This window comes from Cyprinus carpio, chromosome A4, assembly GCF_018340385.1.
Source record: "Cyprinus carpio isolate SPL01 chromosome A4, ASM1834038v1, whole genome shotgun sequence".
NCBI lineage: Eukaryota > Metazoa > Chordata > Actinopteri > Cypriniformes > Cyprinidae > Cyprinus > Cyprinus carpio.
Window position 1 is genome coordinate 8,378,761 of NC_056575.1, and position 131,046 is coordinate 8,509,806.

Consider the following 131,046-nt stretch of genomic DNA (forward strand, 5'->3'; position numbering starts at 1 on the left):
TGTCTCTTCAGAAGCCTTGTATTAAACCTAATTCATATGTATTATTTTTTTCGCTTTATTTTGGTAACTTTTTGAACTTAATTTTGGTTTATTGAATGGACAAAACTAATGAGGGTATATTAATATAATATCTTATATCTTAATATCACCATTTGTGTCTGGATTTTTCATAACATGAGCAAGTCTTGTGAGTTTTTATGAATAAATAATGACATAATTTTTGGGTTAACTATCTCCAAGGGAAACCAAAGATGTTCTTATTATCTTATACTTTGATAACCAATCACATTATAGCCTTTAAAGACACGCCCACTGCTCATGCGTGCCAGTTATCCCGACTTGACTTGGATTTTTTTTTTTTTTTTTTTTTGGTATTTAGTTGAGTAGCACATTCAAAAAGAGAATGTAAGCTAAAGAACAAAAAAAACAAGAATAATACAAAATTAAATGCTTGTGAATTTGTATCTCACGATTTGCTCAGCAGCGCCAGTCCAGCAGTCTTCGACCGGAAGTTAGGTCGGAGCTTGTAGCAGGGAGGAATTACATCGAACAGCACGTGGGAAGTTGTTACTGCAAGTGTCAACATTAATTGGTAAACACTTTATTTACTGATTCGAATAAATGTGAGCCGGCAACTAGTTAACTTTTATATCGTTTGGATTGACGTGCTTAGACATTGCAATGTAAAAGCTGCTTCTGTTGATTTTATTGATAAATACGACTAATATCGCTGCATGACTGTGAAGGCGTTAGTGGGCGTTCCTAGTGCTGTCGCTCCAATGTTATTGTATCTGGATATACTGTATATTTAGAAAATGCGATTACAAATTGTATATTTTGTCGGAAAACTTCTATATCATTTTAATTAAATTATTTATTATGGATAATTATTTCAATTATGCATGCATGTCATATGTTATGTTTATACTACATCTGTTCATTTCTTAAAGCACATGAAGGCTTTTCCCCAAATTTCTATTAGCTCTCTAACAATCGGAATCTCAAAACTCATTTTTTATAGCAAAATGCTACCATAGAGAACTTACTCTACCAGTCACACGTTTGGAATAATTAAGATGTATAATTAAGAAGTCTATATTTATTTCATCTAAAGAAAAAGAAAGATACTGAGAAATATAAACATTTAAAATAAGCTTTTTCAGTTATTTTAATATATATTGTAAAAACTAAAAAACACTACCATTCAAAAGTTTGGGGTAATAATGCTGTGAAACCATTATAATATGCTGGAAACCATTATAATATGCATAAAATAATCTAATCAAAAAAAAAAAATTAAATCAAAATTATTTACAACATATGTAGAAACTAAAAAACACTACCATTCAAAAGTTTGGGGTAATAAAATATTCTATTCAAAAAGGACACATTAAATTAAAATGATTTACAACAGATTTCAGTTTCAAATAAATGCTGTTCAGTCTTCAATGTATCCTGAAAAAAATTGTGTCCACAAATATTTTAAGTAGTGAAAACTTTCATAATAAAATCTGTATAATATATGTATATATATATATATATATATATATATATATATATATATATAAAAATATATATAAAATAAGAACCAATAATAATTGATACTAACTGAACACCAAATCAGAATGCTTTCAGAAGGATCATGTCACATTGAAAATTGGACTAATGGCAGCTGAAAATTCAGCTTTGCATCACATGAATAAATTAAAATGTAATAAAAGTTCACAGTATTACTGTTTTACTGTATTTTTAAACAAATAAATGCAGCCTTGGATATCATAAGAGACTTCTTCTGCAATTATTCAGAACTCTTGACCAGTAAGTTTCAGGATCCTGTCTGGTCCCCCACCAGAGATATTCAGCCTGAATGTGTGGGGTGCTTTAAAATGATTGCATTTCCCACCCCCATAAAAACAATTCACAAACCCGAAATGTTCTGCATGCACACTATACTGTAGCAAACCCTAAAAAACTGTAGCTCAATCAGAGCATAACACTAGCAATGATTTCAAGGGAAACTAAGAACTGATAGACTGTATACATTGACTCTAATAAAGTTCTTTTGGATAAAAGTATTTGTCAAATGCAAAAAAAAAAAAAAAAAAAAAAAGGCTATTTTTAATTTTTAATTTCTGAACAGATTGGTTGAAAATCACAAGACTGGTCTCTTTCTCTTTTAGTTGAAGCATATGAGTCAAATGATATCCAATTCAGTCCAATCAGCTATTTTGGGCATCTGTCATGGATTTCATGTCGATATAAGTGGTTTTCTTTTACTGCATCAATACATTTCATGCTGTAATGCTAAATTGTATCTGAGGCTGTATCTCTGCAAAGCTTTGACATATTGACACCAAACTTTGTGTGCCATTATAACCTCACACCGACCACACCACATTGGTGACCACTCCAACTATTTGTCAAAAATCATAAACCTGTAAGTCATATTACTAGTGATTGTATTTATGATTTTCAAAAATTCATTTAAAAAAAGCTAAAAATACTAATTTTTTCAGTTGGTCTCTTGTTCACCAATTTCAGCTTCTTCTGATTTTTAATAACAGGGCACCTGTGTTAGTTCATTTCAGTGTATGTTATAAGGAATTTGTTGTTTTTGTTGGATTATTTGAATGAAGCTACATACTCACTCTTTACCTTTTTCAGCAGAATGAAATTAAGTGCAAATTAAGGCTCCCCTGGATACTTCACATTTAGAGAGAATAAAGGTATGTCTGCTTTCACATCCCTGAGAGACTACATACACTCTCAGAAAAATAGGGTACAACAGCTGTCACTGGGGCGGGTCAATTTTGGTAGCTTAAAGGTACATATTGGTACTTAAAGTGTACATATTAGAACCTAATAGGTACAAAAGTGTACCTTTTGAAAAGGTACCACCCCAGTGACAGCTGTTGTACCTTTATAGCTGAGAGTGTAGCGTATTTGTACTTGCATGCATGTCACACTGCAGGATGATTTAAGTGAATTGCAAAAAGGAAATAAAAATTGTGAAAAAAGCTAGTTTAGTATGTTATCTTTGTTTTCTGTCAACATTTTGACAAACACCATGGTTTGACAGTACTAGTTATTGATGGACTCACCCCTAAATTAAATATAAAGTTGGTGTTAGTTATGTCATAGTTGTGATTTGCTAAAGAGCATATAAATATTATTCTATAATCTGTTGTTTAAGTAAAACTGTTATTTGGCACCTATCTATGTATGAAGGCAGACATCATGCATGAAGTTTAATCACAGACTTTGGTTACATTTTGCTTTCTTGCTGAACTCTCTGTCATAAATGATATATATTATATAATATACTCCTTATATTCACTACTGATTTAGTAGCACTACTGACTAAGTTTTAAATTCTGATGTTTTAGATTTAGATGATTTTTCTTTATGGATTAATGTCTGTTTATTTATGTGTTTCCCCTGCAGAAGAGGGATGTGTTTGGACCACACAGTGTTCAGGGACATGTGGATGGATGTAATGATGGACATCCGCTCGTGGACAGGTAAGACTTCTAACTTGTGTTTTTGTTTTGTTGTGTACTAAACATGTAGGTTACCATCATTTTCTTTTTGGAGGGTGACTCCTCTAGAAATCAAATGATGGTAACCTAAACAGGTGGGGAAGGGACGGCGGAGCTGAAAATTTATACAGCAAAATTGTATTTATTTTTTCGGCCAAGAAGTATAACCCCTGCTGGACATGGTGCCAGGGCTCGGGGGGGACCTGAATCGTCCCCATCCCTTCATTCACACAACACTCACTCATATCGCGGAGATCTGGCTGGGATCGAACCAGCAACCTCTGAACCGTGAGGCAGTGCTCTTACCTGTGAGCCACAGATCTCTTGTCTGAACATGTGAAGGAACTTATATTTCACTGTTCACCTGCATGTGCTTTTATAATAAAACAGTTAAAGCGTGAAGTTGGCTGATTGTTGTCACTGAGATGGGATTTGAACCCATGCCTCAATCACAGTCTTATCATCCGAAAACATCTGATTAACCACTAACCCATTGTGGTTTTCACATTTTATTCTTGGCTTTTGTGGCACTTTGTTGAATGTAAATATGACAAATAAAAAAAATAAATAGATATAAAATAAATCCTCCCACATAAAAGAAACAGCAATGCTTTTTCTACCGAGCCACTGAATCTCTGGAGTTATTTGGTGTTTTGGATGAGGTTTAATTATGAACTGTGAACTAATGAAGAATAATAGTATTTGTGGGATTTGAACCCAAACATTAGTGAATGACAGGCAAACACTCCTCCACTGAGGCACAGAGTTTGTGGTGTTTATTTTGTTTTCTGATGTTTAGTTTATCAACTGCATCATGAACAATTTTTATAAGCAATAGTGTGATTTTTTTCCTGGTGCCACAGAGTTTGTGACAAAAGGGGTTTATTAAGATTTTGACTTTGTTTTACATGATTTGAACTCAGGACTCCAAGATCAGTGTATTAACAAATCAGTCAGAATCAAATGTACAAACAATCATAATTATCTTTAAAAAATTTATTGATCCATCGAATGTCAAACTCAAACTGATAAACAAACACACAACATGTAAATAAAATAATTTGTTAATTTTTTTATTATCATTCTTATTTTAATAAGAAACATAGAGACCTACGGAAGTTTCTAGTAGTCCTAAAGACCTTGATTAGCTGCTTCAGGTGTTTTCAGTCAGTTTGGAGCTAAACTAAGGAAAGTGGCTCAGCAGGAGCAGGATTCTGTCCTGTTTATAAAATAACCTGTCAGTGTTTGCTATAAATGCACGAGTGTTCAGTCACTCTGACCAGCGTTTGTTCTGTGAAGATCAGTCAGACTCACTTTACACCTGTTCTTCCACACATCACCTCCTCCTCCTCCATCCAGAGCTTCAGATAGAGGCTCGGAGCAGGATGTGGATTGGGAAGTGCTCACTATTCAGATGCTCCTCAAGAGGGAGCTGGAGAATCCATCCCAATTCCCCAAAACCAATCAACCATTAAAATAAATACTGTTTGAGTCTGCAAAAAACACAGAGACAACACACAAAAATCACTGTTTAACTGTCAACAAACATGATACACATCCATTTAAATAAATAAATACAAATACACAATCTTAATTACCCAAATACAAGAATCCTGGATAGCCTTTTGTTCTGTAGTTTGTGTGTGTGTGCTTTTGAGTTCAACTCAACATTTAATCAGTTTAACCTCATCCACTGAGAGCTGATCAGGTGCATTTAGATAAACTGACAGATCCATGTTTCTCTGCTGGCTGTAACAAAGTATTAGATTTGTTGTAAAATACATGAGATTTAAAGCTAATGGCCACCTTGTCGTCTTATGAAAGCTGATAGATTTGTTGAGCACACGAGGAAGCAGATGACTGAGTCTGCTCGTAAGTGAAACTGAAGTGCAGTTGTTGTTCCGCTCCACTAGGCGGCGGAAGCGGCTTCACGTTCAGTCTGAGCGCTTCCGATGAGGGACAGAATGACGCTTGTTGTGACAACATGTGCAGACAACATGTGCAGACCGTTTAAAATACAGATCCTGCAGATGACAGCTCAGTGACAGTGTTTTTAATATCACTAAACAGCATCTATTCCAGCACATAAACAAACAAAACCGATAAAGTGCAGGAATGGAGAGTCACTGTAAGTAACTCCACACATGCAGCGCTTTTCTCTTTCACTAAACATTGAAGCACTTACTCTTTGCACTTAAGTCGTTATTTACTTTAATAGCCAAGTATTGAAGTATTGATGTGTCATTATTTCTTCTGATATGTTGTAGCTGTGCTCAGCTGTCAGTTTTATGTTATGTTATAATTTGTGTTATGATGAATTTCATGTGTTGTTTTTAATGTGTCTCCACGCGGACACTAAAACACAAACACGCAAAAGATTAGTTGATGTGTTTTTTAACCTAAACTCTTGTTTAAATAGGCCACTTGCTATTTGACAAATAAGTGTGTATTAATGTAGCTGTTTACATACCTGTGTTTTTATGTACTGTTCTCTATACTCAGTGTAAATTCTGATGGATTAGGTGTAGGTTACTATATAAAGTAATGTCTGTTTATTTCTGTCTTTCTCTACAGATTAAGGGATGTGTTTGAACAGAAGCAGAGCTCTGGGACGTGTGGACAGACTTTCACTGTAATGATGGACATCCGCTCGTGGACACGTAAGACTTCTAACTTGTGTTTTTGTTTTGTTGTGTACTAAACATGTAGGTTACCATCATTTTCTTTTTGGAGGGTGACTCCTCTAGAAATCAAATGATGGTAACCTAAACAGGTGGGGAAGGGACGGCGGAGCTGAAAATTTATACAGCAAAATTAAATTTTTTTTCTGTCAAGAAGTATAACCCCTGCTGGACATGGTGCCGGGTCTCGGGGGGGACCCGAATCGTCCCCATCCCTTCATTCACACAACACTCACTCATATCGCGGAGATCTGGCTGGGATCGAACCAGCAACCTCTGAACCGTGAGGCAGCGCTCTTACCTGTGAGCCACAGATCTCTTGTCTGAACATGTGAAGGAACTTATATTTCACTGTTCACCTGCATGTGCTTTTATAATAAAACAGTTAAAGCTATCAGTTGGCTGATTGTTGTCACTGAGATGGGATTTGAACCCATGCCTCAATCACAGTCTTATCATCCCAAAACATCTGATTAACCACTAACCCATTGTGTGAATTTGAATTGTCTTTGAAAATTTGAATTGTTTTTAAAATTTGAATAAACTAGCCCTTATTGGACATTACTTTAAGCATTTGACCTACAACACAATTCACTTGTCAGAAATGGAAAATAATACAGTAATGTTATATTCATTGTGTATTTTCCTTTTTGACAGAGAGATGAAACTGGACATGCCACGCTCGTCTGGAAGAGATGATGATATGCAGGATCCAGTGACAAATCCTGAAAAGCTGAGAGCTCATATCACGTTTTTAACTTTTATATAAAGTGAACAGTGTAGCACTACATTCACAGCTTTTTTTGGGGGGGATAAAAGTTTCTTGTTAACAAGAAACTGATTAATAATAATACATTAATGTATTTACTCACCCATGGATGCTAGTAGTATCCAAAAATAATATCCCACCAAGACAATCTAAAGATGGGGGAAAATAAGGCTATCAAGAGTGAGAGAGTCTGTTTGGAAACCTAATTTATATAAAGTGACAGTATCTCTTCTGAAGGATCGATACAAAGGATTTGGAGGGACCAAGTAAGAAAGGAGTGGGCAGAGCTAGTGAGAGAAAGCCAACTCCTCTTAAACTTTACAGAAAAATACAGAAAAGAAATGTAGCATCAAAAGTGTTACATGTGACAGCTTTTAAAAGAAAGCTGTGCTTCACATTACATTTCAAATAAAATGAAAATACAGCACAGAAACATTAGCCAGTTTTCATGCACTTCTTTAATATATCAGTTTTCCATATTCACAACAAATACATTAAGCTCTTTTTCCTTTTATATTATACAGTCTTAAATATTTTTACACAGAAACATTTTCTCAGAATTTTCATCTATCAAAATGTCTTTTCTTAACCTTTATTTCTTAAGTTGAAACATTTGAAGTCATTTCAATGTTTTTATCTCCATGCCTCCTAGCAAACAGACAGTACTTCCTTTGTACAGCTATTTACAGATGAAAAGAGTCTCCCAAACATTTGTATGATACTTCTCACTTGAATGAACTTGCACTGGTGGGGTTTAAAGTGCAGGCAAGGCAACAGAAAGAGAATGTGATACAGACGTTTTTGGTGAAGGCTTTAAAAATGCAATAAAATGGGGGTTTGGGGAGTGAAAGAAAAATGGTTTTAGAGTAGAATATATTTATGTGTATCTCCGAGTTGTAATTAAGCAGGTCCCCAAGTATTCCAGTCAAGAAGGATCAATCCTTCACAAGTCAGACCTCAGTAACATTCCCATAGAAAATAAATAGAGCATTCTTAAAACACACCTCTACCATCTCCATGATCTGAGAACAAGTCCATTCAAATGTCTCGTCACAAACTATACATGTGACAGAAAGGATCCGTGGAGCTCCTCTCTCCTTAATGGCAAGTTTAAGTGGCGGAACCAATTCACAGAGCATCGTTCTTAAAAAAAAGCAATCGAAAAGAGAACCAAAATAAATAATTCAATCCATCTCAACAGAAGCAAGAAGATGGGGCGCTTGTCCTCACTTTTGTAACAGAGCACGAGTGGCGAACCAAGCGCAGAGCCTCGGTTATCTGTGCAACATCAAGTATTTTGTGGAGCCGAAAGCAAAAATGTGTCCTACGAGGGGAAAAAAAAAGGAGGCGGAGCCACTTATTTCACTTAGAAGAGGCTGAAATAACGAAAAGCATCCCTACAAGGCCACTTCCACCGTCCACAGTGTCTTAGTGAACTTCAGGGCTACACAGTGCTAGTGTCACTACAGCCCACTACAGACGAAGAGTCGCCGGCTTTGTCGCACTTTGCGAACAGGAAGCCTTTTGAGTCATAGGGCAAATCGATTTAGTCGAAGATCCAGATAACTATTCTCCGGCAATGGTGAAGGTGGACACAGATGGCGTTAGGAGGTTGGATTAAGCTTTGGTTTTTAGTGTCCCATGGCCCTGCCTGCTTTTGAAATCGATTTTCATTCATTTTGCAATCCCCATACCCATGCTTTAACCTCTTCATATGACAAAATATATTAAGTCTTTAAAAAGGCAAAATTGCTTATCTGCATCAGTCATTTATACAAAGTTCACACACACACACTGCGTAATGTCCATTTCAGCAAATCACAGAATGAGTATATGTATGTATGTGTGTATATATTGTATTATATATATATATATATATATATATATATATATATATATCCTGCCTGTCTACACACACAACCTCTCCGATAGTTTGAAACAACACCGAACAAAAAGTAATAAAATTAAAGCAATATAAATTAATGTAACTTTGCAGGCCTGCCTGTCTATAACACAAGAAAAACTATATGAAACTTAAACTTAAAAAAAACCTATGACCCGTGAACAAACATACTGGAATGAATCCAGCGGTGCAAGGTCCAAAGAGTTGTCACATGATGGATCCAAAAAAAAAATGTAAACTGTTATGGCCTCAAAGGAATGGCTTCTAATAACAACAGTTAAGAGTAAAGTTGTAGTGAAAAGTACAGAAATACATCTGAAATACGCCCACATTGTAACTCCATAGCAAGGCTTCGTGTTTGCTTTATACAGTGGGTTTTTCTACAAGAAACTTTAAATAATATGACCTTTGACTTTACCCAGGCGCCTTTGCGTGGGACATTAGTGGGGATGTCAAATGCAAAAAACAAAATAAAGAGGTCTTTTGATGGTTGCTTCATTTACCCCTGTTCACAAACTATATCTGTAACAGAAAAAAAGGTATGCTTATCTACAACATATGACCCTTGAGGGGGAAAAAATTGCTGAAGACAAAAGAAATCTATATTATTAGTAACTCCAGCCACGGGCGACATCACGGAACAAACTCATTGTAAGAGAAAAAACATTTCTAAATATCATTCAAGTTATCTACTGACATTCAGCACCTTTCCACGACTGCGACTTACGTCCTCTCTCTTATGCCAATTTTCCCATCATTCCATGCCACTGGACGCTGTTCTCTGATTGGCCAGTGCTGTGTGTTTTTCCCCTCCAGGGGCGGAGCAAAGGCGGGGCTTGTGCTCCTGATATCATTCATCCCAAACCCATTTATCTTCTTGGGGAAAGGTTTTTATCCCCTGCCACAATCTGTCTGGGTTTGTTGGCCTTTTTCTTTCCAGTGACCAGCTGTTGGTTTCTCACATTAGTCATTTTTTATCGCGTTGTCCTATGTGATGTTTATGACATTTTTGTAAAATCAGCAATGACACCCTGCAGAGATCATTTTATTTTAAAGCAACTCTGTTGAGGCCGTAGCTCTTCAGGTAAAGAGGAAGAAAAACGGCACATTCTTTGAAAACTAGTCCTTTTCTGTGTTGTTATGGATGAACCCACCGTAGGAACACAAGACGTCGTAAAAACTGACAAGGGATGGAGTTTTAGGATTTGCAGCACTATTTAAATGCTGAGAATTCACCTAAAAGGGGGCACAAAGGACCGATTTATATCAGTTTTTGATACTAATTAAAGCAATGCAAGTCAAAAGTTTGTGTACATATACTTGCCATAGCCACCAGCCTGAATGGGCGTCTTGGGGGAAGCGCAGGCGTACAGGCTGAAGTCCTCTGTCTGGAATCCAGCACGGTTAAGGGACGGTTCAGAAGCGCTGCGGTGGATCTTGGGCAGAGAGCGTGCCAATAACTCAATCGAGGCCAGGATCTGCCATAAATAAATAATTGATTAAAATAAATATATTTTAACTATATACATTATACATATATAAATATATATAATATATATATATATATATATATATATATATATATATATATATATATATATATATATATATATATATATGCACACACTTTATTTGATTAAAAAATATTCATGAAATTTTCATTTCATTTTTCACTCTGATACCATCTTGTGGCAACATACCTTAACGGGATACTCCACCCCAAAAAGAATATTGTAATAGTTTTATTCGCATAAAGAAAGTAATCGCGTAGCGGTTCATAATGTTTGTGGTTGAACCACTGATGGCAGATGGACTATTCTGACGATGCTTTTCATACTTTCCTGGACCTTGACAGTGTATTTTACTTGGCTGTCTATGGGACAGTCACAAGCCTCCCTGTTTTCATCCAAAATATCTTAAATTGTGTTCCGAAGATGAATGAAGCTTTTACGGGTTTGGAATGACATGGGGGTAAGTGATTAATGACAAAACTTTTAAATTGGGGGGTGGAGTATCCCTTTAACATAAATCTGCATGGCCTTGATAGATGGCAGGCTAAATGGACAAAGCAGACATCTGACAGGTGTTCACAACATTACCTGAGGGAAAAGAGGTCTCTCCTCTCGCTTTTTCTTCAGACAATCTGCCATAAGTCTCTTCATGGCCTTGGGACAATTACTGCGCACTTTGCTCAGGTCAGGAGACAGGTAACCCCGGCCAACCATGAAGATAATCTGAATAAGGAAATATATGCACATTCATTTCTACAATATTCAGGTACTGGCAGTAATTTGTCAGGGTACAGATATACATCCTTTTTACTAGTACATTACACATATAGTACATAAACATTTAAAACTAATGATAAAACAAAAAAGCATAAGTAGTATTCACGTTTATGTACTTAATGAAATTTAGGCAGAAAATGTTTAAGCTGCATGTTCAAGGAGCAAAAAACAATCACTGGTCATAAATTAACACCTAGTCATCATCTGAACTACTTAAAATGATAGTTCACCCAAAATACACTGCCAAGAGGTTCACCTGGTCTCTGTTGTTGATGTTAGAATAAGGCAGAGCCCCTGACATGAGCTCGTAGAGCACAATACCAAACGCGTAGACATCTGACTGGAAACTGTATGGGTTTTTATCCTGCAGTCTGATTACCTCTGGAGCCTGAAGCAGACCAATGAGTCAGCCGAGATGCACATGTCAGTAAAGAAGAAACACTCAAATATAGTTAAGACATGCTCCTTCACTCACCATCCACAAGATAGAGCCAGAAAGCTGCTCAAACTGGTGTGAGCCACTCCAGCGGGATTTCACTGTAGCCAGACCGAAATCACCAATCTTTACTGTTAGGTCCTCATGCAAAAAAATATCTAGGGAGGTGGTGTTAAGGCTAAGAGCATGTGGATGCATACATGCATTTCAATACTAACCTAAAAAAAAAAGATTAAAAAAATATATATTTCTATTAATTTCTATAATAATCAATATTTTACAAAGGATACTGTTACTCTTCAGATCTCTATGGATGATGGACTTAGCGTGCAGATAGCTGTGGGCAAAAATTATTTACAGGTGTTAAATTTATGCATTATAACCTGAGCAACTGAGTATCATAACGACAGCAGGTTTCATGCTTTCTATTCAAGCTAGAAGACTAAATGGGATTCTTTATTTTTAAACATTACATTGCTATATTAATTTTTCTTTAGAAATGTTTGAGTGTCACTCACTCCATGCCCTGAGCTGTCTGACGGGCGATGTCAATCAGCTTGATCATCTCAAACTTGGTCTCGATGATGTGCAGGTGGTGGTAGAGACTCGAGCCTTCACACCACTGTGTAACTATAGCCAGCTGGGGTTTGGTGGTGTAGCCCATGAAGAGCAGGATATTCACGTGGCGGGTTTTCCTGCGGGAGATAATGAATATTCAGTAAGCTTTGACAGAACAATGTTTTGGTAGAACATGAGACTAACATTTAATGACAAAAAAAAAAAATCTAAGGTTTATAAATAACTAGTGAACTGGGTCATTTTTTCAAGTTTCACTGCTTAATTTCTAAAAGAATTGACAGGATACTATCAATTCACAAGGATAGAAACAAGGATAGAAAGGATGTGCTTAGCCCTTATGATGACAGTCAATCTTAGGAGGTCAAATGAAATATATATTATAGATTTCATTTTAATACCTTGTACTGTTTTATGTTTAATTCAATGGTTTAATTTAATTATTTACATTTTTTTTATTGTAATTTGGGATTAAATTGGGATCTTTGAAACCTCTTTTGATTATTTTCTTCCAATAAAAATGAAATAAAATAAACAATGAGGTCAAATTTAATATTATATGAGATTTGTTTTTATTATATATTTAATATTAGTAGTTTAATTTAAATATTAAAAAAAATTTCAACCTGGTTACTAACAACTGGGATAGTATTTTATTTTATTTAACAAAAATTAAATAAAAGAGTTATAAATTAGTACAAATGTATAAAAATTAAACAATGAGGAAGAATTAAATATTATGATATTTTATTATTTAAAGGTTGATTTTAATGTTTGACCCTGTTTCCATTAATTGGGGTAATTTAAACCCCTTTAGATTATTTTTTTTTCGCCAATAAAAATTAAATAAAAAAGAAATATGTATAAAATAACACTTAAAAAGCAATGGTATTAGGAATTTAAAAAAAACCTATACTGCTTAACCACTACCTAAAAACTACAGTTTGGACAGACACCATCTCTGTTTTGAAATCATGAGCACTTTTAGGCCTTATATTATCTTACCTGAGGACACCCACTTCATTCTTGAAGGCCTGTAGCTGCTGTGGAGTGGGGGCTGTGACATTCAACATCTTTACCGCCACATCACCTGAGGAAGAGGAAGACACACATTTAGCCTTTTCTGTACATTCCCTTTTAATCCGAAGACCAAAACTCTTTCACAGGACCTACCGTGCCACTTCCCCTTGTAGACTGTTCCAAAAGAGCCAGATCCTATCCGCTGTCCCAGGGTGATCTGACCTTCTGGGATCTCCCAATCATCGCTCGAGTCCCGTCGACCCAGGGTTTTCTAAATATTAGACCAAATAAATGTCAAAAACCAGCTCGAATGACCTTTGACCTAGACTGTAAGTGTCAAGTTCAAGAGATCTTCACCATTTTATTGCGGTCCTCAGATGAAGACGATGGCTTCCGCTCTCTCGGTTGGCAGGGTGATTTCGACACCTTCACATTGGGCAGGGAACCAGGCAGGGAGGCAGGAGGTGTGGCCGACAGGCCTGCTGTGGTGCCTGGCATTACAAGAGGTCGAGAAACAAAATAAAGTTACTTCAACTGGAAATATGGGAGTCAAAGAAGAGAGAGACAGAGTAAGAGCGGAAGAAGACAGAAGGAAAAGAATCAAGAATCAGAAGGAAAAGGCATCACAATATTAACATGTACAGTATGAAAAATGAGTATTCATTTTGAGATTTACTAAAGATTACTTAACTGTTATTAAATTATTTGTGTTTTTAAAGATTTACAGTGTTAGATTATGGCAAAATATGATCTGAATATAAAATAGATTCAATACTGACTGAGTTATTATCATTTAAAAGTGGGGGCTGCACGTCTGAAATATCTGAGTGACGTATGTGTCATTTTTTTGCCTTGTGAGTTTTATAGTGTACTGAGGAATTGAGGAAAAGTGACTGCAGCCCATCAAACGTCAGTGAAAATGTTTGCGTGAGAGGAGTGGCAGAGAAAGTGAGAATTTGAATTTGAGTGAAATGTGTCAACAAAACACACAAGGTGGAAGACAAACACAGACAGACAGACAAGCAAAAGACGAGACAAGGTGTGGGACACAGCCACGCACGAAGACCTAGCTACCTCTGAATACTGGCTCAGGCTCAAAATCAAAGACAATGTCATTGGGGTGGGAGGACAGAAGGGGGCTTGAGGTCCGTGTTCGGTTCTTCCTCAAGCAGCGGGCTGGGTGTTGCGAGGGGGCTGCAGGAGGGAGAGAGACAGACACGGAATCACTGGCCCCCGAAGATCAGGTGCACTTCCTGTCACCCACTACCAAAATCCTGTGTCTACTCTCAGAGGTTCTTTAGAGATGATCAAGTCAATTCTAGGTGACACAGAGCCAGTTTTTAATTATTTCTGTATACAGTCTGTTCACCCAAAAATGAGACTTTCGTTATCATTTACTCACCCTCGTGTCGTTCTAAACCTGTTTTAATATAGAGCAACTCCAACATTCTTCTTCTACGTTCCACATAAAAAAGAAGTCATACAGGTTTGGAACAACATCAGAGCGAGTAAATATACTGAATTTTCATTTTTGGGTGAACTGTCCCTTAAACAGTTCTGGGACATGTTTTGAAGAAGCAGTAAGGACGGGGGCGGGTTTTGAGAACACAGATTAGAATTAGTATTTTACAGCAGGCCGCTAGTGAAAATGGGCTGAAGCGATTCACAAAGCGGACAGGGGAGAGAAAGCCCTGTTTGTCAGCTTTTACTAGCAGGCAGTGTGAAATGGATCAGCTATCCCAAACTTCTAAGGCCAATGACACAGAGATAGCACAAAGACATGGGATGACGGAAAGCCATTTGAATTCAGTGGGTCTTAGTGTACGTTTTCTGATTTGAACAACACTTACCTCCATCTGACCTCGGTAAGCCTTGATCACGGATCAAATCCTGTACAGAAATAACACAGATTAGCAGGGACTAGGGGAGATCGGTAACATTTTGTGCTTTTTGCTTACAGTGCACTACAAATGTACCTTTGGTTATTTTGGGTATAACAAATAATATAAATAAAATGAGCAAGATTATATGGTTAAGGGCAGTATTTTTTTTTTTTAATAATATAATGCATCTAAAATAAAAGCACACTTCAAATATTATCAATATTAATATTTATTAGTATTACTAGATACTATTTTTTTAGATTCAGGAAGTTGTAAGTAAAGTCATTTTTAAGTGGGACCTATTACATTAAAATGGATTAAATGCGTTTGACTAAAATATATTTATTAGCTGTTGGAACTGTCCAGTTCTTACATCAATGTTGACGGGCTCGATGGTGTTGATATGGACGTTAGGGGCTGAGGATGAGCGATCCCTCTGGCCAAACTGGTTGCGGTGGTCCTCCTCTCCAGGTCTAAAGGACTGTGGGATAGGGATGGATTTGGATGGGGACACAGTAGGATGGCACAGAGATCTGGAGAAAACAGACAATGAAATTCAGCCTAGAACATGATTAAAGCCACTTACACACTATAGTATATACTTAATGTGTCCCATACAATTTATCAATTAAAAGATACATAGCATTAAGTACTACATTTTTTTATATATATATATATATGTATATATATATATATATATATATATATATATATATATATATATATATATATATATATATATATATATATATATGTATATATGTGTGTGTACACTACCATTCAAAAGTTTGGGATCAGTAAGTGGTGCTTTTTATGTTTTGTTTTGAAAGAAATTAATGCTTTTATTCAGCAAGGCTGCACTAAATTGATAAAAATAAACAAAGACATTTATAATGTTACAAAAAACTTCTATTTTAAATAAATACTTTTCCTTTTTTACGCTATTTATCACAAATCTGAATGTCTCAGTTGATACTGATAATAATCTGAAATTATTTTTGAATTATTTTTGAAGGCTCATATAAACTGCAATAATGACTTCTGAAAATGTACCATGCCATCACAGCAATAAATTACATTTTAAAACATTAAAATAGAAAACAATTATTTTAAATTGTAATAATATTTCACAATATACCTATTTTTACTGTATTTTTAACAAAATAAATGCAGCCTTGGTGAGCATATGAGGCTTCTTTGAATTTTTTTCTTTATTTTTTTAATCTTACCAACCCCAACTACCAACTTTTACCAAAAGTTACCAACTTTTGAACAATAGTGCGTATAAAATTCTATTAAATAGAATTGGTCCCTAAACTAAAGTGATACCTTATATATTAATAAGATTTACTCTACTATATGGTCAATAGAGTGCAGATTGGACTAAAATCTTACCCAGTGGATTCGGATGGAGGGAGGGAGGGGCACATCTCTGACACGGGTGTCGTGCCCTCGGATGACGCCTCCTCCTGGGTAAAGGGGTGGTGCACTAGAAATTTTGATGCCAGCAGTAAACTGAACATCATAATTATAAACAAAAATTATAACATCAGTACAAATAAATTATGCATAACCATCACTCAACCAAAGCACAAAACTGTCTATTTCTAATCAGGCAAAATGTTTCAAATATAATATGTGAGAAGTAAACATCATTTTATTATTTAATTTTAATATTATTTAAATGCTTTATTTTACTGTGCATTATGCACAGAACAGATTTCAGCCTTTTATGGATAATGCAAAAGTGAAAAATCTCCCATGAACACTCACTCCAGCTGATCGTAGTTGACACACATGAGCGGGACCTCTGTGCTGCAGCGCTGGTGGAACTTGTAGCCACACGTCTGGCAGCGGAAGCCCTGAAACAGCAGCTTCCGGCAAAAGTCACAGAAGGCCAGCGTGAAGAAGGTTTTTCGCACCTGTTGAGTCACCAAATAACACTTAAGAGTCATTAAAAATAATTTGGTTGCTTCCAAAAACAATGTGTTATGGTCAAGCGGGGATGAAAAAGACCTCAACAAGTCTTCAACACGTCAAGGTGTATTTAAGAAGAGTTAAACCAAGAATAGAAATGACCACACCAATGACATGTCAACTCTCGGCTCTAACTTCCTCCTTTTTGTCAGATTTATTTTTAAACCACAGTTTGTGGTCAGTTTCATCATACTCACAAAATTATGGGTCGTCAGTGGCACATTCTCTAAAACCTCAACATGGAGCTCCTCCCCCGTCAACCAGGAAATGTCTGTGTCCCAGCCAATGGGCTTCTTCTCCCTAAAGTGGGCGGGAAAGTCATTAAATGTGAAGTACAGTTCACAGCGTTGCTTGTTTTAGCACTAATGATATTAATATGTGTGTTCAGAATACAGTTCTTACCCATCCTGAACCCTGTAAACCGCACAGCATTCTGGGATCAGGCCTCGCATCATTAGAGCCTTCTTTAAGGAGTCTCTCACAGTCATCCCACAACGAGCTGGAACCTGAAACACACACAGAAACCACTTACTCGGGTCACATTCATCTCCTTACAGTGAGACTGTGGTTGCATCTGGCCACGTTTGATTTCTTGGCTCCGGCTCATACTGCCGCTTCTCTTTGCTAAACCAACAGAGACAAGCTGAGCACATAATCAAAATAAAGGGGGTCACCTACATTTGCTCATTTCCCATGGAGTACCGCCGCTCTACAATCTGGTTGGAGTGGAAATTCCTTTCATAGTCACATATTCAGATCCCTTACCTAATGTTCTGTCATTAGGCCAGTATTAGTAGTATGCAGCATTTACATTATAGTGTTCAGTTATAATAATATTTTGAATTCTCTTTTATTTTATATTTTTAGTACCAAACAACAAGCAATCACTCACCACTGTCCTCTGTTTGTTGGGCAGGAAAACCCTTACGATGGGTTTCTGGGGTGAGCGGGGATTCCCTCGTGTTGCGTCTGTAGGGGTCTGCAGGACAGCTAAGGTGTTTGGGGTGGCAGGGGCGCTCTGGGTGCCCGGTCCCTTCACATCCAGCAGGATGGGTGTGGGCGAGGAGCAAAACTCTGTTCCGTTCCCAATGGCCTCCAAAAGCTGCTGTTCCCGCTGCTGTAATGCATCCAGCTTACTAGTGTACTCTTCATATGCCTGTGGCGTTGAGAAAATAAATCATTAATACTTTATGAACATGTTTCACATAAATGCTTGCGTTTTAAACCTGTTGAAGGATAAATATCTGGGGTTATGCATTAGCCGTTATGGCATACATGAGGGGAAATGCTACTGCTAAAGGCTACAAACTAAAGACATCATCAGTTCTTTTCCTCCTTTGAATTTATTCAGTTGTTTCAAACATTTGCCAAACCCCCTAGATTCTGAATCGCTTGTAAAGCAGCATGTTAACTGACATGGAACCTTATAAGTGATCATAGCAGAGTTTTCCATTAGCACGTTGCTAAGCTAATGACATTTCTCTAATAAGCATAAAAAGTACATGCACACACACAAATATCCCATTAGTCCATTTTAATTGGTCCTTTTTAATTAAATGTAACTATTTAGAAATACTAAATTAAATATTGAATGAATTATGTTTCAAATAATTTCTCCCACCAACTTGGACGTATTTCAACACTATGCGTGTTGCAATGCATTATGGGATGGATACTTGGGATGCTGCCTTAGAATTTGACTAAAAAAGGCATCTTAAAATACACCTAACTTTTAGAACAGATGATCTATGATGCCTGAAAATGCTACTAGATTTACTAGATTTTTGGACAAAGCCCAAAAGTTAACTGCGACTATAGATAGTGTCAAATTCCAGTCACTTCATGCATGATATTCTTCATATCATGTCTCTTTCAAAATTAACTTTCTTGGTATAGTAAAACACATTTACATTACTCTCATTCACACCCATGACAGACACTCTTTGTCGGGCCAACTCACCTCCAGGTATATAGATGGCGGATTGTGTTCTCCTCCAAACTTATCTAAAAGGGCTTCTAGGTGCTCTTGGGTTAACTTAATCATCTGTTTGATGTTCCATATCTGCAAGGAAAATTATAGAGTTAGCAAGTCAGTTTTCCCAGCTTCCTTTCCTAGGTGATTCCTCGGTTTATATAGTATGATATATACAGAGTGAGCATTAGCAAACTGCTTCACCTTTTTTTGTGTGTCACTAAATTCATAAAATGACAATCATCATCTTTAACAGTCGGCTCTGATATCCTAAATGTACATTTTATGCAACTTTGATGTACAAAAATCTGATGTTCACAACCCTAACCCTTTAAACATCTTAGAATATTTAGCAGGAGATGATAGAGGTCAATTTTTTTAGTTGCTGAAGATTTTATACATTTCAATAACAGCACATTTTTAAAGCCACTGAGGTCATGATTGCTGGCAACTGCAATTCAGGGGGGGAAAAAGTACTATCACATTCAATATTATAAACATTTCTCTCTTAATTTAAAGTACTACAAAAATACAGCCAAGCATTTGCTCAAGGAAGCATGCAAGCAATGCACTTGTTCAAAATAGCCAATAAACATTTTTCAATTTTGCCAAGCAATACACGCAGCATCATAAAATACTCAAGTTCACTGGGAAATGTCCCAGCCAAGTAAACACAATCTGACAGTGCTACAAAGCTTTACAAGAAAACTTTATTATGATCACCATTTGGAGAAACAATTTTCCAACAGACTGTCAAGAATCTTGGAATGCCGCTACACCCCCTGAAATAGCACAATTGAGTGCATCTAACTTTAGTTCTGATTTTAAAAACAACAACAGTGCAGATAAACTGGCTCTACTAGTCAAATTAGTGCGAAAAAAGACAGCAGTGACAAAGGACTTTCTCAGTAGTCTTGCCAGTATAAACTCCTGACAGACAAAGATGGCTGACAGTTTCTTAAACAGACATTTATTACGTGGCTTTCTTTTAAAGCAAACCCCATGTGGTAATAGACTGCGTGTTAACATGATGCAACATAACCGAGACTGTTTTAAATAGCTCAATACATGTTAAAATACTTGCAGCCACCTACAGCTTCTACAATGAAAATTCTGTCATCATTTTCTCATCCTCATGCTATTCCAAACCTGTATGACTTTTGTTTTTATCTGTAGAACACAGAAGCAGAAGAACATATTTGGAATATTTTGAAGAATATACTGTTTTTTTCTCTCTCCTTAAAAAAAAATTAAAAAAAAAGGAACTGGAACTTTTACACTTGAAAAATTATGCAAACATCAAAAAAGTAGTCCATATGACTTCTGAAGCCATATGATAGCACTGCATTAAGAACAGACTGAAAATAAAGTCGTTATCGGTTATTTGTTTGAATGATCTGTTAATGGATTGGATTGGATTGAACCAATTCTCAAGTTCAGTTCCTTCTAATTTTGACTGTTAACAGCCCATTAGAATATAATACTTTTATGATGCTCTTGAATCTCTTTTCAACCATAAAAGCTCCAGTGTAATTGTATCAAAACAAAAGATCATTATCTTAAATGGTCTTAAATTTATCTACAAGTCATACAGTTGTAGAACTACATAATGAGAACTTTATGATAGTGTTTTAATTTAGGGTGAACTGTTCCTTCAACATTCATGTCAATAATGCAGGAATGTGAAAACTCAATACACCAAATATGTAACAATCATTTAAGATTCTGGGTCAATGTAATTGCAAAACCCATCAAACTAATCTTTATTGGGAAGATATGTTGTGAACCCTTCAAAGTCTTTGGTGGTTATAGCCCTGACCATCAATAAAACTGCTAACTAAGTTCATGGACTGTTCACTCAGATAAAATCATGCGCCATTCTTTAACAATACCGCATTTATCACTTCAAGTATGAGTAAAAAAGCGAATAAACTAAATGTATAAATGCTATTTCAAAAAGAAGCAAGACGAGTCCTGTGTATAATCACACAGTATAACCCTGTAACAGCAGCCAGCAGTAAAATTAATCGAATTACCACTAAGCACTCCTACAATGATAACTTACACAAGCTGCTCTTTAATCCAACTAGTCTGCCAGCAAAATAGGTAAGCTGTTTTCTGAATAACCAGGTTCATATGATGCCGTAAACCTTTTTACTTTCCAAATGAATCAGAACGAGTGGATGCTCTGCTGGAAAATCCATATTAAGCCAGTAGGAGAGTTTTGAAACATGGTAGATGGTGTCTAGATAGCTTGACAAGAAAGCTGGTCAAACAGGTTCCAAAACACAGCTACTAACTTAAACTGGCTGTTCCTGCAGTGTGCAGAATGTGTGTTCATGGAACCTAGCAGCAGAGGTGATGTGTGCAGACAGTCAGCGGACAGCTTACAAGAAAGATGCACAATGCAATAAATTTGCACGAGATCAAAAATAAATATAGAACGTTCGCAGGGCCTAGTGCACGAGCACAATGACATCACTGCAGATTTAAATGTAAATGTAAATGCATTCGAACGCAGACTCGCAGCTCGCGCCAGCTGGTGACACAAAGGACATAAAACCATGCAAGCGAGCCGCTAATATCCCCCGTTGCATCTGTAGTTTACCATTAATAAGATGCATCGCAAGGTGAGATATGTAGCATGCATGCTATGCAGCGGGGTCGGGAGGGGGGATATAAAAAAATGAAACACGAACAGGCCTTCTGATAAACATTGGCTCAGGGAACTGCAATGAGAGAATTATAAATGGCGTCATTCGGAAATGCACCTTGCGAAAATGCATAAGCGAACGTTATATGATTTGCTGTAATATATATTTATGCATATGTTTGCATTATCTCGCCCCTTGCAATGCACTGCATCCCTACACGATCCGTATCAGAGCCGGTGTTTCCTGAACATTTCCATCCAGCCCAGCTCCTCTCAACACCCGAGCTCTCCTTTAAACCCGACTCCCCCATTGTACCTCCTCGGGAATGTCCTGTTGGCATTCGGGGCTGGCCGCTCCTCCGGGACAGTCGGGTTCGAGCCCTGCGCCCAGCTCGTCCAGTCCCGGGTCCCGCTCCGGCTCGCGGTTCATGGTGTCTCCGTTGAAGACGGGCGGTGGGGACTCGGCGCTGCTCAACGCCGCCATTTTAAACCACGAGAATCTGAGTGGAAAATAATAGAGGAAAGAAACAGAGAACGAGACAGGAGGGGGAGACAGATTCACCAAATGTAAACCCGTAGAGGGGTAAATGGGGATACTGGACGCCGACCAGTGCGCTAATATTAAAGTCTAAATGATAAAAACAAACACATTTGTTTCAGCCATGTCGATCATGCAATTTAAATGATCTTTTTTAATATTATAGCCTATCAGGTAGACCATATAAAGGTAGCTGTTTTAGCTAATAACTCCCAAAACTCTGCATAAACATTAATATTTATATATGTTACCTATACCGACTGAGCACAGTCCTTCCAACATGATCTCACATCAGGCGGCCAGAGATGTACAAAGTACTGGAAAAATAATACTTAACCCTATGAAGCCTACTGTATCATATTTGAAATCTAAATTCCTAAGGCCTCCAAATTATCAGCATTATCAAAACTTTCCAGAAAACCTTCTTCTACGTGACTTCTGATGGTTCTTAGTAAGTAAAGGGCCTTTATGAAGTAAGAAATATACAGGAGTAAGAATACGTAAGAATAACATATATTGTGAGTAATATTTCAAACAGATAGAAACAAATTAGGATTATTTGATTGTTTAAATTAAAACTACAAAGCTTTGATTAAAAATAAATGATTCAAAATTACTAAGAAGTATTATGAGGAGATAGTGACAACAGATTGTGTGTAATTAGTCTGCTATACTGTATAAAAATCTCATTGATTTACATTACAAGCTATCAGAATTTCATTTCATATAAATAACAACTGCACTAAATTGCATATTTTTGTTCTGAATAAACTTGAGATGCTTAATATTCTCACTATATCATACTTATAATCTATAAAAGCCTGATGTATCAAATATGATAGCATAAAGCACATATAAACATTTGATTAAGTATCAAATTAGCCAAAAACATAGCAACTGTTTCTTTTTTCTAATTAATACCCAAATGTGGATAGGAATCTGAATACAGCAGCTGATATGCATTAGGCAGAAAAGGCATATGCTCAGAATTATTTCAATAGTTGTGTAGCATGCAAATAAATTTCTTCAGAATAAAGGACCAGAATATGAACACTAATCAGAAGATGACGTGGTTAAAGTGGTCATTGTCCCGACTATGTGAGGCTCTAGGACACACCAGATGTTCAACTGTTACCTGGAATTGTTAACTTTTAAATGCTGCAGATGTTTTGACCATAGTTTTGTCCAAATATAGTTTATACTGAACTTAATGTTATTGGCTGTAAAAGTTTCAGGAGAGTAACCTGATCGGTAAAACTGAGAAAAAGAGAAAGTTATGATGAGCTGCAAAAATGTACTTTGAAACTTAAGAATAAAGAGTAAGTTTACTCTCAATATTGCTAAAATAAAGTACAAATTACCCAAAATTAAAAGTAATCAAGTACAATTATTCATGTAATGTACACCCCTGCAGGCTACTGATGCTCAAAAAATAAAAAATCATCAGTCATGTGAAGCTCCCAATTTATAAATTAGACAATCCTGCAGAATAAACCATCGAATAAGAACTCAGTCTGGTGGGTGTACAAGAAATTGATGACCCTGTTACGCTTGTCATAAGGTGCCTTTTTATCATCTTTATCATATTAAGGAAAACATTACTAGATATGGGCTTTAGAGATTGGTATGTCACCCACAATAAAAATTATTGCTCAACAATTGCATAATTTCTAACATGATCCTGACTGACATATTTCCATTATGGGTCCATTACAGTATGTGGTGTATTGATTTGTTGGCACAAATGTAACAATTTAATATTATTTCATGTATGTAGCCCAAGCTTTGGTCTCTCTTTCTTTGTAACAGCCCCTGAAATGTTGTCTTTTTATGACGGTAGACCCTTTACACTACATAAAGGAGTGTTAACGTGTCTGTAACAAAACACCCTCGAGGCTTGTGCACTGTTTCTGGGCTCTTTCACTGTATTCTGAGGAAAACAAACCTAAGAGGTGTTGGTGAGGAACATTGTAAACTGGCAAAACTCTGCAGAAAAGCATAATGGAGAACCATGTCAATTTAAAAAAAATAATAAAATAAAAAATAGGGTATTGCTAAATGAAGATGCAAAATGTACAAAAATGAACATTTAATTTCAATCACAGACACCAAAGGTGAATTTAACATTTGTGTTTTTGTTTCACCATCATCTCTGCTAATAGAACGTGTCACCACAATCATAAACATGTCCCGTTGTCCATACAGATGCAATTCATGTGCAGAGTTTCTTCATCTGATTCTCCGTTCATAATGTCCATTCATAAATAGCTGAAATTCACCGGTCTACTTCTTCTTTGTGGCTCTCTTCCCTTCTCCCTTCTTGGGTTTTCCTTTACCCCGCAGTTTCCTCAATCGTCTCATTTCCTCCTTGAAATCCTGGTGCTCATCCCTAAAACAATGCCAGAGAAATCAAAAAAAGGGTCAGCTACAAAACAAGAAAAAAATGTCCATAGTTTCATTATGAAAGAGCTCACCTGAAAAGTCCCATGAATCTGAGCTTCTGGGTCATTGAATAGTAGATCTTGTGAGGGGGGTACCAGTCATACACTTCTTTTCTCTGGGCCAGCGGGGGTTCTTTAAACAACTCTACCACTTTCATAGATTTGTAGTCTGTGTGACGGGCCACATCACCAAATATTCGGGCGCTCAGGCGGGCCATGCGCAGGGCATAGCTAGACAGACCAGCCATCTGCACCAAACAGTACACACATAGATGCATTAGTTTAATGTCTCGTGCATTCATTTCCATTAATGCTTTAATGGAAATAATATTATATAAATAGAGTTAAACTCTATATCTTTCAAACACAGTTGTGCATTTTATTAAAGAGTCTGCAGTTGCTGTGTATATATAACGTTGCCTGGCGGATAACAGATCCAAAAAATGTCTTCTTACCCTTTCAAATATCCCGAAAGAATCAGAAAATTTATCCTTTGTTATAAAGGCATGTGAAGATACATCAAGTACTGAAAAAATATATTCAGTAACTAGTTTGAGTATTCATTCATGGTTAGTTGACAGTTCAACCTTCATCCGTTCAAACCATAGACTGTAAAAAAACACACATTGGAGAACGTGAGTAACGCGCATGCGCGTAGCAGGTAAAAAGCGCTTCCTCTATCCGTCTCTCAGGTCCTTAAAATGTGAGTAATCTGTGATTTAACAGGTTCAGTACTATACATTTTACACACTTCAAATTTCACTCAAGCTAAATAATATACTATCTAACGAGAAAAGTCATCTATTATAAAATGACTTATTGATGTTAAAGATTTCTTTCTGTATTTGTAAACACTACTGCTTACAGGACCTGGCCATAGAGGACAGTTCATTACAAGATAATAACGATTTCGTGCAGTCGGTCAGTAATTCCTAACTTAAACTTTAAAGAGCTAAATATTACATTTCATAAAATTTAAATACCTTTTTAGCTTGATTTGTCGAGCCTCGTCCCTGTGGAAAAGGTCTTGCACGTCACAGGAAGTCGTACGCCTGTGTAATCATTCCGTATGCGAGTATCTGCCGTGATAAGAGTCCTGTCTACGTAACTCATGATCATCACAGTTCGTTACTGTAATGATTTAATCACTAAAAAAACTTTGCTTTATATTTAACGTTATATAAATGTAACGTCAAAATATGCACAGTTTCTTTATTAAATGTGCTAACAACTACCTAAAAGTTTTGTGAAGTATTGAGTGTGGGATTATTGGACAATTAAAAAAAATATTTAAAAAATTCTCATCGCCATATTCTTCTTCTTCTTCTTCTTCTTATTATTATTAATACGCATATTCTTCTTATTACTCAACCCAGTTTATAAGGGCTGCGTGACTGGATTTGCTCTCATATCCTTGTTCACTAGATGGCGATATATGCATTAAAGTAATAATAATAAAAAAAAAAGGTAGACAAACGTAGACCATGATAAAAATTACTTGATGGACAGCTCGAATTCGCATGACAATCACGTTTTCCCTTTCCTTCCAGAGAATGTATCTATTAACACAATTCTGGGGACAAAAAAGGAACTAGATAACACATTCTCAAATAGCACACCACAAACTGCCTTGTGTGTATCGACTGCATTTTTAGATTACATTGTTCAGTTTTCTCTGTCAGCTGCAAATAAGTTCCAAACAAACTTTGCCTCCCTTTAAAATGTATTTAAAATTTAGCTGTCAAGCTGTCATTCATACTCTCCTAGTGACAATTACAGTCCAATAGAATTCAATAAAGAAAAGATTATATTATGCCGTTTCAGACACATTTTGTAAATTGTCACAGGCTTTTTCAGTCTGTCAATAGTAGCTATAGCCTAAAACGACACATAAATATCCCCTTAAATAATTTTCTTAAAGAGTAGAAGGACAGATGCCTGACATCTTCACTCAGATGCTGACTTTTAAATGCAAAATGTATTAAATATTGTTTCAAATATAATCACTTGTCACCCTGCAGTGCAAATAATGCTGCTTTCTCTGTTGGTTATTACATTTTTCTTATTTAGTAAGAAAACACTAACAGTGTGAACAGTGTGTCCGGTAACAGGTAAAAACATGAACATAAATATATATATATATATATATATATATATATATATATATATATATATATATATATATATATATATATATATATATATATATATATAATTGTTGATGTTTCATGACTGAACTGAATCTTTACTAATGTGGAGCCTCATATATCAATCTCATACACATAAGCCTACACACACCTACATACAAATATGTGAAGTAGGCTACATGAGAGTTCCTACATTATCTGTAGGCTGTGTGGGCAACCCAGTAAAACAGGAAACGTTACAATGGTCTCACTCACAGATGCCACGGCTCTCATTCATTATTCAGCAAACCTGACTGCTGTTGGTTCTAGACAGAGCATAGCCTAGTGGTTTCAAATATCAAACCTTTATGAGTAAGAAGGGTTTTGGGGTCTGGTGTAGTATCATTTTATAGCTCTGATAATGCAGAATGGCAAAAATGAATGATTCTGAAAGCTTTGATTATTTATTCATGAAAGACACCGGTTTCGTTCAGTATGTGTAAATCTAAGAGAGAATGCCAGCAAGGCAACTCCAGTTACAGTTCGACACGGAACCAAGAACAGTAGTGCGACTCCTTTAAGAAGCCGCTTTAATAAACAATGAACATCTCATATTGACAGCATGACATCACCGCTGTTTTTCCCAGACAGAGGCACCATGCACGGAGGATGTTGGGACCATATTGTCCGAGGAGGAGGATGCACCATCCGCCAAATGTTCTAATATCGATACACTCATTTAAACGCGAATCGTTTGAGATGCGGTGCACGGTTTGATATTTCCAGCACTGACCATTTATAAATGTGTGTCGCTGTTAAATAGGAATATTTGGCAGTGCATATCCTGTATAGTGTATCGTACAGTGACTGCAAACGCAAAATGGGCAGGAGGTGCATTATTGGAGTGGAGTGAAAACGTTTTATCGGCTTTAATTGGGGTGAGTGCAGAATTTAATTTACTTTATCAGTCGTAGACACGGGGCCCGTGGGTTTTCCAATAGCCTAATGGATGCTATAAGAGCATCTTATTATTTTAAACATTCCTTCACAGGAATGATTTACTGTTTTTGATTGAAGTGCGATTTAAATAACGCTTAGTCAATGTCGAGTCTTCTTAACATTTTCTCAACAGACAGCAATTTGATAAATGTTCAAGCGTCCTCTAAAGAGAATGTAGCCTATATGAGAAAATAAACCTGACTGCGACGGTGCATTTCTATATGTAACATAAACCTAAAGGAGCAAAAATCTATAGTCTGTCTGCGACAGGTAGGCTAAATGTGATGGGAAGGGTTGGGAACCGAAAACCGGTTCTTATTCGGAACCGGTTTCATTTATTCACTACCGGAACCGAGTCATTTCATCAATTTCGGTTCTTTTTAGGGTTCTTCAGTAACGTCAGTAACATTTGGTCATTAATTATTCTTCCGCCAATGCGAGGAGAAATTAAATACTCCGGCAGACAGTTCCTTGCATTATGTTTACCGAATCTATAACGCGACCATTGTAGTCCGAGAATGACTCTTATGAACCGGTTCTTTTTAGTGATTCAAAAACATTCAGTGTCAACAGCGTAGTCCGAATCCCGAACAGACGACTCCTATGAGCTCAGCTGGTTCTTGTGAAATGGTGATGGTCTACTCAGATTCTTCAACGAATGACTCGGTTCTTTTTAAATGAATCAGAAGCACTTCAGAATTATTGGTGGACTTCTTAAATGAATTTTTATAGGTAGCCTATTTGTCTTGAGCAACACAGATTGACATTTAACCAATCATCAATTACACAACAGACGTATTTTGTGCTATATATTTGTAGTGTGAATTTATAATGACGATAAATAGGCCTACTGGCCCACACAAATCTTCTGACTTCCTTTAGGGCTCCAAACGTTTAAAAATCTTAAAATCCCTCATGAATCGTGTCCTGCCTTTAATGTAGCCTACTGTAAAGCATGATAGATGTTAGAAATCTGACGCAATGGGGTCTATTTTGTAAAACTGTTACAAAATAAACCCCATTGATTCGAAGCTCAGTTAGAGGGTGTTGTATCATCTTTATTAAAAATGGTTAAAAAAAATCTTCCTCTGCCTTTTTTTTTGAAAGGCTTGGTTCGCGTGAACGAGGACTGGACAGGAACGTCTCGTCTGGTTTCATTCACTGGAATTGAAAGGGATTGCTACGGATGGACGTTAAATAAGGTTTATATTTGCTGGGCTTCATCTCGAGCTCTCAAAAACAAATTCCACTGCACCGACTGACGTCCGTTCTCTCTGTCCGCGTGCCCGGCGGGATGCGGGTGCACGTCAAGGAGCTCTCCAAGCTGTTGTGGTGCTGACGCGGCTCTGAGCGAACGCGAGCATGGCTGCTGGGAAGTTGCTGCTCTACGCCGGTCTGTCTCTGTCCCTCTGCGCGCTCGGGATGCTGGCCGTGGCTATCTGCTCCGACCACTGGTACGAGACGGACGCCCGGAGGTACCGTGAGCGGTGCCGAAGTTTCTCCAGTCGCCGGAAGGACCCGGGCTTTATTTACATCCCCAACAACAGCCTCCCTCTGCGGGCGAGCCGCTCGCGCCTGGACCGCTGGGAGGAAAAGCTGCTGCTTGCGCGGAACAGAAGGCAGCTGTTCGCCATGAGCGCCGCCGATGAGTGCACCAGGCAGTATAACTCCACCAACATGGGCCTGTGGAGCAGATGCCATCGGCTTGGATTTGATCAAGATATAGAGGACCTCATTCGAAAAGGTAGGACAGTGATGTGTTGTGTCTACAAGTGTGCAATGTATTGGTATTCCTCACACATCTGGTACAGGGTTGCCACATAAACCTGGTATGCAGGCAGCAAACACTTTTCTGATTTCTGTTTATTGTATAAATTAATTGTATAAATTAATAATTCCATTTTAAGTTTAACTTAATGTTAGTTCAGATAAATAACAATTAAATTCAAAGTTTATAACTAAAATATGCATTATTGCAATTTTCAGGATTAACAGTATATGAGTTTGGGCAGCTGCAGATCAGGAAAACGTCTATGTAAAGTCAGTAATGCAAGGTCCTAGAAATGCCAGAATCGTGGGTTTAATCTCAGGTCATGCATGAACATGACTGAAAATGTATAGGCTATGTAAATGCAATGCAAGTTGCTTTGGATAAATGTATATTAAAACAAAATAGTCCTTGAGCAGGAATCTTCTCCTGATGTGCTTATACTGTTGAGGTCAATTTCAGACAGATCATACTCTGCTTTCAGTTCATTTCAAAAGCATTAAAGCCAAATTAAGCAAATTAAGCTGGTTGAACCTGGTTGTTATTTTTTTACACTCCAAGCCTGAGTGAGTATGATTATAGCAAACCAAAATTAAGAATAATTACAACTTTGAATAACAACCAACAAAAACAAATAATTAGAATGCATTTGCTAAAAACAGGCTATTTGAATGCATTTGTGAAAGGGTGATTGCGTGTTAAGTAGTCCGACCTGATTGACAAAATTTTCATTTTGAGGTGGAGTATCCCTTTAATTAAAACAGCTATTAAACATGTACATTAAACAAATTTGAGATGAAATTTTTAAAATCTCCCTTCAATGTACACCGAGTGAATCACATATATTTGAATATTCAGCATTCAAAATGCAACAGAAGCGATGGTGTCATTGTAATATTTGCATACTGATTTGTGTTCGGTCTCGTCAGTCTCACATCTTTTTAGCCATCTATAGCCAACAAATATAAACTGGCAGCCTGAAAAGCCTGAAACCTTGCCACTATTCTTTTGCTACCCTGCAAGCACTTACCTTGCTACAAGTATTACCTTTAGGAACAGCAAATCCAGTGCAATATTTAGTAAACCACTTAAACTTTTTCATCCATAAACTCCAGGCATACACAAACTAACATCAGCCTTCACAACTGGAGGCCCACTAAAGACATTACAGCCCCATTCATGTGCACTGACATAAAATGGACAATAAATAAAATGGCAAGTTCACCACTCATGTGTTAGCTGGAGTGACGAGTCCTTAAAGGCCCTATAGCTAGTTTCACACTCTGGGCCTTATTATCTTCCACCAAACTAGGTTAATTTACTCCTCACTGGTTAGAGGCATATGAGATGAATATATTTATAGCTTCACACACACAAGGATATCTGTAAATAGATCCTGAGCCCCAAACTGTGCTAGCCCAAACACCGCAGGCTGTGTTTCAGTTAAGGTACACCAAAACAATTGTTCAGAGTTGCTGTGGCTCGCACACTCTCCGGTTACACGCGGAACCTCTGTTTGCAAATGTGTGCATGTTCTGGAAAAGCAGCAACACAAAACGCACTGTAAAATAAAAACAAGCTTATTTGAATCGTGTCACCTTCTCAGGTTCCTGTGCCTAATGTGTGTGCGATTACGTAAGAGGGATTTTGTGGCGAAGAGGTGCTCCTGTAGTGCTGTTTGTTGCATGAATGTGTGCAGTACCAGCCGATTGTGTTGCACCATCAGCAAAAGCTCATTAAACTCCCTGGGGCACCTGCCAGCCACATGCTGTGTGCTGATTTGGGATGGGGGTTACATTGATAGAATAATGCAGTGTTATTCTACACCATCTCTGCCATTCATCTTGGGTGAGGAGTGATGATGCAAGTCGCAGTTTGCCTGTGTGTTTTAGATATGATGAAAAGTAAAGAACAATTTGTCATTAGCCAACTGTTGTAAACCTGTATTGTTCAGATAAACAGCTGTGCACATGCTTTATTTGGTAGATATTAGTCAATAGCCATGCGTCTTAAATAAATGTGTGAATGCTACTGTTACATATCTTTTTTTATGATCATTGATATCATTATCTGGGTTGCAAGCGCATCATTTTATGAAATGTGCTGACTGTGCTTATAATGGCATCGCCCATCTCTCAGTGGAAGCTTATTCTCTGTCTCTACCCAGGATCCTCTCTTGGGAAAGAGAGCAGGAGGAAAAGAATGATGTATGAGAGAGCAAAAGAGTCGTGCACAGATAAGGGGTTAAAACTTAAGGGCTTAAAGATGGGAAAAGTCATTAATTGGAAATGAAACATGCTCCATTTAATCTCACTATTGTATGTTTTGGAATCTAAATTAAAATACTTTCTTTGACTACCGCTTAATGAGCAAAGATAAATATAAGTAAGCCATTTGAATGATGACTCTATAATGTTAATTTTGAAAAAAAAAAGAATGAAAAATTGCCATCTAGACGATTTGTGCCGATTGGTGCCAAAATGACTTCAACTTTACGAGTTGATTATCACCATGCTAGCATATTCCTTTAATTGATATAATTCTTGAAAGTTCCACATTATAGCAACATATTGAAGCATAGAGGAAATGATTTATGTTTATAGTTTACAGAAAGACAAATATCTGAGCAACGAAAAGGGCGACCAGAAATAGGAAATGATGCAAAAGATGGCGGTATCTGGAGTTTGTGGAAAACTGAGAAAGCCTATCTGAGCGAGCGTGTGAGAGGAGGGTGAGATCATGCAGAAACAGCCAACCCATCTCATTGTCCACCATCTGTCCCTGCCTCCCAGCGGGACACCCATCAGGGATGATGAAGACATTTTAGACCTAGAACACAATAAAAGTGACAAGAGAGATACTCAACCTCTCACCATTAAAACAGACAAACCTAACGTTAAGAGGTTACCGTGGCCTTGGGGATGCGTGGGAGACAGAGAGTGAATACAGATGGACAGTGAGAGAATATATATATTCAGTTTACATCAAGGACAGGCTTCAGTGTGACATTTGGATCTCAATTGTGCATATTAACGATATTATTTGGACATTAAATCTCACCTTATTACAAGAAGGGCCCTCCAAATCTATTCTTGGTTAGCAGGCTAGAGCGAAGACAAGGATTGGATTGAACTTGAGATCTCAAAGGATATGGCTTCCTTGTTTTCAGTGTTTAATTTGGATGCCATGGGAGGAAGATGCCACACCTTCATGGTTCAAAAAGTAAGTCGCACTGGGACTCGGGCACTGGCACTAATCAAATACACAGGTGTTGAGGTGGGATGCTGGGAACATCTCTTGGGAACAAGGAATAGACTGTGCACTACAGATTTTATTGCTTTGAATTTCCCCTTACAATGATTTTATTCCAAGGCATATTATATCACATAAATTGGGTGTGACTTTCAATAAAGTGTAGAGAACGGGAAAAGCGTTCAGTAATTTTCAAGGCCAGGAGGCATTTAAGATCCTTGGAGGAACTTTGCTGAAATAAATGAGGTATCCAATAACCTCCCTTTTCATTTTCTGTTATGCCTTTCATTTCCAACAAATATCCATATAGCGAAATATGACTTGACAGAGTGCCTGGACTCAGCCCACGACCAGCAGATTATGATTTGGCCTCAGAGTGTGTAAAGCACCCTCATTAGTGTGGGAAGAATATTTCTCTCTTTGTTCGAATAAGACATCCAATTGTACATTTAAGATATGACAGACTTGAAATTAGGACCCTGCTTGATAACAGCTTGAGTTATATCACTTTCCCCTTCCTGTTGGAAATTATGCTAATATGATCATTGGCTACTATGTTGGAAGATAGTGACATTTTCATCACACCATGAAAGCTCTCCGACCGGGAAGGCCACGTTGTTCTTGAATGGATTTAACATGTGCTTTTCCTAATGTTTTGTGTGGCGCTTGTGGGCTAATCTGAGACATTTTGGGGTTTATTACTGCCTTTTTTTGGAATAAATGGTGCAATTCTATTTTTAAAACATTTTAACATTCCAAAATGCAACATTCTGTGTAATGTACTGTGAAATCACACATCTTGATTGATATGTGTTATGACGGCAACAAAATGATTAACTTCTTGAAATAACATCAGAAAAATGGGAACATTAAGGGTTGATGCAGGTCAGTGGCATAAAAAAGTAATTTAAGTTTCAAGGTAATATTTAATGTTTTTAAAATGTATAGATAACTATAAGTAAGGCATTTGAAGGATGATTACAAGGAGTTTTTTTTTTTAAACTTTGTAAGTGATAAAGATGATAAAGATCATGACAACAATTTAACAATCATTAATTAAAACAAACTGTTCCTGGAAATTTGCCAAAAATTAGCCTATTTTAGTCTATTTGACTATTTTAGTCAAAAATGTCTTGTATAAAATAGAACAATTTGCACTTTTACAGCATTATTACTCTTTTGGTAGCATGGATTAGGGAACCCGTATTCACTACTAAGAGTTTTCCCTCAATAAACTCAGAATTTGCTGCTTACTGATAGCAAGTAAGGTAGCTTTTAGTTATGTTTAGGTATGGGGCAGGGTTAAGGGTTCTAGAATATCGTAATATGAATAAGGCATTGATATGTGCTTTATAAATACTAACAAACAGCCAACATGCTAGTAACAAGCATGCTAATAAGCAACTAGTTAATAGCGAATAGTGTCCTCTAAACTAAAGTGTAACTACTAAATTAAGACTGAAGTCAAAAATGTACTTTTTTACTTTCTGAATGCACATTCCTGGTCTTATGCACAGTTCACTGGTGCTCAATATTCTATACGAAATAAACTTTGTCTTGTATCAAAACGCAACTTTTCTCTTCAGATAATGTCACCAAACCCTTCCATTTTTATGGTGACCCTCTCCCATCCAAAGATCTGGCACCATTCTAGTATTTAACAGCTTCTTTTTCCAATCAACTCAATTGTTTATGGAAAAATTGTTCAGTTGACCTGAAAATGTCACATTGCAAACGTTGTTTAAGCCTGACTTAAAAACAATTCTTGATAAATCTGTAATTTCAGAACCGTGTCTGGAAATCGCTCTGAAAATAAGCCAGCGGAATACTTCTTCCTAATTAAAACGTATAATTATTTTCCTGTCACAATGCTGTAGGGCTGTTATAATTTGTCCCTGAATGCTAGAAAGCACAAGCCCTGCTTATAATATTCAGCTGACAACCATCTGTGTTTCCATGGGACTGATAAATGTCGGCGTTTCACGTGGCACCGTGCCGCAGAATTGAATTTGAAGAATGTTGTGCGACCTAGAGTCATTGTGAGCCTCGTTGTTTGTCTTTCTGTTTTCCCTGATGAAACCTGGCACAGGTCGCCTCTCACAATCAGCCCTGCGAGGTGAACAAAGCGGAGGCGTGGGGGTTGCCGTGCAGGGAAGTGGAGGAGGATGGTTGGAGGCAGCTGAAACGCTGAAGAAATACCAGTAGGAAAGCTGCACCTGAAAGACAGGGAACAGCTGTGAGAGAACTGCAGTGGAACTGTGGGTAAAACGTCCAGTCAGATGAATGCAGCTGCTTTGTGCAATTACAGGCAGAAGTGGAGGGATAAAGAATAGACGGCGAGGGCTGTTAGTCAAGAGGAAATGACACTCTGTCTTCCCTCGCCCCTCCCCCTTTGCTCGATTCGTCTCCCTCCTTCTCGCAGCCCAATTTATATTCTGGCTCGCAGATTAGTCTCCAGAAAATGGAGTGCTGATGATTTCACCACCAAAGGATTGCACACTGCAGTGAAGTGAAGGATAGAATGAGGTAAAAGAACGACCGGAAAGATTGTATTTTACTCCCTCCTCATTATTTGGAGTTTCCTTTTAAAGAAGTTATCAAGAACAGCTCAATTTTTCCAAACATGTTTCCCGCTGCTATTTTTCCCCCAAATCGTAGCATCTCTGTGGTGTTTAGTGGCTGATTCTGCTGTCTGTGGGAAATGGTTTTTTGGAGCAGATCAATCAGGGAATCTTTGTAAGCTGAGCCATAAAAGAAAAGTAATGCATTTGAAATACAGAGACAGACATTGATCCGTTCAGTTGCTCATTAGTTTGTCATTGAATTTGGGAGAGTGTGATAAACACCGGATGATCTTCACTCAATATGAGTGGGTCAATGCCAAAGCCAAAAGCCTTGGTGCATTTTAAGGCCTGAAACAGTCTAGGCTAATCTCATGCATTTGGATATATGATATGAAAAGTAAAATGCAAATACAATTTTGCCTATTCGGCTGTTTTCAATGTACCTACCATTGGCAATGCAAACTAGTTCACTCGAATATGATTAACAAAGCCGTGGTAACCTTCACCTTAACTTACCAGCAGTAGAGTTGTCAAGATACCTACGTTTCAGCTGTTAATACCAATGCTTGTGAAATATTATGCTTATATCAGTTTTCAAGCAAAAGTGCCAGATGAAGACCAATACATTCAAAACACCTAATTTTTGTTAAATAAAGTGCAATTTTGGGTGTGCTATATATATATATATATGTATGTATGTATATATGTGTGTGTGTGACCCTGGACCACAAAACCAATATATATATATATATATATGTATGTATGTATGTATGTATGTATGTATGTATATATGTGTGTGTGTGACCCTGGACCACAAAACCAGTCTTAAGTGTCAATTTTTTTAAAATTGAGATTTAAACATAAACATGAATAAATAAGCTTTCCATTGATCTATGGTTTGTTAGGACAGCACAATATTTGACTGACGGTGCAAAAAAATCTAAATACTGAGAAAATCGCCTTTAAAGTTGTCCAAATGAATTCATGTTACCAATCAGAAATTAAGTTTTGATATATTTATAGTAGGAAATTTACAAAATATTTTCATGGAACATGATCTTTACTTAATATGCTAATGATTTTTGGCATAAAAGAAAATTTTTTTTTTTTTGGCTATTGCTACAAATATACCCCAGTGACTTAAGACTGGTTTTGTGGTCCAGGGTCACATGGCTTGAGGGTGAGTAAATCAGGGGGTAATTTTCATTTTTGGGTGAACTATCCCTTTAATATGCAGAGACAACAATAATTATCATGAGATAATCTCTATGCACACACAATTTATCTTCATTTTCATTTTTTTGAATGATTTTTTTTTATTTATTTACCAGCAAAAATTTCCTCAAACATCATTAAAACAAGACATATTTACTTGAGGAGCAAAACTTTTGAAAATAATAGCATAATAAGACTTGTTTGTTTTCAGAGGATCTTGATTGCATTTTTTACATCCTGCTGGCAAAGTGTTTTCAGCACAAACTTCAGTAAATCTGGTTACATTTATGCTAAAAACAAGAAAAAACAACTTGCCAACAGAGCAAGAAAAATAAACTGAGCTTAATATCTCATGCAGTTTTAATTCTTCAGTAAATGTTTTAAAGTAATGGGTTTTATTGGTTTTGTCTCGCCGTGCCGGGAGACGGCATCACAGTATGGTAAGGGGGATTTCCGTCACACGCTTGAGGTATTCAGCCAATCACAACGCACTGGATAGCTGGCCAATCAGAGCACACCTCGCTTTTCAGACCGATGAGCTTTGTAAAAATCGACACGTTTCAGAAAGGTGGGGCATAGAGGAGCAACAATAATGTACATTATGTGGAAAATAATGTGTTTTTAACCTTAAACTGCATAAACATTGCATTACACCAAACACACAACATAATGTTCTTTTTAGCAACTTCATATGACCCCTTTAAATAAATTAATTAATGGTAATAATAATAATAATAAAAAACGAGTAATTATACTTATTATAGCTATTATTTTAACCTAGTTATTATTGCAATTTTATTTATGATAACTATTTCGTAATAACTATATTATAATGTAGTTAATATAACAAATTACTATAATTATATTTTATTATAATTATACTATAATTATATTGCAATGCTATTTTTCTGCCAATTTTATAATTCAGTGTGCACCAATTTATGGGTTATGATCATAGTTCTGTGAAGAGATTAGTTGCTCATATCACTAGATTTCATGTGCACCTTTATGTGTGTTTTAAATTCAATATTTACATTGTTTGATATGGGCCTTGAAATGAAACGTACAGAAGGCTCACTGGTCAGCAGCAACCTATTGGGCATCAACAATCTTTTAAAATCTCACAGAATGCCCTCTTCCTCTTAACAGTCAATCAAACCCTTATGTCAGGTGACAATGAACTGTGGGCTGAATTTTAATGCAACTCTTCGCCCTGATATATCAACATGTCAGTCTTCTCCCCGATGCTCGTCACGGTTTGTTTTTTTCCCAGTCAAACCCTTGTCATTTAAATGAAAAAAATCCCATAAATGTTTTTTTTTTTTTTTTTTTTTTTTTTTTAAAGGATGTGCAGATTGTGCAGATTGCACCACTGAGTCTTAACTTCCTGTTATTGGCTATGATGAGTCTCAATAGGGTTGAATGAGCGAAAGCTGGAATCCAGAACTGATCTCTGATGTATAAGCTCTCCCTTCTCCTGGTGGACACCCTTCCTCTTTCTCATTCCCTCTTTCTCACATCCTCTCGTTTGATCAATGGTTCATCAGAAGGGCTGGACTTCAGTGGGGTTCATCTCACGGTGCAATGACACCAATCAGCAATCCATTCAGGCCTGAGAAAGACAAGACTCTTGTTAAAAGCTCTATAGGAGAGAGCGGGCCGATTCTCATGAGAACCACGTCCACCGCAGCTGCCGGACTGAATGAGAGCTTTCAGGAAGCCGACAAAGCAAGAATTATGGCACACAGAGAAACCACACAGCTGCTTCTGCCTCTTGGGTCGAGCGAGTGAAGGGCGTGTGAGGTGTCTCTGCTTGCCCGTGGACCGCATGAGCTGTGTTAAGGTGTTTTACACTGCGAGTGAAGGATGGAGGCAGTTGTTTGTTTTTCTTTCTTCTCTGAGGCCGACAGATAAGGCACAGGCAGAAGGTTGAGTGACGTCATCTGTCAAGATGTGTGGAATAATTCTCTGGCTTCTGTTGTCGTGGCATTGTGAAGAAGACACCTGACAAATGCTATTCTGCTCTCTTTTTTCTCCCCTTCCTCCTTTCTAATAGCTTTGGTATTTGCAGAATGAGCCTAGAGTAATGGAAAAAGATGTGTGTGTGTGTGTGTGCGTTTAATTTTCTCATGAAAGGCCAAATATCTACCTGAATGTATGATTTTGTTTGCTGCACTATCAGGGCTTTACATCAGAAATGGGAAGTCATACTGTCAACTACTGTCCAACATTTCTTACAAGATGAAACACACTGCCTACTATGTTTTTACTGTGTGGGTGAATCTCATGAAACCTGTGAAGAACATGTCTGGGTCAAATTAAAAGAAAATGAAGCCTATTTTAGGACCATTATGATATTTTTCCATGACGATAGAGTACATTTTTACTACAAAACTCCTATTGCCAAAAGGTAAAAAATCTCATTCTCATTATACAGAAAAACACAGAAAAAAAAAATACAATTTAAAATTAATATAAAAATAGAAAATAAAAAAAATCAATTTAAAAAGAAATAACAAATATATCAGAAATATTAGAGTAGACATAATCACTATTGAGAAAGTAATAAGAACTGAATCAAACATGAAATAAAAACAAATACATTATGTTACTGAGAAATTACTCACATTTCTGGTGAAATGTCACCAGGACATGTTTTTGTGAGTTTCATTAATGTACAAATGTTGTGTGGATATGTGTGAATAAACTTTGAAAGTCATGACAAATGGTCAAAAAATCTGTGTGTGTGTATATGTATGTATATATGTATATAGTAGCTAAAGCACAACACACTGCTTAAATAATCAATTGATAGTTGATTACAATCAATAACAATTATCTCTTCTGTCCTATGATATAAAACTGAACAATCTACATTAGCTATTCATACGCACCCTCTATCCATGAATGCTTCTTTATAGTTATTGGGTTACCACATGCTCAAAAGGTGTTAAAATGAAGCGAGGTGGGAAATTGCCCCCGACAAATTAATATGCTGTGTTGACAAAATAGAGCTCAAACATTTTCCACCCATGTCACTGTTTAAACATTCCTTTATACTTCATTTACTTCCACTTTGACTTTGTAAGCACATTTTCACGCTCTTTCAGCCACTGCGGCATCTGGTGCTGTAGTAAGGCACTTGATAAATGCATCCATACAACTTTGAGTTTTCTAATTATCGGGTCTCACTTTGAAGTAAACGAGACATCAGAACTGATGCTATTAACATTCTAAATACATGTTCCTGGGCTTACAGTGCACAATCCATCAGTTGACGTTATTGCAAAGAAAAAAAAAGTTTGTCTTTGCAATCATCAATCAATATCTAATAACTTGCTCTGCTTCTCAAACAGCTTTCCATTTTGGCTGAACTCACTTATGCCAAATTGGCAATTGGTTAATGTTGACCAGTAGCTATAATTTTAGGTAATGCGGCGTTTCTAAAATCTTGCGTATAATTAGCACAGTAATTTCATACCTGTTAAAGTTATCATAATAAAGTGTAGGCTATGTCAACAATGTGCATTATTTTGATAATCTTAAAGGTGAACTTGACGTTCAAAAAGATAGTCTACTCAAAATGTATAGCTTTGTCATCATTTACTCACTCTCATGTCATTCCAAACCTGTACGACTTCCTTCTGTGGAACACGAAATAATATATTTTGAATAATGTTGGAAATTAAACCGTTTCAGGTCCCATCGACTTACATAGTATGGACAAAAAATACCAGCATGTTTGGTTATCACCCTTTAACCTACACATCCCAATCCCAATCTTTATTCCCAACTAATAAAAAGTCAATATGACCTGATTCCTGGACCAAATTTCATTTTCTAAACAACTGAAAGCAAACTTACATTCAGGACTCAACCAATTCTGAATGAAACACCTCATTTTCATGATCCAATCAATGCCCGATAAATACATAATCAAATCCTGCCTTTTATTTATTATTTTTGACTTAGAAATACATCAAATTACATAAGTAAAATGGTTTTGCGGATGCAGTTTCAGTCCAAAACAGTGTAAGCCAGTTGCAATCATAAACATTCATTCGTTTCCTACACAAAGCCTGGAATTTGCGACAGACCTTTTAGGTCCACGTCAAAGCATTTAAGAATCAACAGAGGGCAAGCTCGCCAACAAACCCATGTTTGCTATTCACTTGGGTGCATTTAAGAATCTCTCCTCACTCTCTAAAAAGGCCCACATAAATCAACACCAGGAAGCTGGATAAGTAAAGCCAGCTTTCTAACGTTTCTTTTTGATGCATTAGCATTTCAAGCTTCCTTATAGAAGAATGTGCACAAGAACACGCCACATACCCCCTTTAAACATGAGCAAGCGCCTGATAGCTACCTATTAAAGATCAGAGGGGCTTTGATCTTCTAAGTAAAGCTATAGAGCGCCCAGAATCTGGTCTCAAACCCTTTCTGCTACTGTAACCTAAATAAGCCGTAAAATTCAGCATGTTGTCAGCCTCTCATATCCACCCTTCAAGGCCAAAAGTGACTATGTCATGTATTAGACATCAACCGTGCTAACAGACTACTTTAAAAAAGAAATGTGTAAGAAATGATATTGATTGATTACAGTAGTGGTGTAATCCAACGCTAGTATCTAAATGAAGCATCCAGACTCTTCTCTAGTACTGTCTCTAATCGAGATGCATGCATTAAAGAGCAAGGAAATCACTTTTATAAACCTTTTATAAAGGGGTCAAGGTTTAGCTAGGTAGCATGACCTAGTTAGCCTCTGCTGATAGATGCCATAACACCACTATCTGGGGCAAAAAAAAGCTTTTTTCTCCGTTGATAGACATTTGAAAGTAGCTATGAATTCTGATAAAATAGAATTTAAAATAAATTTGCAAAAAAAGTAATTTAACAAAATAAGTCTTATAAAAATATCATGTTTACTTATTTTTAGTATTTGAATATCTAATTATGATTTTGGAAAGAATCATGAGACACTGAAGACTGGAGTAATAGCTGCTGGACAATTTAGTGTTGCCGTCACTAAATTGTGTTAAATAGTGTTGCCGTTTTTTAAACTTTAAGTTTTGCATTTTTTATTTTTTTATAATTCTAATAATATTTTACAATATCGCTTAGCTTTTTACAGTTTACTGCATTTTTTAATCAAATAAATGTAGCCTTTGTGAGCTTAAGAGGCTTATAATAATATATAATATATGATAATTTTTTGCCTTATATAATAATTTTAGGTTCTCTACAAATGTCTATGTGTCCAGTCAGAGAAATGAGGGTAGTGACAAATATGTGATGAAACGTCTGGAACATGGAGACAGTTGGTGGAGAGTTGATGTCTCGGCACACCTTTATCAGACAGAAAGCCTCAGGCGATGAGCGGACCGCTCAGATGAGCAGAGGACTCTCAACATCCACCTTTTTTCACATTCCCAAAGGTCTGCTGTCCAGAGGGCAAACTGACAAGCAGAGAACAAGAAAACAGCAGGATCGATACGGAATCACAAATAACGCCACTACGTATGCAGCGAGGGATAGATGTCTCTGCAGAGGTTGAGGAATGTAGAAGGTGTGGACTAAATAAAAATCAAGAGCACAGCATCATGTTGCCAGTTTTACCTGGAGAGACGGAGGTGGAAAACGAGAATACTCACGCGGAGAAGGGAGATAAAATTCTCTCTTGCCTCAGGGAGCTGCCATTAACTCGCTGGGCTGTAATAGGCAGGCGGCCATGCTGCTGTTGCTAGGTGCTCACTTCTCCTCAGTTTGAGAGTGCAAACCCCGCCTCCATATGTCCACTACTCTAAAATCCTTAAATAGGGTAAAATCGTGTTCTAGTAGAGGCAGAAATACTTCCTTTGATAGTTTGTGAAGCTTGTTCATATTTAGTGTTAATGATTATTCAAAACCTCTCATTTTAACTAGTAACCACAAAAAAAGAAACATCTTTTATCATTTACTCACCCTCAAAGCGACAGCCAGAACCCCATAAAAACCACCTAGCAACACCCTAGAAACAATCTAGAACACCTTAGCAACATGCTAAAACCACTCAGAAAACACCACTTATGTTATATAGAAAATATACAAATATAGAAGCATAAATAATTTTTAAATTTTTTTATAAATGAAACAGTTGAAATATATAGGTGGTTATATAAAAAATAATGAATGTTGTAATATGTAAAATAGTTCAAAAAGATAGTTTAAATAAAATGTACTTAATTTGCAGTGAGCAACACATTATTTGAATAGCTTAATCCATGTTTGCAAGAGAAAAAAAATCATATTATAATATTAATTGTTTACCTTACCTAAACTCAAAATGATACATAAACACAAATTGACAAAATATTCCACTCAAATTTTAGTGAATGCACAAACTTAAATATATCAAAAAAACAAAAAATCTCACACATACACACAATGCCTCAGATATTCATGTCACCACAGAGAGTCAAACAGTCACATCCACTCATTTTCTCATTTGCTCTGTGGGTCCCCAGCTGATACATAATTGAATATATGATAACGAAGTTTGTGAGAAGGGCAAACAGTGACATCCACACACCCCAAACTGAAGTCTCAGAGGGCCAGCAGTCTCCTCATCACTGTTTATTTAAAGGCTGCCAGTCAACCTCCAGTGAACACCTTAGGGATATTACTGCTGTTTGCTGTTTTAAGCACATCAAATAAACACATAAACTAAACGATTAACACACAAACCAAATACCGATATACATTTAAAAATACTTAATGTTAACAATGTGCGGCTAATATATATATTACAGTTTATATATATATATATATATATATATATATATATATATATATATATATATATATATATATATATATATATATATATACACACTGTATATATATATATATATTTTTTTTTAAATAGCATTTATTTGCGGTGGTGTTGTTTTTTATTGTAATAATTTCACAATATTACTGTTATTCCCCCCACTGCCAACTACAAAACCACCACCACCAAAAAACAGTAATTTGAGTGTTAATGTGTCAACTCTACTAGCACCATTGGCTCACAACTTTAGTAATTAAATCATTCCCCCCACTGCCAACTACAAAATCAGCACTGCGACCGATAAACCGGCAGCTTTCACTCTGTCATTGCACCGCCAGTGAGATCAACTGGGAGCGGAAGAGGGTGCAGTTTTGCAGGCTGCCACAGTGGCGGTTCTCTCTCCACTGGTGTGAGGAGGGGAGAAGCTGAAAACTGTCTGACTGCTGGTATCGCTCTGAGACTGGCTGCAGCAGGAGGCTTTCTGGGTAATTGACTTCCCCTGGGCTCTCTATCATGGCTCTGTGGCTCTCCATGCATATATACATGTGGAAAAACACACTTACATAAACAGGCACACAACCACTTGTAACGGCAGCATTATTCATAGTTTTAATATAATATTGAGCGGATCAAGGACACGTAACAAAAACTAACAAGGATGATAGGAACAATGTTAATGAGGTTCACTGCAAGAATTACAGTTTACAAAATGCTCCCAGAAACATGAAAATTCAGACAATTTAATCTAGAGACAGCGTAGGCGGAAACCCAGGAAAATCAAAGCACAGATGAAATCGAAAAGCAGCCCACCGGTTGTTTCCAATAGGATGAATTTGGATCCAGTCTGCAAAAATTCACATGCTCGGCACGGTCTAAGGTGGAGCCCATCGGAAACGACAGACTGCCAGTGCTCGGCTAATTTGGTCTGATTGTGTGTTTTGCTTTCAACAAGAGCAGTTTGCAAAGACACTCAAAACACAAACACATTAGGAAACCTCTCGCGTGTTATAAGCAAACTCTCCCTCTGAGTGCCAGGCCCATAATTATCAACAATCACAGATTACAATTGCCCATCTAATCTGGATATTATTTATGGTCGGCCATTAGGAGTTTTGCGGCATAAACTTCACATAATTGGCAATTGTTGATGACAGTTTGGGTTTTTGTCTGTTCAATCAATCAGCGATTGGGCTTTGAACCAGACAAGGTCCCTCACTCCGCTAATGATACATTACAAACCTGATTAACGCTATTAAAGTCACATTGGCTCAGACGAAGGAAGACAGGGGACAGAGGAGGAGGGATTTGAGACATGATGACGGTCCCTGATGGACACAGTCCATTGATTTTTCTTTTTTTTCTTTTCTCAACTCATTTAACTTTTGCCAGGAGGAACTGGACGTGATCTGAAAGGCCACCTGATGCACGCAAATCAAGCACTTGGCATTGAACAAGTGACTTTGGAAGTGTCCTAATTTAACAGTTAAATTATAGTCAAGCTATAATTAGCTAAAACCAGCTAACTACATTGAAGTTAATTTAGAGAGGATAAAAAAGATTTAAAGTTAAATAAATCAAGGGACAAAGCAAAAATTAAACTAATCAGATGATTTAAGATATTTGTACACTCAGGAATGTGAAATAAGTTTATATTTCACTAATAGAGTTTTTAAAGATAAAAATATAGAAACTGGTACGAAATGAGGATCTCAGCTCTGACTCCATCAGCCCAAAATAAATGAATGAATGACTGAATGATATATATAGATATATACACACACACACACACACACACACACACACACACACACACACACACACACAAACACACACACACACACACACACACATATAGAAACTAGTAGCATTTATTTAAATTTCTTTTTAAAATTTAAAATTGCACCCATTATATGATTAATAGAGTAATAAACATAAACTTAAGACTTATTATCTGGTACAAAATGAGGATGTCAGTTGGGGTGACTGCATTAGCCATAAACAGATAAATTACATATAAATACTAATAATTAATATTATTCAGTGAATCAGTTAACTGTTTTTGTAAATGAACCAATTAACTAAAATAACTGAATTTCACTTGAATTAAAACAGTGATTGGTTATGCTGTTTTTTGTTTAAAAAAAGTACCTTCTTACTTGTTTTACTCAACTTAGTCAACAGACAACATATTCAGAGAGCTGAAGCCTTCTGAACACCCCATAACCAGCATTTTCATGTGAACGGGTCAAGAAGCCTATACATTCCTTGTTCAATTTCCTATTTCCAACCTTGGTCTCTGGTGTTAATAACCTACACTAGCAGCAAAACAGACTTGATAGATTTTAGGTTACTTGAGCCTTGCATAGTTTCCAACAGCAACTGAAACAGAATCCACATTCGACATCCTGTCGGCAACCACTGGCAGCACTCCAGTCATTAGGAGCTGCATACTTTTCCCGATCTTGCTGAAGAAGTTGAGTGTTTAATGCTTCTTTCCACCTCTGAGATTCATTAATTTGAGCCCAGTATGAAGTAATCGAAAGAGTCTCAGTTAGCCGGTCGCTGCTTTTTCTCCATCTCAACATTGGGTCTCTAATTGAATTCCTGCTTCTAACAGTGGGTACAGGGGTGTGTTAATGTGGTGTGTGCTGTGAGCTGAAGTACATTGGAGTGTGTAAGATGTGTTATGGAAGAGCACAGAACTGACACTGCATGACGGATACAGAGGAGCAGAGAATATGGTCTCCTTTTTTTCAGTGGGGTACAAATTCAGAGATCTGGTACAGAATGATTGCGGATAATTAACTTCACAGGAGGATGGCTTGTTTTTTTTGATGGAAAAGCATTCTTACTCTTTAGATTTTTATAGAACATCCCCCTAGGTTTCACGAGCACTGTACCTTTGTTTCCAACTATCTGAAGATTGTCGTCATCTATTGACAGCTCAGTCATTCTCTGAGCCAGTCATGAGAGGTTTCTGTCATCCTCTAGAGCCCCAGTTTTCAACCAGGAGTCTGTGGAAAAGATATATAAAACCATAAGAATCCAGATCCAATGTTAAAATTAATAAATGCATTCATGAAATATAAATGATCAATACCTGTGTATATTTATCAAGTGTTCCTGAAGATCTTAATTAGCTGCTTCAGGTTTGTTTAATTAAGGTTGGAGCTGAACTTTGCAGGAAGGTAGATCTCAGAAACATCCTGATTTAGGTTAATGTTAATTTCTGCAGATTATCACTGGGGCAGTACCCTTAAAGAGACATTTTTGTACCTCATCTACACCTAAAAGGTGCATATTAGTATATTAGAGTAGTAATATGTACTCAAAGGGCACCTATTATGCCCCTTTTTAGAAGATTTAATATAAGCCTCACGTGTCCCTAGAATGTGTCTGTGATGTTTCAGCTCAAAATATCCCACAGATCATTTATTTTATAATTTTGAAAATGCCTATTTTGAGTGGAAGCAGAAACACTGTGTTTTCGTGCCTGTATCTTTAAATGCAAATGAGCTGTGGATCCTCACCCCCTTTTCTAGTATAAGGCTGTGCCTTTACAGTTCATACCTCAGATATTTGGCCAAAGCCCATCTGTTTGGTTTTGACTATCATGTCTATCAGGCTGAAATCATGCATTTTAAAGCCATTTCATATCGCACACATCCGAAGCGCACCACAGAAAGCAGCTGTCAAATGGCATTTAAATACTAAACTAAGTTTTCTTTCTTGTCTTATTGCACTTTAACTGTCAAATACACACAAGTTTAAAAACACATATAAGTTACAAAAACACAGTCGGCTGTGTCTGTGAAGGTAAATAGCTGGGAAATAAAATTGCATGTTTATATTAGATCTGTGTATTAAGTGACAGTAGTGTACTATACAGTACCTATACTGCTTCTATGCTCTTAACATAACCCAAACATTACAATAAAAACAGAAAATCACTCACTGAATAACATCCATAATAAGAAGACATTTCTTACTTGAATGCTGCTTTTAAATGCTCTAGCGTGAAGATAAACACAGCGGATTGTTTGCGGCCCAGTCAGGGAATATGGCAGTGTCCATCAACAGTCGTGGGCGGGGCCTAAACAATGTGATGTCACATTTTACAGATTCTGAAAACAGCTCATTCTGAGACACTACTTAAGACGAGCCATATCAAAGATGAAACAAGTTTGAAAAGCATAAAAATGGATTTAAAAGCTCTACAAATGCAATGCAAAACTGTAAAACTGTCTAAACTTATTTGGAAACACCATTACACAATATCCTGACGTATTTGCTACCTATAGTGAAAAAACACATTTCTAGTCACAAAGCCAAATGTACGTTCGTTTGACAAGCAGGCAGCTTTTGCCTTCGGTGAGATGGTAATCCGTGAAGTAGTTACAGTGTACAAATGGACTGACAGCACCGTAGTAATCGCCCCATCTGTGAGGTGACATACAGGAAGGAAACAGTCATACCAGATTGTGGATAAAGATGGCACGCACCATGGTGCCAACCTACAAAGTCACTGTATTTATGATGTTCATTTTTTTTCTTTCTGCTATTCCTACACTTTCCTCCCTGCTCCGAAAACCCAAGACCAAGTGAGAAAACATGAGCATAGTGCTGCGTGTGTAACAACTACGGCTGTCAATAGATTAATATAACAAATCTCCATAAATCGAATGACTTTCTTGGCATTACCTTGATTCATCTCAAAATGTGAATTTGCTGAAGTTTGCAAATATGGATGCTGATGTGTCCTTTCAACATTATTACAGGCCTCCAACCCCATCATATGACAATTTTGCACAACTAAAATGTGAATTATGACTTTAATGCTTGCTGATCTCAATATAACATGTGAGGTGCATGTTCAGATTATGAATTTAAAGGATTTGTCATCAAAATTATGGGACACAGTTCTGGTTTATGCATAGAAAAAAAAGAGAAATTTCTTTTTTAGACATTAATTTGGTTTGAAGGATACATGCAGTTGTGCAGAAGCAGAAATCTTGACAATCATATTCAACTTTGGTGTTTTACAAGATAGGGTTGAATATAAATGCGCCTATATTAGGCAAAAATGGAAAATTATATAAAAGTACTAAAATGTCATAGGTGGAAAAATGTTTTAATAATGTGTGATATTCAAAAAATGAATTAAAGATAATAAAAATGTATATAGGCTATTAAGCTGCCCAAGAAATACCCATTTAATTTAGCCCAGAAATGATATATATATACTTCAGCAATGTTAGTCATAAAATTATTCAAGTAAAAAGTGAAAAAAATTAAGCCAAACCATATTTAAAGATGAAAATAAATCAATTAAATACTGTAATAACAAAAATTAAGTTAGTACCTCTCATCTAAGAAGAGAATTGTGTTGAAGCACACCAGCAGCATCTGCTATACCTGTTTGGAAACCAGTGCAAGTCTATTCCTCTCAGGCAGTCAGCAGGGACGCCCAAGACTGAAATAACTTGATAAATGTATGGCACTGCTGTCCGCCAAAGCTATGACGTATTTAAAACAAACAGCATTTCTTCTTGTTTCTCCCTTTAGCTTCCAAGACTTTCTGGAGAGACTGGCTGGCATTGGATTTTACTCGTTTACTCGTGCATCGATTGATGATTTTCACTGCTATCGAGTTGTTTTCTGCTTAGGGTCAGCTTAGCTTGTTATAAACCCAAATTAGTTCAACCAGAAAGCTGTTATCAGTGGTTTCACCATGTCGTGTGACATTCAGCTCTGTGCGCTGTGAGCTTTAATTGCGATCGGAAACCATTTTCCCTGCTGCCATTCACTCAGAAATGAGTTAAAAGATCATCTATGGGGCGTTTTGCCCTGCCGCCATTTTAAAGCTGTTATTTTACATTACAGTGACTAACACACACGCTCTGATAGAGATGGATGTGCCGAGGATCTATTCATCCTCTTCAGGGGGAAAAGTGTGTGGCTGTAGTTCCCAGAAAGGTTTCATTTTCAAATGGCTGCACTGTAAGAAGGACTTGGCAGCTTTTAATTAACAACGAGGTTTGCTCTGGGAAAGTGCAAGATAACGTACCACTCAAAGTCAGAGAGAAGCACGCAGAGAAAGACGGATGGAGAGAGTAACGTTATGTTCACATTAATTAAACGGCTGGCCGAGCCAGCTTCACTAAAATAGTGAGAAAGGAGCAGATCAAAAAGAGGGAACACAAGCTTTCAAGCTCCAGGAAGTGGGGCAAAAAGGCTCAGGGCGGGTTTATGCATAATTATTGACTCGCAAACAGCTTTTTGCTTTGCATAATTTAGTCCATATGTGTAACACCTACAGTATTGAAGGTGTCTACAACCTTAAACACTAGTGAGGAAAGCACTGGCATTGAACAATAAGATGTGGAAATTAATATTAAATGTATTTAATTTAGAATTATCTTGCTTTTCATGCCAAACTACTCTGTAATCTGTAATCCTTGCTTGTCATCACACAGCCCACAGTAACAATGAAATATTACAATAATAAACATAATTTTAGTAAAAATAAATGTAATTTTCATTTACAGTAATATTTAAAACAAAGTCTTCTCCCAGGAGGCAAGCTTGGCAATCACGTAACGTGACTCTAGCAGAGGAATTGATCGAGTGGCCTCCCCGAGTCTCTTGCCCTGGAAATTTGCAAGCCAATCAATCAATCTAAGATCTCCGCGGGTCGACAGGCCTTGATCAGAAAATATGTATATACATCTTTTGCTTAGCACAGTGGACTTAAAACTCTTTTCAACACGGCTGAAAAAAGATTTATATGTGATAGCCTCATTTCTCTCTGGCTACCAAACTCAAATGACTCTAAATGGTCCTTGAACGTATGAAGCAGATGTGGACTGCTTTCTGGAAGACACAAGATTTACGCTCAGTTTCTAAGTCTATTAGAGTTTCCTCCATAAACAGCATTTTTAAGGCATCACTCCTAATGAAAGGAAATGTACAAGAGGTTATTAAACAGTTCTAAAATGTAATTGTCATTTAGATGAAAACTTTTTTCAGCAAAATTCATGCAATATACAGTTTCATTGACAGTAAAAAAATTATTTATGGGTGGTAAATATTCTTAATTCACCCACCATTGGGCAGTTATGGCAAATAATTAATTTTGGCCCCTGCGGCTAACTCTCACTTAATGGCATGATGGCATTTCTGCAGTTATATTAGTACACCAGCATGGCACGCTGTGCAGAGGCAGACCATGTTGTTAGGCATGTATTAGTACTTAGGAAGCATGCCAAGAAACTTTTTATTTTAATATATATTAATATAACTTTAATATATATATTCAATTATATGAGCTTATTTACATGTGCCATCTGAATGAACCAATTCACTGCAATTTCACTGAAAAAAAAAGCTTTATGTAGCATTCTGTTGCAATATTTTAGAAAAGCAGCTTTAAAATAAAATATATAACATTATAAAAGCACTATTCTCATGCTACTGCAAAATGCAGGTAACTATTTGTCACTATTTTTAGTTAGTAACTCCCCAAAAATTAGAGGAAGGGAACTGTTTAAGTGACTGCCTGGAGCAGAGAGTGGGCTTGGAATATATTCAAAATGGTGACACATTCTTCTAGATGGCTAGTGAAATGGAAGTGTAGGGTAAGCAGCTGAGTTGTATTTCTGTCTTTGCAGCATCCATAGTAAAGCACTGGATCCTGAGGCTTTTGAGTTTCCCTGACACAGATTTTCATCTCACTATCTGATTTAGGTGTGCTATGCTCATGTTTGAGTCATAATGTGTCAGCTCTCTTATATGTCAACCTTTTGTGAGTGTTTACACTTCAATGATCCCAGTAGTGTTTATTTCTCCCAAATTGGCATAGCTATACAATGCCACAGATCAAGCTTCTAGACTTTAGTTACAGTGTAACTTCGAGACCGACTTGGTCAAAGTAATGCATTCTGGCATGATTGCAGCTCAGCAACCTTGTGAATCTATTGCGAATACATCCACCCCCACCTGCCCAGCTGCTCTTACACTCATCTACAGCTCTCTTCCAGCTTCATGACATCTGTGTGTGCCTAGTGAATGAGATATATTTGTTTACAGACTCTGCAGCTTCATAAAACCTCTTGGACCGTAGCCTGCGCAAAAATCCCTGAAGACCGAACTAACGTCTGCACTCTCTCTTGATCGCTCTCAAAGCGCTGCAAAATAAATTCTACATATTTACAGACTTAATAGGAAATATGTGGGTGTTTGGGAAAGTAGTAAAGAAAGTAAAGAGAAGGAAATGCCTCAGATTGATTTGACTCTTGATCTACACCTCGCCAGAGGTCAAAAATGCAGTCTCTTGCCTATTCCCATTCACTTCATTCAGGCAAATCCCATCTCTGTGTGGAGTTGAGGTTTGATACAGCAAAGGTTGTCTCTACCTAAGGGCCAGGTTTGACATTTTCATCCCAAAAAACAGGAAATATCCCACTTCTGTGTGCTCAATGCATTTGGAAAGGGTGCTAGTCCTGCAATCCCGGAGTCTATTATGACCAGCTGAGATGAAAGGTTTTGCCCGGAATTAGATTTGACTTCCTGTGAGCCTGTTTTATCTACACACTGCCAAATACGGGACTGCTCTCGGTCAAACAATTCACGGAAAATCAAATGTGCACTCCTGGCAGGGATTTTCAAAGTTTAAGCTGAAGTTCAAGAGTACTGTTTCCCCAAAAAGATCTTAGACCGTCACATGTACACAAAACCAGAAAGCACCTTCCCAGTTCTAAAGCTCTAATCTGACTGCCTAAATTTACACAGCTATAAGGATGAATGGCACAGATTAATTTTTATTAGATTATCTGGAAGCAAAGTCATGTTTACAAAGTACTGGGTTGATAAAGTGAGTCTCAAATGATGACTGGATGTACAAAGTTGTCAGGTTACTAGCAACTAGTTACTACTGTTTTTGGCCAGAATAAGCTGCAATGTAGATCAAACCTTATGCCATTTAGTCAAAGGCTACATGAGACCACATTACCGTGAGGCAACAAACCAATAAGGCACCACACACAAACGTTACATTGCATGTAGATACTCTGATGTAAAGAATCTATGAGTCTGAGTGACTAAAAGCATGACACCACAAAAATAACCTGAAAACTCCAACCACAAACACCATAAACATTGAGTTCATTCAAACCGACAATTAAGAGCTATACAAGATGAGTCCCACAGGAATAAACATCTGATCATGTAATTAGTAGATAGCAGCAAAAGAAAACGCTGCCCCTGACCTCTTGATTCTTAACCCAAAGCCCAGCAATCCTGAAAGTGGCATTTTCATTAGATCCCATGTAAAGTGCTTCATCAATAGACTACTTAACATATAGATTCAGAGGCCGATGGCAGATCATGTCTCTGTTTCTGTGGCAGAAAGCCAGGCAGCTGTCTTATAAAAACTTTCCCTGTCATTGAATTTAGGCTGATGCCAATCTTGAACTACAGTGTACTCATTTATTATTAACAGGCAATATGCTGCTTTTCTGTTTGCTTTTCTGTGGGGAAAAAAAAAAAAAAAAAAATCACAATTTTCCATCCAAACTATCCCATTTTTGGACCCATTAATTATCCTCTCTTAACAATAATAAAGGGCTTCCAGTCAATAGCTTACTTCATGCAAAAGATCACAAACCTTTTTTAACTACTCAAGAATTTCTCAAGCATTTATATGCTCCAGAGTTTTATCTTTTTATAACGCGTAACAGGACACAGAATTAACACTCATCAAGCATCTCCTGAGAGTTCAAATTGGCTTTGGCAGGTAAATACAATCTGGCCAGATGGCTGGTATATTTATTGGGAATTACTACAAGGTGTAATTCTTAAAGATGCACTCAGTAATTACTTTTTATATTGCACTCCCAGAACTTTATACTGCCATCTAGTGGTGTAGATGCAGCATCACGCAAAACAAAAATTTTCCGTTAAAATCTTTGATAACATTGTAGTCCAATTCAATTTATTCTACAAGCATATATATATATATATATATATATATATATATATATATATATATATATATATATATATATATATATATATATATATATATATTTTTTTCAGTAATAGGTCAGGTTAACAGGATAAAGCAAAAAACAGTCGACTGGTCATGTGATATCAAAATGGCTGCCTCCACGAGGAGACCCGCTCTATGTAAAATAAAGCAGCTTTTATTAAGGTACTAATAACTCTTTAGGCACATCATCATAATTTTAAACATAATTTTTCAAAAGTACCATTAATGTTTTTGTGTAAAAACTGCTGAGTGCACCTATTAATTTAAGAAAAAACTGTTTTGCTGCACCTTTACCTCAGTAAAACTATTATTTTTGCCCAAATAACATTTTTAAATAACAGTGTGAAATACAGTTTGTAAAACCTTATGTAACTTATCTAGGCCTATTATGTAATGCTATTATCTTTTAGCATCATTAGCGTCCCATTTTCTTCACTTTTGACACAATCTGGATCCCTAAAAATCATTAGGTTTCTTTCAGTGTACACGAAAATCTACAAATGATTTGTAGAGAAGAGAGGTGACAGGTTTTCAACATTCAACCTCTGGACAAAGGCTCCTCAAACCAAATGCATCCCACGGGAGTTTGAAGTTAGCATTGCGACTGCCATTATCCATTAGCTGCGCACGTCAGCAAAAACATTTAATGGCAATGTGAAGTTTTCTCCTACAGGAGTGAAGGACATTGTGTTGGCAGCCATTTAAAGGGCTTTAATTAAAGAGCTCTGCGCTAGTGTCCAGATACTATCAGTCAGTAACGTCTGCCTGTACTTCCATCTCCTGCACACAACAGATAATGATAATGCTGCTTTATAATCAGCTCATTCTTTACGCCGTGCAAACCGAACTTGACAAACACAGTGGCTGGCATTCGAAACACACTCTGACAGCTTGTCAAAGACCAAAAATAGACTTTAAAAGAGTGGTGATTAACTCAATAAACAAGATTGTAGCCTGGTTATAAAATGAATTCATTTCAAGAAGAATGCTGCTTTAGCATATTATGTACGATCGTTTAGGGCTTTTGCACACCCACAGATTTTGAAGAGAGCTTTGATTGGCTATTTTTCCACTGGATCTGCCACCCTCTGCGAGCTTGAGCCGAACAGCCGGCCGATGTAGACCACACACCAGCCCGGATTCATCCATCTTCATTCTCTAACACAGTGGCTTGAGGGCTTCTACCATGTACATACTGATTCTGGTGAATTACAAGAGACAAGCCACTCCAGAGGGAAGCCGTCCTGGCCCTTCAAAGACAGTGTGATGCTGTGGAGTGTAAAACTCTCAACATGATCCATAGCAAACCAGGCTCAGTGTTCCCTGTCATCAACTCCTGAAGGCATGCCATACTGTTTTCCGACAGATCTTCAATCGCAAAAGCTGAATATTAAAAGTATAGAAGTTTAGAAGGAGATAACTGGGCACTCAGTATGAATATGGGCTTAGCACAACCATTAGAGATGTCCCTTGCAAATGAGTCATTTTGACTCATTTTGACTCTTTTTAATGATTCGTTCAAATGAATTCACTTAACTGTAGAACATTTGAAAAAAAAACTTAAAAAGAAAACAATAAAAATAATACAAATTAAACAAAAATGTACCCTTACAACTATAGTTTACCTAAGTTATTGATACTACACAATTAAATAAAAGGATTAAAATGTCTCAGAAGTTCTTACAATTTTTCAAAAATGTTTTTCATTCATTATGATGGTATTTTAGCATATATACACTACCGTTCATAGTTTTTTGTTTTGTTTTTGTTTTTACGTTTTTGAAAGAAGTCTTTTATTCTCACCAAGGCTACATTCATTTGATTGAAGATACAGTTAAAACAATAATAATACTGCAATTTAAACTGTTTGCTAATTTAATACGTGCTGATTTGGTTGTCAAGAGACATTTTAAAATAAATATATTAACTGCTTTAAATAATAATAATAATAATAATAATAATAATAATAATAATAATAATAATAATAATAATAATAATAATAATAAAACCCCAAACATTTGAATCGTAGTGTATGGCAATGTTATTAATTATGAAAACAAAATAAAAAAGGACAAAAAGTTTTTAAAAGATTCTTACATTGTTTGAAAAAATTACTTCATTAATCATGATGGTATTTTGACAGAAACAAGCCTAATAAAATGTATTTTATTCTAAGAAACCTAAACATAAAGCGCAGCATATGCACTTATTGTGGCACTTCTGAGTGATGACTCAAAAGAATCACTGAAACGAAACTGATTCGAATGAACTCATTCCCCTAAACTAATCTATAAAAATACAACACAGAAGGACAACAAGATTTGTACAAGTTCTCAAACTGTTTGAAAAACATAACTTCATTAATCATGACAGTATTTTGGCAGAAACAGGCCTAACAAAATGTATTTTATTCCAAAAATAATAAACATAAAAGGCAGCATAAGAACTTCTTGTGGCACTTCTCAATGATGACTCAAAGGAATCATTGAAACAAAACCAAATCAAATAAACTAATTCACCTAAACAAATTAGTCTTCCTAATTCTAACAAAAAAGAAAAAGAAAAGAAAAAAAGGTGAACTTAGTTCACAGTTGATTTTGTCTAAATTTATAAGGTATAACTTGCTAGGTTGACTTTATTTAATTTAGTTTCACTTGTCTGAAAGATGTTTACATATTAATCTAACTCTTTTATCCAAAGCAACTTGATAATAATGCAGACAGGTTAATTACTAGGTCGATCACTTAAAGACAAAACAGCTTTATGTCCCAGCCACCAAACCGTCACAATCAGCTTTATTCAAGCATAATGTAAGTTTAAAGGACATGCGTAGGTTTCCAGCATCCACTGTTAACTGTAAACAAGATTGTCCTCAGTGACATCTGCACGAAGGCTGCACGAAGCATCTCTGAATTAATTTCACTTCACTTGTAAAGCAGAGACGATCTATCCTCACGTTCCCTGCAGCAACAGACTGATCTACCTGCACAAACCCACCGCCGATGTGCTGTGTTGTAATTACAAGGACAATGACACACATCAGCTGGGGCACTGAATACATGACCAACGCCTTACATCTCCAACCCCTTACAACCAACAAATGCACTTAACTGGTGTATCTCGCCGTTAATCCAGCTTGGTTTGGGTTTGGGGATCTGGGTCACCAAATAATGAGGTCAGGGTTTGTACTGCACGCAGCATCCATCTGGCAGCCCCACGTGCCTGTCTCTGCCAAAGATATGCAGGTCTAGAGGAATAAACAGAGTGGGCACACAAAGAGACTTCAGACTCTGGACTGAAGTATGTGAGAACCTGTTTGCTTTTAGAACTTCGTATAGAAGCATACAAAATAATTTCTTTGTCAAAAATAAAATGTAAAAAAATAAAAAATTATATATGTATATATATATATATATTTTTTTCAGTACATTTATTTAATCCCATAGTTAATCTTTCTCTCTCTCTCGTTGTATATATTTATTCATTTTCTATAGTTTGTCCAAAAAATGAAAAACAAGCTATTTAATAATACATATAAATCATGACAGTATTGAATGTGCCTTAACATTTAATTTCAAGAATAAAGAAGTAGATATTTTTATATGGTAATAGTAAATGCCATAATTTTCAGGATTTCATGAATGCTTTCAGATTGATTTTAGTTAAATCATAGATCAATAGATTAATCTCTGATCAACAGATATCGAAATGCCAAATATATTTTTTATTTGCTGCATGATTAATACATTATAGCATTTGTGTAATTTATCATACAATACATTTAAAATTTTCTTTTGTGAACAAAATATTACACATCCATATTTCCCTTTATACACTCAATGAAATGTGCCACTTAGCTTGCACAGAAACTGTAATAAAAATAATAATAATAACAAATTGAAATGAACTCGAAAATACACAGCAATTAGCACTGTGCTTCTCAAGCAACGTTCCCAACTGAAAAATAATAAAACCACACATACATTATGTCAGCCATTGCTCCCTGGGGGCAAAGAGTAAAAAAAAACAGATTGTATGATGACAGGAATCTTTGATGTCCATATGCATGTGGGTGACAGCACACAGAGGAGAGTGGAGTGGAATCTTGACTCATGGACAGAGCTATGCCAAAAGCCTCTCTCAGTCTTTATCACAAGCCTTTATCTTCATCATAAGGACAGAGACCACCATGAGGCTCATTTATAATTAGACTGTGGAGTGTCGGGTCAAACACTATGAGTCAGCTAGATAATAATGCCGCTCTGGGACTGTTAGCATCAAGCATGGCTTACTACAGCTTTGATAAAGAACTTATATCATGCCTTCTGTTCATTTTGCTATGTCATAAAGGTCTACACATAGCACAATGTCTTTTCTAAAACACCATATAATGAGGAAATAAAACTTTACTACTAGTGGGGAAAATTGTTAAAATGCAATAGATAAATAAAACATTAAAATAAATTATTTAAATATTAGATACAGAATTATTAAATATAGAATTGAATATCATTACAATTGTGTTTCTAAAGACTGGTTGGAACTTATATTAATCACAATTATTTGTTTAAAAAAATGTCATGTCTTCCCAAACAGCTATTGTTTTTTCTTTTCTGTTTTATCTGTTCTCGTTAACTATATCCTGCTCAGTGCTGAAAATGAGGCAATATTCTCTGTAAAACTACTTTGGGACATTGTTTAATGTGAAAAGCTCCGTATAAATTATTTTGTAAATAAATGAAGCGTCCCATTCTGCAGTCAAAAACTTTTGTATACTGATCACAAAACTGAACAATGTCAAAATTTAAGTAATAAAATCATTTCATGTACATAATTTACTGAAGTGGTTAAGTAGCTGGTCATTGTTTCTAAAATAAAATAAAATAAAATAAAATAAAATAAAATAAAAAAATAAAATAAAATAAAATAAAATAAAATAAAATAAAATAAAATAAAATAAAATAAAATAAAATAAAATAAAATAAAATAAAATAAAATAAAATAATTAGTGTTGAATATATATAATAAATTAAAATATTAAATAAAATAAGAAATACTCTGAAATATATAAATAACATACATTTCGTCCTGCAGAGGAGGGTTCTACAAGGATCCAGAGTTTTTAAATATATAAACTAATGTTTGTCTTCAGGTTTATGCATCTAACATTACTTCGGTAGAAGGCTAAAAAAATACTGTCAGCTTAATACAAATAAATGTTGCCTTGTATTTTAACAATTTCTTGTAGATTCACAAGAATAGAACAGTGTAATGATGACTAATGCTCGGCACTGAACAAAGGGAATTTGCAGCACATGGCAGCAGCACGGCTTCAGGCCTGTAGCACAGGGGGGAGTTTATGATTAATGGAAATAAATATGAAAATCATCACATCAGCCCTGCCACCTGATCACTCTCGCCTCCACAACTGCGTTACTGCTTAGCAAACAACTACATCACTAGAACAGATACAGCCCTCAGTTCTATTCAGTGTGAGCAATACACTCCTGCTGGAGTCAGTGGCAATGACGCCAAATATCTCCTGACAGAGAGGTCAGGATTAATCCAGCACTACATTTTGACATGCCGTTTTTTTTTTTGCTTTGTATAAAACATTTTGACTCTCCGAAGGCCTGACCTCTAATAAAGGCTTTAAGTAATTCTTGCACTGCCCTTCATGTTAAGGGGATGTACAATTACTTGAAGTATGTCAGATGTTAATAAAAATTTATTACACAGATCTGTGTGATACTTGATTCTGATTTGTCAAACATGGCTTTCTGCAGTCGAATATATATTTTTTGTGTAGTGATTGCAAAACTGAAGGATGTCCCCTGCAGCAATTTAGAGTCTCTTTCTTCTCACATAACAAAATTTCATGCCCTTTTATTTACTTATTGGCAAATAGCCAACCACTATTGTTAAAGTAAAATAAATAAAAACAGTTTTAAATAAATATAAATAAAATACAATTATAAAATCACTTAAAATAAAATAGTAAAATGAAACAACATTTTTCTAAGACACCAAGTAATTAGAGGAAAGAAAACCAAACTACTAGAGGGTAAATTGTTGAAATGCTAAAAATATATCTAATAAATTGTTTCAATATTTACAGAATTAGCTATAATTACAGTTATAATACAAATACTTTTAAACAGTCTTGAATATATGAAAAAAAAAAACTTAGTTCTGGTTTGTCAAATGTTGCTTTCACATATTTTTGTATAGTGACTGCTAAACTGAAGGATGTCTCATGCAATAATACAAAGTCTATCTTCTCAAATAATAATTTCATAACTGTGACAAATTGGAAATGTGTTTCCCTGTTACCTGTCTTGTATAATTAAAAACAATAAACACATTGTTAAAAAAAATAAATAAAATAAAATAATAATTTCATGCACTTTATGTAGTTATTTGGTAAGTAGCCAGCCATTATTGCAAATAAATTGAAATAAAACAGTCTTGAATATTTATAAATAAACAATTTTGTTAATTTTATAGCCTCCAAAGAGGATATCTACAAGGATCCAGAGTTATTAAATATATAAACAATTGTGCTAATTATGAGACACGGTTTTGTTGTTTACTGTGGTGACTTATTATTTTAAAATGACCTGTTAGAGGATATTAACATTTGCTCTTACATTACCTCAAAATTAATGTGTTGTATTAATCTCTCTGTGCCACTTTCAAATTGGTATATTTTGCAGAAATAAGAGGAGATAAAGTTAATCCCCTTTGAGTCAATATTAAAGCAGCAACAGTGGTGACTTTGCATATATGTCAGTGCTATTATGGTGAACCACACAACATCGATCCAGATTACATGTAATGAGGACTCTGGACACATCTCATTGATCGTAAGCCAAGTCAGAAATCAGGCTATAATATCTGTAATCTGTTACCTTATTGACATGCAGTCCTTCCTCAAGTTGAGCAGTGCTGTTGTTGTCAATATAGGTTTTTCTTAGAAAGGTTTCACTCATTACTAGGCATGTATCAGCCAGAGGAGGGAAAAAGTGAAGTGAGGGGCTCATGAATTATTGACAGAGACACTGGAAAAATGGCAAAGTGACATTCCAGAGAATCCAGAGGAAATTCAAACACGAGGTTCAAGGGTGATTAATTTTGTGACTGTGCCTTCGCACCTCGGCTGGCAATGTGTGGAACGTGTCACAAATGGATTATTTAAACTGCACTCATTTATTTCTTTTGAAATTTGGCTGAGCAGACACATTAGCTGTGGATAATGGCAGTGATTAATCCTGGAGTAAACAGCTGAAAATGCCCTTGTGAAAAAAAATCTAAAATCAACCTTCAGGAATAAAAAAATAAAAATAAAAAAAATGTCCTTTCTCACTCTGTGATAGTTAAAGCAGAGGGAGACAGGTTGGAGATTCATAAATAAGTAAGAGATTCTTCCAGTCTGCCAAATCCCTGTCTGCAGACTTTAGATTAGAACAATGAGCAGAAACGCAGACAGCACAGGAGAGTCTGCCAAAGAAACAGTACTTGCTGAGTCTCTCTCTCTCTCTCTATACATATACATTCATACAACAATACTCAGGTAGACTGTGGGGTTTAAATGATACTCAACTGGTAGGCTACTAAGGGCTTAAAATGTACCAAGATAATATCCTCCACACCATTACACCACCACCAGCAGCCTGAACCTTTAATACAAGGCAGGATGGCTCTATGCTTTCATGTTATTTTGGCAAATTCTGAGCCTATCATTTGAATATCTCATCAGACTCATCAGACCAGGCAACCTTTTCCCAATGTTCTATTGTCCAAATGGACAAATCGTAGCCTCAGTTTCCTCTTCTTAGCTGACAGGAGTGGCACCCGGTGTGGTCTTCTGCTGCTGTAGCCCATCTCTTTCAAAGTTCGACATGTTGAACGTTCAGAGATGCTCTTTTGCCAGTGGTTATCTGAGTTACTCTTGCCTTTCTATCAGTTTGACCCAGTCTGTCCATTCTCCTCTGACCTCTGGCATCAACAAGGCATTTTTTCCACCCACAGAACTGCCACTCACTGGATATTTTCTCTTTTTCAGACCATTCCAAGGAAACCCTAGAGATGGTTGCACATAGAAATCGCAGCAGATCAGCAGTTTCTGAAATACTCAGACCAGCCCATCTAACACCAACAACCATGCCACGTTCAAAGTCACTTAATTCACCTTTCTTCTCCATTCTGATGTCAGTTTTGAACTTCATCTTGACCATGTCTACATGCCTAAATGCATGAGTTGCTCCCGGCTGATTAGATATTTAAAAGCAGTTGAACAGGTGTACCTAATAAAGTGGACAGTGAGTTTATATACACATATTAGGACTGGGCATTTAATGTTAAAATACAACAATTAATTAGTGCAGCAAATTTATTCTTTATAATACACACACACACACTCACACACAAACACACACACACACACACCTGTAGTCACTTTTTGTAAAATTATTAGAATGATTGTTTTAGATTAAATAGACTAATTATTATGCAACTACCTCATTTATTTAAATAATTGATTTACAAAGAGGAAAGGAGACAGCGAGTACTCTTTGATACACAAAGAGGAAACGATGAGATCAGGCGGGCTGTCAAAAAACTAAAAAGGTGTAAATAAAAAAATAACTCACTCAGAAATGATCAAAAACAGTCCCAGTGCTAATAGTGCAAGCCGTCAAGGGAAGCCAAGTGACCTTTGATTGGCTGGCTCGTAGCAGGACTGCAGAGAATGCTGGGAGTGTACAGTAGCTTGGCAACATTAATGCAGATTGTTCTGTAAATAGATATTTTTATGCCAGTTAAGCCATATAAAAAACAACTTGACACAAGCATTGAGAGATGAAAGTCAATGGCCCTAACTGAACTCAATAGCTCCCTATTTGAGTCACACATCCAAACTAAAGTAAGTGCCGTGTGTTCCAGTGGCACTTTAAAATCTGCCTTCTTCCTGCGATGCCTTTAGCTTTCTTTGGCGTATTTAAAATCTATTCAACTCTCCCAGGCTTTGCTGTCCATCAAAAAATCTTTACCCAGGAACACTGCTGTCTGGTCAGCCTGGAAGAAAGATGGTTTTGGTTTACACTCGGTCGCTGACCTGATCGGCTTCTGCTCCACAGGGATACATGGGCCAAGAACAATCTGTCTTACAAGCCTGTGTTACAGAAGATGTTTGCAGAGTTGCTTGTTAAACCCAGCATAAGCCATGTTTGATGATGAAATTTGTCATTTTATTTTGATATTGAAACAACAATCTTCTGTACCAGCTTAATATGCAGAGACTACAAACAGTTGGAAGCAACTGAAAAGTAGATATATCGTAAAATCTGAAATGTTTAAATATTGTGGCACCACACATAGAAAATGTTGCCATATTTTATTTAAAATTAATGTACATGTCAGTATCTTTAAAATAACATGTATTATATTAGTAGAATGTAATATTGTAATATGTGGTATAATAATGAAATTGAATATTACACTACACTATCAATAATTCACTTATAATTATGTATATATATATATATATATATATATATATATATATATATATATATATATATATATATATACCACCACACCACTGAAATTACATTAATTATAAGTCAATTACGTTAGAAATATAAAACCATATTACTATATTAAATATTGCAATATAAATATACACAGTCACACACAAACATTAATTTCCAACTTCCACTATTACAGTCACACATTAGTGTGCATTTCTCACTATTAAGTAACTATCAATATATATGGTCACAGTCACACATTAGTGTGCATTTCTCACTATTAAGTAACTATTACTGTAACTACGACTTTTGCCTCAAACTCCTAATTTGCTGCTTATAAATAGTTAGTAAGCAACATAGATTTTAGCTGGTCTAGCAGTCCCTGGAAGAATGAGATAATGGAAGACAGAGTCGAGCATTGGGACTATAATTCTTTTTTCTGGATGATACAGGTTGCAATTTTCTATCTGCAGAGTTTCATAATCAACAGGAAATGATATCCTGGACAATAGTGCAAGCTGGGATGATTGCTGGAGTGTTCTGTTAGGACACAGAAATATGTACCATTATCTTTGTCAGCCGTTTTTCACTGCTGATCAGTGCATGTGCATGAGCTCTGAAGACACGAGCACATCATTCCTGTCTAAAGGGGAGAATGTGTGCAGGCCTCGTTCTAAAGGCCATATCATTCACAAACGCATTTCACAGTGCTCCCAAATTCAATCATTTCAGACATTATGTGACATATCTCATTCCCCAAAGCTTGAGAGATACGCTGTAAAAGTCGACGAGAAAGCCTCAAAATACACTGCAGAAAAGGATTTCAAATGTGACAAGCTACAGGAAACCAGCGTTTGATTAGAAACAGAGAAACACAATTGCACGACTTTGTAAATGTTGAAAAAGCCTCCCGGGATGCAAAAAAAAAAAAAAAAAAAAATGAGATCTGTACTTTCTGAAAGAGAAAGAAAGATAAAATCGAAGGGGTGAAGATTTGTATTCTTCTGATCATGCTAAATACAGTGAAATGAAAACCTCTAGCAGGAGTGTGTAGAGGAATATTCATATAAAAAATTAATATAAAAAATAAAAAGTGTATATAATCTACATTTAAATCAAAACATGCACTATTGTTGTTCTCCTTGTCAATGCAATACGCTGACTGATGGTTTGTCATTACATTTGTTAGCATTATAGACACGATTCACTTGGTGACAATAGTTCACCCAAAAATGAAAATTTGCTGAAAATGTACTCACCCTTAGGCCATCCAAGCTGTAGATGAATTTGTTTCTTCATCAGAACAGATTTGGAGAAATTTAGCATTACATCACTTGCTCACCAATGGATCCTATGCAGTGAATGGGTGCCGTCAGAATGAGAGTTCAAACAGCTGATAAAAACATTGGGTAATTAAGTAATCCACACTGCTCTAGTCCAACAATTTATGCTTTGTAAAGCAAAAAGCTGCATGTTTGTAATGAACAAATTCATCATTAAACATTGTCAATTTTAAACCATTGCTTCCTTTTAAAATTCCGTTTATGAGTTCTCTATCCATAATATTGCTTTCTCCAGTAGAGAAGTTGTTTGATCTGAATCAGGGGAGAAATATTCACAGATCGCTTTGTTTATAAGTATAAAACATTCCAAAATAAATATAACTGGATTTTGAAGTGAGAGGACAATAGGTCTCTTGTATTACTCTTGTATTTTGGCCAGAAGCAACTGTTTAAAATTAAGACACTTAATTGATGGATTTGTTTCTTTCAAGCTCTTGGCTTTTCACTTTACAAGATGTTAACTGATGGACTGGAGTCATGTCGATTTTTTGTGGATTACTGTGCATTTATCATCTGTTTGGTTCACATTCTGACGGCACCCATTCAGTGCATAGGATCCAGTGGTGAGCAAGTGATCTAATGCTAAATTTCTTCAAATATGTTCTGATGAAGAAACAAACTCATCTACATCTTGGATGACCTAAGTAAACTGTCACTTTCACTTTTGGGTGAATTATTCCTTTAACATTTCATTATAAACACAGTTTCTGATTTGTCTGTTCATACATGAACAAAACTTATTTTACAAGTACTTGAAGTATTTTTTTCCCTTTCTCTACTTACAGGGTCCATTGCAAGATGCTCCTATATCAAGTACCACTACTCCTCGGCCACAATACCCAAGAATCTCTCTTACAACATCACCAAGACCATACGTCAGGATGAGTGGCACTCTCTGCGTGAGTAACATTCATTCATAATTATTCAGTGGGACCTCAACATTCCTTGCTTTAAACAACTAAAGCATTAATATGTCTGCCATGCTAGCTTGACTAAGTTACATTTATAGTACAAATCAGTGTTTAGTTTATCCTTTAGGGCTGAGACAAGCACTTTGTAAACCGTACAAACTGTAATCATCCCTGACCAAGTGAACTCATTTACTCAGACATAGTAACTTGCTAAGGTCAAGTCAAAGCCAGATATGGAAATGGTAATGCAACATGTTGAAATTTCATTAATTTATTTCTCTCGGTAGACTTTAAGATATAGATGAGGTGATTTGTTGTTGGTTTGTGGAAGGAAGAAGAAAGGTACATATCTCAAATTCAGATGTACCTCGTTGACCCACTTCTGCTCAGTTCCCACCCTCCCCATAAAAGGAAATTATGAAGATGCTTATTATAGAGAAGTGGTGGAAAAAATGTGCTAATACAGACAGTGGGCCATTAGTGTGCAATCTGACCCGCAGAAAGCTCAGCAAAACTGTAAAGCCCATTATTCAGAATTGTTTAGATATGCAACCCCTTGATGGTTTGTTTATTAAATATTTGCGAAACCTGCTATATAAAAATCCATTCTGCTCATAAAAATAAAACATAAAATAAAATATTACACAAATAGTTCACTAAATATATCTGTTTTTTTAAGCAGTAAGTGTATATAAAATAAAAAAAGTACTATTAAAATATATTATAAAATAAAAAGTACACATCAAGAGTTTAATATAACTATTAAAAAGTGTAAGTGTATAAAAAGTGAGTGAGTATAATTTCAATATATTTTAATATTAATTAAATGCATAGTAATCAGTTACTTTAGTTTCTGGCATATATCTTGCCAGATTGAATTGGTCTTTATTATTATAAATGTTAAAAAATATTGTGCTGCTTAATATCTTTATGGCAATAATTTTTGATGAAAAGAAAGTTCAAAAGAACATCACATATTTAAAACAGAAATATTCTGTAACGTTGTAATGTCTTTACTGTCACTTTTGATACATTTAATGTGTCCTTGCTGAATAAAAGTAAATTAAAGTTTAGCTTGGGGAACAAATTTTCATTAAAAACAGGACTTGAGGAAGCATGCAATATAACAAGCTTGTCTAAATATGGCTCTTCTGCGTGGACCACACAACAACAGAGCTTCTCCTTTCTGTCTGACATCCACAGTTGTGACACTGGTTTTCACTACAGTTTACAAAATTTACACTGAGTGGGGAGTGTAAATCTACACAAAAGGCCTTCTCCTTTGAGGGTATTGGCTTGTTTGAAACCCTCTTAAGCGATGAGACTGTGGTTTGGAGCTGCTGTGTATGGATACAGCATGCCCTCAAACTGTCATGTGGTCACCCTCCAATGCGCCGCGGAGATCAACCACTGTCAGGTGACTGAAGAGACCTCCACCTCCATCTCTCTTTTTCCTCGTTTTCCAAAACATGGAGGGTTATGAAAGCAGAGATGCATAAATGACACTGCAGGAAAAAGAGAGCTCTCAGTGCAGTCAAGTGCAACAGATGAAAGATCTCTGTGGCACCAAACATCTCTTACAGTTTCTATTTTGTGTTCAATATCTGGTTCATGTGAAGTCATACTCCTGTAAATTTACTTTTTGATATCAAAAATGGACCACAGCAAGACTAATTTTAAATATTGCAGACAGAGTTTATGTTATTATATGAGCCATTTTTCGGTTATCATAGAATAATACAACCAATAAATGGCTGATATTAAAATAAACTAAAAACCTAAATCAGTTGGTTTAATTTCAAATGAATGAATGATTGAATTATTGAATGAATGAATTAACACTACCAATCAAAAGTTTGGGGTTGATTAGATTTTGTATTTTTTTAAAGAAGTCTCATGCTCATCATGACTGCATTTATTTGATAATAATAATAATAATAATAATAATAATAATAATAATAATAATAATAATAATAATAATAATAATAATAAAATACAATAAAAACAATAATATTGTGTTTTTTTTTTAGGATTATTATTTTTAGGATTTTTTTAGGTCACTTTTGGCCAATTTAATGCATCCTTACTAAATTAAAAAAAAAAAAAAAAAACTGACTGATCCCAAACTTTATATACACCTTGTATATTATATAATAGTATATAAGGTCATCGAAGGAAATAAGAATACACAATTAAACATCCAATATCAAGAGACACCAATAAATAAATAAATGTGATACAAATATTATTGTGCATATCTAGTTAAAATACTTCTCATACACACTTGATCTTAGATTCATGTTCACATGGTATTTAGAGTCTCCCTGCGTGTGTTCAATAAGTCTGTCATTTGATCTAAGCATTTTGACCTATACTATAAAGAAAGATGTGGAAGGGTCAATTTCTCGGTTAAGGTCAGGCTGAGATGTTTAATGTTCTTATTACGGCTTACACAGCTGCTCCAACAAATCAAACAATCAGATGAAGTCCTTTCCTGTGGCGAGAGAACCCTAAATGTACTCCACTGAGTGCCATATTGATTTTGGGGATGCCAGGAAAGGTCAGGAGATCAAGAACTCTGCATTAGTGGACACTGAGAAGTAAATGGCTCTTGTACTGTCTGGGAAAACTACTGTGTCTGAAACCTCAGTAACACTGTCAAAAAAGGCCCAAAAAGAATCCCTAGATGTCTCAACCGGCCACTGGTGAAGGTGTGAGATCAAAGCTTGTGTTTTGTTGTGATGTCTAGAATCACCAGAACAGGTAACGCTCGAGCGTCACGGGCAGCTTGTGTTGTTTTTGCTTGTGTCTCGCTCGGATGAGAACCGAGACCTGACATTTCATAAAGTGTGTGAAATTGAACAAAGGGAGGTTAGAACATATCCTGCGCTCTCATAATGCTTATCTGCTCGCGAGTGACATCAGCAAAACATCAGAAGGCTGTGGGATATACACAACACTCATTTGTACTTGTCAGTCAACACACCAGGAAACCGACTATACCAGCAAGAAAGCAACTTCTATTATATGGAATATGAAAGCAAAAGATGAGACTCCACAGAAGCCAAAACCACTTGTTTTTACCGATGGACAGCGTATTCAGCTCAAAACTACGAATGCTTTTGGCGTTTCTGCTTTGGATGAAGACAGGTTGGTTCAGTAATTTCAGCAGCTTAGGGATTTCATAAGATCAAAAGGAAGCACCAAAAATGAGCAGCAGGAAGCTGTCAGTGAACATGACAGGATATAATCTGCCGTGATGCGTAAAGGTGCCCAAAGAGGCGAATTATGATCTTGGTTTCCAAATACTCCAGATCTCCGTGTACTCAATCAGAAAATGCTTAGTGCTTCAGAGACCCATGAGAGTCATGCATTGGATTTAAAAAGCAAAAGACAAGAAGAAGAAGAAGAAGAAGAAAGAAAAAAGGATTTTATAAAGCTATTATTAGGGTCAGTCAATTAAAAATGTATTCATTTAATCAAATCAATTACATGATATACTGAATATGATATGCTTAATCATTAATTACAATTAAACACATCATGCAATTAATTACATATATCAATATTTTTTAATGAAATGTATGAGTAAATTTATTATTTCATGTAATTAATTTATTTAAATGAGATGCTGATTAATCAAATCGATCACTAATGTCACTCAACATTTTACAATTACATGCCAGTTAATTAATAAAAACACAATAAGTCACATAAGTAATCACATAAATCAGATCAAATTGTATTATTTAAATACCATTAATTGAAAAACATTATTCAAATTCATTACATGATATGCAGTTAATTTAGTTCATTTGATAAATATAATTAATTTATCAAAAATCACATATATTGGTACATCATTAACTGAGAAAAGCCCCCAATGAAGATTAAATGATATTAAATTATAGTGGCAGACAAAAGAATTTTAATACTTGACAGCTCATATTCTTTAAAGCTACATACTTTACTGAAGCCGCTTCTTATGCAAAACGTTAGTTGATAGCTTGATGATTGTTGTCTTGGGACCCTGCTAAAAACAGGACCTGTAATGACATACTAACATCCTAAGCGGTAATTTAGTCTTTACCCCAGAGTGGGATACGCAGAGGAAATGAATTGTTAAGAGTAATTAACTGTCACTGCTGTAATCAGACACTATTAAGGTGGGATGGAGCAATTTGTATCATCTCTGTACTTACATTTAAACTGCTTCAGCATTAACTTTCATTGTATTTATTGTACTTAGTGGACTTTGAATGTGTCCACCACAACACAGCATTAGGCTCTCTGCACACTGCTGATTTAATCTCCTCTAGAGAAGACATTTCCATGTGTCTAGGCAATAATAAATGGAAATTGGTAATGGTGTCATCATGCAAACCATCTGGGCCTGACATGAACAAGGACGCCATTACAGCACACACCAGAGGAATCTCTCAACTGCGATTTGGCATTCTGACATCCATGATCATTATATTTTCTTTCAAAAGCTGAGAGACCTTTTCCTCCATGGTAGGTGAACCATCAATAGCCATTCTGACAGGTAGAGACTCTGATATTTTGTTGACCTCTTTCATTCAGCAGTCAAGGAGCTGAGATGCACCAAATAACAGTATAAGTAATCACATATTGACAGAGCAGAGGGAGAAGTCAACATGAAACAGAATTTGTGACATATTTCACTTCTGTAATGTGTTGTAAACAAGATATTCAATGGAAAAAAAAATGTGGGGCAGGACTTTTTGTCTCTATATGACAAGTGGCCTTGAAATGAAAGAGGGTTTCAGATGTATTTTTCTTAAGACCATGATCATTTACACAAAAGCAAATGGGGGGGTGTTTTGATTTCATGTTTTTTAAAAAAAATTATAATCTTAAATATAAGATTGTTCAATACCAGGCTCATTGGAAATATGTGCTTGTGACACCATTTGTGCAAAATTACATTATGTTTGCAACAAAGTGAAATTTCAGTGAGTGGAAATTTTTATGCAAAATCGTACATATATCTGGTGAGTGGTGCTAAAAGGTTAATGCTCGCGTTTAAAAATAATGTACCACCCACACTAAAACCTACCTTAATTCTAACCTGGTGTTAACAAAAGCAATTATTATTGTGACTTTGCGTTTCGCATCCCAATTGCAATGCTGTACCAGGTGAGCTAACGAGTAAGTTTACATATGAAATTGCTTATGTGATGCAAACATCAAAATGTATTAGTTTAAAATCATGTGCTATGGTAAAAGCAAATTGAAGTCGGGACATAGTATCATGAAAACTACTTTTTCCTTAATTGATAATCTGAGTTCAATTCATAATTTGTGTGAAAAGGAATAAACAATGATGGTGTTTTTGAAGTTTTGCAAAAACGTACTGTAGGTAGAACACATATTTCCAGTGAGCCTGGGTTGACAATATTTCATTTTGGCACATGATGCAAAATGGTGAAGGTAGTAGGATGAGAATTGTTACCCAGTTTTTGGAGAGACTACTTCCACCTGAAACAAACAGACAAAAAAGACTAAATCCTTAGTTAATGAGAATAAGAAGTCTATTGCAAATGTGACCTTGCTTTAGGTGTTATATTTAGGTGAAAACTGACACAACGTGAGACAGTGGTAAATAAATGTGGCATTATCAGGTGCCAAACATCCCTTCATACTATTCACATTATTCAAATCCTTATTTACAACCATTATCCTCTCTTTACCAGATAACCTTGTCTGCATAAACATGTATTAAAGACCTTGGTCATTTTGGAGATGTTTATAGAAACCTGAACAATGTTGTTTATTTACATCACCAACAAGTCAAAACTGCCTCCTAAAAATTAACATTTCAGATGAGAAAGCCACAAGCCCATTTATGTAGCACAAGTTTGTTAATCCCTTTGCTATTAATTACAAACCGCGAGTTCTTTGTCCTGGCAGTTTTAGCGATTGCACCATTTTGACTCGCAATTATCCACACTCATGCACCACATCCTCAACAGACAACTGAATGGCAGAACGCACCGCATCAACAACCCTTTGTTGGATGATTGATGGGTAATACAATCAACAGACTATAAAGAAACAGGAAAAGATGGAATAAAACAAGAGCAAACTCAGAGCTCTGGATCGATTGACTTTACACATATGCTCACAGGGCATTTCAGATTAGCCAGAGTTCCCTGTGGGTTTGGCTGTGACCGCCACGTCCAGAAGGGCTGTAATCTGTCAGAGGGCCGCCTAGTGATTAGTCTGTGGATGGCTGAGTGGAAGTTGCCCAGTGGCCACGAAACAAATGGCTTACTTTGATCTCTGAGCTTGGATGGAAAGAAAACTGCCATTCTATTGCAAGTGCTGTTTACACTCGCAGTGCCAAAATATGGCACTGAATCAGATCAATTACATGGTTTAAAACCAGAGAATTATCACCATACTGAAGTATGGGCAATATGCTTGTACTGCCCAAAAATTCATCTTCCAATTCAAACAAGAAATAAAACAAATACAGAATTTCAAACCTAAATATTAGCATTAAAATGGCACACTTCACCATATGCACTGGTGAAAAATGCTGGCCAGATTACAGTGTTTTCAAATAAATTGAGCTCTTTTTCCCACTCAGTGAAACACTGAATCACTCTCTGGCTGCTCTAAGCTGTAGTGTTTAGTACTTGCAGATTAAATTAGGCCATAAATTCATCATGAAGGCCTTTGGCACAAAAAACGTGACAAGATAAAAACATGGTCACACTGCAGGCCGTGTCTGTTTTCTCTTCTGCAGAGTAGGAGTAGGCTGTCAAGGTCAGGAATTTGAACCCACGGTGTCTTAGTGGCCATGTGTTTCTTGTGTTCATAACATCATGCTTTTCAACTCAAATGCAAACAAAAACTAACCTTGAGATTCTCATTCCTTCAACAATATATCCCCACGGTAGAGTTACAGTAGTGGAAATTGAAAGCAAACTAGATTTTTAGCAATAATTAAACCTTGAAAAACCTACCATGAGATTTGAGATGATATTCGTTAGGTGATGATTAGTGTGATTTCATCATAAAAAATAAGAAATGAGTAGATGTGTTTCCTAGATTGTTTATAAAAAAATAAATAAAATAAAACAGTTGAAAAAAAAAAAAACGGTTTTAGGGCCATAAACAGCTATAAAGTAGGGAGATTTTGTGAAAATTTGATTAAACAAAAAATTCTGAGGTGCAGGATGAGTCATCAACATTTTTTGTCCATTTCTCAGAAGACAAATGTTAATTAAAAACTAAAAATGTCAATTTTAAATGCATATATCTGCTAAAAGTTTGTTTCAGAGTACAAAATGTATATGACAAACTCAAAGCTAGTAAACATGGATGAGAAGCCACAAAGCTTTGATTTCATGGGGGCTTTAATTTTGAAAATTTGAAAATTTTGAAAGATCTATAGTGCCTATAGAGCACAGCAGTCTAGTTCCAGAAGTAAAAACTCCATGCATTTTCTCTATAAGGAAATAGATTTTTAACAATAACAGTGCTATACTTTAAAGACGGACCTGCTGTGAGCTCCGAGATTGTTAATCAAGTTTGTTGCATGTGCTTTTGTTGCATCCATCTAAATTACTGTGGAAATTTGTCATTACAAAAACTACATTACCCATGAAAATTCCACCAATCAGAGAGTGGCAGCGAGCAAACTGTTCAAACACACATCTATGTGAAAATACTTAAATATATATATATATATGATTATCCTCATAGTTGATTGATTTGGACCATGGCTTATAACACTATAACAAAAGCTTTTTATATATCCTCATATATATATATATATATATATTGGTTATATATCACCTGTGGGAAAAATGATCATGTATTAAAACAACAAAGCTTTTTAATACCTGTGGGAAAAATGAATCAAACAATGATCAATCAAAGCTACAGCCACCTACTGGCAGCATTGAATGATGTAATCGAATGTGTTTATAACACTCTCAAATAAACGTACATATTCAATGAACAATTAACTTTAAATATATTGCATTATATGGTATAAATTGATTATATTGTATATAAATGACTAAAAAATGACCAACAACGTTTTATTTTGATTGCCATTTATAATTCATTAGCTCATAAAAGCATGATTTTCTTTCCCCTCAATTCTGAATTACTTTTTCACTTTAAATTAAATGCTGTAAAATTGTGATTCATCTCACAGATGGTTGGTTTGGTTATGGTTTTAAAATCTTTGTGGAATGAAAAAATGAAGGGGGAAATATTAATCTGTAATAAATACTGCTGTAAAGTGGGTGGTCACTGCTAAACTCTACTGGCTCTACATCTGCTGACATTATAAAGGAAAAACATACATTCCTCTTGTTCTATAGGGAGAACTTCCTGTCCTCTAGATTAGAATGCACAAGAGAACAGAGGACTGTAGCCAATTAAAAATGGGAGGGATGGAAGAGGACATTATAACCGAGCATGAATAGGTCTACTCTGTCCCACAAGAGAACAGCCTCTGGCTTTGTTGCTGTAGGTGAAGGCCTCCATAGAGACTCTCCTGGATTAGTTGAACTGCTGGACTGGAGCTGCGGCTCTCAGTTCATTAAGGGCTTCACTGGGAGAAGTTTAATGACAAACGCTCTAATGGTCCTTCCATAACTGACGCAGAGGAAACCAAGGGATGTATCGAGCACTTCAGAGGCCTAAAAGAATCTTCTCTCCCTTGAAGTCTGAACTAAAAATAGGTACGCGTGTACACAGCATTAATGGCTTAATTGAAATCCAATTACATTTTTCATAGTGCATCCCAGCATTGTTTTCCCAAATTCTTAGCATATGCTTGTACATTGACATTTTGGCCAAATTAGTTCAATTTTTTTTTTCCAAGCAATTCTTGTGAAAACATAAGTCCAGCTTTTGCTTTAATGACAAGCACACTCAAGATGACATTTTTATTCTTGTCGTGTCATAATGTTCCTTTGTTTTACATATTTTATTTTTGGAGATCCTCACATCCTGACATCTTCACGTTTATATTTGATTTTTTAATCCCAAATTACAGTATGGTCTCAGACTCACTACACTATATGCATGGATAAAAAGATAAATAATATATATATATATATATATATATATATATATATATATATATATATATATATATATATATATATATATAAATATATAGAAATAGTATTAAAAAAAGTTATTTACTTAAATACGGATATACAAGAATATACACAAATTACACTGTATGCAATAAAAAATATAAATAAATCATCATGAACTTACAGATATCCAGGTCATATTTCACCACAAAATCAAAAGAAAATAACTATTTCTGTAAATATAAAAATTTTGTTAAGTAATATTAATATTAGTTTAGCATGACATTTCATGACAGTTAAACACATTTTGCTTCTAAATTTCCATTAGTGTAAGGCAATACATACATACATGCATACTTAATACATAAATTTCAGTGTAATAAAAATAAATATTACTATAATTTGTTTTAATTCCAGTTTTTCTCAGTTACTATCAACACATAAACCATTTAATACTTTAAAAAGAGAAAAAAAAAGAATGCAATGCAATGCAAAAAAAGAGAAAAGTTAATGGTGTTAAAAATATGCTTCTAGTAAAAATTTACTTCTTATTTCGATTTTTTGGTGAAATATGTTCTTGACAGTTTTCTTAAGCTACATCCTTCTGCTCATTTTTACTCAAAGGACCAAATACAAGTAAACAAACAAAGAGGCTGAAGAAACAGAACATTCAAAAGACTAAAAGAGAGCTGCTTGTTAAACAGAAAGCACAGTGATTGAAAAACGTGTTTCACCAAATCACCGTGCTTGGCAGCGTATTTTCAGCATAATTACTGTCATCGTTAATCCACCTGATACATCTCTATATTTGTCTGTATGGATAATCCGTCTTTTGCCATGCATGAACATTTCTCTCTGCCTTAAATATAGCTTCATTCTCTTCAGCTTTGCCTCGGAGTGGCTGAGCAAGAAACAAACTATACATTTCTCCCAGCATGCAGTGATGTTGATGACTAAACTAGCCCTAGAATCCAATCTTTACAGATCCTTGTTGCAAACAGTTCCTTGGAAAGCCCAGCCGTACTTTACATTTCAACCCACTTTGTCAGGCAAACTCACAATGGCTTACAACGTTGCATTAAAGTAAAAGCTGTTCTCCCTGAAGCAACACTGTCTGTCACAATCAACATATTAGTAAGCATGAGTAAGTAACTATGGGGCGCCCAGTCAACTAAATTAATCTTTCAGGACTGAGCACGCCATCGAAGGGTCCAAATATCAGACAAATAGTGAAAATGCCTTGATTTCCCTTTATACCTGTATGTTATATATACACATATACATACATACATATACATTTGCTGTTTGAATAACCATAGAAATGAAAGTATTACAATTATTAACTTACGAGGTGTTTATTAAATTGTGATCATTAAATTAAATAAGTTAAATACACTTGATTACACATACATTAATATCACATACAATATGATATGCATAGTTAATTGATTACACATACATTAATATCACATACAAATTTGAGTGAAAAGATGATGAAAATGGAAATGTGAATTTTATTATTTTTTGCTTTAATGACAGTTGCACTCAATCTGACATTTCTTAGTCCTGTTGGGTCAGCATTTTTCTTTATTTTACAAATTTCATTTTTTGGAAATCCTAAAACATCTAAATTTGTTCTTGAAATTGTCTGGTTTGGTCTTTTAAACTGCACTGTATTTATGCATAAAACGGTAAATAAAAATAATTAATTATATTTATAGTATATTTAGATGAACATAAATAAATAAACAGTCACTAAGTTATCCATAATAAATTTAATTACAAAATATGATTAGAATTTAAGAAATTTTACTGTACGTATGAATAAAAAGTAAATAAAAATAAAATGAAGAAATTATATAATTATAGTATATTTAAAGTATTTAAATAAATAAATAGTAATCAAATTATTTCATAAATTATACTGAATCCATGTATATAAAGTAAATACAAATAATTACTTAGATTTATAGTATAAAAAAGAAAGAAAAATAATTATTTTAGAGTATATAAATACAAGTTCTGTTACTTTGTAAGAAAGCAGCATACGGATTTGAATGTTCCTGGGAAAGGCAGGAGGAGAAAGCGGCGTGTGCTAGACGAGTGTGTGTGTGTGTACACTGCCTGAAACTGTCTGAGTAAGAGAAGGAAGCTGGAGGTGTGCCATGTGTTGGCTCAGCAACCATCACACTGCTTGTTCTCTTAAAGCATTGTAGAGAGAGAGAGAGAGAGAGAGAGAGAGAGAGAGAGAGAGAAGATATACAAACATTACTGTACTCGCCAAACAACACACAGCACAGAGATGTCTGCAGGCCGATAAATACTAATGGCATTTTTATAGACATCATTAATCAACTTTAATGCTTCATTTTAAAACTCTTACCTTCTTGCGTGAACCGTGGTGCTAATAGTCACAATATGTGAAGTTATTAAATATTATTAGTATAATAATATTTATGCTATATGCATTTAATATAATATTATTAGTAATATTATTAATTATCCTAACTTCAACTTTATAATAACTTTCTTTCATGGGATTTGGGTCTTTGGCTGAAATTGTATTTTTACAAACAAAACAATGACTAAAAAAATAAATAAAATTCTCTCGAACATTACTTGTAAGAAAAAATATATACTGGCAAAACAACAAAGTTTAGCCATGGAGAAAGATAACTTTTCCACCATAAAACAATTAATTGGTTTTATTTCCATTTCTATAATCACATCTAATCCACCTTTCTTAAAACATTATATTGACAGATTTTTAGTTCATATACTATTATAGTTTTTATTTTTATATAATTCATAACTTCATTTTCATTTCAGTTAAGGTTTAATAATTTTGTTGTGTGTGCACCTACCGACAGACCACCAACTCTGATTTTTAATTTAATTTTTTTTATTTTATTTTTTTTACATATTTTCTTTATTTCAGATATTTATAGTCTATATAATTTCTTCATTTACAACACATTCACAATTTTAAGTAAAAACTTATATCTTACCTAATGCAGAAGAATCCGCCTCTTTTGCTGTGTCAGTATTAGCGGCAGTAAAATAAATAATTTAAGAGTCAGAGACATACACCCCCACTATCTTAGCTTTTATTAAAAAAAAAAAAAAATATCAATATCTATTATTTATATAAACTAAAGCAGGAACAGAATGAGATCAGAGTCCACTCACGCAATACTTTTTAAAAACAAATAATTTAGCCATAACTTACTAATTAAAATAATAAGATAATACAAATAAAATGTGAAAATAATTGTTTTATTAATAGCTCTGGCAAAATCAATTGGCTCTGGTCATTGGGTTGGGTTGGGCAGTGCCCTCCTTGGCCCCCCCGAAACTCCTATGAAAAAAAAACCTTATAACCACATGGTGGTGACTTTTGCAAGAGCAATCACCACATCTTTTCTTCATAAAATAAAAATCTTGTTCTTATTTCAATTTAATGGTTTAAAAAAAAACTCAAAATGGCCTTGTTATGGATGAAAAAACACATTCCGTATTCAGCGCACCATCAACAGGGTTAATAAAAATGCTTTCGAGCACCGTAGTTCAGTGATGCTATGAATGTAAATGTATGTAAAGCAAACAGTGCTCTCATAGCTGGGCATTATCTCTAATGGCATACCAAGAGTTCATGCACTCTCACAACTCACAGGAACGTGTCCTTCCTAGAAATGAGAAGCCTGTTTGCACAAGAGCTGTAGTGTGTACCATAAAGGGGTTTTAATTGATAATATCAGAATTTTCATCATGACAGGGTCGCGTTCAGTTCTGCACTGAAACGCTGTGGGTAAACCATCACAGAAATAGGTGCTAATGATGTGCTTCAGCACTGCTCACAGTATATAGGAAAATTAAAAATTTAGCATAGATGAGGGTCATTACTCTGTCATGGTAATTATGAGAATCAGCCCCAGTTTTCAAAATGTGTCCGTTTCACATGCTGAACTTCATGACTTTCTTTCAGGAGATGAATATGACTTGCAGAACACAATGTGCAGCAATGTAAAGAAGCTCTTTGGAGATATTTGACACTGAGTGTGAGATATTTGATGACAGTTGTTGTGATCCTACTGTGTATAATCACCCATCCACATCGTTTGTAGCATAATTCTCATGTTATGGCCAATATTAAATGATGTCATTTTAAAAGATTACATATAACATACTTAATAAATCAGAGTTTTTAAAATAAAATTGCAATGGAAAATCTCTCTCTCTCTCTCTCTCTCTCTATATATATATATATAAAATGCATCCCTATTAGATGTTTACGCAGATTTCTATAAAAACTACAGACTTTCAGTTTTATCGGCTATTAGAAGATGAAGCAATGTAAAAGTATATGCCCTCCAACTGGAAAACAGCAAGAATCACAGGGAACGTTGTGTTCTCAAATAGGTGGTTAAAAAATAAGAAAAATAAGCATCTTTCACAAATATGATCCTTGGCTTCAAGGATTCATTAAATGAGTAGACTAACAAGTCCCTGGAATGCCTAATAAAGCTGGGTTTCTTTCCCAAAAGTGAACAAATTCCCTTCCTGCCTCATTATGACCCAACTTTAAACACTAACTCTCACTTAGTGCGGTCATCCTGCAATGCCAGCACTATACTCGCAGCTCCATCTTCCCCCATGAAGTGCAGCAGTAATCTGGTTAGTCACATTGCACAGTCTCTCTGCCTGGCAAATCCCAAAGTAATTTCAACTTAAAAGCAGAGGAGGTGGTTTACGTTGCCGTGACTGGCTGCCACATAGAATTTCACACCAGTGTGTTTTGTAATGCTTCACTGTTTACTGTCATTAGTTACTGTCAAATCCCATCTCTAGCTTGGGCCTGCCGGAGACTCCCTACTTAATCTGACATTAATTCTCATTAAAATTCATCAACTTTTAGCCTAGGAGCAAAGTCTGTCATAATTATATGATGCAATGAATATATAGATGAAAAGCTTTGTTAAAAGTGAATACTCACAGAGTTGGTTTACAGAGATTTCAATGTGTTGTATTTCACTAAACTGCATTGTTCAAGTGTCATCTGTGACTTTTCATTTGAGAAGAAACTGTGACGACTGGAGCAGGAGAGACTCTTCAGTTAAGATATGTAACAAGCATAAGTGAACAAAATTAAATAATAATAACAATAATAATAATAAAATAAAAAAAATAAAATTAAATTACAATAAAAGAAGAAATCTAATCTCAATAAAAAAAAAAAAAAATAAAAGATTTAGGCGACTTTTTATCTCACAATTCAGACTTTCTTGCAATTACAAGAATTCTCAGAATTGTGAGATAAAAAGTCACAATTTTTCTTTCTTTCTTTCTTTATTTTATTTGTATGTTGTTTGTGGTGGGGAAAAAACAACAACTGTGAAATGTAAACTTGAAATTCAGAGAGTAAAAAGTCGATTCAGATAAAAGCTCAGAAGTGTGTCCTGTAAAATCAGAATTTCAAGAAAGGCAGAATTCTAGTTTATATCTTGCAAATCTGACTTTTTCTCAGAATTTCAAGTTTGTTGAATTATAAGAGATAAATTTAGAATTGCGCAAAAAAAGTCATAACTGTGAGATCACAATAATTGTGGTTGCAATAATCTTTTTTTTTCATCCTGCCGCAGAAACAAGCTTCCATAAGCAGCTTGAAAAAGCCTATTCAGGTTAACATCCTCCAGGCTTGGAAATATTGTCACGATAGCTGATTTCTACCACCTTTTTCCACTTGTCAGAGGTCATTGTGTGAGACCACATTCTGGCCCCCTGCCGCTAAAAGCTTGTTAAAGGAACTCCCAGCAGCCACTGGGGCAAGACCGCAGCAGACTGGCTCAGTAAAGAGATGAAAAGAGAGAGGATTTTACCACAACAGTTATCCCAAAAATGCTTGTTTTTATATTTCACACCCCTCCCCACATCATCTGTCTACTGAACAGAATTGAAACAGAAATGGGTCAGTAAGCGAAATGGGTCACTAAGCATTTGTCAGACAAATCCAAATTGATGTGAGCTTGTGTCTGCAAATCTGCATGCAAACATTTTACCCAAGGCAAAACATTTAGAAGACAAATATTATGATGCAGTTTCAAAAATAAATATGCACCTAAATCCCAAGAGGCTCTTGTTGGATGGTTTAGAAACATTGTCTTGAGTGCACCGTGAGTTGTTTTTCAGACGACAAAGAACTGGCTCTGTTTGAACAGCCTTTAACAGACAAAACATGGGTTATGTACAGACAATAACAAACAAATCACTTTGAAGCACTAAATGTGGTGTGTATTTAGTGTTTGTCACATTTGTACGGTGGCCAAGAAATGCAAAACAGTTTACTATTCGGAAAACAAACAAAAAAATTACAAACGCAAATGCAAATCTAAAAAACAAAATAACAATTCAGAAAACATTATAACAAGTCAGAAAACACAATGACAAATTCGAAAACAAAAGTCAGAAAACACAACGACAAATCAGACAAACTGGAAGAGGTAGGTATATTGTTTGAGTTTGAGACAGCGCCATTGGTTTGGGATTACTCAACACTGACTGGACGAGATATCTGTCAATCAACGCGTTCTTCAGCTAGTTCTTTCTGTATCCGTAATTGACAGATGTCTCGTCCACAGTCTGTTCTGCACTTGTCGGCCCCCGTACATTTGCCTATACAAACACATGGACCACATGAGTCATCAAACCACTTCCCTCTCACTCTGCTATAATTTATGAAAGCATTGTTTGCCCATATTGCTGGCAGAAAGTGATCTCAGGATTAGGGATGATGACTGCTTGATTTAGGCCACAGAGACTCAAGATTATACACAAAGCATCCATGTTTCGCATTGGCATATTAGAACCAGACTTGTCTGATTTTAATCAGATTATGTTTGGTAGATGATGAGCATTTCTGAGGCTATAGGAGACAAGGATAAAAAAATGTCTGCACCTCATAATAAATATACGGCAGGTTCATTCCTCCTGATAATCAGTATACCGTAAAGCCACAGTCTTTATTAGACTTAAACTATGGCAACGCAGATGTCACAGATGACAAACCCTGTAGGCTTTTGACCTGCATGTAATTTTCAGATGAATTCAACAGGGAACACATCTGGACAACTAAAAAAAACATCCCTTCTTTCCTCCAACAAAAACAATGGAAAATCTAATCACAGATATTATTTTATGTCCTGATCAACAGGTTAAGGTTAGGCTGGTTAGCATTGCCCAGTTAACCCCTGCTGGTACATACGGTAACTATGCTCTTCTGCTGCCATCATTTCCCAGATGGTCAACAAAAATACTGACAAAACTTTTGATTATCAACAACATTGCACAAGCCGAGAAACTGTCATTGAGATGAGTGGGAACGTTAAAGGATCTCTTTCGCCAGGTATTACAGACCTCCTAGATCCAGACTAAGGTTGTTTCAAGCATAAAATCAGTGTAGTGAGCCAAAGATAAGAAGCAGTTTCCTAGTTAAAACAGCAAGACACCAAACAAAGTCATTTCAGCTGGACACGTCTGTCTGGCATCCACTGGCATCTCATTGAGAAGTCTTACAGCTTCATCATCTCTCTCTTGCTTTTTCCCTTCTGAGATGGAAATATCCTCACTGTGCCGGAGCTTGTGGCTGGTGTTTGGAGGCATGAGCATCAGAGGTTGGCGTCTTATCAGCTCAATGCACGCAGTCGAGGGACAGTCTGGAACGCCCAAGGTCACCGCTGCCTTACATCTCAGAAAGAACAGAAAACTGCGTTTTGGATGCTTCTTTTCTTTTATTGATAGTGCCACCATTGCTAGGGGAATGCATTTTAAGTTTCCGCTGAAAATTCAACCTAATACCTACTGGTACTGCTTGTTTATGAAGGTAAAGGTGTTGCAAGATGAGGGCTGAATGTATATATTTATATATATTTGTGTACTATCAGCAGCTAGCATTCCATACACATAACTTTAATAATAATCTAATATATCATAACTACAATTTATTTAACAAATAAAAGTGTGTAAGTAATGACTAAAACAGCCACAATAGCATCACTGGCAATCTCCATCAGAAATCTTGTTCCATTGCCTTATATAAACACTTATGCATGATGTCACTTATGGGTGGGGTCAAAAGATCAGGCCCTGCCCACAAGCATAATATATTGAGTCTTGTCTTATTGTGAGGAATTCAGAGCTGTTCGGCTACAGGGTTGAGGGACGTTTTGGCACACAGCTCTTGTCGTGGGATGCTAGTAGGTTTTCACACCCGCGCAGCTGTTCACAAATCTTTCGCACCGGTGTCAGTGTCTCTCACCTCTGTTTTGACATATGACATTTTGACATGAATGTGTTTTTGACACATTTAGCCAATCAAGTGACTCAGTGCCCAAGGCAAATGTGGCTGGATAAGGCACAGGCAAGTTAAAATAATACAAATATGAGGAATAAGAGGTACAGATGGGTATTTAAAGGAAATTAAACAAGCAAATTTTAAGGAATATTGTGAATATAATCGTGTCTGTGGCATGTTGCAGAATAACAAAATGTGACCCTGGAACACAAAACCTTAAGTCACTGTGGTATATTTTTAGCAATAGCCAAAAATACATTATTATAGGTTTCTTCTTTTATGCCAAAAATCATTAGGATATTAAGTAAAGATCATGTTCCATGAAGATATTTCGTAAATATATCAAAACTTAATTTTTGATTAGTAATATGCATTGCTAGAACTTCCTTTGGACAACTTTAAATGCGATTTTCTCCATATCTAAATATTTTTGCAAACATTTTGAAAAAATGACACTTAAGGCTTGTTTTTGTGGCCCAGGGTCAAATAATTTTAACCTATCCAACAGTTTGTTAAAATTAGGACTATTGCCAACTACTTTATTTTATGATACAATAGTTATTCTGAACCAATAAAAATCATCATTCAGTACAGTGCAATGCATCACAATATGAAAATTACAGTAGATCAGAATTGAAACTGTCAGGAAAAGAGTGTGAATCTGTTTTTACTTCTCTTTTATCCAGTAATGTCCAGCAACTATTAAAATAATGTTTTCTAATTGAAATAAATCTGAAATAAAATATTTAAAAAAATCAATGAAAAAGTAACACTGAAATGAAAATTAGAAATTATATTGGCCCATAATAATACTAAGTATACACCTTTTAAATGATCTGCTTCTTAACTGTAGGAAATTATATACCTGAACAAACGATTAGAAATATTGATACAAGGGAGTGAAGTATCAATGCAGTCTTGTAAGAAATAGAATCACAATACATCAATATGCAATTGTATTGGCACATCTCTAGTAAAAGCAAAGCCATTGTTCACTTTGTCCTGTACTGACACAATGGAAGTCTATGGGTGCAACAATTGTTGTACCTATTTGAGTAAATGTGTTTTCCCCCCGTATAACCAAGATAAGTGTCAAAATTATTTTGTCAACATATTCCCTCCAGACCATTAAATAAAACTTTTCCAATACACCCTACATAAAATTATATTTGCATTTAATAATGTTTATTAGCACTTGTAATTTATCATCAAATATGTGGGAGTCAGATACAGCACCACAACAGATCAAAACCACTAACTCATGCAGTCTGCCAATTTTTGTATATATCTAGAGATGAATTCCTTGACTTTGTTCACATTAATCGCTTATAAAACTTAAGACGTAATTACTTTCTCTGTCTCCGTCTCTCTCTCTCTCTCTCTTTCATGACCTGAATCCATTTGCAAAGCCTAGTCTGCTAATAAAATAGCATCAAAGACCTCAGTGGACACTCAGGTTTGACTAAAGGTGTAGTTGACTAAATCAAGTGGTCATCGGAGACGGTTCAGAATAAGAGTTGAGAGGTGAGAGAGGTGACAAGGAGGTTCCTATGTAAGTGCTAATATGTTAATGAAACAGCCGTTATTTTGTCAGGAAAATTTGCATGGATTTTAGTGATTTTAGTGCAAGCAAAACAAGAATGAATAAAAAAGTAAAACAAAACAAAGCAAAACAAATATCCCCATGAACTGTTGTTGTATGGATTGCACTGCATAATGATTCTACCACAAACATTTTAGGTTTTGTTCTGCAGGGGGAAATGACAGGAGTGTGACTAAATAAAGAGTTCTAATTTTTGGGTGAACTAATCTTTTAAGTCTCCCGAGCTATGAAAGAGCAGATTGGGCGCAAACAAATACAGGTTCAATTGACTTTCAGTTTTCATTTTAAAAGATCACAAGAAAAGGAGTCGAGCCACCTGACAGCTGTGAATGCATGAAACCATACGCCTCTCAACCAGATTCCCTCGATTGGTCAACAGCCACACAGAAAACAAGGCGCCAAGCTAATTCATGCAAGAGTTTGAATGGAAAAGCCTCCCTGTATCCGCCTGCCCTCCCTCCCATCTCGCTCCTGTGGGCTTTGGCCATCCTGCTCCAAAACTGTGCTGTGATGTGTATGGAGCCAGACTGCACTATAGAGGACACTGACTGAGAGAAGAGGTGACAGTTTAGCACATAGACAGGAGAGGGACAAAGCCATCCAAACACACCACAGGGCTTAACGTCCTTTGGGTTTTTAGCTTTTATGATATGAGTGTGTGCATGTTCATCTGCCCTTTGCCTGAATGACACAAAGCCAATTTAGTTTCAAAGCATTGTGTTGTTTGTACCTAGAAATTGTTTTTGCGTGAGCTCGGTGAGCTTTCTGCATTGGCAGCTTGACACATTGTGTTAAGTCACACTGTGCGTTTGAATATCTCAGACATCTTAACCTAACAATTACTCTGAATTGATTAGTAAACAGATGCTGTTGCTCAAATCAGTTGCTTCAGATTTGCACATTCAGATGCTGCAGAGCTTCAGTGCACACAAGACTAGATTTGCGAGCTAAACAAGCTTTTAGCATGAAGTCCTGAAAATGCCTACAACAGGATTTAAATCTAAGCATGATGTTTAACCCCATTCATATCCATGTAGGCAAAGAAACACCACAGATGGTGAATACAGAGTCTACTGTCCTACATCATGACTTTAAAACACGGATCAGACTAGATGACCTGTAAAAGCTTAACGTATATTTCTCTCACTTTGGATCTGGCCTCTTTTAAAAGGTTTAACCCTCTGTTGCATTTGTGTGTGTGTTATTCTTTTGTTATTTTATTTTTGTTCACCTTTAACTTTTAAGCAGTCAAGTTCAGTCACAATTTTGCTTGCTTCATTATAAAAATGCATCTTATATCAGGATTTTGAATGGCACCCTTGCGTACTTTAAAAATAGAATTGTCAAAACGGTCACTGATGTCGCCCAAAAAAAAAAAAAAAAGTGATGATGATTGTTACATAAAGCTTCATTGTGCACTATAGAGTTACATTTATTTGATCAATTTTTAGCCCTAGAAGCAGTGCAGATATTAGCAATCTCTCTGTCGCCAGAATCTTCTTCCTCCCATAATTTCTTTTGGCTTAGCCTGATGCTCAGTATGCAAATCCACTGCCGTGTGTGAGTGCTCACGCGTCCGTCCAGTTGACAGCAGCATGCAAATGCGTCATCCCATAATCCCAACATGAAACAAGGAGGACACAGCTCCCTCACCCATCCTCATGGGAGACAAACGGGAATGAGTGGCAGTAAAGAGGAGGAGAGGTGACTGACCAGGATGCATTTGCCTTTAAGCCCCTAGCAGCAAACACGTTCGCCGTTACGAGCTCATCACAGCACGTAGCCTTGCTCACGCAGCAGAGCTTTCATATCTGAGTAAACAATGGTAAACGGCTGTCACATCAAATAACTGCATTTCCCTGTTCTGTCCCCTGTTGTTGATTTTGTGATGACTGTGTGGAAAAAGCACACGAGGGACAGATGCGGTGATTGACAGCTGACATAGGCTTCGGTTCCACTCAGCATTTTTCATAGCTGTGCCATTCTGCTGTCAGACTCACCCATGACAGGGTTTGGATGATTAAGCAATACCATTCCAGCAAGAGTGCTGTTATACTGAATACCAGCATGGCTGCAGTTCAACCATATAGGTAAAATTAAAGATGAACATTTAATGAAAACTAAAACTGAAAATGTAGTTGTCAACCAAAGTAAATATAACTTAATTACATAATTTAAAAACATAATTGGGAATAACTGAAACTAAAATGAAATGCATTATAATGCTGTTTTTATAGTACAAAAAAAAATAAATAAATAAAACACCTGAAATAATATTAAATTGGTCAGAAATTAATTCTAGTTTTAGATATATGGTATATTAACTAGAAATCATAAAAACTCACCTGAATTAAAAATTAAAATGCTACTAAAAAGACAAACTATAATTACAAATTTGTAATTTATACCAGACTAAAAGGAAAAAACTAAAACTAGAAAATTTGAAAAGAGAAAACACACTAAAAACTAACTAAAACTAATAGTGAACAAAAAAACCTAAATAAAATTTAAATAAATAATAATAATAATGCCAGGCCAGTTTCTTCATATTTTTATGGTAAAAACTATACTATTTAAATATTTCCAAATAAGATATTTAAGACCCATTTTCCTACTAATTGTAAAACTAAAATTGGATTAACCTGATTTAAAAACTTTTTCAATGGTATCAACTGAATAAAACAATTTTCTCAAAGGAGTAATTTGTGACAAAGAATGCTGACGTGTGCATATGATTAAAAAAATTCAGAACTATAATAATGCTGATTGACAGTGTGAATTAAGTTAATTCATATATGTTCAGACTATCAGTGAAAATCATTCCAAAAGAAGCCAAGCAACACAGAGACTGAAAGCTGGTCTGAAACAGATTACTGTATGTACAGTACTCCAGTGCTTTATCATTCTGCTCCAGCTCCAATTTTACATTTTATCATGAGAAACCTGCTGTGAATGGTTCAGGAAAGAGAGAAAAATTACAGATTTGAAAAAACCTGCACTTGGCAAAACTTCTGACTTTTGGTCTAAAACAGAAAGAATAATAATAATAAAAAAGTCTTAATGCAGTTGCACTCTTGAAACCAACACTAACTGTAGTGTAATTAAAAATAGAGTATGTTTGTGCATTGGACTGTGAGCGTCAAAAATCATGCTGTATGACAGGAGTAAAAAGTTGATGCTCCAGATGTTGCTTTTAAACCAGTCGTGCATGATTTATGAAGCGACATAGGTAATCAAATTGAAATTCAAGCTAAGTCAGTGTATAAGAAAACCACAACGCGTCTTTAGAGTTATTCAAAGCACTGCCGCAAAAGTGCTGAGTTACACGACTCTCCTCATGTTTGATGCCTGTCAGCACCCGTGATGCTTCCTTGCCCTTCATGCGGCGTCACACAAATCGACATTTTATTGATGTAATGCACAGGACTGCGGCGCAGCCTGAACGATAGGCTGTCATCGAGCTCCCGCCATCAGCACTGCTACAGACAAGAGCGACTCCATAAAACTGCTCAACCTTGACATTTCATTAAAAAACATTTGTATTTTTTCATCTCTGCTAGTCTCGCTTTCAATACTCTATTCTCTGCGAATGGAAATTGGCGGGAGTTATTCACAAGGCTAGTTTTAACAGACGACTCATCTAATCATACATTCATGTCTTTTTATCTGCCAACTTTCTTTTTAAGCAGCATTAAGTCCTGTGGTCAGGAAGGACGTTAAGTCCAGACAGAATTTTTACACCTACTCATTCCAGCGGTGACTGTATATGCACGCTTTATGATGGCTTTAGATAGATCATTTTACAGCGCTCCCAGAACGGCTTGTTTGTGGTTGTTCAATTTAACCTTCTGGTCTGTAAGATTTGACCCCTGATTTATCAAAGTACACCACCAGCATGCATAAATTTTGATGCCGCTTTCTTCTCTGAAATGAGCAGATCTTATTTGCTGATATCATCTTTATCTCTGAGCCAAAAAGAGAAGATTATAAAGCATACTGTAGCATAAAGTTAACTAACCTTATTTTCTAGTCTGGAAATTGATTCAAAACTATGCTTTTTGCCATTCACATTGATTCATTGGGCAAAGTGATTTACAATGCAATTCAATACTTTTTAGTATGTGCTAAAAAAACAAAACATACTAAGCTTCAGTGTGATTCTATGGAAGCTCGATTCTGCCGCGGAATAAAAGTATAAAAAAGGTAAATGTGATTTTCCCCCCTCACAATTCTGACTTTTTTCTTGCATTTGCAGGTTTATCTCACAATTCTGACTTTTTTCTCTGAATTTCGAGTTTACCTCTCACAATTTCTGCCACAGAATAAAAATTAAAAAAATCTTGAGAACTCTTAATTTATATCTCGCAATTCTGAGGAAAAAATAATATTGCAAAAAAAGTTGCAATTGTCCTTTTTATTTTGGCAGCCATATTTGTAACATTACTGAGTAGCTATTATCTTAACAATTTAATCATACATTCTCAAGCTGGTGCATCTAAACGCCAGTTGGCTCCTCTAACTGTAAGACAGGACTATAGATGGCATATTAAGAATAACAGATTCTCAGTTCTTCAGACTTAGTCTCTGGCGCTGGAAACACTGAGCTAAAGCATCACGTAAAGCCGCAGGAAGCATTAGCGTATCATTAAATGTAGAATTTGCCCTCAGCTGGAATTGATAATGTCATAATGGTGCACTACCAATGGTTCTGATGCATTTCTACTTCAGGAAATACACACATTATTAAAAACACATGAAAACCCCTTAACATAAAATATGATGCCTGCTACGTGAAAACTTCAGTCAGAACCATACAAAAAGTATTGATATCTGTTTCTGAATTCAACATTTGACTTCAGTGTCAACAATGTGAACAGGACATCTTATTTGCAGTATCTGACACCAAAATACACATGGACGAGCCATCGTCAACAAGGTCATGTTGACTTCCGCTCAGCACGGCAATGCTGCTGATGGCCAGTCGATAGCGTCACGTCAGGGCAGTGCTTGACTGAAGTGCCAGCTGTCTGTCACTCAACAATTCCCTCAGTGGGTCACTAAGTGAGCTCTCATTGACATTGCCATGTCCAGCTGTAACCTCCCTCTACCTATAGCCTCAGTCCATCTCCTATCACTGACACTATCGCTATACACAGACGGATTGGCAGATCCCACAGGATTGACAGTGACTCTGAACACTGGGGAGCACAAAGACAACGTCAATCAGCTCTTTGTAAGTGCACTTTTTCACAAACAAGCCATCCTGTTGAGCTTTAAATAAAAAGTTTTAGGGGATAATTAAAAAAATAAAATACAATTTAATTTAATGAATTTAAGGGGTAAGGCCAAATTTAAAAAGTAACAATACTGTATACTGTACACTGAGAATAGTTAGAGTAGAATACATTTTTACTCATAAATTTGTAGTAAAGTTTACAAATAATTACTGCATATACTGCATATTTTAAGTGCACATTCTGCAGAAATAGCACATATGTTAGCATGCTATTCCCAACATAGCCCAAGACCTGTAAGTCCTGCCAACTACATGCAGTGTTACATCACACAGTAACACACATGCTTCCCTTGAGCATACAGGTATGATGTTCATCCAGCTTCTCCCAGCCCGTCTTCTGTAATCTAATTGTAGTTTGCAATTGTTTTCTCCCCAGTGGCAGGTGACACGGGGTAATGAAATTAAGCTCTATTACCTTCAGGGCCATTCCACACAGAGAGAGGAAAAAAAGAGAAACACAGACAAAAAAGCCAGGAGAGAAAAACGACCACATGCTGCACTAAAACATGGGGACTCATTTAAATGAAGAACATGACATGCTTTTACATACTTTAAGAATCAGTTTGACCAATTTGATTAAACAAAATACAACCACTTTTGAGAATAACACAAGAGAGAAGAGGTACAGAGAAAAAAAAAGCCACAAAGATTGTGGCTGATGATAAAACTTGACTACTTTTTTGTAAAAGTGAACCTAAGCAACAGTGTCTTGGTGTCATTCTGTGCAGCTATTGCCAAAATAATAGTTTTGGCTGTCTCTAATAAGCCACTGAAGGAGAAAAGAAAATAAAAGATGGTGCTTTGGCTTAGCAGCATGCACAGATCATTAAGCCAGGGTGCTTATGTGAGAATTGCAGGTTCGATTCTGCATTATATCCTAATCAGTTTCAGTATTTTCTCTTTCACTAAATGATTCTCTAAACGAATAAATGGTGCCACAATCCACTCTGACTCACATCTCAATGTTCTCATTCTAGTAAACAAATGGCAACTGTCAAAGCAGTGCAAATAAAGCTGATGCGCATTATTCCTCAAGCAATATCCCCACTATCATTTCATTTGTTCCTCAGCATTCAAATTTGCATGTGCTCCCTGTAACACATATCATTTCCAGACAAAGGCCTTCCTTTAACAATGATGCAACTCTGAAGCACCCTCTTAAAAAGGTCAGAGATGAGAAGAGGCTTGTGTTTCCCACTCTGATTCGATTGCCTGTAAACAATGTTGCTGTATGACTCAAGACATGTTTGACATCATCTGAATGGGATGCCGACAAGGGCTTTCGGAGCCTAGACTGGCTAAGACAAAACACAGATTCAGTTAAGCATATTTGTGTTCAGCCTTTGTCACACAAGATGCTATAGATGGTTGGCATGCAAATCAGTTTCTTCTGAGCAGGTGCGGCCATTAGTTTCCTGTCAGGAGAGAGCACATGGCCGTTTTCTACTCGACCTCCTGTTCATAAGATGGACCTTCATTTACTATCATTCAGTTAGCATATGTTTATAAGACTCCAGGTTTGTACATACAGGACTACAAGGCTTCGAGTGCTGAATATTCCTAACTTAATTATGTCACAGTTTGATTCCCAATTTGATTACGGTGTCATCCACCATAAACCGTCCTGCATCCATCATGTTTCCCATTAGCTTTCGATGGTACGGCCATTATGTGGTGAGATCATGCGGTTAGTCTATATTTACTTGTGTTAGAGGGATTATAAAGTTAAAGTCAAGGAGGCTATGGATTTATCACAGGATGTTTACAGATCATTCAGGGAATTGTGTGCAAACTTGAAGAATATTGCTACTAACTGAGCTCACATTGGGAAAGGAGGGGTGGGGGGAGAAAGAAACTTAATTTTCAAGTTGATCCCAAGTGGAATATTTGAGTTAAAAAAAATAACTCATCATATTTGAATCCTAAATTAAGGCTTAAAATTGAAATTAAATCATAATTTACTTACTTTATATGCTGCCTTAGTCTTTGTGTGTACAATTCATCAATTCATAGTAGTACAAAGAGACAAAAAAAATGTTTGTTTTAAAGATCTTTCATCAGCCCTGAAATAATTCCTGGCTTGATTCTGATATGAAATTTTTCACAACTTAATTTGCCAATACTCTGTTATTCAAAGCCATTTCGCTCAAATCATGTCACATTGTGGAAATGAATGGGTTGAGTAAGCCATTTCATGATGACTATAAAAGGTATTTTGGTGATTTAAAGGGGTGCACCCAAAAAATTGTCATTATTGTCTCTTTCCAAACAAAATTACATTCTTTCCATGGAACTCAAAGGAAAATATTTGGAAAACATGTCTCAGGCTGCATCAAAATTTACATATTTCCTTGGTAATAGTGTATGTGAACAGTAGTAAGTCCTAATTCACAGTATTCATAAAACAGTAGGCAAAAAGTCCCCGGACGATCTACTATTTACAGTGAGATTCACATCTAATGGACACATCACTATACCCATAAGGCCATGGGAGAGGATTTGTGTATGGTAGTGATGCAACACAACTGACACTGGAAGGTCACATGACAGTGACAACATGGCCAATGTAATACGTCTGGATTCATACTATATAAAACATTATTTATTTATTTATTTATTTATTTATTTATTTTTTTGAGAAAGAGGTTTTGAATTACTTCAAAAGAAGTACAGACAGTGTTTGATTTTGGCCTCTGTGTTTTTTTTATTTGGTCCATACAATGAAATCAATGGGTTCCAATGTTTGGATCCTGGCATTCTTTAAAATATCTTCCATTGCGTTCCACAACAGAAAAAAAGTCAGGAATTCTGAGAAATCAAGCTTCAGTACAGTCTATATATTTCCCCCTCTTTGATTAAAAAGTATCTAATTGGCGAAGATCCGGTGCCACACATAATTACACACCCTTCCCTTTAGAGACTTTGAAAGCACACATTTGCTTGCAGTACAGCATTTACGGTCTGCTTTCTCATTCAGTGCTTGAGAGCGAGGGGAACAAAGATCTGGCAGAACCTGACACATCTGGAAGCCCAGCAGGTTACGAAACACAGAGATACAAAAACGACAAGAATATCAAACAAAAGGAGAGGGTCAACTACAGAGACTTCTCCTGGCCTGTTTCCAGAAGAGCTAGTGTCTAGTGTTCTGCGCTCTTGTACTCTCGTTGACGTGCTTTTCTAGTTAATATACATTTTGAATGATGCTGACAGTCTGGTTTAGCATCAGTCTGCAGATTGCATAAGAACCTTTAAGAAACCCTTCCACAATCTCCAGACAATCAAGCATTTTTTCACACCTGCTAGGTAGATAAATATTTCAGAAAACGCACAATGAAAAAGTTACCTCTCAGTATGCGAAACGGAGAACCGCTGTTGCAAAGCTGCAACACATGTTTAAAGCAATTAAAATATGAATTCATTTTTTAGTAAATATTCATACAGCAGAGCCTGTTTAGTAAAATAATTAAATAAATAGTTTACTAAAGTCAAACCATACTTCTATACTGTACTTTTTACAGAATGAAGTTGTGCAACACTCATGAAAAACTGCATAAACATTATTTTTATAACCACTAGCACCCTAAAAATTCAATACTTTGCTCTCTGAGTCATAACATGTTTGTATCAACAAGAGAGTTCAAAGCTGCCATTCAGGTAGCAAACAGCGTTTTATAATTTGCACCTAACTGATAAAGGTTCCCGACTTTGTGTAAAGCGCTTTCTCTCAATAGATGAAGTCACTGACGACCACAAAGCTAAAATGTTGCATGGACATATATAGCAATTTATATGACTATACCTGAGCACTTATGGTTTCAGAATGCATGCTGTTGCCTACATGCGCACTGACACTACCCCATTTCTACAACAACAAAGTCTATATTATGTAACAAAGATTATATGGGCTCCGATGTAAGAAACTAAAATAAGGCTGTACCCAAGTAAGCTTTCCATGAGATATGTGTTGAAGTGTTTGTAGTCTGACTCAATGTTTAAATAACACTCGTTTTTTACACCACAATGTATTTTATAGTATGACTTGGCTAACTTCTCTTTAAACTCTTTTTAAAGGAGCAATTTATAACATAACCTTGCTTGTTTCACACCAACTGTTCCAATGCTGTGAAGGCTCTGCTCAATTTTATTGAGGCAATATTGCAGTAAATCATATATAAAAGGTCATAACTGAGCTCTTTCAAAGGACAGCAAAGTAACAGTTCCAAGACAACTTATAAGGGAGATAAATACAACCAAACATGAAAGTTCAGATGGCACAGATCTATCAAACACTCTGTGAAAAGTTTTATGAGACAGAAATAGTACTTCTTTGGTCATTTCCACCTCAGAGTAAAAAAAAAAAAAAAAAAAAGTGATTTATAAAGTCACACCGAGATATAAAGCTGCCATAGTCAGAAATAAAGTTGCAATTACTAGTCACATTGTGAAAAAGTCAGAATTACCTAAACAATTGTTTAACTGCAAGAGTCACAGTGTAAGATTAAGTTACAGGTACAAGAAACAAAGTTGCAAATTCTAGAAAGCCACATTGTGAGATGCAGTCACAATTACCCCCAAAATTTGTTCAGCTGCAAGAGTCACAGTGTAAGATGTAGTCACACTTACAAGAAACAAAATTTGCAAATAAAATAAATAGTTGCATTGTGAAAAAGTTGCAAATACTAGAAATTCATATTGCGAATGTAAAGTTGCAATTTCCCCAACAAATCGTTTAATTGTAAAAGTCACAGTGTAAGATTAAGTCACTGTTACAAGGAACAAGTTGCAACTACAAGAAATAGAAAAAAGTTGCATTGTGAAAAATTAAGTTGCAAATACCAGAAAATCACATTATGAGATATTAAGTCCCCAAAACAGCTGCAATTGCGAGAAAGTCACATTATGAGATTAAGGGCCCTATTTTAACGGTCTAAGCGTATGGTCTAAAGTGCACGGTGCAATTGCGCTTAGGGCATGTCCTAATCATCAATAATAATCTTTTACATTTTAATCCTTTAATTTTTAAAAATGTTTGCGTGCTGCTTCACATCCCTGAGTGTGTAATAAGCGAAGTGTACAATAAGCAAAGTGTATGTGCGTTATGCACCCGTCTAGAAGCGCATATTAATGTGCTCTTTAAATAACAAAAAAATAATAATATTGCGCCAGACTTTAGACCAGGTTTTTGTTGGTCAATGGCACGGTCTATTTCAGTTGCCTCAAAATAGCAATGTGCCTGAACTCACCTCATTTTCAGACCAGCACACCCATGGGTGCAAATGCATTTTCTATTTAAACAACATGGTGCAGGACGTGAAAATTACAACTGCGCAGCGCTGAAACGAACAAAAAACACTTGCGTTGCGCCTGGCGTCGTATTGCGCCAAAATAGGTCCCTAAGTCACAGTTACGAAAAACAAATTTGCAACTACAGGGAAAAAAGTTGCATTGTGAGAAATAAAGGTGCAAATATTAGAAGGTCACACTGTGTGATATAAAGTCACAATTACCTAAATGAATTGCAACTGTGAGAAATGAAGTCACATTGTAAGATAAAGTCACAGTTATGAGAAGCAAAGTTGCAACTGCAAGAAATAGTTGCACTGTGATGAAGCTACACATACAAGATAGTCACATTGTTACATTTTGAAGTCGCAATTAATGAAAACAGATGCAATTGTGAAAAATTAAGTCACATTGTGAGAAACAAAACTGCAAATACAGGAAATATAATGTTTCAAATACAACAAACAGTCACAAAGTCAAAGAATAGGTTGCAATTGCTAGAAATAGACATACACTGTATATAAAGATATAACGTTGCAAATTGAGGAAATTTGAGAAAAATCACAAAAGACAAGTGTGAAAAGCAAACATCATAATTTTTCATAGATGAGGAAACCGGCTTCCATACGCTCATGAAACCTGCCACTTTCAATTTAAATAATAACAAACAAGCATCTGCTGAATATCCTGTCAGAGATGTGGGAATGATGAATTGCTGTTTCATAAATATCTGACATTTTCTTTTTGATATGACTGATGAAAATAAAAAGCTTTTAACACCTCATCTCTATTAGAAAGAAGTAAAAGCTCTCTTACAGCATGCTCATCTAGTGCCGTGTCTGCCCTGGAGGTGAACTCTGTGACCCTTTCACAGTTTGCTGGCATAAGCCACCGTGCCTGGCGTTTTGGGCCTGCCACCTCTCCTATACTGTGAGAATTCAACTGTGAGATTAAAAAGAGCTAACGAACACAAATGTTGTGACCTACCCTCTAGCTAACACAGATTCAACCCTGTCCCACACTCAGCATGTAGCTGCACACTCAAACACTCACAGCAGGGCAAGTGCAGGGCATTATTGCAGGATTTATAAAGTTTTTGAACTTTGTATATGCAGTTATATTCATTTTCTATTCCAGTTTTGAATACTGCTACAACAAACTACCAGTCAAATGCTAGATTGTCAAAAGAATACACAAGAACTCATTTAAAAGTTAAAAGCATCCCATGGATCATCTGATGAAGCTGGTTGGAAAAAAAACAAAAGCTATGAATATGAGAAGATAACGTAATAAAATAGAACATAGTACAGTGCTTATAGAAGCACTCATTGAAATGCATCGTTTTGCGGAGCATGCCGTGCCCTTATCAGCTCTGAGTCATGTGTTTGACTTGCCTTATTTCTCACCGCCCACAGATCTGCGGAGGATGACGGCAGGATTTATGGGAATGGCGGTGGCCATCATCCTCTTCGGCTGGATCATAGGGATGCTGGGATGCTGCTGGGACCGTGGCCTCATGCAGTATGTGGCAGGTCTGCTCTTCCTCATGGGTGGTAAGTCAACTCAAAACAAACCTACATGGACAATATATAGTCTATTTACAGTATGAACACGAATGTCATAATGAGAAGTATTTTAAAAAGTTACATTAAATTGCATTTTATATATATATATATATATATATATATATATATATATACATATATACATATATATATATAAACACGTTTACTGTATATATTTATTATGTATATTTTGTATCATTTAAATCCTTTAAGTGCTACAGAATACAATTAATTTATGAAATATTCTACTGCCCATAACTTCAAACAGGACTAAGAAGTGACCTTGAAATTCAGGAAATTATAGGTATATATATGAATGAATGATATTTGGTAAAAACAACGTATTCATTTAAATTATTTTGGCACAATTTATAAAACCTAAATGTAATGTCATATGAATCTATAGCTTTTCACCTGGAAAAAAACACCTGCATGTCTTTCTCCATTAAACTTGTCCAAGTAGATTTGGAAGGTAGGATAAGAGATTTTTACGTCACAGAAAAATCATAAATGAATATATTGTTAGTTTAAGCATTAAATAATAAAAATCACATATATAAATATATAATATTATACTTACACATCCACATGTATACTATTTTATATAAATAAATATAATTAAATCATGAATTTATTAAAACTAATTTAATAAAGTGTGCGATTATATAAAATCAAACACACACAAACACTAAAGTAAGACTAGCTAAAGTAGGCTAAGTAATGTACTAACATCCTCTCTCAGCTATACTGTGTGCTGAGCTCAGTGTGGTAGTCAATTTCTATGCAAGTCACTCCATGACTGCATTAATTAATGAGCGACAGCCAGGAAGCCGACATTAAAGCAATTATGTAATATCAATTATCTCCTGATCTCTTATCTCACTTTACGCCAACCAATATCGAGGCTCTCGACAGCGAGCACCGCTTTGTTTTTTTTGAATGCACCCACAAGCTCATCACCTCACTACACAGATGCTCACACCAATCAACACAGCCTGTGGCCTCGTTACCGTGCATTTTGATATTCTGTTGACGCCCGTCGAGCAGAGGAAGCGGCTGACTTGTTTTGCGTCACTCTCTCCGCTCCCATAAGTGCGGCGGCGGCGGCACCATAGAGAGTGAAGCGGAGATGCAATTAAGATGTGCGCTGGATTAATGCGATGCCCTGCGCCTGAATAATGAGATGGCAATTAAAAAGCCAATTAAGATGCTGAATTATAAAGGCAGAAGGAGTGCTGAGGGTCAGATTATGGCAGGATGAATCCCCTCTGAATGTTCGTTCGGTCACATGGTGCGGGAAAATGAGTTTGTTAGAGCTCTTTATCAACTAACATGTTATGACAGCGTCATCTATACAGGGCTCGACTTGCAGATAAAGCTTGTAATATATTTAACAAGGCTTGAGAAAGTGGAGTTGTGAATATCCCGAGTCTGCAACTGCATGATGGAATGTCACTGCAATGTTATGTAATGACATATAACAACCTTAGCTTTTATAACACAGCCAGTGCAGCACCGCACATTAAAAATAGGCTTAAATAAATTGTAATCAATGACAGTGTATAGGCTGGAAGCTGCCTCTGCAAATTTACTTACAAATATCAGTGGATTTCTAGATGTCTCTTCAGAAATCATTCTAACAGGCTGATTTGGTGTTCACAAAACATTTCTTAATATCTGAAATTGTTCTTAGAGGAGTTAAAAAACAGAATATATTTGCAAAACTGTAGAAATATTTTGTAACACTGTAAATGTTACTGTCACGTTTAATTAGTTTAATGCATTTTTGCTGAATTGACCTATTAATTTATTAAACTAAATAAAACCTAGCCTACTTAAAGCTTTGAACAGTAGAAAGATTTATAAAACTTCTGTCTCATCAAAACCAGCTTGTGATGTTTTTGTTCTAATTTCAGTCATTTTGCATATATTTGCATGTATATGCAGTCATAGAAATTCTAAAACTATCACATTTATAATTAGGAAAGTCAATGGAGACCAAAACTAAAGTAGAATGCAGTTATACACCTATTTTAACATTGCTGAAGTGTAACACCGGTATGGTCTGTGAACTAAAATTTATCTTAAGAAACTTGGAGAAAAAATGGTCATGCTGAATAAGGCATTAATATGTGCTTAATAAGTACTAATAAACTAGCAATATGCATGCTAAAAAGCAGCTAGTAAATAGTGAGAATTGATCCATAAAGTGTTACAAAAAAAACTTCTTAATTTAAAAAAAAAAAAAGTGTCTATTTTTAACATGTAAGACCACTATTTTTTACAAGTTACAAGACAGCAGGGGTTCTCAACCCTAATCAAACACACCTGAACAAGCTCATCAAGGTCTTCAGGATCACTAGAACGCTACAGGCAGTTGTGTTTGATTAGGGTTGGAGCTAAACTCTGCAGGACAGTGGACCTCGAGGGCCAGAGTCGAGAATCCCTGCTCTACACTGATTTCCACAGAACTGAATCGCTGAATTTCTCTCAAAATCAGCAGAGTAAATGCACTAAACTTGAGGGGTACAGCAAAGCCAACTTATTCAGTTTTAGGATCAAAGCTACTGAAATATTCTGATGATTGTCTTTCTATTTTTCAGGCACATTTTGCATCATTTCCTTGTGCACCTGTGTAGCAGGCATCAACTTTGAACTGTCCCGTTACCCTCGCTACATGTACGGCCTCCCAGATGACATCAGTCACGGTTACGGATGGTCAATGTTCTGCGCCTGGGGTGGTTTGGGCCTGTCCCTCATCGCCGGCTTCTTCTGCACGCTGGCGCCCTCCATACAGCCAATCCCTCGCTCCACGTGCCCCAAATCCCGCCAAGAAAATGGCACAGTGTGTTAAGGGATGGCCTCTAAAAATCCCCGAGCCCTACGTGTGCAGCTGGACAATGGGGGACAAAACACATAAAAAAAATCATGTTCATTTAGAATCATTTCTAATCTCACCAACCAGGCCATTTTTTAACCACGTGTGTGAATCTACAATTGAGTGTCCTGATCGTTTAAATTAAAAAAAAAAACAAAAAAAAAAACAAACAAAAAACAATTAATATCAGTGGGACTTTCCATTGTCGATCCTGCACAGAAAAACGTTTGTTCTGTCAAAGTTGTGACTTTCGTGATCACAAGAAAACGGTGACGAATGAAGCAAAAAAACTGACAGCATTGCTTATTCCAATGCCGCAAGGATTGATATTGACATGTAGGCTGACGCCTAAAAACTGCCAAACCTGGAGTCTACTGTATTTGTATCTGGACGGCACCACATGCAAGTATGGAGGTCCAGTGCCAATGTTTGAAGCCCAGGAGTTCAGACGAATCAGGAGCACCAGGGCCAAGCTTCTTTCAAATGAGTGGACAACAACTTTGATGCAGTTTGGATCTGTTGTGTCTAAACTTGCTGATTTGTCGCGGACCCTGAGACTATCGCAATGCTTCTTAGGAATGTGGTTAAAGGATCCGCTCGTGCATAAATTAGGAAGATTTTGGGAATTGGAGATGCCTGCTCATGACGTTATGTTGCTATTGCTCTACAGCAAATTGTAAAGAGAAAATAATACCTATAATATTCCAGAAGAGAGAGAGAGAGAGAGAAAAAAAAAATCCTAACAGGAAAGACATTTTTTGAAGCATTTTCCATATTTAATTTCTTATTCATGTCCAAATGGTATCAGCGGACATTTCTAACATGCTCTCGATTTTATTATGTGGTTCTTTCTTTGTTTTTTAGTAATTACGGTCATCATCAGTGTGAATGAATGTCAAATTCTTTAGCTACTATCAATATAGTATGTGTGTGAGTGTTTTGCAATCTCCATCCAAAAAAAAAAAAAGGACAAAAAAGGTAACATTAAAAAACAAATCAAAAGCCTGCCTTGAGGGAAATCAGGTAGGCTTTTGTTGAACCAAGAATTACTGGAAAGGAAAGATTCCATATCCTGTTTTAGACAGCTGACCACTTTGTCCCTGTAGACACGACTGACGTAGTATGCAAAGAGACAAAGACAACTCAACATCACACTGATACTGCCTTAAGCTTGTCTGGAAGGAGGCATTTATGCCATTTGATGGTAACGCATGCTGACTTCTCTTCTGAAAGCATCTATGTGCTGACAAAAGAAATCCCCATTTGAATCCAACTTCCTGCTCTGTTTAACCATGCGTCTATTTACTTAAAGGGAACTCCCAAAACAGGATGTGGTATGTAAGTGCCTCCTGAATACATGAGACAGCAGCGGTGCACAAAAGAGGTACTTCTGTGGAATTGTGACCTCGACATGGAGGACGGGTGGCAAGCACAAGCTTAATATAATCCCTCAAGCTGTTTGCATTATTTCTCTTCTCATGCATTCGTTTTCAAAATCTGAAACATTTTATCCATTTCACATGCTATAAATGCATAAACAATCACTTGAGCAGCTATAAAACAGCGCACTACGATGGACCTACGCTAGGAGATTTAGCTCTGCCACAGTACCATGTTTACTGATTTCTAGAAGGGAGATTTGCCAAAAAAATACCTGCCAGGTCTCTTTCATAGACTTCCTCACATCGAGTTCCTCCATAGAGGAATTCCAGAGAGTTCATGACGGCCAGCAGCTCCACTAGCAGTTATCCTGGTGTCCATTTAAGTCTGTCAGTAAAAGAATGGGCACTTACTAGTACTAGTGTACTCCTAAAAATTGACAAAACCAACCTTTAGCAGATTCAGTGGGTCATGGAAAGACTCCCAGACTCACATGATCATAGAAAACCTAGGAATATCAAGGAATTGTGATTTCCAGCCCTGGAAAAGTAATGAAATGAATCAAAAGTCATGAAATGTCAAAAAATTCTATAGTGGATATATAGTAAGACTGCACAAAAATATTTCATTGCCCATAAATTGCTCTTCATGAGTGCATTACTTATAATTTTATTTTATTTTGTTTATTAAAAAGGATAAAAAAAAGTCATGAAAATTTGTCAAAAGTTGTGGGAAAACCCATTCAAAATGTATCATCTGGCATAACCTGTCTGGAAGTTGCTAGTAATCCTGTAGATGTTGATTAAAGGGATAACTCACCCAAAAATGAAAATTCTGTCATTATTTGGAAAGAAAATGGAAAATGGAAATCAAATGCTACCAGCAATCGTTTGGTTACCTACATTCTTCAAAATGTCTTTGTGTTCAACAGAAGAAAGAAACGCACACAGGTTTGGTTTCTGGGTGAACTATGCCTTTAACTGTTTCAGGTGTGTTTCATTTTAACTGAAGCTAAACAACCCAAATCATAAATATCACCTGCTTCCAAACAGCAATAGTAAGAAAAAAGGATCATCGGTCACACTGTTGCTCATACTTAAGTTCCTTTAACAAGTTCATTCATTTTGAGAGTTTTCATTGTGTTCATTCGTGAAACAAGCTGCATTCAGAGCATTTCTGACATATTTATAGGCGCTTTGGGTGATTTGTGTGGCAGCATTAAAGTAAAAAGACTTTGTTGCATGCTGACAATGCAATTAGCCATGAAATTACATAAACATCCAACCACACTCACAGAACTCCAGAAGACTTCTTCACACTTTTCAGAAGCAGAGCCCGAAGACAAATCGACCAAATGCAGCCCACAAACTCCACAACGCTTGATTACAATGTGCATGCTACAGAAAACCTGCATAAATACACAAGAAACAATCTGTTTTAGACGCATCTTGCAATAAGCCCATCTGGCCTTATATAAGATAGCGTTCCTTGACACACTTAGGAGGAAAATATGTATTTCAGTCCACGGATTACTCTCCTAGGCAAAGACATAATTGGGGTCAGTCGCTGGTTGTACACAACATTTCTCAAATAAAACCAAAATGCCATCCTTGCACAGTCCTAATTTAGAATTACACGCAACAATATTTAAAAACATACTTAAATTCATTCCTTCTTTCTTTCTTCAACAGGGCAAAATGGGGTGTTCAATCACAGAGTATAGAGACATCAAAGAGCACTGAAGGGCAGATGCTCACATCAGATGCCAATAATAAACACTTTCAATTATGGCTTAATTGGCATCCGTCCTAGACAGAGAGTCCCGAACTGAAAGCAGGTAGTGAACTGCATCTCATCAGCTTCATATGGATCATTGTGATGCTTATAGTGAGACATTTCAGTCAGTCTTTTAGAATCTGTGATAACAAAAAGAAGAAAAAACAAAACAAGTAACAGCCTAACTGTCAGCTTTGTGGGCATTTTAAGGACTCTCTTTAAAGGAAGATCATGAAGCGTTGGCATATGTAGGCAATTTGGGCCAAAGATCACATATTCCATTAACAAAAAACACAATACACTTAAAAAAAAGACAAAACATCACAAACCAAAACCAACACCCTTCCGCTCATTTTCATTTTATTTTTTATTTTATTTTATTTATTTTTTTGAGTGGGGAAGGATGGGAAACATGAGTGGGAATATTTTTGTCTTCAAAATGTAAAATGAAAAAAGTAGCGGAATCAGTGAAACTGCAGCTTTTTAATGAGACACTGAAGACTAAAGGTTTATCGGATCTTTTTCATCAGTAATGTGTCTGTTGAGTACCTGAAAAAAATAAAAAATAAAACTGTAAAAAAAAAAAAAATGGAAGAAAAAAAAGAGAAAATAATTCCTGGAAAAAATGTTAAAACTGTGGAATGTAAATTCATTACAAAAATAAAATCTCATTGTTGTGTTTATTTGTATTGCATATTTACCTTTGCATTGTACTTACCTTTATCATTATTATTTCCAGGCATTTAAACAGTAATACAACAACAACAACTTTACAATATTGTTCAATTGGTTAACATTACAGCATTAGGTATGAAAAATTATCAAGCATTTTAAAGGTTAATAGTAATTTATAAATACGCTTGTTCATTGTTAATTCATTTTTGTACCCATGTTAATGTTAATTCATTCAATTTAACAGTCTAGATTAATAAATGCTGTAAAAGTACTGTTTGTTTTTAATTCCTGATACCTAATGTATCAACTAAAAAAAATATATAATTAACCAAAAATCGTAATAAAAATGTTTACATGGGGGGAAAAGCAAAAGAAAATGACAGGATAGCAGTCTAGCGAGACATAAAGATCAGTGAAGTTCACTTGCTGACATTTAAGGCAAGTAAAATCACCATGGCAACAAATATGATGAGGTTATTATCTGATCAACTGTGCAATCCGTTGAAACGTATCCAGAGAAAGCCGAGAGAGAAATGTACAAGGATGAAGAATAGAGGGCAAACTCATCAAATGTGATAACAGAGCGCAGAGTCTGAGGGAAGCTGACAGGATGGAGGCAACAACTAACTAGGTCTCGTACTAGATATGTTGGCTAAGAAAGTACAAAACAAAAACATCTTACAGGCTGATTTAAAGAGATGAAAAGCCTGTGTTTGAGGGTTGATGAATACTTCATAAATGCATTTAGAGCGAGTGTGCTGCTATGAATAACCACCTCTGATTAGGATGGGCCCGTTGTTGACCCTGCTGTTGATGAAGGGCGACAGAAACACAAGCGCTTTAACTTGAGAGCATTTAGATCACTTCTCTGAGACACCCAGACCAATGCTTATCAACTGATGGGGAGAGACTCAAAAATGGGTCACAGGCCTGTTCTGAAGGGGAAAACAATGCAAAATACAACTAACTGTATAAAAAACAGGATTATGAAGTTTTCAAAAGTGAAGAGGAAATATTTTCCATATTGTTTACTGACTACATATCGTCAGGTTCACAACAACATGTTTGAGATCCACACGGTCCAAATAAAATTTAAACATGCAGCTCACGTTGAAATCAATTATTGGATGCCAAGAGCATGAAAGCATAAAAAAAAAAAAAAAAAAAAAACCTGAGCTTCGCAGTAAAAATTTAGTGTTCAGTGGTTTCATTTTCATTTGTTCAAGAAAAAAACTACTGTGAAGGATGTCGATAAATGATTACGATTCAGATTCATCTTAAAGATTCAGATCAATGTTTATAAAATATACATTTTTTTAATATACATTTTTCAGTATATTAAAAGTATTTAATAATATTTTTAAACAGCTTTTATTTGATTTTTCAGTTTTCATTTTAAATTAATAAAATGTAAACTAAATTGTTCTCATCTTTATTTGAATGTTTGTATTTATTTTTCTATTTGCTTTAATTTTTATATAATTTATAATAGTTCCCGTGTTGTTTTTCTATCTAATATTTGTTTTATTTCAGCTTTTTTGAATTAATGAAAACTATTTTTATTTGATTTAGTTTTATCTATCAGTAACACAGATTAATACCTTAAGGATGAGATAAAAGGATGAGATTTTAATGTCTTTTTAGAGGCAACTCAATTGCAACTGTTTAACTGACCTATATAACAAATAACATTTAAGCATATTTAATTGATTTTTATAATTTTACTTGCCAAAGACATTATGTTTATCTGTAAAAACACATCGTCATGAAGAACTAGTTACTAACTACATTCATGTGTCACAGTCAGCTGCAAGCTGTATGACTTTCAATAAAAAGAACTGACTCATTTGAACCGAGTCACTTGTTCAGGAATCGGACTACACAGGTTATGCTGTCCGTTTAGTGCTGTAGATTTAGTACTGTGCTGCTGAATAAGCTGTGCAGGAAACTCTGTCAGAACATTTCAGCACAGCATTTATATATATTTCATATATATAAAAACCAGTTGAGAACCACTGGCCTAGACAAGAGCAATTTCAGGTCCTGCCTGATTGAACTAACTACACCATTAAATAACGCTGTTATACATATGCAAATAATTTAAGGTGATAAAACAGAAATGAGGCACTCGATCATTCAGTCTCTATATATATATCGGCTCAACCAATCTACATAGGAATAAATTACGTATTTGGGTCATTATAAGCGAGGCCCTGGAGTAAACAGATGCCCAGTCACTGCAGTTTCAGTATTGCATATTTGCTGGCAGCTTCCACTGCAAATTAGATCAGCACTGCAGTAATTTAAGCACGAGAGCATGACGGAGTGGCTCTGCTGAGCATTTGAAAGCAGAGTGCTCGGTAAACTTGCTGCAAACGCCTAATGCACTCTTGACATTATCTGGGAGCTGCTGCCTCTTTACTGAGATAAAGTTAATTGGGCCGCACCGAAAGTATTTGACAGCTCGTGCACTGGAGGTTGGTATTGACACCCGCTAGAATAAAAAAAAAAAAGTGCCACAAGACCTGATCTCTCAAAGGAGCAACTTTCAATGAGCGCTGATGCAAATGAGGAGGACGTGTCCGAGCACTGAGCAAGAACGTGCGAACGTGAGCCCATCACCACTTTTCATCATGTCTCCAAGCGCTGAAAGAAAGTTGAAGGTTGACAGACAAAAAAACGTGAAAGATCACTTCGACTCAAGCATGACATTTTGTCTTTTATTTAAGATTTAGTTTTCCTCCAGACCTTTAAAGAGGTACAATTTCCTTCAGCTCTTCATTTTTCTTACATTTTAGCACTGTGTAAAACCCAAGTTAAACTGTACTGGTTCGTCGTCATCGAGATTTAATTGATTTATTCCTCTTGAATACTGTTGAATATACCGAACTGTCAGCAGGAACCTACACAGCTGATACAGGATTAAGACTGTTAAAAGAAAACGAGGATGAGTGACAAACAGTGTTAACCATCCCGGACGAGCCCCCTGTGTATTGCCAAAACGTCAGTTGCCCAGAAGTGCCGCTATCCCAACTTTCCCTTATCATTTTTGTGGAAAAAAAACGTGCAAAGTAACTGCTACAGACACAAACGGCAAGATCTCATCCTCATGAATTTTCCTCCACCGGCATCATTCGAAAAGCCCTTTAACCCTGATTAGTTTCTCCACACACCCATCAATCGCAAGTTTGACACCACGCATTCACACTTCACCACACTCTGTCTCTAGATCTATTTCCTAAAACTCTGTACACCTCGCACACCTTCAAGTTTCTTCAGGGAGCATAGTCAGAGAGTAAACACTGATTAGGCCACGTACGTCTAGGCAGCTATGAGGAGCGCCACATGGTGGCATCCCGTGTGCTACACGAGCCCTGCACTTAAAAGGGGTCGGTGGTACCCAGCTCTCAATTCCTCTTAATTTCGCAATGAGCCGCCCTCTGATACAGAGGTTAACCGCGGTGTTGCGATCTAAAGCAGAAGACCCTCCCTGACCAACCAGGCAATTTGGTGGAAGGGTCAAAGGCAAAGGCCTGCATCCATCTACAGCTAAATGCCATGTCAAGAGCGGCCACCATGTTTATGACCCTTAAAAATGCATCTCCCTTTTAACAAGGGCACAGAAAGGTAGAACAAAGTTAAAGGACAAAGATCCTCAGTAAAAGTGCTTTTTGCTTCACCATCATTATGCCTTTGATCCGTCAGAATAATGGAAGCCAAGTACCCTTTTGATCAAACACAAAAACTGAAGCCCTGTTTTGATTTTAGATATCTACTTGATTGCTCAGCTGCATGGCTTTAAGGACTCTCACAGGAAGTAGCTCCTCCGTTGTGCAGATGGATGAACAGGTGCTGTTCTTTTTGGTTTAGCTTTGAAGGCAGACTCTTGTTTCTAAATCAAGCCACTTTTTGTTTGATTCTTTCCACTTGATTCCAATGGAATTTCACTGATGATGCATTTTTTTAAGGTACTGGTATGAAGAGTTCCAAAAATTATGTAGTGACGTTAATGTTACGTTTTTACTTGTTTAGGCTTCATACCTGCAGTAAACTACTTTTCTTTGACAACTGGCTTATTAAGAGACCGTTTGAAATGGGAAAGCTGGAACAGAGCACTTGGGCAACAAAGAAAAAGAAAGACTGAACCAAAAGAAAGACAAATCCGGGATAAAAATGAGCGCAATATGAAGAGAGAAAATACATAATCTTGTTATTTTGTTAATAGCTTTGTACTGATTCATCTGCAGTGTTTGTCGGCTGTTCTTCAGGTAAGGGGAATAGGTTTTCACAGTTCCTAATGTCGGTCCATGCCAGCACTCTGTAGCAGATCTGTGGAGGCCTGGGCCGAGGCTCTGAAGGCGGTCTGGAAGCCTGGGGGAGGTGAGTGGAACTGGGTGGCAGGGTTGGCCGTGGCTGTGGTTGGATAAGGGGTCCAGCCGGCTCTGTGGGGGAACTGGGCTCCGAAGGGGCCAGTGTGTGGGGGCTGAGCGGGCACTGTGGAGCCAGAAGGGACATCCATCTCTGTGAGCGCCTGCAAGGATGTGAGCCAGTGGGGAGGATTGTCATCCTGCAGAGAGTCCAGACTGTTGCCTGAGGATGCTGGGATACCTGAAGGGGACAAAATGATGGGGGAAAAAAAAGGGTTAAGTGTCAACTGGCAAAAAATTTGAAATAAGCAAAATATAGTTATGTTCTACTTTAAAATCCATGCCCCAGGTTCTTAAAAGTTAATTTATGTATTAATATTGGTTTCAAATGGTAAAAACAAAACCATTAAATTTTAACCTAGTGTAATCATCATGTAAAAAATAATAATTTCCTTGAATACAAGTGAGTGTACAGATCCCAATATTTATGAATAATGACCAATTTAACAGTCTGAACCTTGCCATAGATTTAAAAAATATCAAATAATAAAATATTATAGGAGAATTATTAAGTTTGACAAACATGATGGTCTTATGTCCTATCTGCAGTATAATTTTATGATTTTTAAAAAATAATATTTTAGCAAAACTGCTTTACTTATTAAAGATTTTTCTTTCATTCTTTTGATGACTTTTTGTATATTTCTATAAATTAACATATTCAGACAAATACAAGGAACATCAACTGTTTAAAATAGAAAACACATTGTTAATATCTAATCGACAGACAGCATTAAATCACTTTAAACATAACCGCATACTGTACCAACCAGAACTGAGCAACAGTTTTCTTTCTCAACAAATTCACTGCTCTTCAGTCGATGCCATGTAAGAATCCATTTATCGTGTAGGCGACATTGAAGACATTTTTAAATCATTTGATATAATAGGATTAATTACATAAGGAAACAGCATTTTAGGGTGCTTTTGCACCACTTAAAACATGCCGGCCTGCTGCAAGCTATTAATTCCAAACCCCCTGTGGGTGATGGATGCTGCAGGCAGCTGCTGAGAGCAACCAGACAACATACGTGACATCCATACAGATTTCAACTTCAACCTTAGGAAGCAACAGATAAGACGCTGCTATTTCCCTTCAACCCGGGGGAGAAAATGGCAAAACTTTGCTTGAAGTATTGATTACAAATATAGTTGCACACTTCAGTTTTTGTATACCAAACAGTAAATAAAAATGTTGATACAGAAGATGTAGATACAGAAGAATGTTCACTGCATTTTTAACTACTTTGTATATTGATTATGTTGAGTAGTATTCTTGCGTGATATCTGATTTAGTCCACATGGGTGCTTTAGACCGACTGAAAGTGCAGGAGATCAAATTGATCTGAAACGCGTGCCCTCTTCTATGGCCCTTAAAATGGCTTTACATCTCTGACATTTTTAGTGAAAAGGTTACAGAATAAATGTTTAAAAGGCTTAAATGCATTATTCATTTTAGCTCCCAAAGGCATAATTTGAACGGGCTTGGCTTTTCCTGAGGTCAGGTAAATTTGTTTCACAAATGTGTTTTGTGATTTTAATGTTTTTTTAATGTTATTCTATGCTATTCTCACACAACCAAAAAAGTTGAGAAAATTATCCAATATTAATCACATTAATATTCATTTCAAATAATATATACATAATAAATAATAATTAAGTATATTAAATATTCAAATGTAATATTTTTGTATTTTTTCTCTATAACATAAATTATAGATAATTTACCGTGAATAATTAAATCTATGATATCTTACTAGGCAAAATAAATATAGAATTTTTCAGTCCCACTTTATATTAGGTGTGTTAAACTACTATGCACTTGGGTCAAAAATTAAATATTAGGTACACTGTACTTATTGTGTTCATGTTGTATTGCAAAACATTTTTTACTACTATCGAGGTAGGATACAGTGGAAGTTAGATGCAGGTTTTGGTTAGGTTTAAATCTCTGTTGTGAAGGTAATTCAGACTGTACCTGTGATGATAGCAGGGTCCATCCAGCTGGCTGTGCCGTCCCAGCTAAGGCTATGTGAGATTCTGCCTGTGTGGTTCACACTGGATGAGGAGGAGGATGATGATGATGAAGATGAGGAGGAGCTGGGCAGTCCACCAAAGTTGATGTTGATGTTGGGTAAAAGTGCTCTGAGCCCATCCTGCCACTCCTTCACATTTAGACTTTCTACTGAGGTGCTGTTTTCTGTTTGGGAGGGTGATACCAGGGTATCCAAACAGCCACGTGCACAAATACACCGCAGAAGATGGAGAAAAACAGGAGAGATGAAGAAAGAGAGAGAGAAGAAGAAAAAAAAGCAATTATCAGATTCAACATTTTATTTGCACAACAAAAAAAGCTGCCAATATTGAGTGTTAATTTGGTATGAATAATTTTATAATTGTGACAAAACCAAACAAACATTCAAAAATAGCTGAACAGAGTGCAATAGAAAAGTAGGACAAGCTTTATCGTGATACTGTCTTAATGCAACACTCCTGCCGCAAGATGGTGAAATGATGCAATGTGACTAAATCAAATCAAGTGATTTATTATTTGGCATATAATGGCTGAAGATCGATAGATAGCCCTAACAAAAACACAATTTAACTGAATTCTCTAAAAATTGAATTTTCATTCAGGATATCACATCAAGAAATATCATTAATCAAAGTCGGACTGCGGATTAATAGCTGCTACAGTAATGATGATTTATACTTGATTCAGCAAAAACAACAGGTGATCTTTGGCTTCCTTCTGAGTCTACTTGCCCTTACTAATGGAGGAACAATCATTATAAAGCTCTTTACAGTCCCGTTATTATTCAATTATTTTCTCATTTATTTTTTCTCCATGTCACACTGGAGGAGAGACGCACAGCTTCAATAACGCAGAGCTTCTTTCAGCTGGACTCAGGCCAAAATAAACCTTAACCTCTCTAATCAGGCCAGTATTCTCCTAAGGTTTGCTTCTGCCCACAGGGAGGGAGAAACCAGGCAGCAACGATGATGAAGGAGGGAATGGAGAGAAAGACAGAGAGAGGGACAAACAAGGAAGAATTGCAAAGACGGGAATGGAGTGAATAAGATAACAACCCTGGCAAGGAAAATACAAATCTTTAGCCTCTGAGCTTGACTTAAGACTCAGCAAAGTTCTCTGGGCACCTTCCTCCTACATCAGCTTCCCTCAAAGCCTGGACAATAAACTGTATAAGGAGGTGAAAGCACAAGGATGGTGGTGGGGTTCAACAAAAATACATCAATATTAATATTAGATTTAATATTTACTGTTGCATTATTTGAGTGTAAATTATTTTAATATACAAGAAGAAAGAGATTGCAGAATGATATGACAGATGTGAAACTAGCACCGCAATGAAGGAAACTGACTATCTGAAACAGATGTAAATTTTTCCAGTCACCATAGAATAATATACAATTAACTAATCAGAATCAAGCATTCCAGAAAGTTGTCTAATAAGACAGATATTCATTTAGTAAAAAACCCTGTTATGACCTCATTAGAATAAAGCAGAAAGGTCCGGAAGTTTGATTCATTTTCGCAAATCTACAAATTGTCCTTATCTGTTAAAAACATTGATTAAACAATTTGTCCATGTCCCTGCCAGGCATTATAATTTAGCAATACAAATGTTTTCGTAGTATTGCATTTATGCAACTATTACCAATGTGATTTCATTTTACCGTAATGGAGTATTCATTACAAATGAATTAAAATTAAAATTATGGAGAACACAAACTTAAAATTACACTTAATTTTTTTTATTAAATTTTCCTGTTTCTTTAGTTAAGCATTTTCAATTAAATTAAATTTCTTGCAATAAACATTTTGAATAAACATGGTACTTTTATATTTGAATATTTTAATAAATACAGGCTAATTGGTTGAAATAATTTGTCTGAGATTTTTTTTTTCCAATAAAATTAATTTTTAGAAAATAAAATTTCACAAGACTTAAGATCAAACACATAAAAACAGAAATAGAGAAAAGATCTAAAAATAAATGTAAAACATTTATAGAGTTTTCTTTAGTATTACAGTTCAACTCTATCCCACACTGTAACTGTACTAACAAATGCAAGTGTACTGCCACCAGCAAGATAGGCGTCTACTGGGACAGCCTGCTGTTAAAAGGTCTTCAGACAATAAAGGTGCATCCGGACAAGAAACCAGATGCACTGATACTGTCAAACAGGTCATACTTGTAATTTAATTATTTTGCAACATGGGAATTTAAGGAGCAGACACAGCTCCCCTCTGATGCCACCTGACAAGAATTTCTCCTGAGCGTGGGCAAAGGTCAAAACTATGGATGCTGCAAAGTCAGCGAAGTGTTTATTACTCCATTAATCAGTTAAAACCAGACCTAATGGATCTCAACTAAGGGGTCAGAGTTTGGCTGGTTAGCATGGGCCAGTTAGCCCCTGCTGGGAGATGCAGTTAACCCATCATCGGGTTGCAAAAAGCATGTTTCTCCATTGATGATGTTTTGAGTATACATGCATATTCTGCATGGAATATAAATTTCTACAATATTTTATTATATTAAAGTACATGTTTTCCCAGTGACTGTTTCTTTTTCTCAGCCTCAAACACAGAGGAAGTGACACATTCACTCTGAAACGCTGAATTGGTTCTGCAGTCGATATCATCAAACCTGTGCAGATAAACAAGTCAAGTGTGAGAACGAGCAAATATGAGAATCTAGACACTCAATATTAACACTTGAGGGGGACTGAGCTTTAATGAAACACCTCTGAAGGAGGGGATAAGCTGAATGAGGTGTTGAATAATGTGAATGAAGAGTTCTTTTTAAACCTCTCCACAGTTTTTACTTTTGATTAGAAAGTGCTCGTCTAACCAAGTGTGTCAGGCACACACAATCACCCATGTTCGCATTAGCATACGCAGATAAACAAGTGTCGCCATGTTTTATTTATGCGGATGGGACAAAAGCTAAACTCAGAATCACATCAGCAGAGTTGAAGAAACTAAATTTCTCTTTCAGGGCTGTAGAGGGTGTATAATACGTATTTTTGCATCATTTATGTGTTTTGCACTTTACTGTGTGATGACTGGAGTGTTAATAAAACATTAAATGCACAAGTAACCACAGTAATGCATACATCACATTATATAGCTACTTTGGTATATTAGAGTAAATTAATACATTTATTCAGCAAGGATGCATTAAATAAATCAAAAGTGACACTAAAGACAATTTTAATATTAAAAAAAAAAATACTATTTCAAATATATATTTTTAAACATTCTATTCAAACAATCCTGGGAAAAAAAAATGCACAGTGGTTTCCACCAGCAGCAGTTTTCAGCATATTAGAATGATTTCTGATAATTAAGATTTTAAATATATTCAAATACATTTTTCAAATTCATTATTACATTTAAATTCATTTTAAATTGTAGTAATATTTCATATATTTATATTACTGCAATATTATTTACTGTATTTTTGCTTAAATGCAGGTTTGGCCAACTGGGCAAAAAATAGGCAATGCTGATATTTAGTGGAATCGGCTGTTAATCATGACTAGGATGACTGAAAAGTGTTACATATCTGTTTTCAGTCATTTTTGCATTAATTTCACAATAAACAAAATTGAGTAAATTGGTAAATTTTCAATTTTTTTTGGAAATTCTATTATAAATTCATATAAAAAATGCACACATAAATCAGAATTATATAAGTATCAGCAAAAAACAAACAAACAAACAAATAAACAGTTGACCATCTATCACCATATTTTTCCTTCATTATTGCCTTACTTTAGATAATGCTCAATTACATCTAAATCTATATTTCCAGTGTAGCAGAAATCCCTCTCTCACCCAAACAACACATAAGTTATATAAGTTATAAGACTACATGTGTTGGCCCTCCAGCCTATTTTGGGATCTCATCTCTTCTTCGTAAATAATGCAACGTTCCTCTCCCAGGTCCTGGGCAGCTGCATCCTCTGGAGGACACCGCTGCAAACAGGCAAGACCAATTCTCTCACTAAAAACCATATACTGTAGAGCTCAGAGAAAGAAATGGAGCCAGTGGTATTCAAAAAATAAGTCATGCCAGTTATTCATTGTTTGTATGAGTAATGAAACCCACAGGTCACTTTCAATTTCCCTTCCCTTATTTTTGCACCATCTGAATTACAAGTTAATCTAATCTTAAAAAGCAGGAGGCACGCTGAGAAACAAACAGCCTGTTAACAAATGCTACACTTCCACAGCAATGTCAGCAGATTAGATTGTTTCACATAAAAAGCCCTAAAGCTAGACTGCAAGGAAGCACTTTCTATTTAAATGAACCGAATTTCTGAAAGATCAATTCAGGACGTGCTTGGGGAGTAACTTACTGATGCTACTGACTTAATGCATTTATTTTTTTCAGTTGCATGACAGCAGCTCAATTGCTTTAAAAATGTCTGAATGCATCTTCAGTACAAACATTTACTTGATATTTGATATCTGGATTTCTTAAGCTTGGCTCTTCGCTGACAGGTTCAGGTAAGGGCTTGAGTGAAATGTCAAACTGTAGCTTCTTCCCCTGTCTGAGTACTTTCCCTTCAGATGGATAATACCGGTATTTAATATTTTCTTGAGAGTTACTGGCTGTTCTCACATTCACAGCACAAAGATGAATCTTTGTAAACATTAATCTTTGTTTAAGTTTAGGCTCAGAATTCAGATCAGGAAAACCATCTGTCTTTTCAAGTCAAACTGAATTCATTTGGCTTGACTGCCTTTAAATAAAAGTGTTTCTTGCCCGAGGTGGACACCCACACTCTGAGGTGAGTGAGGTCCACCAAATAAATCACAGAAATATAAAATGCTAAAGGTAAGAAAAAGTGGGCTGGCCCATCATGTATTATGAAAAATTGCAGCCCTGTCACAAAGATGTCCTCAGGGAATGATGATTATATGCTGTACAATTTGTATCAGCACTAAATGTGACAGCGATCTCACCGTTATACTTCAAATCATGAGCTTTCATTACATGAGAGAGCCCTTGGCAATCACCAGAATCTTCTATAATGGAGCTCTGATGATGTACATTTCTGCATGCTATCAAAACAGCACCACACTGCCCTCCAGTGACTGAGTTTGCAATGAAAGTTACCCATAATGCAAACACATATGCAGTATACTACATGTACAGTAACTTTAAAAAATGATTGAATATATAATAATATTAAACTAAGTTTAAAAATAATATTTTTAATAAGAAGAATATATTTTTTTTTATAAATGGTTATCTTTAATGTTCTATTTTTTTATGTCAATTTGATCAATTATTAAACCAAAGATCATATACATAGATAGACATACACACACACCTATCTATCTATCTATCTTTCTATATATATATATATATATATATATATATATATATATATATATATATATATATATATATATATATATAAATAAATGGTTTGCACTTACCGGTCATATGAATACCTCCGAGTCGCATATTGTGATGTTGTTGCTGTTGTGGCACCAGGTTCAAGTCCAAATAGCTGCTGTGCTGTGCAGTAAAAGGGGCTCCGGTGTGATTCAAATGTGGGAGGTTATTGCGCATGGGCATGCCCATCCAACTGTGGCGAGAGGTCTGCGTCTGGCCGGGAAAGCTTAAGGAGTTGTGGACAGTGCGGTGTGGGAGCTGGGAGTACCCCCGTGAGGGCAAGCTGGAGTTTGGGGCAAAGTGTGAGGACGTGGGGAGCTGAAGTGGGACTTTCATGGAGGGGGCGTTGTGGATCGGGCCGAGTATAGGCCCATGGGGGAAGACTGGCGCTGATTTTGTGCCAGTCATGGGAAAGGAGGCTTTGTCTTGCACAGAGTGCTCTTTCTCTATAAGGTCAGCCAGTGCCTTACGGGTCACGTCAAAGGGGTCAAAGCCAAGGTCATCATCCTGTTGCTTTGCTGAAGAGCCAAAGCCAAAGGCCGCTTGCCAGTCCGTAGAGGACGCCACTGGTATGGTATCTGTCAGAATGAAGAAGAATAATTGTACATTTCACATGTGTAATGTTTGTAATGTAATGTTTTGTTTTTTTCATGAGTAATATTTTGTTGTTGAGATCCAAAATCTAAACAGGTCTGGGTACCTGACGTGAAGAGGCTCTGTGGTTCTGGGGCAGTGGGCCAATCAGAGTTGCTGTGAAGGGAACTGGAAAAACCAGACAGGCCGCTGGGGATGGGATTGGGGTGCCGGAAGTTGCTGTTGTCTGAAAAGAGTGATTGTGACTCAGCTGCAGCTCCTTCGAAAGGCGACCGTACTGTCAGCCCTGCTACACAGATAGGAACCACTAGAGACGGCTTGGACAGGCCAGGAGGAGGCGATGGAGAGTCTTTGCCGGAAATCTAAAAGATTTTGCAAGGGAGAGAAAAAAACATTTGTTTTTACCTTGTTAATACATAAAACGTTAACTGGACTAATAAAAGAAAAGTGATTCAGATAAAATTATTTATTTACAGCTTTTGTGTACAGCTTTCCATTCTAAAAGGTAAAGAATGATCGTCAGTGTGATTATGAACTTACTTGTGATGTTTCTCCGTTACTTATACCAATGGAATCTGAAGGTCTGTTAGATGGGCTGCAGAAAAATAATGCAAACTTGCGAATCAATTACATTCGTACAGTACAAGAATTACTGTATTACATTTAACTATTTTACATTTATTTAGAAAAAAAAAAAAGTCTGACAGCAGTCTGATAATGTTTGTAAGAAAATGTCCTTAATTTTCATGTAAATGTTATAAAGAAAACAAGTGTAATTTCACAACTACATTTAATGTAATGCATTTTGAGTATTCAGTGTTTATATTATTAAGTTTTTGAGAAAAGTTTATGAAATGTTTTAAATAATTTGGAAAAGAAAAAAGACTGATAAGGCACAATGCAATGCAGAAGTTCACAGGCTGGCTACCTGACAGGGTCGCAGTCTGACATGAAGGGAGGCAGGCCAGTGATGGAGCCAAGGCCAAGTTCTGTGTCCAGACCGTCTGAAGTCATGTTTTCAGAGTCTGAGCCGCCATCTAGGGGCGGGGTCTTATAGTGCTCTGGAAGCCCATTGGGCATCTTTCCTGTGGTTTGTAATGAAGGCCAGGCTTCCTTGTTGTTACTACTGGAACTGGGGAATATGATACAAAACTTTAAATATGACAGAAAGTTAAATGCAAAGGAGGAAGACACTAACAAAACATCAATGTTTCCATATTCATTACGGATATTTTTCAATCCTTAAAGAAAGTGTAAATGACAAGACTATAATGAATTCGTTTTAATTACAACTTCACTTCTCATTTTATTAGGGGTGTAATGATATACCAATTCCACGGTTCGGTTTGGTTTGCTGTGGGGTAGGGTTTATGGCATGGCACCAACAATGCTAAAGAACACTAGATTAACATTTAACTCAATAATAACAATAATTGTTCTGTGTTAGTTCATTTTAATGAATGCATTAACAAATTAGACTTTAAAAATTGTTACTAAAAACATCTATTGGCTTTAAAAAAAAAAAAAAAAAAAAAAAAAAGCCTAAATAATTTAAAGTCATTGGACAACATTACTGAGGCTACATATAAAATGCATGTGACATGGATAAATAAAATAAACTAGCCGGACAATAAGGAAATGATTTTAATCAAATATGTAATAACTCAATCTGACACTCGAGAGTCACAAGCTATTTGAGAGGAAGCAGCTGTGCGAGCTTTGGCTGAGAGCGCATAGCAAACACGTTTGCAGATCAAACTCAACATGGATATTATGGATGCAAGGCCATTTGTGCATTTTGAAAGAGCGGGAGAAGACACAGCTACAACAATACCTCTCAGTCCCAATCACTCACACAGTTTGTGAAATTCCATTTTAAAAAGAAAGTTTTAAAATGATGGATCTGCTATGATAATCTGCTTGGATTCAACCTACATGCACTAGTGCATAAATGTTTGTGGGAATTTCACGATTTATAATCGCTAAACCTCCGGCAATGTGTAGAATTCGTACAATGCCCGCAATGCTGCAGCGAAACATGGCAAACTAATCTTAAAAAATTCACATTTTCAGCATATTATATATTATATTAATATAATTATTATAATTTTATTGTCACCATAATGTTAAGTACATATGACAGTCCCAGTCATAGTAATTCATATTCTGCTTTGTTGTTTGTGCTGCGTACTGAAGAGATAATCACCGAAGTAGGCCTAAAATAAAGTGCTTTACTGCAGCGTAACTCAACCAAATGCATCTTGCGAGATAAATATAAACACGATATACATATAGAGTATTGCAACTTACACTTCCACAAAAGGCTGTGAGTGGCTGCACAAAAGCAACTACGCTAGTCATGAAGCTATAACTCTGTGCACGCATATTTCAGTTCGGTCTGAATATCATTACACCCCTACACTATATAATTATAATTTTCTGTATTTTAGAATAATAGTCATCAAAACTATGAAATAATATCCATATTTGCATGTGTTATTTCTGAATGATTAAACAAATAAATAAGTTTTAATTAAAGCTGCTGTGAAAGGTATGATTGAGTCCAGACCTCTGTGATGTGCCTGATTTGCCCTTTGTCTTCTCCCCTGCCCCTGTCGAGCTCTGCAGGAAGCTGGGGTTTGTTTTGTAAAGCTCCTGTAAGAGTTTCTGTTCATATTCCTGATGTTTCCCGGCCTGCAATGTCAAATGTTAGGAGCTTAGATGCAAGACTGTCAGCGTCAGTAAAGAGGTTAAAACACAGGAAGCAGCAACGTCACCTGCATTTCTTCTTTCGTGAAACTAGCAGCTTCGTCTCCCAGCTCATGAAGATACATGCAGTCTGGTTTGGGGCACTGCATGCTTTTTAGAAAATAACTGCAGTATTTTGTTGTACCTAAAGAAGCCTGCATGAAAAAAAGGCATATTTAGATATAATGCACACTTGAAGTTATTAATTCTTCATAACATTAGACTATTTTTGTCCTAAGTTTTCGCTACCTTAAGTGTTCTGCCGTCTACTACAACATTGTTAACACACTGTATAGCTCGGAGGGCATCTTCTGATCGAATGTAAGTGACGTAGGCACTGGCACTAGGACCCTGGGGACAAATATCAAAGCATACTGGGTCACAAAAATCAGACAACTGGATAAAACAGAGACATGAAAACAAAAAATCAGTACATATTTGCTGCAATTAAAAAAAAAAACAAATGAAATGGCAGGCCCTGCTAAAATATTTATTACACAAAATATTTGCTTGTTTAAATCGTTTGAGCAGACACAAGGCTGACTGGGAAGAAAGCGAAGCTCACCTGTGAGCCAGCATAAGAAGTGCTGTTATTGATGACCACCTTATGGATCTTCCCAAACTTCCCGAAATACTCCGGCCTTTTTAAGACCTGCAATCAGACATCAATTACAGGCTTTTGAGGATGAAATAAAAAACTGGATTTTAATGTGAATGACATTCTGTATTGAGAACCAATGACCTAAATACTATCAACAGGATGTCCACAATGTTTGTTCAGCCAAATCAACACTGAAAATGAAGTGTGGCACACAAGTAGGTCTCTGCCGGGTGACTGACAGTTCATTGGCAGAGGGCTTTGCCTCGACAGCACAGTGCTTTTGAGATTCTGGTCACTATTGAACTGTGAAACCAGCCCGGATGTCCGAGTGTAGCGGCCTCAATGGCTTTCTTCTTTCTGTTCTTTTTCACACCCTCAGTGTGAAATAAATGAAGGCAGAGACTGAAAAGTGAAGGGACGATTCAGACAGACAAACCCCATAATAACATTGCCACAATGCAGATTTGATATTTTTAAAACTTTGCGCTCTTTATCTCTTTCGAACGCTCTTGAATAACGTGTTCTCTGCTGAGATCTATTCAGGGTACATGACGTCAGCTGTGATGGCAAATAGAGGGAGAGAAAGAGCGTCAGAGCGAAGGGAGCAAAAAGAGAGTGAAAGCTGTTTTCGTGGGCTGGTTAGGCAGGCTAAGTGCAGCTGGTGGGCAGGTAGATTTCATTTTCCAGGAAAGCATTATGGTCTCTTTTTTTCCCAATTAATATTATGTGGCATAAAATCAAATCTACACATCTTCAAGGAGTTTCATGCAGCCAGATGGAAATGATCCTGTACAATATGCCTATAGAAAGACGAGGATAATGGGGAATCGTAGACTCAGCGAACATAAGGGGTGCTTTTCCATGCCACAGACACTTTGGAAGCACCTAAAAGTATACTTTTTTCATATTTGAAATACAATGTAGCCAGTGTGATGCCGCAAGGCATATTTTTATATCGACACCAGTAACTACAAGCAGTTGATTTATGCTACAGTTTATGATTTATGCAAGGCCAATATAGCCGCCAATATTTGGCATTTTTTAATTATCGGCAGAAATCAATGTTTTTCTTTTTGGCAAATTAGTGTCATAAGCAGGACTTTTATTTTGACAGCACTGAGAGCACAGGAGCTTCGCCTTCATTAGTTTAGTTTTTTATAGTTTTGTCAAATAATAGAAAGGCAAATGTTATGATGTTTCTTAATATACCATCAGCATTCATGAAATATGCATTTATACGTAATATTTACTGTGTGCAAAATCTGCATTGAATGGTCATTAATATGATTACCAATGCACTCAGAATAACAAGATTATAAATCCTGTGAGTCAGGTGGGTCTTTTTCAGTAGTGTAATGTAACAGTAATAATACTGCATTACAGTACTCAATTATTTCTTCTGTATTTCACTTGAGTTTTAATATTTCTGTCGACTTTCACTTTTCCTCCACTATATTCCCCAATTCAAATGTATACTTTTAATTTCCCCGAAGCATATTCGTTACTAACTACAAAGTAAAGTTGGAACAGACTAAAAGAAAGCAGGTTTGATGAATCAGTGGTCTGGAGCTTTCAGGTTAGACTCCTAAAAAAAAAACTCCTTTGCGCATGTGCAAACAAGTTCTCACACAACCGCAGTTGATTTCATTTTCCACTCAAGTCAAGGCTGGGGTGTGTGATATACATTGTCTGCCCTAATACCGTAAGTGTTGTTTTAACGACATGCGATCTGACATTACGGAGTATATCACAAAACCCAAATAAAAACAAACCCAGACACTGCATTCATACACTGTGTGATTTAGTCTATTAAAATGCATTTAGAATGCCCATAAGATTCAAGATAAGAGGCAAATGCTTCTGTATGCCTTTTATATTTATATAATTTAATATAGTTAATCTGTATCACACGGAGAGTGAAGTTTTTTCTCCACATATTATAACAAATGTATTATTGATTTTATGCAAGTTTAATAAAGTTAATATTAAGTTACTTACATGTTAGATGGCTATATTTTCTGTACCACAAAAAAAAAAATATCCAAAAACAACATTTTTTGCCACCAATCAACAAAAAACACCACCTTTTCTTATTAAGTGAATAATCAGTTTTTTGAATGAATGAATGATTCAGTGACTCACTCATTAAGTCAAATGTTTAGTTCCTGAACGAATCAACCTTTTGAATGAATCGATTTAATCTCAATGACTCATTAACAGGGATTTGACATTTCAAGTATCTTTTCATGTTTTAAATCTTTTCAAATATCAATATTCAACATTTTAAGTTTAAAACAAAACATTATTCATGCATTTGTAACTGCTGGTTAAATGCATCCATGTCCCCTCTGAGCTGCTTTAAATAGTATGTGTAAATGAATCTAAATGCAGATTGCATATACATACTCCTTCAGATGCAGATTCCATATTTGCGAGAAAAAAAATTCTTATGTTGGAATGAAAAAGTCTTTGTACCAGATGAAGTGGCTCTTATACTAACCCAAAGATACAAAATGGAAGGAAGAGTTCAAATTTAACAATCTCGCTGCGTAAACTGTGTATAGACCAATTTTTTATATTTATTTGGTCCTTTTCTATTTTGAATTAACTTTTTATACTTTTACTTTCAATACTTAAGTTTAATATTAAAAAAATACTTTTCATACTGATTTCATACTTACTAAAATTACAGACAAGATGAATATCAAGCTTTAGTGCAATGGAATCATTTATCTTGAGGGAGAAAAACATCAGTTACACAGAGGTCGGTGTGTTTTGCTGAATCACCTCTGGGTCAGCGAGTCTCTGCGAAAGGCCCACCACGAACACCAGGTTCCTCTGGACGACTCGCACACTGGAGAGGTGCTTGCGGTTCTCTGTGATCTTCTGCTTCCGCTCATTCTGCTTCTGCTTTTTCTCATTCTTTATCCTCTGAAGTTCCTCTTGAGAGAGAGGTTTGTATACTGCAGGGTCTTCTGGATAGGGCTGAACCAAACATAAGATCCTAAATGAAATCATTCTAGAAGATTGTGCTTCACTAAATGATTCATGACAAAATTATATTTAAATCATCTGACCATATCAGCATCAATCGGCAAAATAATAAAATAAAATACACAATTAAATATCTAAAATGTTTTACTTTTTTCAATCAAAATCTATTAGTTCAATATTTTATAGCAATGCAAATAATTTTTATAACGTTATATAAAGTTTATAAAGTTATTGTCTGGGAGCATTTAGAAAAAGAATACAAGCACTGGAGGCCTGTTGTGCGGCACATGCTCCCTCCACACACCTGTACAGCAATGATAAAAATCACGCAGACCCTGTGGCAACAGGAGAAGCACGGATTATTCCAGCAAAGCTCCCTGGGATGCTTAATGCTAGCCATTAAAACTCTCATCTCCCAATGGAGCAGTTTCTTAGAAATAAATTAAAGTTCCACAGGTTCCTTGGATTAAGACAGTATAAATGCAATCAAGTGGTAAACCCAAATTTAAAGCAACATGTAAAACTAGATCTCATTTTATTTTACAGGCCTAATAACTTGCATAGTTTAATATAACTGACCAAGGATGATACTGAACAAATTTGGTTACCTTTCTGCAGGCCGGGCAGAGGCCGTTCTCATCTGTGCGTATGCGATGCCAGCAGAAGCGGCAGATCTGATAGCCACAGGTGCAAGGGAAGAAATTGACGTCGTCAATCTCCAATGATTCCATGCACAGTGGGCACTCCATGGGGTCCTCCTTCACCTCAGGGCTGCGGGACATCCTATGGCACGGCGCGGAGAAAAGAGTGGGGTTTTCTCACAGTTTAGAGGCAGAGCTGAGGAGGAGGAGAAAAAAAAATTATATATATATATAAATATAAAAATTATTATTATTTATTTTAATTGTATACATATCTAAATTAATAGTTTTTAAGCAAAAATTTCTTTTAGAAATAACTTTAATATGATTATCTGCATTTTAAATTAACTTTCGATATTTGATGTAATAATAATTATTATTATTATTATAAAAATAATTTATTGTTTTTTCCTTTATAGGCCAAAAGTTGTCAAACAAACGAAGCTTCGAGGTTTAGAAATGCAGCCAATATCTACAAGAATCTTGTTTCTTTCCAACAGTGTCTAATCTTCAGCAGCAAGACAGAATTAGGCTCATATGACTCAAATAGTCTCAAAGCACAACAGAGGTTGCAACAGAGAGCCAATAATGAGACTGCTACTAGTAGGAATATGTTTGTGTGTGTAGGAGGAGTTTAAAACTCAAGTCAAGAGAGGAATTGAAGGCATAATTGGAATCGACAAGCACAAACACCCACACAAGCAATTGCTACAGCTTCTATAACAAGTACGCGTATCCTCTAGGGATCATCCAGAGAACTGGTTGTCTAAACGTGTAGGTGCAAATTCAGCAATTACAGAAAATTAGATTTTGTACCCTCATATGGAACACTGATCTGTGGGCTCATGACAAGGTTTGCATCTCGGATGTAGGATGCAATGGCTGAAAAGCAATGTCGTCTCTGTGGTGTTATTGTGAAGGAATGTGACTTTTAGCGTTCTTACTTAAAGGGATACTCCACCCCAAAATGAAAATTGTCATTGCTTACCCCCATGTCGCTCCAAACCCGTAAAAGCTTCATTCGTCTTCGGAACACAATTTAAGATACTTTGGATGAAAACAGGGAGGCTTGTGACTGTCCCATAGACTGCCAAGTAAAATATACTGTCAAGGTCCAAAAAAGTATGAAAAGCATCATCAGAATAGTCCATCTGCCATCAGTGGTTCAACCGAAACATTATGAAGCGACGACAATACTTCGTACGCGAATAAAACAAAAAATAACTTTATTCAACAATTTGTCTCCTCTGTCACCACATAACAGCGTAGCGACATTTCAGCTGTACACAGACAACGTATGCTCTTCTGTGTCAGCCGCGCCACAAGGATACGTTTTCTACGTATATTTACACTATGATTTGAAAGAAAACAGCACATCCTGTGTCGCGGCTGACACAGAAGAGAGTATGCTGCCTGCGTACGGTTCAGATTCGTTATCACATTCTGATTTTAGCATCTTCTGCAGTAGTACTGAAACTTTATTCTTTATTTCATTGAAACATTATTTTTTCTACTAAGTCAAAGGCCCGGAGTGATTCCGCTTTTTTACTACATTTAACCGACACCCGATCCAATGCCTCTTTTTATATCAGATTAAGATATACCACATTAATTTATACTTAAATTTCTATTACTAAAAGAAATATTTCATCAGCAAATCATCCAACCCCACCTCATCCAATGCCTCTTTTGCTGGTTCCAAAACGAGAGAGAGAGAGAGAGAGAGAGAGAGCGCTTGTGTGAATTAGGCTAACTCGTTCCCTCAAAAGTGTTCTGGCAGCAAGCGTCTCTAAACAGCACTGTTATAACCTCGCTAGTGAGAAATGTCAATTTACTTTTGCACAGTCCTGTGCAGTATAGGTTCTGTATGCTAATTTCCGTTATTACAGTTAACTATGCGAAGTGATATGGAACGGTAATTTGGTCAAGAGAGCTGCCTGGAACTATGTTCGCCATGCGTTTCCCTGAAAATAACACCTCAGAACGTTCGTCAGCCAAACAGATTCAAGCATTCAACAGCCCCGTAGTATAAAATGTTATAAAAGATTTATATTTCAAATAAATGCTGCTCTCTTAAAGCCTAAAATGTATCAGTCTGCTCAAAATGTACATGAATAATAAGAAATGTTTCTTGAGCACTAAATCAGCATATTAGAATGATTTCTGAAGGATCAAGTCACACTGAAGAGTTATGTATTCAGCTTTGCCATCACATGAATAAATTACACTCTAAAATGTATTAAAATAGAAAACAGATATTTTAAATTGCAATAATATTTTTTAAATATATGTATAATACTATGTTTTATATATGTTTTTACTGCATTTCTGATCAAATAAATGCAGCCTTGGTAGGCATGAGTTTTTTTTTTTTTTATATCTTACTGAACTCAAACTTTCAAACAGTGGTATATGTACATACAGCCTCATAGCTTCCCAAAAAAGACTAAAAGCCAACAAAACTCCAATTGTCATTTTAGGGGGCCATATGGTCACTCTGTCTGTCATGGAAGCACCAGAAGTGTGAAGAGGGGACAGTGTGTGGTTAGAAGAGGATGGGGGGGGGAAAGGGAGCCATCTAAAAATATCCCATCCTGGCCAGGCAGAGTACAGCAGGAGGAGTCTACCCACTTGAATCTCCCTTTAAAAGGGAAATGCTGATTGAACACAGGGGGCGGTCTGCGCTACATGTAGGGTAATCAGCACTTTCTCGGAACGGCAAGGTCTCACCCCAGCTAGTAAGGGGGTCGATGGTGAAATTGCAAAGCACCGTCTCCTTAACATGTCGATATGGAATTAGAAACCAACCTTCCCCAAGACTGTACAGAGAAGGAATTCCCACTGTCAGTAAGGATGGGATTCCTTCCCAGCAGAGGCGGATATCAACTCCGGGCAATGAAAGCTTTCCACTGGCCCCTGCTGGGAACGATGCATAATAAACCTTTAACCATCACTCTTGTAAAAAGGGATTTGATTCCATCACAAACCCCCAAGACACACTCAAGCTGCACAGGGTTTGGTTCCTTCTGGTATCCAACATCACATGCACATGTTTTGAAAGAACAGGGCAATAAAAAAAAAAGAATTAAAACAAATGTTGAGCATTAAAAAGGTCCTGTCTCTGATAATCAGAGTTCAAAGAATACAAATCCTAATTAAACTTCTAGTATAAATGCAAAACTGAACTGAAATCAAGATTAATTATGCTTATTGCTTACATTGACCGATAAAGGCAGAATCACTCACAAATCTCTTTGGAGCAGACACAGTAACAAACATGTTTGCAAGATGACTAAGGGGCTGGGAAAGCGTAGGGACAAATAATGATCTAAGCCTACAATGTTTGAGTTTTGGCAGTGGTAGATGTTTTCATGTATACATTAACCCAGCATGCCGTGGGAGCTGAACGCTGAAAGGACGGCCTGAGGAGCCCTCGATCCTGTGTGCAGGGGTCAACATGGAAAGACCTTTCTACAAAAAAAATACCAAATCTTTCAGAAAACATTCAAACTGCTAATCACAGGTTCATCATTGAGACTCTATAGCAGACCCATTTAAAGCACAAAAACAGAATGAAGTGAACATTTCTGACAGCTCACTTGCAGTACTAATAATTTTGAGTATGCATGTTTGATTCAGAAATAATTTTGCATAACCTTAAATAGAAAGCCAACATTTGCAAATACAAAAACGACGCAAATCTCAGGAACATTGTGTAATCTAGAAACAAAAATCGAAGGCTTTCACAACATTTTACAACAATAACCACACAAAAAGCCACACCAAAGGATGTAAATAACAACTACGGTGCAAAGCTGAATATTGCAACTTCTAACAAAAATCAAGTCTTGAAGGCGTACTGATAAAGTCTTTGGCAGCATTTTGAAAGTGTTTCTGTAACAGGCAGTTAATTTTATATGAAAGACAAATCAAAAGTCTGCATTTTTTAAATGGGATTTGAAAATTTAGTCAAAATAATTCAGAAAACGTTAGCCATTAACTTTAATAGAAAGCCAACATTTGAAAGCACAAAAACAGCAAAAACCTCACCAACAATAAACAAAATAAAAACAAAACAAAACACTATGACAATAATCACAAAAAACTAAAATCACAAGCTAAAGCATTAAATACAGACTTCAAATGGTCAATGGAAGGTCTGTGTTACATACAGTTACATCAAGTCAAGTTAGTAGCTCTATCTAGTACACACTAATTTCAATTAAACATCCTAATACACAACTACAAACAAATGTGTCAACCACTCGGGAACAAGACTGCTATACATTAAGATTGAATTCAAAACATCATGGTGTTTAATTTGTAATAAAAGGCTCTAAAAGATGCCTTTGGCCCTGACAAATATATGCAATATGCTGTCATGATTAGCAAAAAGATGGACAGTTGTCTCAGCTGGCATCATTCTGGTGTCACAGAAGAGCGTAGCTGAAATTATCATCAGAGTGGGAGTCGTGTCCATTTGTGGGCTGCTCTTCACGAGCAGATGGAAGAGGCATCGGCAAGGAATGAAGTGTTTTTAACCACAAAAAACTATTCTGGGCAAACAATAAAAGCACTAAACACACTAAAATGTAAACCAACAGGGTTCATCCATTTTAGAACATATCAACAATAGGCCATAGCTGAGAAAATAGCATGGTGATCCAACACAGCCAAACAGCTTTAATCACAAAATGGCCAATCTTTCCAGATCTTACTAAAGCCTAAATTAAAAGGCTTTTTTCCTCTACCGCCAGGATTGTGGCTCACCCATTTAGACTGGATGCAAAGGTGCAAATTAACTTTTTCAACCAACTATAAAAACAGAGCACCATTTCTACGCAAGTGAACACCAAGGCAGATGTCCATTCAGGACGGGATCATATAGCACCAGCGACCCTTGCCTGAAAATCTCTCTCAAACATTGGGTCTGGCACAAACAATACACTGGAACCGGTCCACTTACAACCCACCTGATATTGCACAACACAAGCAAAACTCTCTCGTGTTCCCCTTTACAAGTACTGTGTCTTTAATAGGCACCTGCATAAACATAACTGCCAAACTTTTAAATCTAAGCTGTCATGCAGCAAAGTAAAGCGTTTACGGAAAAAGTTTCAACCAACATTCGCTTCCATTGCATCTGTCTTTCCACACAATCAAAGTGATTCTGCCAAACATCTAATTTTGTGTTCCACAAAAGAAAGAAATATGGGTCTGGAACAACATGATCGAGTTTTCATTTCCAGCTTGTTTATTCCTTAAAAAAACGCTCACATCTGAAAGACAAAATGCAGATGGTAAGCTCAAAAGGCCCACTGCTGACAACAGTATTAATAGTGCACACGCAACAAAAACACAATGTTGCAACCAAACACAACAATTTCCTCTTCTGATTGACTCTGACTTCATATTATTTATTGTGGAAATGATGCCAGGTGCATTTGGTCCACAAAAACCTGTAAGGAAGCACCATTGAAACGGGCGCCACACACAATAATAAAGGGTGTGGACAAAAAAAAATAATAAAATAAACTACAGTAACATGTAATTTTCACAGAAATATTAAACGTCACATCTTTAAGACGATGTAGCTCAGGAAAAACGTTAACTTCCTACTCAAATAACAAGGAAATCCCCGCTGTCAAAGTACATATGTGCATGTATCTCACAGAATGTGTTTCCTTGTGAATGCCTTTAAGTGAACCAGCTAAGCTAACACATATGGAAGTTGTTCCAACAGGCTAAATATACACTGAAATCAGTGTACATACACTGTGTACTGTCTGAGAGTCTGAAGAACAAAAGATAAGTGAGTGCTTGTCGAAGCGAGGACTCATATTCATGTATTTTATTAAAAGCCGGTCAAATGGTGCGGCTAGCGGCTAGTCGGCTAACTGGACGATTAACGTTAGTCAGCCAAACTGGTGAAACGTACACAAAACACAGGCGTTACCACAAGAAATGGGCGTTTGAGTGAGAAAGAGGGATGAGATATGTTATAAAGAGGTGAACTGAGAGAGGAAAGCGGTTGAATGTGGAGGCGGTGGACAAGAGAGGCCTTGGTGGGATACTCACCCTGTCTATCTGTACCAGATTCGCAGCAAATAAAATCTATCTGAGCGGCCCAGGTCTAGCACAACAGGTCGCAATATAATTTCCCGGGTGGTTTGTCCCTGCTCCTGTGTGATTTGCTGCGAAAACACCAAGCCTTGTTTCTTATAGCCTCTCTGTAGAGCGTTAGTGCCTCCTAACCACCATCTTACATTGAACTAGTGAGGTGGGGGCGCGTCGAGCAGTGACTTTTAGCGCACGCACATTTTGATATGCTTCTTCCTCCTTTGTTAGAAATGTAGTGTACATTACAGAACTATATACAGGTCCTTCTCAAAAAATTAGCATATTGTGATTAAAGTTCATTATTTTCCATAATGTAATGATAAAAATTAAACTTTCATATATTTTAGATTCATTGCACACCAACTGAAATATTTCAGGTCTTTTATTGTTTTTAATACCTGATGTTTTTGGCATACAGCTCATGAAAACCCAAAATTTCCTATCTCAAAAATTTGCATATTTTTCATCCGACCAATAATGAAAAGTGTTTTTTAATACAAAAAAAAATGTCAAACCTTCAAATAATTATGTTCAATTATGCACTCAATACTTGGTCGGGAATCCTTTTGCAGAAATGACTGCTTCAATGCGGCGTGGTATGGAGGCAATCAGCCTGTGGCACTGCTGAGGTGTTATGGAGGCCCAGGATGCTTCGATAGCGGCCTTAAGCTCATCCAGAGTGTTGGGTCTTTGCGTCTCTCAACTTTTGCTCTTCACAATATCCCCACAGATCTCTATGGGGTTCAGGTCAGGCGAGTTTGGCAGGCAATTGAGCACAGTAATACCATGGTCAGTAAACCATTTACCAGTGTTTTTGGCACTGTGAGCAGGTGCCAGGTCCGTGCTGAAAAACGAAATCTTCATCTCCATAAAGCTTTTCAGCCAGATGGAAGCATGAAGTGCTCCAAAATCTCCTGATAGCTAGCTGCATTGACCCTGCCCTTGATAAAACACAGGGACCAACACCAGCAGTCTGACATGGCACCCCAGACCATCACTGACTGTGGGTACTTGACACTGGACTTCAGGCATTTTGGCATTTCCTTCTCCCCAGTCTTCCATCCAGACTCTGGCACCTTGATTTCCGAATGACATGCAAAATTTGCTTTCATCCGAAAAAAGTACTTTGGACCACTGAGCAACAGGCACTTCTGCCGCTGTTTCTGGTTCAAAAGTGGCTTGACCTGGGGAATGCGGCACCTGTAGCCCATTTCCTGCACACGCCTGTGCACGGTGGCTCTGGATTGTTTCTACTCCAGACTCAGTCCCCACTGCTTCCGCAGGTCCCCCAAGGTCTGGAATCGGTCCTTCTCCACAATCTTCCTCAGGGTCCCGTTCACCTCTTCTCATTGTGCAGCGTTTTTTTGCCACACTTTTTTTTTCCTTCCCACAGACTTCCCACTGAGGTGCCTTGATACAGCACTCTGGGAACAGTCTATTCATTCAGAAATTTCTTTCTTCTGTGTCTTACCCTCTCGCTTGAGGGTGTCAGTGATGGCCTTCTGGACAGCCAGTCAGGTCGGCAGTCTTACCATGATTGCGGTTTTGAGTAATGAACCAGGCTGGGCATTTTTTAAAAGCCTCAGGAATCTTTTGTAGGTGTTTATAGTTAATTAGTTGATTCAGAGTGATTAGGTTTAATAGCTCGTTTAGAGAACCTTTTTCATGATATGCTAAGTTTTGAGATAGGAATTTTTCGGTTTTCATGAGCTGTATGCCAAAATCATCAGTATTAAAACAATAAAAGACCTGAAATATTTCAGTTGGTGTGCAATGAATCTAAAATATATGAAAGTTTAATTTTTTATCGTATTTTTTTTTTCACATTTATATTTAAAAAAACTAACATTTTACACAATTTTAACATTTATATTAAAGGTCGAACTGTGTGATCAAGGGTATTTTTTTATTCACACTTATATTGAAGCAAATTTTGATGTTATACATTTTGTACATTTCCAAAATTTAGTAATTGCAATGTTTGTTGGCAAACAAATGGCTTGATATAGTCTATTTGTACATTACCTGTTACATATTTGCTGTTTTATGAATCGTTTCATAATTTTTTTACTGCTTAATGTTACTGTTTTATTAGAGCAAGTTGTCGCGTGTTTTAAATTGCACACTTTGCGCAGTTTCTAAATTAAAATACATGTTGGCAAATAAAAAAAGCTTGATATTGCTGTTGCATGAATTATCTTATTGCGTTAATTATGTTTCATAATTGTTTTACTAGTTAACTTTGCAGCAAATTTTCATGTCTAAAATTCTATAAATTGGCAACGTATTCATATCAGTGTTTAAATTACAATCGCACTATTTCATGAATTATGTTTCAAAATTGTGT

At 36.3% G+C, this 131,046-nt stretch overlaps 4 protein-coding genes and 2 long non-coding RNA genes across 10 annotated transcripts; 3 read left to right on the forward strand and 3 right to left on the reverse strand.

Annotated features, from left to right (window-relative positions):
• The first annotated feature begins 493 nt into the window (after positions 1-493).
• Positions 494-3,941, forward strand: LOC109083125. The gene is made up of 4 exons (XR_006157961.1): positions 494-592; positions 2,665-2,726; positions 3,445-3,521; positions 3,699-3,941. It is a non-coding gene; the product is annotated as an uncharacterized LOC109083125 (long non-coding RNA).
• Positions 3,942-5,530: 1,589 nt separating this feature from the next.
• On the forward strand, positions 5,531-7,843 carry LOC122134373. 2 transcript variants are annotated; one of them, XR_006157949.1, is made up of 4 exons: positions 5,531-5,667; positions 6,114-6,199; positions 6,375-6,523; positions 6,878-7,843. It is a non-coding gene; the product is annotated as an uncharacterized LOC122134373 (long non-coding RNA). The 2 variants fall into 2 exon arrangements; XR_006157946.1 differs by lacking the exon at positions 6,878-7,843 and having other exon boundaries at positions 6,375-6,613.
• A 1,062-nt stretch (positions 7,844-8,905) lies between these two features.
• On the reverse strand, positions 8,906-22,529 carry braf (B-Raf proto-oncogene, serine/threonine kinase). 3 transcript variants are annotated; one of them, XM_042739099.1, is made up of 21 exons: positions 22,487-22,529; positions 22,014-22,197; positions 19,033-19,134; positions 17,965-18,228; positions 17,475-17,578; positions 17,270-17,372; positions 16,869-17,017; positions 16,491-16,610; positions 15,469-15,628; positions 15,063-15,102; positions 14,287-14,406; positions 13,570-13,703; positions 13,366-13,483; positions 13,198-13,282; positions 12,135-12,311; positions 11,907-11,953; positions 11,656-11,774; positions 11,437-11,568; positions 10,992-11,126; positions 10,217-10,370; positions 8,906-10,128 (listed from the first exon to the last, which is right to left on the reverse strand). In XM_042739099.1, exons 2-21 carry the CDS (start codon positions 22,179-22,181, stop codon positions 10,106-10,108), a joined length of 2,454 nt encoding a protein of 817 aa, XP_042595033.1. In that variant the 5' UTR covers positions 22,182-22,197; positions 22,487-22,529; the 3' UTR covers positions 8,906-10,105. The 3 variants fall into 3 exon arrangements, with proteins under 3 accessions (XP_042595033.1, XP_042595047.1, XP_042595038.1); XM_042739113.1 differs by lacking the exon at positions 14,287-14,406; XM_042739104.1 differs by lacking the exon at positions 22,487-22,529 and having other exon boundaries at positions 22,014-22,240.
• A 1,780-nt stretch (positions 22,530-24,309) lies between these two features.
• On the reverse strand, positions 24,310-25,795 carry mrps33 (mitochondrial ribosomal protein S33). Of its 2 annotated transcripts, none has more exons than XM_019083815.2 (3): positions 25,660-25,795; positions 24,710-24,924; positions 24,310-24,624 (listed from the first exon to the last, which is right to left on the reverse strand). In XM_019083815.2, exons 2-3 carry the CDS (start codon positions 24,922-24,924, stop codon positions 24,519-24,521), a joined length of 321 nt encoding a protein of 106 aa, XP_018939360.1. In that variant the 5' UTR covers positions 25,660-25,795; the 3' UTR covers positions 24,310-24,518. The 2 variants fall into 2 exon arrangements, with proteins under 2 accessions (XP_018939360.1, XP_018939354.1); XM_019083809.2 differs by lacking the exon at positions 25,660-25,795 and adding an exon at positions 25,132-25,296.
• Positions 25,796-27,339: 1,544 nt separating this feature from the next.
• Positions 27,340-100,026, forward strand: LOC109064317 (transmembrane protein 178B). The gene is made up of 5 exons (XM_042739140.1): positions 27,340-27,740; positions 28,909-29,545; positions 65,115-65,228; positions 96,277-96,414; positions 99,030-100,026. Exons 2-5 carry the CDS (start codon positions 29,164-29,166, stop codon positions 99,278-99,280), a joined length of 885 nt encoding a protein of 294 aa, XP_042595074.1. The 5' UTR covers positions 27,340-27,740; positions 28,909-29,163; the 3' UTR covers positions 99,281-100,026.
• A 5,802-nt stretch (positions 100,027-105,828) lies between these two features.
• LOC109064267 (CCR4-NOT transcription complex subunit 4-like) lies at positions 105,829-128,871 on the reverse strand. Its single transcript, XM_042739149.1, has 13 exons — positions 128,658-128,871; positions 122,547-122,775; positions 121,732-121,929; positions 118,909-118,995; positions 118,593-118,694; positions 118,373-118,498; positions 118,165-118,289; positions 116,524-116,727; positions 116,136-116,190; positions 115,702-115,957; positions 115,043-115,579; positions 109,541-109,762; positions 105,829-107,743 (listed from the first exon to the last, which is right to left on the reverse strand). Exons 2-13 carry the CDS (start codon positions 122,718-122,720, stop codon positions 107,430-107,432), a joined length of 2,400 nt encoding a protein of 799 aa, XP_042595083.1. The 5' UTR covers positions 122,721-122,775; positions 128,658-128,871; the 3' UTR covers positions 105,829-107,429.
• Positions 128,872-131,046: the final 2,175 nt, after the last annotated feature.

Coding starts and splice junctions, on each gene's coding strand:
- braf (XM_042739099.1), bottom strand. CDS start 22,181: ATGGCGGCGTTGAGCAGCGCCGAGTCCCCACCGCCCGTCTTCAACGGA. Junction 15,103..15,468: donor TCGAGCCCGTCAACATTGAT/GTAAGAACTGGA, acceptor ATTTCTGTACAG/GATTTGATCCGTGATCAAGG. Junction 13,283..13,365: donor CTACAAGGGGAAGTGGCACG/GTAGGTCCTGTG, acceptor CCTCTTCCTCAG/GTGATGTGGCGGTAAAGATG.
- mrps33 (XM_019083815.2), bottom strand. CDS start 24,924: ATGGCTGGTCTGTCTAGCTATGCCCTGCGCATGGCCCGCCTGAGCGCC. Junction 24,625..24,709: donor AGATTCATGGGACTTTTCAG/GTGAGCTCTTTC, acceptor GCATTGTTTTAG/GGATGAGCACCAGGATTTCA.
- LOC109064317 (XM_042739140.1), top strand. CDS start 29,164: ATGGCTGCTGGGAAGTTGCTGCTCTACGCCGGTCTGTCTCTGTCCCTC. Junction 65,229..96,276: donor GGATGAGTGGCACTCTCTGC/GTGAGTAACATT, acceptor CACCGCCCACAG/ATCTGCGGAGGATGACGGCA. Junction 96,415..99,029: donor TCTGCTCTTCCTCATGGGTG/GTAAGTCAACTC, acceptor TCTATTTTTCAG/GCACATTTTGCATCATTTCC.
- LOC109064267 (XM_042739149.1), bottom strand. CDS start 122,720: ATGTCCCGCAGCCCTGAGGTGAAGGAGGACCCCATGGAGTGCCCACTG. Junction 121,930..122,546: donor TCTGCCCGGCCTGCAGAAAG/GTAACCAAATTT, acceptor TGTTTGGTTCAG/CCCTATCCAGAAGACCCTGC. Junction 118,996..121,731: donor AGAGACTCGCTGACCCAGAG/GTGATTCAGCAA, acceptor GTCTGATTGCAG/GTCTTAAAAAGGCCGGAGTA.